Raw genomic sequence first — 101,482 nt, 5'->3', positions numbered from 1 at the left:
AAAAAAACCAAAGTTCTTCTCATGGTCCCCAAGACCCTGGATGATTAAATTCCTTAGCTCGTAATCTCTCAGACCTCATTTCCTGATTTCAGCTATTCTCATTCAGCTCCAGTACACTGACTCTGCTGCTTGGCCCTCGAATGAAAATGCTCTTGCCCCATGGCCTCTATACCAGCTGCTTCCTGGAGAGCTGTGCTAGAAATCCATAGGCTCATGCCCTCACCTCTGGCAAGTATTTACTGGAAGGTTGCCTTACCACTCAGGTTTCCCTCATCATTCAATCTAAAGTTGCAGACTACCCATTACAATTCTCTCCATTCCTCATTTTCCCCCACAGCACTTAAACCACCTGATGCACTGTAGTTTACTTATTTATCTTGTTAAGTGTTTGTCTTTCCCTCCTCCACTAGGGCTGTCATTTTGTTTGGCTTGGTTTTGCTCCCACAGCTGTCTGTTCATTCTCTAGAACAAAACCAATGCACGGCAGATGTTCAATTCATATTTGTCAGATAATTTAGTGAAACAAGAGTAGAATCACTGAGATCATGGGAGAAGTGGTGAGGAGGACAGGAGCGGGAGCTTTTCTTATCATTCTGTACAAGCTGCTGCCTATCCTTCTCCATAAGTTAGCATGAGAGAGCAAGCCACTCTTGACAAAGTTGCAATGATGGAGATAAGCAGAGAGCAGCTTGTGGGCAGCTCTGAGCAGAGAGCTCTCCTAGAGTAATTGTTTCCTCTTCCAACTGAGTGTCATTTCCTAGGCATTGTTTGTTCTCCTTGGATAGTGATCAAGCCCAGAAGTCCCATCCCAGATTTTCTTTAAAAGGATGGAGAGAGAGACATTGGGAATGTGAAAGGGGCATGCCCACTTTGATGAGGAGGAATTTTAGGGAGTATTCTCAAAATAGGGTTGAGGTAAGAGTTCATGACATAAATTCATCTCTAGGATGGGTTCTCATAGGACAGAAACCCAAGATCAAGCTTGGGATTATTTGTATGAGTCTATGAAGCTTCCCAGGTGGCATTAGTGGTAAAGAATCTGCCTGTAAAGCAGGAGATGCAGAAGATACTGGTTCTATCCCTGGGTCCAGAAGATTCCCTAGAGTAGAAAATGGCAATCCACCCCAGTATTCTTGCCTGGAAAATTTCATGGACAGGGAAGCCTGGCAGGCTACAGTCCATGGAGCCTCAGAGTTGAACATGACTGAGTGACTAAGCCCACACATGAGTTTTATGATATAAAACATGAGTTTTATGACATCCTTAGCAATGGCTTTTTTGCCAGAAAAAAAATTATTCAGAGGATATTGGAATTGTTTTCAATTAATACTTGATTTATGAGAATGACAAATTCAAATCCCTTATTATTCTTTGTTTCTCAGTTCAACTTATAAACCTTATTACTCTGTTTATAAATCTGGCAACCTTTAAACAATCACTTTTAAGAGGGCTTTTACAATTTAAGTGAATTATTCTTGATATCTCTAAATTTAATATATTCCATATTCTTTCAAATATCTCAAATGTATAACACAAAGTTTTCAAAAACTGTAAGAGATCTGATAGTTTACTCCAATTAGAAGCTGACAAATTAGCCTGTGAACATTTTTTCAATGCTGACAGCAGACATGAGACTCCTGGGTCAGAGACAAAGAGCTTTAACACCCATGGCAATAACATGACACAGAGTATCATCATTTTGCATCAGTTCACTGTTCAATAGGTCTGGGTTAAAACCCAAATATAACATGACAACTAAATTTAATGTGATATCCTAAATGAGATCAAGAAACAGAAAAAAAGGACATTAAGTTAAAATTAAGGATTTCTGAAGAAAGCATGGACTTTAATAATACGGTATCATGATTGGGTCATTCATTATGACAAGTATATATTACCAACATCAGATAATGATAAGGGAGATTAAGTGTAAGTATATGGGGAACCTCTGTACTATCTTCATAAATTCTTTATAAATTCAAAACTATTTTTAAAGAGTTTCTAAATTTCAGTAAATAAAAAGTATTAAATAATAGAACATATTGTCCTTGAATATTGAAAACACTGTGAAAATTGTAGTCAATGGCTAAAGCTCAGAACACTGGTTTTGCACTTACCAAGGATGTGTGGACTAGCTGCTGAACACTCATTCTTCCTCACCACTGTGATGTAAGAAGATGTGTGATCTAACCGCATTAGTGTCCACCCATAGGTTACAATTCCAGATGACTCTTAGGCAGCACTAATTAGAATTCATTCATCAACCACCCTGAGAATGAGCAGACACTAACCACCAAAAGCAGAGCTGAAACTTCTCCAAGGGTGAAGCATGTCTTTCTCTGGAGGGAACTGGGGCTCCTTGGTTTCTGGGTTCTCAGGGGATTTCTTAGGTGGAGAGTCACTGGTAACACCAGGCTCTGGTTTACCACAGGGACATGGCTCTCCAGAAGCTTGTGTCTTTCAGCAATCTCCTTGGTAAACATGGTTCCTTATTTGCACAGGCAAGACCTCACTCTGGAGGTAGAGAGAGAGAGAGTTAAGAACCACACTCACTGATGCCCCATCCTCAGTGGCTCCCTACCTTCTGTCATCCCACCCTGTTCACAATCATCTAGGGATTGTGGTACTGTCCTTCTATCAACACTCAAGGTCCCAAAGTGAGAGAAGAGAGTATCAACATTTCTCATCTGTAAAATCGAGAACAGGAAAGGGCTGGTCTAAGCCGGTGGTCTGGAACTTTAGCCTATGTGAGAATCTCTGGAGGGCTTGTTACAATACAAGTCAGTGGGTTCCCCTCCAGGGTGTCTACTCAACAGAGGGTTGATAATTGATGCTTCCAAGTCCCTGATGATACTGATGCTCCTGGTTGGAAAGACATTCTTTGAGTACCACTGGCTTAAATGATCTTGAGGACATCTTTCTACTTTCATATTTATTGAATTCATGTATATCAGACTCAAGTGATCATAAAAATCACCTGGGACTTCTGTTAAATATACAGATCAGCAGACTCCTCCACAAAGCTTCTGACTCAGAATCACCAGGAGAGTACCCCAAGTGATTCTTAAGATCAGAGGAGTTAAAAATGTTCACTACATAAAAACCCAGAGTGCAAAAAAAAAAAAAAAAAAAAAACAAAAACCAGAGTGCCAGCAGTGAAGGTAGTGTTAGGTTGGATTAGGGCACGGTGGGAAGCTCATGGGCCATCAAGGACAGCACACAGCCCAGGAAGAAATGGCTAAACCTGAAGGAGGGAATGAGAAGGAATTATTGAGGACACGGTTAAATAAATTATATATAGTTCTAATACTCTACATGTCCATGGATCTAATCTTAGTCACTTATATTTGCCTAATGTCTTACATCTTAAAAGATATTCTTGTAAAATGAATTGATGGTCTTATTACCCCCACCATAACATTCTGGAAACAGAGACTCAGAGAAGCTAAGTGACGCGGCCAACATCACAAAGCTATGAGTGGCAAAATCAAGGCTGAAGTTCTTCTAAAGCCTAGACCAGTGGGTTTCTTCCCAAATAGCATTATTTGAAGTTAAAGAGCTTCTTTTCTTTAAACTATATGATCCATGCATCTCAGGAAACAAAATTTCATCATGAAGATGCTCATTTCTTTGAATGTTTTGAAATCAATGATGGAAGTCCCTTTTAAAATAAAAGTATTCTAAACCTTCATCGCCTAATACATGAGTGGGTTTAGGTAGATAGGGAATAGAATGCTGATCCTAGTCTAGTAGGTAATAAAGCATATGCCACCTCTATCACCCCACCTCGTCCTGGCAGGAGGTAGCAAGAAAAAATGATTACAGAGGAAAGAACAGTGAGTAGGGAGGCAGATTCCCTCGAAGGTATGTTTTGAGGGGAGGGGTAGGGTGAGGAGTGAGTTATAGAGCCTGCTTCCCAATTCTGCCTGCAGGGTCCCCAGTAATGCTAGTCAATTCAAAGTAAACAGAAGCTAACACTAATTCTGGTTGAAAGCAATATGAGGCTTTCATTTGACCTAAATTCTCTAATAGATTAAGGGACAAAGAGAAGCTTCTCCTTATAGAGGAAGACCCTGCCCAATGATAGCAACCAAGATGCTCCATGTAAAAGACCGTGTTCAAAATGCTACCAGCCAAGAAAGAAGTCTTATTTAGAATGAGACCAAGAATCTTCCTGGAGTTATTTCTGCCTTTCTTCTCTGAAAGGCATATTCACGACCATGTTGTTTTTCCCTGGTGTGACCACCCCCCTTCTTTCCCGCAGCTTGTTTGTTGGGCGGGGGGAGATGCTCGATTAAACAAGAGACTCAAGGAGAAGGCCGTTAGAAAATTGGAAAGAGCATCAGCTAGAGACCAGATGCTCCTGCCTTATAAATTAGTAGAAGATTATGCACAGCCAGCTGTACCATATAAATGCCCAGTTTTTATACCACACCATGACCCTCTGTGTTTATCATATGGTTCAGCATCTGGTCAATTCCATCCCCAACTCCCATATATCTATTCAAATCAAGCATTGGCTGGGGATTTATTTATGTATATGCTTCAATCTCAATCAGGATACCCTCTTGAGGTCCAAACTTACAGTGTGGCAGCAGAGAATTAACCCAGCAAGTCCTCAAAGGTGAGTAGTGGCCAAATGAGGAATGTACGCATGTCTGTGGATAATAAAGACTATATATAAATATAAGTGATATAGATACAGATATAAGTTTCAGAGTGTTTACATACCAAGATACAGATTTTCTTTGTTGTTCATTCGCTAAGTCATATCCGACTCTTTGTGACCCCATGGGCGGCCGCATGCCAGGCTCCCCTGTCCTTCACTATCTCCCTGAGTTTGTTCAAATGGATTTTCTAGAATAAAGTAAAAGTAATGTTTTGTTGGAGAAGGAAAGAGCAACCCACCCCAGTATTCTTGCCTGGAGAATCCAGTGGACAGAAGAGCCTGGCAGGCTCTAGTCCATAGGGTCGCAAAGACTTGGACATGAGTGAAGCAATGTAGCACAATATTTTGTATGCCTTCAATAATTAAGAGAAAAAAAAAGAGACTTTCTTGTGTTTTTAAATCTTAAGTTAAACCTAGGGTTACAAAAAATTTTCTAAGTTTCTTTCTTTTGAAAAGACAGTTCTTTTCCAAGAAAAAAATCCATTAATTGATTACTTGGCTTTGCGTGTCTTGTTTCAGATGTCTTGTTCATTTATTGTTAATGAGACCCAAGTTCTGTGGGCCCAGTCTTATGGTACAGACCAAAGAATACTCTGATCTTCCCCTTACACCACACATCAAAACAAGTTCTAGATCGACCAAAAAATTAAATGGAAAAAACTTAAACCAAAAATAAACTTAGAAGAATACACTTTAACAATTTTTTTCTGATCTCTGGAAGGTAAAGACTTTTAGATCATAAAAACAAGGGAATAAATTACAATAGAAACAGATTGATAGATTTTACTCCATCAAACTTTAAATTTTCTCAATCACCACATTTAGCACAAACTGAATTAAAGTCAAACAGCATGGTGTGATTTCTTTTTGTAACAGATAATGAAAAAAGAGTTAATAATCTTAACATATGAAGAAGTCCTGGGATCAACGAGGAAAACACCAAAGCAACAGATACATAGAAAAAAGACATAAATAAACAGTTCTCAACAGAGAAAACACAGGTTTTCAGTAAATTTTTATTGCCCAATTCATTAGCAATGTTAAAAACTTCAGTTGAAACAAAGTACCATTCTGCACCTATCAACTAGAAAAAGATTAAATTACAATAGCAAGGATGGAATGAGATCAATAAATAGGGCAATCAATCTGGAAAGCAAATTGGCTTCAAAGCGTTAGAATCCTTTGATGCATTAATTTTATTTTGGGGCCTCATACTAAGGGTGAAAATTCCAAAATGCAGATACAAATCCAGGCACAGTGATATTCACTGCAGTGTTTAATAGCAAAACAAAGAGCGGAAACCATCTGAATGCTCTTCAACAATAGGGAAATGGCAAAGTACATTAGGAAGTGTCCTTTAGACTATTATGTTCTAATCAAAAGTCACTCTTAGGAGAATTTGTAATGACATAGGAAGGGACATTCATATTTCTCTGCCCTAATTAATGTGGCACCTTTTCCAAGGACACTTGATCTGCATAAAGCCCTCTGCACAGTACTGAAAGGAATCAGGATATGTCATCCACAAATAAGCCAATTTGGCATAAAGTTTATTTTAAGCTAAAGGAAATTAAGACTCAACAGAAAAAGGAAGACTTCTCTGCCTTCCCCTTACTTGCCTGCATGCAGGCATAAATTTCCGTTTGTGAAGGTAGCTTAAGTTCTCTCCACACTCCTATTCCAAAATGAGGAAAGTGACCTTTATTATGAGAGAGAGTCAAAACCAAGATGACTCTGCATAAACAAACTTTACTAAAATAACCTGTGTCTTCCACTAGTTCCCCCAAATATTTCCTAGTTATTTCCCCACAATTTATAGTCCCTTGAAATCCAAACCCTCTTTTGGTTGTCAAAATGTTACATAAGCTCCCAAGTCTAACCCCTCCGTTGAGTTTCACTTCTTTCCTGTGAATTCCTGTGCATGTAAAATATTAATAAGTGTGTATTCCTTCTCTCTTGTTAATCTGTCTTTCTCAGTTACATTCACAGGTTCCCAGACACAGAACCTAAGAGGGCAGAGGAAACGGTTTTCCTCCCCCACTGTTTCTGGCATGTAGAAATTCCTTTATGAATATTAGCTATTACAGTCATTCTCATTTAACCCTTGAAACAACTTTGTAAGTTGGCATTGTTTTACCCACTTCATGAAAGAGTAAAGCAAAGCTCACTGAGGTTAAGTGCAGGGGTATCTAACTGAAATACGGTTTGAACAAAAGATGGGTCAGAATCCACAGACCATGCTTTTCCCAACACATTCTGCTCAAAAACTGGAGAATGGGATCTAATTAAAATTAAAAGCTTCTGCAAAACAAAGGAAACTATAAGCAAGGTGAAAAACAGCCTTCAGAATGGGAGAAAATAATAGCAAATGAAGCAACTGACGAACAACTAATCTCAAAAATATACGAGCAACTCATGCAGCTCAATTCCAGAAAAATAAACGACCCAATCAAAAAATGGGCCAAAGAACTAAATAGACATTTCTCCAAAGAAGACATACAGATGGCTAACAAACACATGAAAAGATGCTCAACATCACTCATTATCAGAGAAATGCAAATCAAGACCACAATGAGGTACCACTTCACACCAGTCAGAATGGCTACCATCCAAAAGTCTACAAGCAATAAATGCTAAAGAGGGTGTGGAGACAAGGGAACCCTCTTACACTGTTGGTGGGAATGCAAACTAGTACAGCCACTATGGAGAACAGTGTGGAGATTCCTTAAAAAACTGGAAATAGAACTGCCTATGATCCAGCAATCCCATTGCTGGGCATACACACTGAGGAAACCAGAATTGAAAGAGACACGTGTACCCCAATGTTCATTGCAGCACTGTTTATAATAGCCAGGATATGGAAGCAACCTAGATGTCCATCAGCAGCTGAATGGATAAGAAAGCAGTGGTACATATACACAATGGAGTATTACTCAGCCATTAAAAAGAATACATTTGAATCAGTTCTAATGAGGTGGATGAAACTGGAGCCTATTACACAGAGTGAAGTAAGCCAGAAAGAAAAACACCAATACAGTATACTAACACATATATATCGCAGAAGGCAGTGGCACCCCACTCCAGTACTCTTGCCTGGAAAATCCCATGGACGGAGGAGCCTGGTGGGCTGCAATCCATGGGGTCACTAAGGGTCGGACATGACTGAGTGACTTCACTTTCACTTTTCACTTTCATTCATTGGAGAAGGAAACGGCAACCCACTCCAGTGTTCTTCTGGAGAATCCCAGGGACGGGGGAGCCTGGTGGGCTGCTGTCTATGGGGTCGCATAGAGTCGGACACGACTGAAGTGACTTAGCAGCAACACATATATATGGGATTTAGAAAGATGGTAACAATAACCCTGTATGCGAGACAGCAAAAGAGACACAGATGTATAGAACAGATTTTGGACCCTGTGGGAGAGGGAGAGGGTGGGATGATTTGGGAGAATGGCACTGAAACATGTATAATATCATGTAAGAAATGAATCGCCAGTCTAGGTTCAATGCAGGATACAGGATGCTTGGGACTGGTGCACTGGGTTGACCCAGAGAGATGGTATGGGGAAGGAGGTGGGAGGGGGGTTCAGGATTGGGAACTCATGTACACCCGTGGCGGATTCATGTTGATATATGGCAAAACCAATACAGTATTGTAAAGTAAAATAAAGTAAAATTAGAAAATAAAAAAACTGGAGAATTCAATAAGACTCATCATAAAATTCAACAGTATTTCATATTAAAAGTTGTTTTCAAAACAAATTTGTTTTCAATTGTTTTCAGGGTTGCATTTTTGTATTATGGGGTAGGTATGGAAAGAAACTGCTAAGAATGACTTTCGTAGGAAGGAGAATAGTTTAAGATCTTAAGAGTATTCAAAATTAAAGCAATATAAAAAAGAGCCATCATACTAATAGTAATACTTGACTTGCAAAAAAAAAAGTTTAAAAAATGTGTGGTAGAATGCTATGCTTTCTGTTTTATGATTTTATCCAACTTCAAAGTCTTCTGATATCTGGAGGCACATATGCCTATAAAATACAGATCTGAAATCCTAAATCTGGACTCTGAAGTATATTATTAAACGGAATGCTATAAACGTTACCAGCTGTTACCTATGCTTGCAGCAAACAGAGGTGTCTGAAAATGGCTTCAAGTAACTTGTAAATATCAGTGAGGCAAGAAAAGAAATTTGCTTCTATTACATCACGATGTTAAATGGATTCTCTTAATTAGATTTTGCTAACTACATTTCTCTTTGGTTTATTTTTGAAAGATAGCATCCCTCTGATCATATTTGAGATGTATGTCAGTATGGAGGTCAGATCGTTGCAGTGAGTAAGAGAAGGGGCTGCTGCAAAGTGTGTCTCTGATACAGAAAGGAGTCACTGAAGACTTCAGAGTAATTTTCAAAAATATATAACTATTAGAGGGAAATAATCATCATGCAAAAACATTAATTCAAAGAGAAGGTTTTTAAAAGAGAAGGAGGTGAGGAAAATGAGTTGCCTCTTTTCTTCCAAGATTTCATTTTAACTTTTAGGGGATACTCTGGGTGGTGCAGAGGTTAAAGCGTCTGCCTGCAATGTGGGAGACCTGGGTTCGATCCCTGGGTCAGGAAGATCCCCTGGAGAAGGAAATGGCAACCCACTCCAGTATTCTTGCCTAGAGAATCCCATGGACGGAGGAGCTTGGTGGGCTACAGTCCATGGGTCACAAAGAGTCGGACACAACTGAGCGACTTCACTTTCACTTTCACTTTCTGGATATACCATCTCGATGGACATGAGTTTGAGCAAGCTCCAGGAATTGGTGATGGACAGGGAAACCTAGCGTGCTGCAGTCCATGGGGTTGCAGAGAGTCAGACACAACTGAGCAACTGAACTGAACTGAACTGGATGCAAACACGTCTGTAAACATGACCAGTGAGAAACTGCACATCTTGAATTGGAAGCACATTATCCAATGGAATACTATAAATGTGACCACAGTTGTTTCCTTACAAACTACAAAATATAGGTGTCCCAACATGGTCCACCAAGTGGCTTTTAAATATTGATAATGCAAGAAATATTAACTTGGTTTTATGTAATTGGGCACTATTGAGATTTTTCAAGGCTTCAGATTTTACTGCTAGTAAAAGCTGTAAGTCAAGGCCTCCTTCATCACCAATTTCTTCCCCTTGGACCTCCTTGCAGGCCCTTGTTTCCAGCATAGTAAATAGTTGAAACCCAGCATAATTAACCAATTTTATAAGATAGTTTTATCATCAACCTAGAATACAGGTGATCCAAATGTCTTCCCCTCTTAAGGGGAACCTATGTTACACCTATTTTAAAATCATCAGACATTTATGGTATCATCCTCTCTGACTTCATTCCCAAGACAAGCGTGGAGAGGGTGGGCAGCCAAGGACAGAGAGGGAAAATTTCACCTCTCTCCTTTAAAGAGTGCTTTAAAACGAAACATCATATATTCGTCACAAGAAAGAAAAACAGAAAGAAAGAGAGAGAGGGAGGAAGAAAGGAAACAGAAGTTCCTGTCAAGAAAACTGTCCTGGTGAGTGTGATGTGAGAGAATAAGAACTGTTTGGGGAGATAAAGAGCAGTAGTTTGGGGTTTATTTTGTTTTGTTGGCTTGTTTTTGGTTACTGGCTTCAAATCCCAATGAAAATTTCAAAACTACATGACACTTAACTTCAAAAACTGAACAAATGACCCTCAGCTTCATTTGAAGGGCAAACACCTTCTGGTACAATGGCTAGTGGCCTTTCTATATCCTTATGTGATTTATGCCCAGGAATCTGTGTTTTAATACTGAGGCACGTCTACGACACACAAGTGTGAACAATGTTTCTGCTGTCCTCTTATTAATGGATTTCAGAGGTATTTCCATTCAGTCTCTTCAAGGTCTAGTGGGGGTGAGGGAATGAGAGGAAATTGCTGATTCCCTGAGAAACAGAGCTGGGATATACCATCCTGAGCTGGAAGAAAGATAAGCTACCCAGGACCCAGCTAACTCATCCAGGCAGCCCAGGATGACAAGCGCCCGCAGCCATCCGCAATCTTCTTTTTTTCTTTTTTCCTCCTTAATCAATTTGTATTGGCGTATTATTGATTTACAATGTCATATTAGTTTCAAGTGTATGGCAAAGTGAATCAGTTGTATAATATACCTATCCACTCTTTTTTATATTCTTTTGCCATATATGCCATTACAGAAACTGTGTAGTGTTCACCGTGCTATATTGTAGGTTTTTATCGGTTATCTAATTTAGATACAGTAGCGTGTATATGTCAATCCCAATTTCCCAATTTATCCCTCTCCCCCCACCGCCCCCCAACCTTTTCCCCCTGGCAAACAAATGTTTGTTTTCTACATCTGTGACCCTATGTCTTAGACAATCGTCTTGGCTGACAACTACAGGATGGCTGAAACTCTGCTTTCTGTGGCTAGAAAATATATTTTATATTGGAATATCCAAAACATAGGCATCTTTTGTGTTATCTAGCTTTTCTTTCACAATTGTCAATTATTTTATGGAATAAAACTCAGGAATAACTCAACAATCCACCAATCAGAATCTTTCTTTAACTATTAATTTTGCATATTTACTCTCAAATTAAAGTTGAAACTTACACTATTCAATGCTTTTGGTTGCAAACAGCAGCAGATTTTCTAATTTGAAGTAAACAGGACTTTGTTAGTTAGTTCCCAGAACTGTTAGGAGAACTGTGCTTAGGAAGAAACTAAGGGTTTCCCAGGTGGTTCAGTGGTAAGAATCCACCTGCCAATGCAGGAGAGGCAAGAGACACAGGTTCGACCCCTGGGTCAGGAAGATCCCCTGCAGGAGAAAATGGAACCCACCCCAGTATTCCTGTCTAAAGAATACCTTGGACAGAGGAGCCTGGCGAGCTACAGTCCGTGGGATCACAAAAGAGTCGGACACCGCTGAGCACAGATACACACAAGGTCAGCAAAGCCCAGCCCACGTCCTTCTGAACTCTGCTCATCCTGGGTCCTTGCTGCCATGCCCCCAGCCTCACGGCCACCGTTTGGCCACTACTCATGCACTAACAGTCAGGGGTCAAGAGTAGAAAATGGATCTGCCTCCCTGTGGCTTTCACTGGAGTAGGGCAAGCCCTGTCTTGCATCCACCTTTGCATTCTCCCCAGACAGAAAGGGCTCTGGGCATCCAGCACCACAAATCTTAAGGCTTAATGATGGGTACTTCACCAGCATAGTCTCATTCAACTATGACAGTAACTATTATCCCCATTTTAAAGGTAAGAAGCTGAGGCTCAGATAAGATCACTTACCCATAAGGATGAGATCCAAGGCACTGAACTGCTGTCCCAAATATCAAAGAAATCTGAAATTATGCATACTCTAACAATAAATGTGTTTGAGTGTATTTTTTTATTGGGCTATAGTTGATTTACAATGTTGTCTTAGATTCAGGTGTACAGGAAAGTGATTCGGTTATACAAATACAGCATGTATTTTCCTTGAAAAGTGGTGATCTAAACGTGACATAGGTGGTAACACCCTTAATCAAACACAGGTTTAATGAAACACCATTTCTTCATCACACTGGTATCACAGTACATGAATCTTTAAGAAGAGATTAGTGCCTATGCTATTTTATAAGCTGCAAACATTATTTATTAAAGCTAATCTATCAATCTATCTGAAAGTATGAAAGGAATAGATACTCCTAGTTTAGAGTAAGGAATTTATGGATTAAAGAGTAGAGAAGGCTCAATTTTTTTTTTTTTTTTTTTTTTTTTTTGTGCTTCTTGGTGGACCCGCAGCACACTACTGACCTCCTGTGGCCATACTTCAAAGCGCCACCTTTAAGTTAAACCCAGCTTCTTTTCAGGTCTCGAACAGCAACTGCAGGAGAGGTCCCTGAGTAACATATGTCCTGTGCTTCTTGTGTCATCGTTGGCAAAGTGGTTGTCATTGTACTGGGGTGTGTTCTAGTTTGCTCATCTTTTTCTAGCTGTTTAAGCTGTAAAGTTATGTTGTTGAATTGAGATCTTTCTTGTTTTTTAATGTCAGCAATTATAGCTATAAGATTTCTCCTTAGCACTCATTGCTTTTGCTGTGTTTCATAAGTTTTGGTATGTTTTATTTTCATTTTTATTCATCTCTAAGTATTTTATAATTTCCTTTGTGATTACTTCTTTAATCCATTGCTTGTTTAAGAGCATGTTTTTTAATTTCCACAATTTTTGGAATTCACCACTTTTACTTCTCCTATTGATTTCTAACTTTATCCTCTTCTGATTTTTTTTTTTTTACTAGAATAAGCACAGATCTGGTTATAAATTACTTCAGCCAGCAAGTAACATACATTCAGTGGTGTACAGGTAAATGTCTCAAAACCAGTTTTCTGGGGACAAAAGTCCCCGGTTTGTACAACTTGCCAGTTTGCATGGCGTAATTATTTCTGTCATGGCTCATTTCAAGTCGACATTACTAGACTAGGAGCTGGAAAGACATGAGGACCATCAACCCTTGCAAGCTGGTCCTCACACTTTGCAGGTCCAAGGCCATGTATGACCCAGTTTTTCAGTTTGGATTCTTTATCCTCTTGAGTAAGTCCAAACTGTTTTGTTTTTAAGAATTTGATACAAGAATTTTGACAAGTTTTTGAGTTATTGTTGATTTTTCCAAATTTTTTTTTTGCAGTGAATTATACTAAGTCTCTGGACAGCGTGAAGATCCATGCATAGACTATGGTATGTAAGATATATAATGATCAATCATTGTTGAGTAAATGCCTGACTTTCTTTACACCTTAAAATTCAGTGTATTATAATCATAATTATACTCTAATAATGTGAATGTGAAAGTCACTCAGTCATGTCCGACTTTCTGTAACCCCATGGATTATACATTCCATGGAATTCTCCAGGCCAGAATACTGGAGTGGGTACCTTTCCCTTCTCCAGGGGATCTTCCCAACCCAGGGATCGAACCCAGGTCTCCTGCATTGCAGGCAGATTCTTTACTAGCTGGGCCACAGTGAAGCCCAAGAATACTGGAGTGGGTAGCCTATCCCTTCTCCAGGGGATCTTCCCGACCCAGGAATCGAACCAGGGTATCCTGCATTGCAGGTGGATTCTTTACCAACTGAGCTATCAGGATAGCTCAGTTAATAAATAATAGACAATTTTTTAAATAAATAAATTAAAAGATGAAATCCCACTTTCAAACTGACTGTGAAATCCAATCTGACAAGGAGAAAGCGTGGATTAACAATCAGATTATCATATCTAAGGACATCCTAGAACAAAGGTAATCATAAAATCCACTTGGCTTCCATTGTTATTTAATGTTGAGACAATGCTGCGTTATTTGCAAATGCTTTTTAACAACTTCCTATTCTGGAGTACTTTATGACCAAGATTTTAGGGCATTTTAATTATTTTTTTTTAATCTGAAGGATAATAGCTTTACAGAAGCTGTGGTACATATATACAATAGAATATTACTCAGCCATAAAAAGGAGTGCATTTGAGTCAGTTCTAATGAACTGGATGAATCTAGAGCCTATTATACAGGGTGAAGCAAGTCAGAAAGAAGATAAATATTGTATACAAACACATATATAGGGACTCTAGAAAGATGGTGCTGATGAATTTATTTGCAGAACACCAATGGAGGGCATTTTAATTTTTTTTTAAATTTCTATTTGAACACATGTGGTATACTTTTAAATTGAGATATCTAAATCAAAACCCATTACCCTCAATTTTACCACCTCAGAAATATCCAACCTTCACTCTAAAGTATGAGCTGGGAACACTCCCTGCCTATTTTTAATTTACTTACTTTTTATTGAAGGATACTTGCTTTACAGAATTTTGCTGTTTTCTGTCAAACCTCAACATGAGTCAGTCATAGGTATACATATATCCCCTCTCTTTTGAACCCACCCATCTCCCTCTCTATCCCACCCCTCTAGGTTGATACAGACCCCTGTTTGAGTTTCCTGAGCCATACAGAAAATTCCCATTGGCTATCTATTTTACATATGGTAGTGTAAGTTTCCATGTTACTCTTTTCATACATCTCATCCTCTCCTCCCCTCTCCCCATGTCCATAAGTCTATTCTCTGTCTGTTTTTCCATTATTGCGCTGTAAATGAATTCTTCAGTACCATTTTTCTAGATTCCGTATATGTGCATTGCTGCTGCTGCTGCTGCTAAGTTGCCTCAGTCGTGTCTGACTCTGTGCAACCCCATAGACGGCAGCCCACCAGGCTCCCCCATCCCTGGGATTCTCCAGGTAAGAACACTGGAGTGGGTTGCCATTTCCTTCTCCAATGCATGAAAGTGAAAAGTGAAAGTGAAGTCGCTCAGTCATGTCCACCTGTAAGTGATCCCATGGACTGAAGCCTACCAGGCTCCTTCGTCCATGGGATTTTTCAGGCAAGAGTACCAGAGTGGGTTGCCATTGCCTTCACTGATCATGGACTGTAGCCTACCAGGCTCCTCTGTCCATGGGGTTTTGTGGGCAATAGTACTGGAGTGGATTGCCATTTCCTTCTCCAGTGGATCTTCCCAACCCAGGGATCGAACCCAGGTCTCCCGCATTGTAGGCAGACGCTTTACTGTCTGGGCCACCAGGGAAGCCGATATATGCGTTAGAATACTATATTTATCTTTCTCTTTCTGATTTACTTCACTCTGTATAATCGGTTGTAGGTTCATCCACCTCATTGGAACAGACTCAAATGCATTCCTTTTTGTGGCTGGGTAATATTCCACTGTGTATATATACCACAACCTCTTTATCAATTCATCTGTTGATGGACATCCAGGTTGCTTCCATGTTCTAGCTATTGTAAATAGTGCTGCAGTGAACCATGGAATACATGTTTCTCTTTCAAATTTGGTTTCCTCAGGGTATATGCCTAGGAGTGGGATCGCTGGGTCATATGGTGGTTTTATTCCTAGTTTTCTAAGGAATCTCCATACTGTCTTCCATAGTGGCTGTGTCAATTTACATCCCCACCAACAGTGCAAGAGCATTCCCTTTTCTCCACACCCTCTCCAGCATTTATTGTTTGTAGACTTTGTGATGAGGGCCATTCTGACCAGTGTGAGGTGATATCCCATTGTAGTTTTGACTTGCATTTCTCTAATAATGAGCGATGTTGAGCATCTTTTCATGTGTTTGTTAGCCATCTGTAAGTCTTCTTTGGAGAAATGTCTGTTTAGGTCTATTTACCACTTTTTGATTTGGGTTGTTTGTTTTTCTGGTCTTGAGTTGTATGAGCTGCTTGTATTATTTTGGAAATGAATCCTTTGTCAGTTATTTCATTTGCTATTATTTTCTCCCATTCTGAGGATTGTCTTTTCACCTTGCTTATAGCTTCCTTTGCTGTGCAAAAGCTTTTAAGTTTAACCAGGTTCCACTTGTTTACTTTTGTTTTTATCTCCATTACTCTAGGAGGTGGGTCATAGAGGATCTTGCTTTATGTCATCAAGTGTTCTGCCTCTGTCCTCCTCTAAGAGTTTTATAGTTTCTGGTCTTACATTTAGGTCTTTAATCCATTTTAAGTTTATCTTTGTGTATGATATTAGGAAGTGTTCTAATTTCATTCTTTTACATGTTGCTGTCCAGTTTTCCCAGCACCATTTATTAAAGAGGCTGTCTTCACCCCAGTGTATATTCTTGCCTCATTCGTCAAAAATAAGGTACCCATAGGTGCATGGGTTTATTTCTGGGCTTTCTATCTTGTTCCATTGGTCTATATTTCTGTTTTTGTGCCAGCATCATACTGTCTTGAAGACTGGAGCTTTGTAGGATAATCTGAAGTCAGGAAGGTTGATTCCTCCAGTTCCATTCTTCTTTCTCAAGACTGCTTTGGCTATTTGGGGTCTTTTGTGTTTCCATATGAATTGTGAAATTTTTTGTTCTAGTTCTGTGAAAAACGCCATTGGTAATTTATAGGGATCACACTGAATCTGTAGATTGAGTTTGGTAGTGTAGCCATTTTCACAATCCTGATTCTTCCTACCCAGGAACAGGGAATATCTCTCCACCTGTTTATGTCATCTTACATTTCTTTCATCAGTGTCTTATAATTTTTGGTATACAGTTCTTTTGTCTCCTTAAGTAAGTTTATTCCTAGATATTTAATTCTTTTGTTGCAGTGGTGAATCAGATTGATTCCTTAATTTCTTTTTTATTTTTTATTGCTAATATATAGAAATGCAAGTGATTTCTATGTATTGATTTTGTATCCTGCAACTTTGCTAAATTCACTGATTAGCTCTAGCAATTTTCTGATACTATCTTTAAGGTTTTCCGTGGACAGTATCAATCATCTGCAAGCAGTGGGAGCTTTACTTCTTTTCTGGTCTGGATTGCTTTTATTTCTTTTTCTTCTCTGGTTGCTGTAGCTAGGACCTCCAGAACTATGTTGAATAATAGTGGTGAAAGTGGACACCCTTGTCTTGTTCCTGATATTAGGAGGAGTGCTTTCAGTTTTCATCATTGAGAATAATGTTTGCTGTAGGCTTATTATATATGGCCTTTCTGTGAAGTCAAGTGGGCCTTAGAAAGCATCACTATGGACAAAGCTAGTGGAGGTGATGGAATTCAAGTTGAGCTATTTCAAATCCTGAAAGATGATGCTGTGAAAGTGCTACACTCAATATGCCAGCAAATTTGGAAAACTCAGCAGTGGCCACAGGACTGGAAAAGGTCAGTTTTCATTCCAATCCCAATGAAAGGCAATGCCAAAGAATGCTCAAACTACTGCACAATTGCACTCATCTCACATGCTAGTAAAGTAATGCTCAAAATTCTCCAAGCCAGGCTTCAGTAATATGTGAATTGTGAACTTCCTGATGTTCAAGCTGGTTTTAGAAAAGGCAGAGGAACCAGAGATCAAATTGCCAACATCTGCTGGGTTATGGAAAAAGCAAGAGAATTCCAGAAAAACATCTATTTCTGTTTTATTGACTATGCCAAAGCCTTTGATGTGTGGATCACAATAAACTGTGGAAAATTCTGAAAGAGATGGGAATACCAGACCACCTGACCTGCCTCTTGAGAAATCTGTATGCAGGTCAGGAAGCAACAGTTAGAACTGGACATGGAACAACAGACTGGTTCCAAATAGGAAAAGGAGGGCGTCAAGGCTGTATATTGTCACCCTGCTCATTTAACTTATATGCAGAGTACATCATGAGAAACGCTGGATTGGAAGAAACACAAGCTTGAATCAAGATTGCCAGGAGAAATATCAATAACCTCAGATATGCAGATGACACCACCCTTATGGCAGAAAGTGAAGAGGAACTAAAAAGCCTCTTGATGAAATGAAACAGGAGAGTAAAAACGTTGGCTTAAAGCTCAACATTTAGAAAACTAAGATCATGACATCTGGTCCCATCACTTCTTGGCAAATAGATGGGGAAACAGTGGAAACAGTGTCAGACTTTATTTTTGGGGGCTCCAAAATCCCTGCAGATGGTGACTGCAGCCATGAAATTAAAAGACACTTACTCCTTGGAAGAAAAGTTATGACCAAACTAGATAGCATATTCAAAAGCAGAGACATTACTTTGCCGACTCAGGTCCGTCTAGTCAAGGCTATGATTTTTCCAGTAGTCATGTATGGATGTGAGAGTTGGACTGTGAAGAAGGCTGAGTGCCGAAGAATTGATGCTTTTGAACTGTGGTGTTGGAGAAGACTCTTGAGAGTCCCTTGGACTGCAAGGAGATCCAACCAGTCCATTCTGAAGGAGATCAGCCCTGGGATTTCTTTGGAAGGAATGATGCTAAAGCTGAAACTCCAATACTTTGGCCACCTCATGGGAAGAGTTGACTCATTGGAAAAGTCTTTGATGCTGGGAGGGATTGGAGGCAGGAGGAGAAGGGGATGACAGAGGATGAGATGGCTGGATGGCATCACTGACTCGATGGACATGAATCTGAGTGAACTCCTCGAGATGGTGATGAACAGGAAGGCCTTGTGTGCTGCAATTCATGGGGTCACCAAGAGTCGGACTCGACTGAGCGACTGAACTGAACTGAACTAATGTTGAGATAGTTTCCTTCTACACTTATTTTTTGAAGAGTTTTAATCATAAATAGGTGCTGAATTTCTCCAAAGGATTTTTCTGTATTTATTGAGATTATCATATGGTTTTTACCTTTTAATTCATTAATATGGTGTATTACATTGATTGATTTGCTCATACTGAAGAATCCTTCAATCCCGGGAATAAACCCAACTTGATTATGGTGTATGAGCTTTTTGATGTATTGCTGAATTCTGTTTGCTAAAATTTCATTGAGGATTTTTTGCATCTATGTTCATCACTGATATTGGCCTGTAGCTTTCTTTTTTGGGGTGTTGTGTTTGTCTGGTTTGGTATCAGGGTGATGGTGGCCTCGTAGAATGAGTTTGAAGCATTCTTTCCTCTGCAATTTTTTGAAAGAGTTTTAGAAGAACAGGCATTAGTTCTTCTCTAAATATTTGATAGAATTCTCCTGTGAAGCCATCTGGTCCTGAGCTTTCGTGTTTTGTGGAGATTTTTGATCACAGCTTCAATTTCAGTGCTTGTAACTGGGTTGTTCATAATTTCTATTTCTTCCTCATTCAGTCTTGGAAGACTGAACTTTTCTGAGAATCTGTCCATTTCTTCCAGGTTATCCATTTTATTGTTATGTAGTTGTTTGTAATAGTCTCTTATAATCCTTTGTATTTCTGCATTGTTTGTTGTAACAGCTCCTTTTTCATTTCTAGTTTTGTTGAGTTGATTTATCTCTCTTTTTTTCTTGATGAATCTGGCTAATGGCTTGTCAATTTTGTTTGTCTTCTCAAAGAACCAGATTGTTTCTTTCATTTCTTTTTCATTTATTTCTGCTTGGTTCTTTATGATTTCTTTCCTTCTACTAATTTTGGGGTTTTTTTCTTCTTCTTTTTCCAGTTGTTTTAGGTGTAAACTTAGGCTGTCTATTCGATGTTTTCTTGTTTCTTGAGATAGTATTGTATTGCTATAAATTTCCCTCTTAGAACTGCTTTTGCTGCATCCCACAGGTTTTGAGTTGTCATGTTTTCATTGTCATTTATTTCTAGAAATTTTTTTAATTTCTCTTTTGATTTCTTCAGTAACCTGTTGGTTATTTAGAAACATGGTGTTTACTCTCCATTTGGTTGTGTTTTTTACAGTTTTTTTTTCCCTTGTAATTGATATCTAGTCTCATAGAGTTGTTGTTGGAGAAGATGCTTGATACGATTTCAATTTTCTTAAATTTACTGAGGTTTGATTTGTGACCCAAGATGTGGTCTATTCTGGAGAATATTTCATGTGCACTTGAGAAGAAGGTGTATTCTTCTGCATTTGGATGGAATGTCCTGAAGATATCAATGAGATCCATCTCATTTAATGTATCATGTAAGACTTGTGTTTCCTTATTAATTTTCTGTTTTGGTGATCTGTCCACTGGTGTGAGTGGGGTGTTCAAGTCTCCTACTATTTTTGTGTTACTGTCAATTTCTCCTTTTATGTCTGTTAGTGTTTGTCTTATGTATTGAGGTGCTCCTATGTTGGGTTCATAGACAGTTACAATTGTTATGTCTTCCTCTTGGACTGATCCCTTGATCATTATGTAGTGTCCTTACTTATCACTTGTAATCTTTATTTTAAGGTCTATTTTGTCTGATATGAGGATCGCTACTCCAGCTTTCTTTTGCTTTCCATTTGCATGGAATATATTTTTCCATCCTGTCACTTTCAGTCTATATATGTTTTTAGGTCTGAAGTGGGTTTGTTGTAGACAGTGTATATATGCGTCTTGTTTTTGTATCCATTCAGCCAGTCTGTGTCTTCGGTTAGGGCATTTAATCTATTTACATTTAAAATAATTATCGATATATGTTTTTATTGCCATTTTCTTAATTGTTCAGGGTTGAATTTTTAGATCCTTTTTCTGCTCCTGTATTTCTTGACTATATAAGCCCCCTTAACATTTGTTGTAAAGTTGGTTTGGTGGTATTGAATTTGCTTAACTTCTGCTTATCTGGAAAGCTTTTCATTTATCCATTAATTTTGAATGAGATCTTTGCCAGGTATAGTAATCTTGGTTGTAGATTTTTCCCTTTCAGTACTTTAAATATATCTTGCCATTCCCTTCTGGCCTGCAGAGTTTCTGGTGAAAGATCAGCTGTTAAGTGTATGGGGTTTCCCTTATATGGTACTTGTTGCTTTTCTCTTGCTGCTTTTAATATTCTTTCTTTGTGTTTAGTCTTTGTTAGTTTGATTAGTATGTGTCTTGGTGTGTTTCTCCTTGGGTTCATCCTGTATGGGACTCTTTGTGCCTTTTGGACTTGATTGACTATTTCCTTTTCCATGTTGGGGAAATTTTCAACTATAATCACTTCAAAATATTTCTCATACCCTTTCTTTTTCTCTTCTTCTTCTGGGACCCCTATAATTCAAACGTTGGTGCATTTGATATTGTCCCAGAGGTCTCTGAGACTGTCCTCAGTTCTTTTCATTTCTTTTACTTTATTCTGCTCTTCAGAAGTTATTTCCTCCATTTTATCTTTCAGCTCACTGATTCATTCTTCTGCTTCATATAATCTGATATTGATTCCTTCTAGAATATTCTTAATTTCAGTAATTGTGTTGTTTGTCTCTGTATGTTTATTCTTTAATTCTTCTAGGTCTTTGTTGATTGATTCTTGCATTTTCTCCATTTTGTTTTCAAGGTTTTTGATCATCTTTACTATCATTATTCTGAGTTCTTTTTCAGGTAGTTTGCCTATTTCCTCTTCATTTATTTGAGTTTCTGTGTTTCTAGTTTGTTCCTTCATTTGTGTAGTATTTCTTTGCCTTTTCATTATTTTTTTAATGTATTGTGTTTGAGGTCTCCTTTTCCCAGGCTTCAAGAAGTGTTGAATTCTTTCCTTGAAGAAGGTTGAATTCTTTCTTCCTTTTGGTTTCTGCTCTCCTAAGGTTGGTCCAGTGGTTTGTGTAAGCTTCATATAGGGTGAAATTTGTGCTGAGTTTTTGTTTTGTTTGTTTGCTTGTTTGCACAGGGTGCTACTGATGGTTGGATGATGCCAGGTCTTGTATTCAAGTGGCTTCCTTTGTGTGAGTTCTCACTATTTGATACTCCCTACGGTTAGTTAGTTCTGTGGTAGTCTATGGTCTTGGAGTCAGAGCTTCCACTTCAAAGGCTCAGGGCTTGATCTCTAGTCAAGAATGAAGATTCCACAAGTGATTTGTTATGGCATTAAGTGAGACTAAAACAAATATCCAAAAATGAGAAACCAAAGATGAACCCCAAACAAATGGCAGTTACAAAATCAGACAAATAATAATTAAAATAATGGCACACACACACACACACACACACACACACACACACATATGTACACCCATGAGCAAAGTCAAAACAGTCCAACAAAAATGAAGTACAGGAGACTGACCTGGAAAACAAAGGAAGTCAAAACTTATATCTACCAGTTAAGCACAAAGCTAACTAGAGCACACACAAAAAAACAAAACTAAAGCAAGGTGCAAAGTGGGGAATAAAGCAATGAAAACAAAACTAACAAATATATTGACAGGAAAGGAAAAAAGAAAGAATAGATATGCAAAGTTAAATATAGGTAGATGAAGAAGATGTATATACATTTAATATTAACTGCAAGAGGAAAAGAACAGTAGGAAAGGCAAACAAAGGAACAAATATAGGAAAAATATAATAGGTTTTAAAAAATTAAAATTATAAAAAAGAGAAAAGAAAAAAAACAGAAGGGAAAAAAAAAAAGGAAAACTCCACAGAACTGCAAAAGCCCAACATAGAGGCAGAGGTTTATAACAATAAAAAATGTGACTGAGAAAAAAGCTTGCTTAATTGAATTTCTTAGTGTCAATAAAATTAACAACTACAATGGGGTGGCAGGAGGAGGAAAGAGAAAAAGAAAATCCAAAAGAATCTACAGAACAAGTCAAAAACTAAGAATAATGAATGTTTTTCTTGAGTCACTGCTCTCAGAGTCCTTTCCCTCACTGGGAGTCACAGTCCACCTCACCTCCCTAGGATGCCCTCCAACAGTGTGCTGATCTCTGGACCTGCTGTGGAGGCAGCTCAGATTCTAATCTGGTCCTACTCTTGTGTGTTCTTGCCTCCAATCTCCACAGCTATCAGAATTAGTGCATTTTCTTTTGTGGGAGCTCTCAGTGGCCTTTTATATATTCCATAGACACAGAGTCTGCCTGGTTGATTGTGTGGATTTAATCTGCAGCTTGTACAGCTGGTGGGAAAGTTTTGGGTCTTCTTCCTTAGCCACACTGCCCCTGGGTTTCAATTGTGGTTTTATTTCCACCTCTGCATGGGGGTCGTCCGCTGGGGTTTGCTCCTGAGGCTACCCTGGAGGACTTGGGTTTGCCCCTGTGAGGGCCAAGTGTGGAGGTGGTGCAGCTGCTTGGATCACAGGGGTTCTGGCAGCACTAGGTACTCAGGGGGTTGTCGGCTAGTGCAGCAGGAAATAAAGTGCTCTAGAAGGGTATGGCAACCAGTATTGACCAATACACTCCAGTATTCTTGCCTGGAGAACCCCTCTCCCTGACAGAGAAGTCTGGCAGGCCACAGTCCACAGGGTCGCAAAGAGTTGAACACGACCAAAGTCGTGCATGCATGGAGGCAAGAATTTTTTTGCCTGTGGCAGCTCTGCCCCACTGAGAGTTGAGCATGAACGTGGCACGGCTGCTTGGCTTGCAGGAACCATGGTGGCGCCAAGTGTGCCGGGACACAGACTGCCCCCTGCAGGAGTTATGGCCCTATCAGTCTTTTCTCAGGCCTCTTGTAGCTGGCGATCAGAAGGCTTCTTTGGCCAGTCTTTCTCTGTAGTTCTGCCCGTTCAGGCACTTAGAGGCTCCCTGGCCTGGGGTCCTTCTCTGTTGTTCAGTGCATCAGGCACATAGAGGGGGGCCCCCCTGGCTGGGGTCCTACTCTTAGTCTGGCACATCAGTCACTTAAAGGAACACCCTGGCTAGGGTCCTACTCTTAGTCTGGCACATCAGTCACTTAAAAGAATCCCCTGGGTGGGGTCCTACTCTGTAGTTCAGGGCATCATGTGTTTGCTGGGCCAGCCTCTCTATTGTTCAGCTGCTGATGCTGGCGTGTGGGGAGAGAGAGACTATGGTGATGGCTCCATCCCCTAGATGTGACTCAGCAGTACTGCCTTGCTTCCATAGCTGCCTGGCTTTCCTCCACCGGCATTTCCCACCTTGATCTCCTCCCTCACATCCCCTCAATCTGTCTCTCTGCAGTCAACAGCAGCCCTCAACCTGGGATTGCTCCCTAAACTCCAGCTCCCAACCATTGTGCCTTCCAGGGGACCAGCATTCCTGTCCGGGGTATGTATGGCTGTGGCAAGGACTGTCTGAGTCTCATTCCATTTAGGCTGTCACAGATCAGCTGTTTCGCTCTCAACCTTAAAGGTTTCAACTCTGATTCAGACAGTTGTCCCGATGTGGGGATCGGACCCCTGCTTCAGTTCCCCCACCCACCGAGGGCAGGTCCAGTCCTACTAACACTCCTGTTTTTCCCCCTACTTCCTCCATCACACCAAGTTTTGCATGGTTCTATATTTTCTTTTCCACTGGTCAGGTACTCCTGTCCACTCTCAGCTGGTGTTCTGCATGCACTTCTGTGTCTGAAGGTGTATTCCTGATGTATCTGTGCAGAGAGATGGACTTCAGGTCCACCTACTCCTCTGCCATCTTGTTCTCGACCTCCCCCGCCCTTTTTTAAATTTCAAATAAACACAGTTCCACCCATCTGAAATATGTTTCTACTTTATCTGTTCAGTAAAGTGTTTTACTATATGGCCAATAACTTAAAGGATGATTTTCAATAAAAAAGATAGATTAAACAATCTAATTCCAGAAAAGAGCACATTTCTTTTTCAGATGCCACAGGAACAAAAAGCACAACTGTTCGTTTTACTTCTATCAAGTAATCAGGAAATGGAATTGGGCATTGAGCTCTATAGCATGTGTTAGAATCCCAAAGAGACACCACAAGGTCCCACTGAACGCAGGCGCTAGAGTAATGGAGAAAACTGATATTGAAACAAACAGGAAGAGATCCTCATAGACCAATTCAAAGCGGTCGATATGTTTTTACAGAGTTATGAAATCATGCAGCATTCAGTTAGATCTCACTTTTATTCATCTCCAGTGAAGCCATATCCTAAACCAGAAAATTCATTTCTAGCAAAAGAAGGATGGAAATGCTACAAACTGTTGATGTTTACATCAAATGGGTGAAACTTGAAAAATCCACTCTGGTAGACTGAAAAAATGAAATAAAAATTATTCTAACTCTACATGGATGTGTGCGCTTGGTTGCTTCAGTCATTTCCAATTCTTTGTGACCCCATGGACTGTAGCCCTCCAGACTCCTCTGCCCAAGGGATTCTCCATGCTCTCTTCCAGGGGATCTTCCCAACCCAGGGATCAAACCTGCATCTCCTGCATTGCAGGCAGATTCTTTATACACTGAACCACTTGGGAAGCTCTACATAATTGACTCTAAAGTACCTAGGAACAGATTGCTATTGTCAAATTTCACATATATATGTAAACTACACTGGTGTTCATTTTCACCATTCTGTTGTGAAATTAAATAATATTGTAGTAACTGTCAATTCTCAATTATTTTGCCCATGTGAATTAGCCATTTTGTGAATTGTCATAGGAATACTTTAATCCTAGAGTCATTTTATTCTCTAATTTTTTATATGTGATGAAACATTTTCCTCACCATTCATTGTTATCCTTAAGAGAATAAATTAATTTAGAAAGTAATTCTAAGCCTGTTTCCCAAACTTCATTCCAAGCAATAGTTACAAGATGTTCTATAAAAAAAGAGGTTGCTTATCAGATAAAGTTGAATATATATTGCTTATGATTCCTCTCTTGGTGATTCATAATGTGCCTTAGATTTTAAAATTTCTGAGAAGTCTGGCAGTAAAGAGCCTTTTCTGACCATGGATAATTTTGTGTATTTTGTGGCTTTTTTCCATGTAACATTTGTTAACAGTCCATGGAATAAGTATTCACAGACGCATTTTGGGAAAAGTTCTATAAATAAAACAAGTGGGAGATAAACTAACTGATAATAAATTCTATAGCTATACTTCAAAACCAAACTTTATAGAGTAACAGAATCACACATAACTCTGGGCCCTGAGGTTTGTTCAACTCATTCCCTACTTTTTCAGACCCTTTCTGAGCACCATGATTCTCTTCTCCAGTTCTCCCTGCAGCCCACCCTGGTTGCCTGTCACCATTGTTTTAAGGACAAAACTCTTCGAAGTTCTTTGGCTTCCATAAAAATCAGTCCTCTGTCTTTAGTTGGAAGTTAGCTGCACTTGAAAAATTACATACACCTAAGCAGAACAGTATAGGAATATGTCTAAGATAAATAGAAGAAAAACCTAAAAAATGATTTTTTTAATGTCATTTTGGGTAGCAGGGAATATAATGGTTTTTGACTAAGCAAAAGCATTAGAACTATAACTATTTTCCTGTAAAACTGCATTCGCTCAAGATACCAAAAGGCCATTGTTGAAACTGGTCAAGAAACAGAAAGGAGAGTAGAAAAGTTTTGACCTGTTGAGTTGCCAAATGCTTCTTGCTGACAGCAGAACAGCAATGGAGATAATCTCACTTCAGAAAACACTGTGCGTGGTTTGATTCTTATCTAGACTTATTGTGGTCCTTTTGCAATATATGCAAATATCGAATCATTACATTACTCTCCTGAAACTGCAATGTTCCATGTCAGTTGTATTTCAATTGAGAAAAAAGGAAGAAAAGTACTAATACAAAGTTGTACTTTTGTATTTTCCCCCACAGCATCCAGGAACTTTTAGACATAGGACTTACCAAGAGAGCAATCCCCAAGTTCATAGTGAAATTATGTTTAATGTTTATCTCATTCACTAGAATGGGCTCTTCCTGAGGGAAAGTGCAATGTCTATTGCTCATCTGTGTGTCCTCAGACCTGGGCAGTGCCAGCACTTAGAATGAAGCAACAAAATCAGTGTGGAAGTTGGGAGAGGAAGCAAGGAGGGAGGGAGGGAAGAAGTGGAGGGAGGAAGAAAGAGAGAAAGGAAGGAGGGATCTTTCTGAGGTTCAGCTATTTTCCCAGACTGACTATGGATGCCTTGTCTTCTAGTGGCCCCATAGGTTTGTTTAGGATGTAATGTGTGGTCATGAAATGGAAGATAATTAGGAGATCATTAACCCACATAGGCATTATATGATGACACTATTTCTGTGTGTACTGTATTCTAATCAGTCTTTATAACTGTACACTCATATTTTCAGAGAAGGAAAAATAGACAGTTCTTATATGCAATGGACTCCTTCTGGATTTTATACCTGAATAGAGTCACATGGTCATATGAGTTATATGGTCATATGGTTATATGAAGAGAGAAATGAGATGAGCAATGTTGAAATTTGGTATCTTTGTGTTGTTCATAGGCAACTAAGAAATTAATATTTGACATGATGATTATTACAGAAACCTCATTATGGTCTTAATAATCATGACATTCTTAAGGTCATACAAGCTCTTTACTGGACCACTCTGGGTGTTTCCTGTCAGTTAGCATTCAGCTAACAAGGTGATTTAAAAATTAATATTTGATTATCAGGGAAGAAGGAAAAATAAAGGGAATCTGGTCACTTTCCCTCTCTTTCATGCAAACCATAACTAGGTTACCCAACAGAGCTACAGCGTATATTTCCTGCGATTTAGCTAAATCTACAAACTGAGATTGAGGAGACGACCTGACAGGATACAAGGCAGCAAGCATTTAAGTATCATTAACTTACAGGCTTGCTGCGCGAGATCACTGACTTATTCTCACAGAACCACAGAGCACAGAAACTATAACTGTTTTCCTGCTCTGATCAATTTGAAGCAAGAAAAATCACAAATTAACATATTTTTATTATTATGCTGGGCAGAGCATTAAAAAATAGTGCTGCTTCAACAAAACGGAAAAGGACTCAGGTATTGTCGTATTTCTTTTCTGAGCTAGATTTGAACGGGGCCATTCCATCTGATTGTAATTCCTGTAGGTAAGCAGATGGTCAGGCAACACACCAAGAATTATAATAATCTATGTGGGATGTTTCTAAGACATGAGTTAATGCTTTCAAACCCATAAAGCTTGGAATTTTATGGAGATGAACCACATTATAGACCCACATGCAAGCATGCGCTCATCAAAACTGCCTCAACTGAATCAACAGCTCAGCTCATTTGCACCTCCTGACCTTCTGGAACTGACCTGTGAGATGCATCCTCAGAGCAATTTCTTCCTTTTAAGGACTGACATTAAGTTGCTAAGATAGCATGCATTCTTACGATGTTTAGATTTGTGTTACATCTGTAAGTTGCCATGATAGTATGTATTTTCATGATGTTCTGATTTCTTAATCTAAAACAAACATGGGAAATAAGGTAAACTGAACTGCCAAAACCAAGAAGTTTTGATTATAATCCATTGCCTCCTTAAGGGGGCTTCCCCGATGGCTCAGCCGGTAAAGTATCCGCCTGCAATTGATGAAACACAGGAGGTGGAGGTTCCATCCCTGGGTTGGGAATATCCCCTGGAGGGGGAAAATGTCAACCCACTCCAGTATCGTTGCCTGAAAAATCCCATGGACAGAAGAGCCTGGCAGGCTATAGTCCAAAGGGTCACAAAGAGTCAGACTGAGCAATTAAGCACGCATGCCTCCCTGAGATGCTAGGGGACACTACCAGAGATGACTAGGAAAGAGATAGCATGGGGAGTAAATGGGAAAATTCACAATACGATTGACCCTTCATTAGCCACAGTTTCCGAATCCACAGAATTCAACCAACTGCTGATGAAAAATATTTGGGAAAAAATTCCAGAAATTCCAAAAAGCAATACTTGAATTTGCCACACTGGCAACACTTTGCATAGCATGTATATTGTATTAGGTATCATAGTAATCTAGAAATGATTTAAAGTATTCAGAAGGTGTGCACAGCTTACATGTAAATACCATGCCATTTTATATAAGGGAATTGAGCATCATGACCTGTTTGTTTACTTTTGGCCATACCTTGAGGCATGCAGGATCTTAGTTCCCTGACCAGAGATCAAACTCGAGCCGCTGCAGCGGAAGCCCAGATTCTTAACCACTGGACTGCCAGGGAAGTGCCTTGAGCATCATGGTTTTGATGTCCAGGAGGGTCCTGACCAATCCCCTCATGGATACTGAGATTGACTGTAGTAAACTGATCCCTATGGATTATACAAAACTAATTGAGAGTCAGTTTTGGAGCAGTGAAAACAAGGCCTAGTCTGGAATCCAAAATGCTCGGTGTGAGTCATGACTCAGACACTTACAAGTCAACAGCATTAAGCAGTTATTTAACCTCTCTCTGCCTCAGTTTCCTTATCGCTCAAACAGGGATAACAATACCTACCGCACAGCACAGTTGTGAAGTAACCTGTGTTAAGTGCCTGGAACTCAGCACACAGCCAATGAATGTCTTCCATGTTTCTTTCTTCTTATATTTTTCTCTTTTTAGTAATGATATTTTTATTTTTAAAGTATTTATGGCTTTCAATGCACTTCTACATAGCTTTTCTTAATCCATCTCACAGCAAAGTATGATATAAGCATTAATTTTGTTTCACATATGAGAAAACAAGCTCATTCTAGAATGCAGGTTATTTTACTTCTAGTCCTGTGCTAATCACTCTAGAATGAATATTGGGATAGCTGAAATCATATGAGACAGGTCAAAACAGTGAGCAGATTCTAACACCAAAATATAAAAATCTAAGGATTTTAGAGATTATTCGACAAATAGACAAAAAAAGTCATCACTACCTAGGTGACATTAATTTCATGTTTTATTAATATGGTTTGGTCTACAGGATGCTAGAAATAAATAATACCTAGTTAAGAATTATAAAGACTTCCTGGTGGCCCAGTGGTTAAAATTTTGCCTGTCCACACAGGGGACAAAGGTTCGATTCCTGGTCCAGGAAGATTCCACATGCCTCGGAGCAACTAAGCCTGTGCATCACAACTATTGAAACTTACACACTCTAGAGCCAGCAAGTCACGACTCCTGAGCCTGTGTCCTGAAACTACTGAAGCCCGAGCACCTAGTGCTGCTACTCTGCAACCAGAGAGGCCACCACAACAAGAAGTCTGTGCACCGCAATGAAGAGTAGCCCCCACTTGCTGCTACTAGAGAAAGCCCACACGCAGCAACAAAGACCCAGTACAGCCAAAAATAAACAAATACATTTTTTTAAATTATAGAACACATAATATAGGATTAAGGAGGGTTTTGGAGAGCTATGAAATGATTCATTTAAAAAATCTATTCTTGTTTGCAGAAACCTATGGATAGTATACACATATAAACTTATAAGACAGTTATTAAGTTCTTGTTTTTCAAAGTTAATGTAAAATAGTTTAGCAACTTAAAAAATAGTAAAGTAATTCATAGTAGGAACACTACCTTGGAAATATTTGGGGGGGCTTGTCTAGTTTTCATTTTATTACTGCAATTAATACACACATGATCACTTATTTTTCAGTCACTAAGTCATGTGCAATTCTTTGTGACCCCATGGACTGTAGCACACCAGGCTTCTCTGTCCTCCACTGTCTCCTGGAGTTTGCTCAAATTCTTGTTCATTAAGTTGGTAATGTTATTCAACCATCTCATCCTCTGTCGTCCCCCTCTCCTCCTGTCCCCAGTCTTTCCCAGCATCAGGGTCTTTTCTAATGAGTTGGCTCTTTGCATCAGGTGGCCAAAGTATTGAGCTTCAGCTTAAGTCCTTCCAATGAATATTCAGGGTTAATTTCCTTTTGGATTGACTGCTTTAATCTCTTTGATGTCAAGGGACTCTTAAGAGCCTTCTTCAAACCACAGTTCGAAGGCATCGATTCTTTAGCACTCAGCCTTCTTCATGGTCCAACTCTTACATCTGTACATGACTACTGGAAAAACCATAGCTTTGACTATATGGACCTTTGTTGGCAAAGTGATGTTTCTGCTTTTTAATACACTGTCTAGGTTTGTCATAGCTTTCCTTCCAAAGAGCAAGAATCTTTTAATTTCATAACTGCAGTTACTGTTCACAGTGATTTACTTACAAGACCCAGCAGTCTCTTCCTTCGATTAGGACAACTCCTCTCAGTTCCAAGGCCCCTCACCAGATTGGCTGAAGCCCCTGTTGCAACTATTACATCGCAGTTTAATCTCACTGCACCAACAGTGCTTCCCTAGTTCCCTGACCAGTATTGATCCTTGAAGCTCTTACCAATTAAACACTGCCCATAAATCTCTATTTCAGAGCTCCTTCCAGGGGACCCAACCAAAGACAGTTGGTTACAGAAATGATCCTAGAAATCAGACCCTAACTTGGGATTTGGGAGATAAGTTGTCTGCTGGCCAGCTGTTAATGAGGACCCCACAAAGGGTGGTACATGGAGCACTGATACTGAAAAGTAGCACATCATGGAAGTCAACTGGGGTGAACTGAACGGGATAACGTGAAGGACAGTACACAGGCTCAGGCGGCTGAGAGGTTCCATGGACAGCATCGCTATTGTGTGCGCATGCTAAGTTACTTCAGTCGTGTCCAACTCTTCGCAGCCCTATGGACTGTAACCCGCCAAGTTCCTCTGTCCATGGGATTCTCCAGGCAAGAATACTGGAGTGGGTTGCCATGCCCTCCTTTAGGGGATCTTTCCAACCCAGGGATCGAACTCCCATCTCCTGAAGCTCCTGCACTGCAGGCAATTTTTTTTTTTTTTAATCACTGAGCCTTCTGGGGAAGCCCATTATCAGGACTATGGAATAGGGAAAACCTGATTAATCCAGGGAAGGGACTGACTTCACTGCAGAAGTGACTGAGTTCAAGTAGGCTTTCAAAGGCTGTTGGATGATCCATGGGGATGTAGGGGCTTTCACTAGAACCTTGTTTACTCAGTGAGCTATCAAACCACCTTCTCAGTGACGAGAAGGAAGATGCACCTCCACTCGTTGGGTTGATGTCTGTAGAAACAGTCAGGTGATTTCCTTTCGGATGAAGATTTTAATCTCCGTTTGAACACTAGAATGTGGGCTCCACCAAAACAGGGACTTTCCTTGTTGTGTCACTGCTGAGTCTCCAGCTCCTAAAACAGTGCTCAGTACTTAGAAGGTGGCACTCAATAAATATGGGTTGAATCGCTGAATAAATGCTTCAAAGGAAATACTCCTAATTGGAGTTCCTATATTCATACCATGACATGAATGATAAATGTGAGCATAGGCTCAAAGGGAGTGGGAGAGAAGCAATGAGCAAAGAGCCCATAGCAACTCACCTACTTTATTCTACTTGTATGGGTCAGTAAGCATGGGAGGCAAACAAGTAATGCCTATGGAATGAAAATCTGATTGGGACTGACTAAAGATGCACTTCTGAATCAAACCGTAACCATGTGCTGTTAAGTATTTTCAGAGTGAGAGCAACTGTCTTGTTTTGACATAAACTGGTTGTGCGTGTATGCTCAGTTGCTTCAATCCTGCCCAACTCTTTGGGACCCCATGAACCATAGGCCACCAGGCTCCTCTGTCCATGGGAGCTTCCCCACTCAGGGATAAAACCTGCATCTCCAGCATTGCAAAGAGATTCTCTACTGCTGAGCCACCGGGGAAGCACCAAACTAGTCACTAAGCCTTGTTTTTAATTTCTGAATTTTTTCAAATGGAACAATATTGGTGCTATCTTTGACTGGAATGTAAACCAGCTATGAAACCCAAATGACTTCCAGTCCTTGCTTTCAGACCTGGGCCCCTGGAGGAGTCCTGACTCTTGACTGAAACATAAATGGCAGATGTGGTCCTTCTCCCAAGCACTGTATTGAGGCTGAGACTACAGCTGAGAGGAGCGCTTGAGATCACTCATCTCTTCTAAATCTTTCTGTGCTGCTCAGAACTGAAAATCAATTTGATGTAGGAGCAGTAAGTGATCCCATATTGAGGAGGCCTGTACAGGTGAGTCCGTGCCCTCTGCTGCTGCTGCTGCTGCGGCTGCTGCTGCTGCTGCTGCTGCGGCTGCTGCTGCTGCTGCTGCTGCTGCTGCTAAGTCGCTTCAGTCGTGTCCGACTGTGCGACCCCATAGACGGCAGCCCACCAGGCTCCCCCGTCCCTGGGATTCTCCAGGCAAGAACACGAGTGGGTTGCCATTTCCTTCTCCAATGCATGAAAGTGAAAAGTGAAAGTGAAGTCGCTCAGTCGTGCTCGACTCTTAGCGACCCCACGGACTGCAGCCCACCAGGCTCCTCCCGTCCATGGGATTTTCCAGGCAAGAGTACTGGAGTGGGGTACCATTGCGCCCTCTGTCAGGGTCATAAACCAAGACATTGCATATTCATACACAAAGACCAGCGGGACACCCAGACTCAAGCGCGTGGGAAACAGCGACATCCAGTGGCTGGCCAGCTGCATACCCGATGGGCGGTGCACACTGAGTGCGCAAGATGCGGTTCACTCTTTACTCCAGAGGCTGACTTCTGCTTTTGTCTTTCCAAGCCTCCCAACCCTCTGAGATTCCAAGAAGGTTATGATTTCAGACCAACCAGGTTCTAACCAATAATATTTATCCTCCCACATATTCTAGTTTTTTTACTTTCAGAATCAGCTCTCATCTCTCCCTAGAGTTGCAATGTCTTAAGCTGCATCATAAAAATGAATAAATGCTCAACCCTGGAGAAAATGTAAAATTCTAAGATTACATTTTTTTCTTTGTTTTGAAAATAAATAAGCTTTGCCATTCATTCAACAAATTTTTTTTTGTGCACCTACTAGGTGCCAAGCCATGAGTACAAGAGGAATCCTTTCCCTCTTGGGGAAGACAGACAGTAATGTACACAAACATATACACACACACGAATGGAGATCCCATGATGTCTGGTCGTGGTAAATGCTAAAAAGAAAAATGAAATAAGATAAGCACATAGATTTTGACAGGAGAATTGCTGCTATTTTTGCATTGTGGTCATACAAGATCTCTCTGAGGACATTTTAGCTGAAACATGAATTAAAGGGTCAGATCATGTATGTATCAAGGGAAGTACAGTCCAAACATAGAAAAAGGCAAATACTAAAAAGGAGCCATTGTGCGAAATCTATACACAGAGAAAAACTAAAATGGTGTCAGTGTTGATAAAAGTAATTATATATGAAAGCAATTTTAATTCTATTTTTAAAGATGAAAAACCTCTGAGCCTAAGCTCAACTTTTGTATTTTATACAGTAGAGTACAACAGTTAATTACAGTCAATCTTTGAATCCTAATTCAAAGCCAATTCAGACCCAAAGTAAAACACTGTCATATAATAACAAATGCCACTATTTAAAATCATTATTTCAAGGTAGAGGCAAAGAGTCAGGAAAGTGGAGAGTCACATGCTTCATTCAGTCTCTTACTGAAAGTGAGTTTAACTCACAATATAACTCAGACCTCCCAGGGCTCCCAGCACCAGCTAAGGGTGTTTTACACACACACGCGCGCACACACACACACAGAGTGGAGCAAGCTTTTTATGTTCATTATAGTATTTGACAAAGTATGATAAAGATACTTTGGGAAAGATACTTTTTTCTTTTTATTTCCTCTTTCTGAGGTATAATTTACACTTATCTGGACTTCCCTGGTGGCTCAGCCGGTAAAGAATCCTCCTGCAATGCAGGAGACCTGGGTTTGATCCCTGGGTTGGGAAGATCCCCTGGAGAAGGGAATGGCTACCCACTCTGGTATTTTGGCCTGGGGAATTCCATGGACTGTATAGTTCATGGGTTGCAAAGAGTCAGATACAACTGAGAGAATTTCACTTCACTTACACTTATCTTAAAGGGTACAGCTTGCTTAATTTTTACACATTTGAGTTTTTTTTACATTTGTAAAACTTTAACCACCACTGAGATCAAGATATAAAACATTCTCAGCTCCTCAGATGTCTTTGTCCCCTTCTAGCTTACCCCCAAAAGGTAACCAGTGTTTTTATTCCTCTCATTATATACTTATTTAGTCAGTTGTTTTAACTTCTTAAATCACATAGCATGTGCTCTTTTTGCATCCAGATTCTTCTGTTCAACAATCACCTGTGAGGTTCATTAATGAGGCTGTGTGTAGCTATAATCCATTTTTTAAATCACCGTTGTCTAATATTCCATTGTATGGATATGGTACAGTTTATATGTTCTATTGCTAACAAACTTTTGGATTATTTCTTGTTTTTGTGGGGTTAGTATGAACAAATCTAACATTATTGTACACGTATTTGGGTGAAAACAAGCATTCAATTTTGTTGAGTTTCTATCTACAATTAAAATCACTGATTCAGAAACTGGGCCAGCTACCTAATTTGCAAGGCTCAATGCAAAATGAAAACGCAAAGCCTCTTATTCAAAAAGTAGAGAAACATGCTACTAAAGATACTACAATGTAAAGTTTTTTCCTTTTTCCCAAGTCTCTCTCAACTTATGGTGTTCTTTTGTTTGCAACTTAGTAAGTAAAAAAATTAAAATGCTTACATTTTGACATATATTTTACTATTTACCTTTATATTGGGCAATGGCTGTTTTAAGTGCAAATATTAAAGCATTTAAGCTGCAGACAGGATCACTGAAATAGCACAATTCATTTTTCATAGCTTGTACATGCATACACATCTCATTCTTAACAGAACAGTGAATGCGCTTCCTGGAACCAAGGTAAATATTTTTGCTTTGCTTCTTGGTACATGCCTAACATCCTTCTACCCTTGGTTTACTGTTGAGAAAGCAGGATCAAAAGGAAAAAGAACTATAGGTTGCCCTATCTTTCCTTTCCTTCCATGTAATCATTGCTAGCATATGTGTTTGTCTAATGCAAGAAAATAACATGAGTAGGTAAGAATATGATAGAATTCTTTGTTTTTGTGTTTCTTAAAATAGCATTGTGTTCTTTCTTTTTAATGCAAGATCTGGTTCTAGCAGACCTGGGGCTTCTCAGGGCTGTCAGCATCCCCCACTTATCTTGTATTTCTTTGAGCTTCATTAAACTCCCAGGCACTGGGGTTCCACAAGAATACTGTGGTCATAGGTGAGTGCTCTCCACGACAGGGGTACTAAGGAACAGCACAGACGCACAAAATATACTTCCCTCCCTGCTCAGGGCTGTACCCAGCACCAGAGGTCCCCAACCTTCTCGGCATCAGGGATTGATTCCTGAAAGACAATCTTTCTACACACTGGGGGTGGAGGATGATTTGAGGATGATCCGCATAAGGAGCTCGCAACCAAGATCCCTCACAAGCTCAGTTCACAGTGGGGTTCGAGCTCCTAGCAGAATCTAATGCCTTTCCCTGATGGTCTGTGCTGTTGAGAAGTCTATTATTTATTTTGATATCTTCTTTTGGCTTCTCTGATAGCTCAGTTGGTAAAGAATCTGTCTGCAGTGCGGGAGACACCAGTTCGATTCCTGGATCGGGAAGATCTGCTGGAGAAGGGATAGGTTACCCACTCCAGTATTCTTGGGCTTCCCTTGTGGTTCAGGTGGTAAAGAATCTGCCTGCAATACGGGAGACCTGGGTTTGATTCCTGGGTTTGGAAGATCCCCTGGAGAAGGGAAAGGCTACACACTCCAGTTTTCTGGCCTAGAGAATTCCATGGACAGTCCATGGGGTCACAAAGAGTCCGACGTGACTGAGAGACTTTCACTTTCACTCTTGTGAAGAACCTGTTAAAACTTTTGCCCACTTTACAGTGGATGATCTGTCTTTTTCACAGCCATATGCAGGTGCTATTCATATTTTCTGCATTCTTTTGATGTATGTATTTACTGTTAGTATCTTCTGCCTGTACTTACCGTTTCATTCTCTTAACAGTGTTTTTTTTTTTTATCATAAGTCACAATATCTTTGTGTAAGTTGTTCAGTTTTGTTCTTCTTCAAGATTATCTTGGCTATTCTAGGCCCTTTGAAATAAAAACTCTGAAATGACCTCTGTGCTAATCTGCTGCTGCTGCTGCTGCTGCTAAGTCACTTCAGTCGTGTCTGACGCTGTGCGACCCCATAGATGGGCAGCCCACTAGGCTCCTCTGTCCCTGGGATTCTCCAGGCAAGAACACTGGAATGGGTTGCCATTGCCTTCTCCAGTGCATGAAAGTGAAAGTGAAGTCACTCAGTAGTGCCCTACTCTAGCATTTTCAAAAGTCTTCAGATTTAAATTCCTTAAATTACCCAGCAGAGGGTACTATACTACAACGAAGAAAAGCCAGTCTAAATCTGGATTTGGAGGAAAGAGGTTTATTAATGTTGTGCTTTTGTCTTTCCATATCAGAAAAGAATTTTTAGTTTCGTTTTGCATAGTCTGGCTAATTGGTATGCCTAGCAGATGCAACTACCAGCTGAATTATTATACCAACAGTTGTTGCATTGAGAACGTTTTTGATGATCATGAATGAAAGGTCATTCAACATTTGCAAGGATTTTCATCTTCCTTATTACCACCATTCTTTATGGTACTGACTGAAGTAACTTTTGTGGCTTTTTATAAACTCTTCCAGAAGTCATTGTTTCTGTTAAGAGTATGGTTTCCATTTTTCAACCTCAAAATAGAAAAGATGACCAAAAAACTTATTATAAATCCTTTAGTTAAAAGTGTTCCTTGAGACAAATATATGGTATCACAATAGGTAGAGTCTAAAATATGATACAAATGAACTTATTTACAAAATGAAAACAGACTCACAGACATAGAAAACAAACTTATGGTTACAAAAGGAGAAAGAGGATGGGGGAGGGATAAATTAGGAGATTGGGATTAGTAGATACAAACTATTATATATAAAATAGATAAACAACAAGCTCCTACTATCTATATAGCATAGGAAACTGTCTTGTAATAAACTATGATGGAAAAGAATATGAAAAAGAATATATATCCCCTTTGTCATTTATCAAATGTCTATAAATGCTGGACTCTATATCTTGTTTTACTAAGCTTCACTTTATTGTTCTTTGAAAATATTGCATTTTTACAGATTGAAGCTGCATGGCAACCTTGTTTTGAGCAAGCCATTTTTTCAGCACCATTTGCTCACTTCTTCTCTCTGTGTCAAATTTTGGTAATTCTAGCAATATCAGACTGGTTCATCATTATTATATTTGTTATGGTGATCTGTGATCAGTGATATTTGATATTATCACTGTAATTGTTTTGGGGAGCCATGAGTTGCACCCATATAAAATTTAATCAATAAATGTCTGTATTCTGACTGCTCCACCAATCACTGTTCTACTGAGGGTAAAATATGACCAAACAGGATTGCATGCAACAGAGAAATCATTCGTGAAATGTCAATCAATGCAGCAAACTTCACTGTAGTCTTATTTTAAGAAATTGTCACAGCCACCTTCAACAACCACCACCCTAATCAGTCATCAGCCATCAAGACTGAGAAAAGACCCTCTACCAGCAAAATGATTATGACTCACTGAAGACTCAGATGATGGTTAGCATTTTTAAGCAATTAAGTATTTTTTTTAAAGGTTTGTACATAGCTTCCCTCATGGCCAGATGGTAAAGAATTTGCCTGTAACATAGGAGATCCAGGTTCAGTCCCTGGGTTGGGACAATCCCCTGGAAAAAGGCATGGTTCCCTAATCCAGTATTCTTACCTGGAAAATTCCATGGACAAAGGAGCCTGGCAGGCTCTAGAGGGCTCAGGTTTCAGTAGCTGTGCCACTTGCCAGTTTAGTTGTTTCCCATCATGTGGGATCTTGCCAGATAAGGGATCAAATTTGTACCTCCTACATTAGCAGATGGATTCTTTACCATTGAGCCACCAGAGAAGCCCTTAAAATGGTTAATTATTTTGCTTTTTTAATGTGGTATTGGTGAAAAAATTGACAAATATCAGTGAGAAGAATAGAGATTTGGAAATAGACCGATATATATATGGTCAATAGACTTTCAGGAAAATGGTTAAAGCAGTTCAGTGTATACCAAAAATCTTTTTAGCAAATTTGTTTTTAGCAAAACAGAACATCTTATGAGGAAAAGAATTAATCTCTACTTTTTCCTCATATTAAGCACAAAAAAAATAACTTACAATGTATTTAATTACAAAATCTTTGTTCAAATACACAAAAATTTCTTAGGTGGAACATCAAAACGCAATGATAAAGAGAAAAAAAATGAAAAACTAGACTAACAAAATTTGAAACTTTTGCTCTTGCAGACATCATTTTAAAAATTAAAAGGTTTCATGAACTGGAAGAAAATATTTGCAACAAATATGCCTGACAAAAGCTTATATCCAGAATACATAAAAAACTCCTGCAATTTCATAATAAGACATAACCCAAATGTCCATCAACAGGAGGATGGATAAGTTAGATAAAGTATTCATACAATGGAATGTCAGGAAAACAATGCTCCATGAATATTTTCACATTTCTGGACAGTTTGTCTTCAAACAAAATTGGCACACCATAGAACATTTCTTCTTCTCCAGACTCACAGCGCTCCTCACATTACAAGGCTGTTAGACCTGGAGCCATATGTTCCCATTCAAAGGATAATAAAACTTATCTCCCCCAGAGCCAAATGATTGCAGGCCAGGGTAGGGACTTTCCCCTTTTCCCTTCCTGAGACAATCTGTTTGCTTTCCCAAGTGTTTGTTCACATTGGGAAGATAAGGGTTTTTTCCCCTTTTTCAGAAAGGTAGGCAGCAGTTAGTGAAAGTGAAGTCATTAAGCCATGTATAATCTATTTGAACTTCCAGACTCATAATCTAGGACTTCCTATCCTCTTTCTCATGCATAGGATATCTACCTGACTCTCATCACACCACCTCAGAAGAGAGTGAAGAATAGAGCATGGAAAACGGATGCAGTTATGCTATCTGTGGTCCTTCCCTGGTGGCTCAGTAGTAAAAAATCTGCCTGCCAATGCAGGAGATGCACAGGGTTTGATCCCTGTGTCGGGAAGATCCCCTGGAGAAGGAAACAGCAAGCCACTCTAGTATTCTTGCCTGAGAAATACCAAGGACAGAGGAGCCTGGCAGGCTACAGTCCATGGGGTCGACAAAGAGTTGGACAGGACTTAGCAACTAAATGACAAACAACAGTAATGGTAATTCTGATCTCTGCCCTAGAAACTTTTTGCTTTTGGCACAGAAATGAACAAATGCAGATATTAAAAGCTTATCATGGAACACTTCCTAGCAATGAAAAAAGGATTAAAATTACTGATACATGTTATAACATGAATGCACCTCAAAGACATTATGTGGAACAAAAGAAGACACATGCAAAAAAAAAAAAAAAGTACATACTATCTGGTTCCATTAATAGGAAGGGCAAGAAGAGTAAAAACTAATCAAATGTTGGGACTTCCCTGGCAGTCCAGTGGTTAAGAATCTGCCTGTCAATGTAAGGGACAAGGGTTCAATCCCTGGTCAGGGAATTAAGATCCCATGTACCTCAAGGCAACTAAGCCCATGCACCACTCTCCAGAGCCTGTACTCCACAATGAAGATCTTGTGTGCCACAACCAAGACCCAATGCATCCAACCAAATAATTTTTTTTAAACCTAATAAAATAGTAATGGAAGTCACAATGGTGACTATGTTAGAGGGATGTGAAAGGAGCATGTGGGAATTTTCTCTGTACTTGGTAACGTAGTTGTGTATCCATGAAAATTTTAAGTGATTTTTTTGTACCTTATTTTACATATATTATGACTTAATAAAAAAAAGTGTTTTTTTTTTTTTAAGTTTCCACCAGTTGTTTTGTGGGAGTTGGAAAGTGATTCTAAAATTTATTTGGAAATCCAAATGGGATAAAGAACAGCCAGGGTACTTGAATAAGAACAAAGTAGAAGGACTTGCTTTACTAGCAAAAAGATAATAAAAGTAGTGTGGAATTAGCACAGTAATAGACAAATACACTAACAGAACAAGAGTATGGTCTATAAACAAACCCATTCGTGGATGAGAGTTTATGAAGGATTCTAAGAAAAGGATGATTTTTTAGTAAATAGTGCTGGGTCAGCTTGACTTTTAAACAATTAAACTTGAATCCTTACTTCACATCATATATAAAAATCAATTCCAGGTGGATCATAATTTGAAATGTGAAAAATTAAACAAAAAAAGATTTCAGGAGATCTTAGAAGAATATTGTCATGACCTTGGATAACAGTTTTTAAAGAGGACAGAACAAAAACAAACCATAAAAGAACAAACTGGTAAATTAGATTTGATTACATTTAAGAATTTCTTTTGTTACTCTCAAGAGTGAAAAGGCAAGCCACAGGAGGGAAAATATTTGCAACATATATAACAGAAAGAGGTGTCATATTTAGAAGATGTAACAAATTCCTTCAAAACAATTAAAAATGAAATTAAAAGAGACACGATTTAACAGAAAAAAAAAATTGAAAAGAACTTAAGCAGATCCATGACACAAGAACTAGTATGTATTATCCAAGTGGCTAATAAACTTGCCAAAAAGTTCTTAACATCATTAATCATCAGAAAAATGGAAATGAAAACCATAATCACATAACTCTACATATGTTATAAAATGGCAAAAATTATGAAGCCTGAAAATATCAAATATTAGAAAGAATGTTGAAAAAGAAATCTCATTATCCTGACAGGGATGTGAATTTTGTACATTCTTCAACTACTTCAGAAATCAATTTTGGTAGTAAGTTACTTAAGTTACAGAAGTTGAAATTAGGTCTGTCTTATCCAGCAATTACCCTTCTGGGTATGTATTTGGCAGAAATATGTGCATCCAAGCAAGAGACACATACAAGAATGTTCAAAACAGTACTATTGCTAATAGTCCTGAACCAGAAACAATCTAAATGCCATCAAAAATAGAATGAATAAATCTATCATGACATTAGTTCAGATCAGTTCAGTCGCTCAGTCGTGTCCGACTCTTTGCGACCCCATGAATCGCAGCACGCCAGGCCTCCCTGTCCATCACCAACTCCCGGAGTTCACTCAAACTCAGGTCCATCGAGTCAGTGATGCCATCCAGCCATCTCATTCTCTGTCATCCCCTTCTCCTCCTGCCCCCAATCCCTCCCAGCATCAGGGTCTTTTCTAATGAGTCAACTTTTCACATGAGGTGGCTAAAGTATTGAAGTTTCAGCTTCAGCATCAGTCCTTCCAAGGAACACCCAGGACTGATCTCCTTTAGGATGGATGGAACTGGTTGGATCTCCTTGCAGTCCAAGGGACTCTCAAGAGTCTTCTCCAACACCACAGTTCCAAAGCATCAATTCTGTGGTGCTCAGCTTTCTTCACAGTCCAAGTCTCACATCCATACATGACTACTGGAAAAACCATAGCCTTGACTAGACGGACCTTTGTTGGCAAAGTAATATCTCTACTTTTCAATATACTATCATGGCATAGGCATCCAATAAAAAACTTCTCAGCACGACAGTACAGCTAAGGCAGTAACACAGATAACTCTCATAGCCTAGTGTTGAACGAGAGAAGACAGAATACACCTTGTGTGATTTGGGGAAGAAGAGAAAGGTTAGGAGAGGGGTTTCTATCAGGTTAGAACTGTTCCATTTCCTGAATTAAGTGATGCTTACCAATGCTTTCACTTTGTAATTCACTGAGCTATAACATAGGACTGGAAAAGATCAGTTTTCATTCCAATCCCAAAGAAGGCCAATGCCAAAGAATGTCCAAACTACTGCACAACTGCACTCATCTCACACACTAGAGAAGTAATGCTCAAAATTTTCCAAGCAAGGCTTCAAGAACATGAACCATGGAATTCTAGATGTTCAAGCTGGTTTTACATAAGGCAGAGGAATAAAAGATCAAATTGCCAACATAGAAAAAGCAAGAGAGTTCCAGAAAAACATCTACTTCTGCTTTATTGACTATGCCAGGGCCTTTGACTGTGTGGATCACAACAAACTGTAGAAAACTCTTAAAGAGATGGGAATACCAGATCACCTTACCTGCCTCCTGAGAAATCTGTATGCAGGTCAAGAAGCAACAATTAGAACTGGACATGGAACAACAGTCTTGTTCCAAATTGGGAAAGGGGTACATCTAGGCTGTATATTGTCACCCTGCTTATTTAACTTCTATGCAGAATACATCATGTAAAATGCTGGGCTGGATGAAGCACAAACCGGAGTCAAGATTTCAAGGAGAAATATCAATAACCTCAGATATGCAGATGACACCACCCTTATGGCAGAAAGTGAAGAAGAACTACAGAGCCTGCTGATGAAGGTGAAAGAGGAGAGTGAAAAGTTGGCCTGAGAAAATGGCAATAGGAACATACATATCAATAACTACTTTAAATGTAAATGGACTAAATGTTCCAACCAAAGGACACAGACTAGCTGAATGGATACAAAAATAAGATGCATATATACACTGTCTACAACAAACCCACTTCAGACCTAAAGACACATATAGACTGAAAGTGAGAGGATGGAAAAATATATTCCATGCAAATGGGAAGCAAAAGAAAGCTGGAGTAGTGATCCTCATATCAGACAAAATAGACCTTAAAATAAAGATTACAAGTGATAAGGAAGGACACTACATAATGATCAAGGGATCAATCCAAGAGGAAGACATAACAATTGTAACTATCTATGTACCCAACATAGGAGCACCTCAATACATAAGACAAACACTAACAGACATAAAAGGAGAAATTGACAGTAACACAATAATAGTAGGAGACTTCAACACCCCACTCACACCAGTGGACAGATCACCAAAGCAGAAAATTAATAAGGAAACACAAGTCTTACATGATACATTAGATGAGATGGATCTCATTGATATTTTCAGGACATTCCATCCAAATGCAGAAGAATACACCTTCTTCTCAAGTGCACATGGAACATTCTCCAGGATAGACCACATCTTGGGTCACAAATCAAACCTCAGTAAATTTAAGAAAATTGAAATCGTATCAAGCATCTTCTCTGACGACAACTCTATGAGACTAGATATCAGTTACAAGAAAAAAACTGTAAAAAACACAACCAAATGGAGATTAAACAACACACTTCTAGATAATCAACAGGTTACTGAAGAAATCAAAAGGGAAATCAAAAAATTTCAAGAAACAAATGACAATGAAAACATGACAACTCAAAACCTATGGGATGCAGCGAAAGCAGTTCTAAGAGGGAAGTTTATAGCAATACAATACTACCTCAAGAAACAAGAAAATATTGAATAGACAACCTAACTTTACACTTGGAAAATGAAGGGAAAAAAATAGAAGAAGGAAAGAAATCATAAAGATATGAGCAGAAATAAATGAAAAAAAATGAAAGAAAAAATAGTAAAGATTAATAAAACTGAAAGCTGGTTCTTTGAGAAGATAAACAAAGTTGACAAACCTTTAGCCAGACTCATCAAGAAAAAAAGAAAGAAGAATCAACTCAACAAAATTAGAAATGAAAAAGAAGAGGTTACAACAGACAATGCAGAAATACAAAGGATTATAAGGGACTATTACAAACAACTATATGGCAATAAAATGGATAACCTGGAAGAAATGGACAGATTCTTAGAAAAGTTCAATCTTCCAAGACTGAATGAGGAAGAAATAGAAATTATGAACAACCCAATTACAAGCACTGAAATTGAAGCTGTGGTCAAAAATCTCCCAAAAAACAAAAGCTCAGGACAAGATGGATTCACAGGAGAATTCTATCAAACATTCAGAGAACTAATGCCTATCCTTCTAAAACTCTTTCAAAAAATTGCAGAGGAAGGAACATTTCCAAACTCATTCTATGAGACCACCATCACCCTGATACCAAAACCAGACAAAGACAACACACAAAAAAAGAAAACTACAGGCCAATATCACCAATGAACATAGATGCAAAAACTCTCATCAAAATTTTAGCAAACAGAATTCAGCGACACATCAGAAAGCTTATACACCATGACTAAGTTGGGTTTATTCCAGAGTTGCAAGAATTCTTCAATATACACAAATCAATCAATGTGGTACACCATATTAACAAATTGAAAGATAAAAACCAAATGATAATCTCAATAAATACAGAAAAATCCTTTGACAAAATTCAGCACCGATTTATGATGAAAACTCTTCAAAAAATGGGCATAGAAGGAAACTACCTCAACATGGTAAAGGCCATATAAGATCAGCCCACAGCAAACATTATTCTCAATGGTGAAAAACTGAAAGCACTCCCCCTAAGTTCAAGAACAAGACAAGGGTGTCCACTTTCACCACTATTATTCAACATAGTTCTGGAAGTCCTAGTTACAGCAACCAGAGAAGAAAGTGAAATAAAAGGAATCCACATCGGAAAAGAAGTAAAGCTCTCACTGCTTGCAGATGATACTGTACATGGAAAATCCTAAAGATAGTATCAGAAAATTACTAGAGCTAATTAGTGAATTTAGCAGAGTTTCAGGATACAAAATCAATACACAGAAATCACTTGCACGTCTATCAACTAGCAATGAAAAATCAGAAAGAGAAATTAAGGAATCAATCCAATTCACCACTACAACAAAAAGAATATCCAGGAATAAACTTACCTAAGGAGACAAAAGAACTGTATACCAAAAATTATAAGACATTGATGAAAGAAATCCAAGATGACATAAACAGATGGGAGAGATATTCCATCTTCCTGAGTAGGAAGAATCAATATTGTGAAAATGACTGTACTCCCAAATGCAATCTACAGATTCAATGTGATCCCTATCAAATTACCAATGGCATTCTTCACAGAACTAGAACAAAAAATTTCACAATTCATATGGAAACACAAAAGACCCCAAATAGCCAAAGCAGTCCTGAGAAAGAAGAATGGAACTGGAGGAATCAACCTTCCTGATTTCAGATTATACTGCAAAGCTCCAGTCATCAAGACAGTATGGTGCCGGCACAAAAACAGAAATATAGACCAATGGAACAAGATAGAAAGCCCAGAAATAAACCCATGCACCTATGGGTACCTTATTTTTGACAAATGAGGCAAGAATATATACTGGGGTAAAGACAGCCTCTTCAATAAATGGTGCTGGGAAAACTGGACAGCAACATATAAAAGAATGAAATTAGAACACTTCCTAACACCATATACAAAGATAAACTCAAAATGGATTACAGGACTAAAGGTAAGACCAGAAACTATAAAAGTCTTAGAGGAGCACACAGGCAGAAAATTCAATGACATAAATCAAAGCAAGATCCCCTATGACCCACCTCCTGGAGTAATGGAATAAAAAACAAAAGTGGAACCTGATTAAACTTAAAAGCTTTTGTACAGCAAAGGAAACTATAAGCAAGGTGAAAAGACAACCCTCAGAATGGGATGAAAGAATAACCAATGAAACAACTGACAAAGGATTCATTTCTAAAATACACAGGCAGCTCATACAACTCAAGACCAGAAAAACATACAACCCAATCAAAAAGTGGGAAATAGACCTAAACAGACATTTCTCCAAAGAAGACATACAGATGGCTAACAAACACATGAAAAGATGCTCAACATCACTCATTATTAGAGAAATGCAAATCAAAACTACAATGGAATATCATCTCACACCAGTCAGAATAGCCACCATCAAAAAATCTATGAACAATAAATTCTGGACAGGATGTGGAGAAAAGGGATTGCTCTTGCACTGTTGTTGGGAATGTAAACTGATACAGCCACTATGGAAGACGCTATGGAGATTCCTTAGAAAACTAGGAATAAAACCACCATATGACCCAGTGATCCCACTCCTAGGCATATACCCTGAGGAAACCAAAATTGAAAGAGATACATGTATCCCATTGTTCATTGCAGCACTATTTACAATAGCTAGAACATGGAAGTAACCTGGATGTCCATTGAAAGATGAATGGATAAAGAAATCGTGGTACATATACACAATGGAATATTACTTAGCCATAAAAAGGAATGCATCTGAGTCAGTTCTAATGAGGTGGATGAACCTAGAGCCTATTATACAGAGTAAAGTAAGTCAGAAAGAGGAAGATAAATATTATATTCTAATGCATATATACAGAATCTAGAAAAATGGTGCTGAAGAGTTTATTTGCAGGACAGCAGTGGAGAAACAGACATAGAGAACAGACTTATGAACATGCAGAGAGAGGAGAGGGTGAGATGCATGAAGAGAGTGACATGGAAACTTACATTACCATGTGTAGAAAAGAAAGCCAATGGGAATTTTCTGTGTGTCTCAGGAAACACAAACAGGGGCTCTGTAACAACCACGAATGGTGGGATGGGGGAGGGAGATGGGAGGGAGGTTCAAAAGGGACAGGATATATGTATACCTATGGGTGATTCATGTTGGTGTTTGACAGAAAACAACAAAATTCTGTAAAGTAATTATCCTTCAATTAAAAAATAAATAAATTCACAATATATATATAAAGGAAAAAAAGTTGGCTTAAAACTCAATATTGAAAAAACCATGATCATGGCATCCAGTCCCACCCCTTCAAGGCAAATAGATGGAGAAACAAAGGAAACACTGACAGGCTTTATTTTGGGGGGCTCCAAAATTACTGCAGATGGTGACTGCAGTCATGAAATTAAAAGACACTTGCTCCTTGGAAGAAAAGTTGTGACCAACCTAGACAGTATATTAAAAGGCAGAGACATTACATTACCGACAGAGGTACATCTAGTCAAGGCCATGGTTTTTCCAGTAGTCATGCATGGATATGAGAGTTGGACTATAAAAAAAGCTGAGCGCTGAAGAATTGATGTTCTTGAACTGTGGTGCTGGAGAAGACTCTTGAGAGTCCCTTAGACTGCCAGGAGATCAAACCAGCCAATCCTAAAGGAAATCAGTCTTGAATATTCATTGGAAGGACTGATGCTGAAGCTGAAACTCCAATACTTTGGCCATCTGATGCAAAGAACTGACTCCTTGGAAAAGGCCCTGATATTGGGAAAGATTGAAGGCAAGAGGAGAAAGGGATGGCAGAGGATAAGATGGTTGGATGACATCACCGACTCAATAGACACGCGTTTGAGTAAGCTCCAGAAGTTGGTGATGGACAAGGAAGCCTGGCGTGCTGCAGTCCATGGGGTCGCAAAGAGTCAGACATGACTGAGCAACTGAATTGAACTGAACTGAGCTGTAACAACATTTGTGCATTTTCTGTATGCATATTAGACTTCACAATTACAAAACATTTTTAAAAGCATGTACCACTTCTCAAAGGGGCTTCCCCAATGGCTCAGTGGTAAAGAACCCACAAGGAACACAGGAGACATAGGAGACATGGATTCAATCCCTGGATCAGGAAGATCCCCTGGAGGTGGAAATGGCAACCCACTTCAGTATTCTTGCCTGGAGAATCCCATGGACAGAGAGGCCTGGAAGGCTATAGTCTATGGGGTTACAAGAGTCAGACATGACTTAGCGACTGAACACACGGGACACAATACCACTTCCCAAAATAAAAACTGAAGCATTGAGGGAAGATTTGATAAGATCCCATAGGATTTGAAATATTAGATATAATTTGGATTTAAGCAAACAGCATACCAAAAATTACTAGTGGCCCCATATAGCCACAGAGTAGTTCATTCAATCAATGAAGAGAGCATGGCAGAGTGGCCTAAAAGGACTGTAGAAATCCTCTAAATACTGGATGCTTATTATTTCCCCAGAACTCTCCTTTTCTGCCACTACCCCCAACCCTTTTCAGAGAACTTTATCTTGCCACCCTTCATGTTCTGATTGCCACCTGTCCCCCTAATATTCAGGTGTACTCCTGGAGCAGTAACCTTATTACATTCTGATCCTGCCCTGTTCATGCTTGGGTGTCCAGGAATGGCATCTCTTCCCACTCACAGGGTAGTTTATGCTAAGGAAATCAACTCATGCTGCATTTTCATAAATTAATAAGAATACATCTTACTATGTGCACTATTTCACAGTTCACCCCTCATATGTATGTGATTCATTTTGTTATGTATTAATATAAGAGGCATAAAGGAAGTCATTAAAATACAGCCTTTGGAATTGCATTAACCAGGATTCAGATCCTTGTTCTGTCCCTTTAAGTAAACCATCTGTACAAGCCTGTTTGCTCCTGTTGTAACTCGGGGTAACATAACTGACTCATAGAATTGTTTTAAGGACTAAAGAAAGCAGCAAATATAGAAATTTTAGTTGGTACCTGGCTGACAATAAGAACACAGTAACTTCAGATGATGATGATGATATCCCTGGAAACTGTTTAGGAGTTAAACTGGAATGGGGAAAATTTATACTACCTGTTTGTGGTATTAATGTCCAGGCTGGGATGGGAAGGATTGGTTTATGACCTTTCTGAACAGAAAGCCCAGAAACTCATACATCAGGTTTCACAGAACTAAGATCCCAGTGTGATAAGTCAGGGCAAGAAGAATTGTAATGTTTGAGGAGAAGAAAAATGTTGATCTGAATGTGTTGAGTCATTTCAAAAATGTGTGGAAGGATATACTAGAATTTATTTCAACCTGAGAGGCTTAGACTGGGAGGGACTCAGACTGTCTCTTACTGAAGTTCACAATAGTGAGAAGGTGGTAGAATTTAAAGGTACTAAGGAAACGCCCTAAGGTGAATTCCAGGTCACAGCTAAAAGCAAAAGTCATGTCTGTCCTCTTCAATGCATGGGCAACAACTGAAGGCCTAGCAATTTCTCAGGTCACACTCATCCTGCAAAAGCCATAGGCAACCTGAGGACAGAAATGTGAGTGTGTTCACAGGTATGAGACTATCAAATTCTGACTTACTGTCTGATCAGTGCACAGGAGAAGCTGAGGAGGAAGGGTGAGAGGGAGGGAGGCAAGGGCACACAGAAGATGGTTGGCTCCCAAACAAGGGGCACCCACTTATGAGTGGAAAGGACTACAGATCTCAGGTACGTTCCCCATTCCTGCTTCCTAGAAGGAGGAAACAATAAACTGTTCCTGCTCAAGTTAAGAAGTGTTAGGGGACTATAGATCACAGGGAACTATACTCAATATTCTGTGATAAACCATAATGGGAAAGAATATGAAAAACAATATATATGTATAACTGAATCACTTTGCTGACAGCAGAAATTAACACAACATTGTAAATCAGCTATGCATCAATTTTTTTAAAAAGGGAGGGGTTGCGAGACAGGGAGGGAAGGTTATATATATTTGCCTCAGCCCTTTTAGGGACATGAACAATTCACACTGGAACCAAAACACACACAAGTCTTAAGGTTTAGATACCAAAAATGATCAACTCAAAATACTTCTGTGGCAAATATACATCATGTTTAACCCACCAGAATTAAAGTAATAATGTTGGTGCAAGACTAATTTTTAATGGAAATATAGTTGATTTACAATATTGTGTTAATTTCAGATAGAGAAAAAAATGGCTCAGTTATATGTACACATATTTTTAGATTATTTTCCATATAGGTTACTACAAGATATTGAATATAGTTCCCTGTGCTCTACAATAAGTCTTTGCTGTTTATCTGTTTTATATACAGTAGTTTGTATTTGTCAATCTCATTCTCATTTATCCATCCCTCATTCCCTTCCCCCTTTGGTAACCATGTTAGTTTTTATGTCTATAAGTCTGTTTCTGTTTTGTATATATATTCATTTGCATTATAGTTTAGACTCTACATATAAGTGATAGCACATATTTGTTTTTGTCTTTACTTACTTAGTAAATATTCTCTAAGCTCATCCATGTTGTTGCAAATGGCAATAGTTCATTCTTTGCTATGGCTGAGTGACACTTTAGAGTGTGTGTGTGTATTTAAAATCCAGAAAGGGACTTAACTGCTTTAGTGAAAGAAGTGAAAGTCATTCACTTGTGTCTGACTCTTTGCGACCTGAGCACTATATACAGTCCATGGAATTCTCCAGGCCAGAATACTGGAGTGGGCAGCCTTTCCCTTCTTCAGGGGATTTTCCCAACCCAGGGATCGAACCCAGGTCTCCAGCACTTAGGGCAGATTCTTTACCAGCTGAGCCACAAGGGAAGCCCTTTAAAATTCTATGGAATCTTGTCTCATCAAATCTTCCTCCAATTCTTCAGTTTTTGTTTTTTGTTTTGTTTTGTTTTTTTACTTTATTTTACTTTACAGTACTGTATTGGTTTTGCCATACATTGACATGAACCCACCACGGGTGTACATGCGATTTGAGAAGTGGTATTTTCTGCACTCCACTCCAGTACTCTTGCCTGGAGAATCCCATGAACGGAGGAGCTTGGTGGGCTGCAGCCCCATGGGGTAGCGAAGAGTTGGGCAGGACTGAGCGACTTCACTTTCACTTTCCACTTTCATGCACTGGTGAAGGAAATGGCCACCCACTCCAGTGTTCTTGCCTGGAGAATCCCAGGGACGGCAGAGCCTGGTGGGCTGCCGTCTATGGGGTGGCACAGAGTCGGACACGACTGAAGCGCCTTAGCAGCAGCAGCAGCAGCGTTGCGTGTTACGTGTTTAGTCCCTAAGTCATGTGGGTCTCTTTTGCAACCGCATGGACTGCAGCCCACCAGGCTCCTCTGTCCATGGGGATCTCTAGGCAAGAATACTGGAGTGAGTTGCCATGCCTCCTCCAGGGGATCTTCCGACCCAGGGATCAAACCCGCGTTTCTAGTTTCCTGCATTGGCAGGTGGGTTCTTTATCACTAGTGCTACCTGGGAAGCCCACTGATAACATTAAGCCCTTTTTAAAATGTTGTCCTTCCTAAACTCTTACCAAATCAATGAGTCCAGTCAGGAAAACAGAAAACACACTGTTTACTTTAACAGAAAGAATTCGATACGAGGAACTTTTTAAACAGTCGGGAGGGAATTTTTCCCTGCAGTAGTGACCTCCTTGAACTTTCCCAGTGGCACAGCGGTAACGAACCTGCCTGCAGGGCGAGAGGTGCGTTCCATCTCTAGGTGGGGAAGATCCCGTGGAGAAGGAAATGGCAACCCCTCCAGTATTCTTGACTGGAAAATTCCACGGACAGAGGAGCCTGGTGGGCTACAGTCCATGGAGTTGCAAAAGAGAAGGACACGACTTAGAGACGAAACAACAGTAAAAGTGACCTCGTTATTTGGGAGGCAGAAAGTCACGGATTCTCGGAGCTGCGAGCCCGACGGGCTTGGAGGAGAAGTCGGACACTCCCCCTGGCGCTGGCACCCAGCCCCGGCTCCGGCGGGACGCGGGTGGGGCTCCGCCGCAGCTCCGCCTCCCCGGGCACCCAGCCGATTGGAGCGCGGCGCTCAGCCTGAGCCCGGGCCCAGGGTGCGGAGGGGAGACGGCGCTCTCAGCGCCCGCGGCCCGAGGGGGCGTCCCACGCTGACGGGTACCTGCAAAGATGTGACCCAGCCCCGGCGCCCATGTGCGCCCCCGGACCCTCAGCGAGGGTGGCGGCCAGAGGAGCCCCGGCACCCGGCCTCCTTGCCCTGCTGTTCCTGCTGCTGATGGCCGCGCCGACGGGACGGGCAGGTAGGAGTATCCGGATTTTGCTTTCAGGCGCGCAGAGCAGGAGGAGCGCAAGTCCGCGCGGGGAGCCGGGGAGCCCGGGGAAGAAACGCCGCTGCCTCGCGCGCGCTGAGAACTTACTCACACTTGTGGCGAGGGTGGCGGGTGACGGTGGAGGCAGGTTGACGGTAGTCGCCCCGAGTGGACCCGCAGGTGATAACGTGCGGTCGGCGAGAGTGCCCTTGCACATTGCACTTCCCGCCCCACCCCCCGCCCCCGTCGCAGGCTGTCGCCACCCCCGCCGCGGCCCCATGGACCAGCCGCCCTTCTACAGGGAGCATCCCAGGGAAGGAGGCGATGCCTGAGCTTTAAAAATCCAAACGGGGAAGAGCTGGGCTCGCAGGGGACGGGAGCTAGAAAGGGGCAACGTTTCTAAAGTAAGATCCCTTTCCTGGGCAAGTCATTTTTTCCCCCTTTGCAGTTTTGACCACGTACCTCTAAGTGCCCTTTGATTTTTCGGAAGTGACACAACTTTGAACTGATCTGTGATACAGGTTTTTTTTGGTTTTGTTTTTAAGCTTTAACTCTACCAGCTGCAAGCCAGTAAATCAGAATGATTCATTAACTGATTTCTGTTTTCCTTCTGCATTTCTGGTATACGAGAAAAAGAATGTTTTTAAAGCAAGGTACCTAGGATCCTCTCTTTTTAAAAACTTTCAAGCAACAGAGCGTGAAATACTGTATTTTGTGCAGATTTGGTCCAGGCCTCTATGTTTTTAACCCAGAACTGAATAATGACTGTGAATGCAGGAAGTTGTCCATGAAACTGTGGTGTCCTTAGTAATCAAAGAACAAGTTGCAAAAGTTCAATATAATTACAAAGGTAGGAAACGCGTGCATATAGATCTTGGAGAGATTTTTGGACAATAGACATTATGCACAAAAAGCTTCTCTTTCTCTTCTAAATCTTGAAGTTACCAGAAGTGGCCATTCTTTTCTCTTGTGATAAATATCCCTAAGTAAGCTGAATGAGAAGAGACTGCTCCTGACTTAGCCAGAAACTGAGCTTCAACTAACTGACAGGAATTTAGTTGTTTCTATTTCTAATCAAAGAAATAAAGCTTGCTCCTTGATTGGATTGGGAGGCTGACAATAGAAAGTAATAATATTCTTGGCTTCGAAGCAAAATTAGGGGAAAAAACAAAGAAACTCTCTCCTGACCCAGGTACTTTCTTGGCTCATCTTAAAACATTTCTGTCTTCTTCTGGGCCTCCAGGCACACTGAGAGCTGATGGGAGAATCAGGTGAGAAGGTACATGTGTTTATGTGGATAGAGAGCTATCCCGTCTTGTTGGTTCCACCACCATATCTGCTGACCCATGTGAACTTTCTAAGAATTATATGACATTGCCACATTCCAGTAGTAAATGCTTTAATATTTCAAAAATTTTGGCACAAAAATTTGAAGTCACACAACTCTGTGATTGGATCAGGCTGTACTACAATACCAAACCCCCAAAGAGAAAGAAAAAAAAATTTCAATGTGGCATCAGCATTTTAGGAAAGTTCTTGGTATTTCATTTCAGGTAAACTTTTAAAGGAATCCGGAACGTCTGTACCATACCCACAAGGCAGGAGGGACACAAACTCGACTCTATCAACTCTCCAGGGACAGAAGTTTCACTAGGAAGTTCATCATTATGGTTTGGCAGTCTGGTTTTGTTGGCCTAATCCCCTGTCTTATTCGTCACTGCAGATAAAGAATCCTGGTCAGCATAATATTAATGAGCATTTAAAGCCAGTAACAGAGAGTGGGAGGAGATGACCTGCCAAAGTCACGTATCTCCTCTCCTCAAATCCTTAAGAAACTTCCACTGCTGATAGAATCATTCTAAATTCTCCTGTGTGGTCTTATGTGACCCCCTCCTGCCTGTCTCTTCAGCCTCACTCACACCACTTAATTCCTACTATTGTGGACTTTTTCCTGTTCCTAGAGCAAACGAAACTTTTGCGTCACAGGGACTTCATACTTGCAATTCCTTGTGCTGGAATGCTCCAGCCGACTCTGTCTCTGGCTAACTCCTGTTCAGACTTGACATCTCACCTCCGGTGTGCCTCCCTCAAGAAGAGCTTCCCAAAATCCCCAAAGAGGGGGAAAAAAATAGAGTTTATTGTGTCTATGAACAAAGGAGCCAGCTCTAGGTTTGGAGCTTTCGAATATGGTCTAAATATTAAAATATCTCTGCTTGTTAGAACTAATATGCTATATTTAACACAGCAAGGATATTTGTTGAAGTGTTTCTTCTTTGATATAAACACAGCAGTATCAGGTATTTTATTTCATGGAGAAGTTATTTTAAGATATTTTTCACACACACAAATGATTCCAGTGAACTAATTAAATTTTTTCATTGCTTTCATCTTTTTAGCTTTTAATTTTGAGCTAATATGAGACTTACAGAAAAGCTCTAGAAATAATTGAGCTCTCATTAACCCCCTCACCCTGTTTTTCTTAATTTTAAGATCTGAACCATACAGGGTTCAGAACCGTGAAATTAACATTGATGTAACACTGTTCAGGCTTCCAAGGTGGCTCAGTGGTAGAGAATCCGCCTGCCAATGCAAGAGACTTGGGTTCGAACCCTGTGTTGGGAAGATCCCCTGTTGAAGGAAATGGCAACCCACTCCAGTATTTGTCTGGGAAATCCCATGAACAGAGGAGCCTTGTGGGCTACAGGCCACAGAATCCCAGAGTCAGAAACAATTTAGCAGCTGAACAACAGTGTAACACTAGTCACTAAACTACAGACTTTGTTTCAGTTTCACCCTTTTTTCCCACTAACTGCTTTTGTGTTCCAGGATCTCCATTATCTTTAGTTGCTGTGTCTCCTTCTTCTCCTCCAGTCTGTGACAGTTCCTCAGCTTCTGTTGGCTTTCATGTCCTGACACTTTAGGAGTCCTGGTCACCTTTCCCTCAGACTTGTCCCTCAGCATGGGTTCATTTGAGATTTCCTCATTAGAGTGAGATTATTCCCTTTGGGCAATAATACCACAGAAATGGCGTTATCTTTACCAGCCCATCCTATCAAAGGGTTTATGATATCAATGCATCTTCTTCCTGATGATGTTAACCTTGATCATTTGGTTTAGGTGGTGTCTATAGGGTTTTTCACTGTAGAGTTCCTATTTTCACTTTTTGATTAATAAATATCTAGTGGAGAAGGAAATGGCAACCCACTCCAGTGTTCTTGCCTGGAGAATCCCAGGGACGGTGGAGCCTGGTGGGCTGCTGTCTATGGGGTCGCACAGAGTCAGACACGACTGAACTGACTTGGCAGCAGCAGCAGCAGTGGGAAGATATTGTGAGATGGAGCAAGTATCCTGTTTCTCCTCAAACTTACGCCCACTAATTTTAATATTCATCAATGGATACTGGATGCAGTAACTGTTATGCTTAGTGGTGATTTTTAAATTTCACTCTTTCCTTCTCAATTTATTGAATTGGAATTCTAATGCAGGGAAGAGCCTTTGCTTCTACTTCATGTATTTATTTAGTTTCTTACATATATTAATATGGATTCATAAATGTTTATTGTTTGAGTTATAATCCAATACTATTATTATTTAGTATTAATTTTATTGCTCAAATTTTCTGGCTTTGGCCATCAAAAGCTCTTTTAGTTTGGTTCCTGCATGCTTTGGCACCATTCTTTCCTGAGCATTTCATTACTTTGTAGCATCACAAAATATTTCAAATTCATCTCGTATTTTCCCTTCCCCAGGTCTGAATGGGCTTCCCAGGTGGTGCTAGTGGTAAAGAACCCGCCTGCCAGTGCAGAAGACATAAGAGACACTGGTTTGGTCCCCGGGTTGGGAAGATTCCCCTGGAGGAGGGCATAGCAATCCACTCCAGTATTCTTGCCTGAAGAAGCCCACGGACAGAGAAGCCTGGTGGGCTACCGTCCATAGGGTCACACAGAGTTCGGACACGACTGAAGTGACTTAGCACGCAGGCATGAAGGGCTGAATCAGCCACTTTCCTAAGGAGCTCTAGTTCCTTCTCCTGGAGAATAAGATCTAGAAACCAAAATCTCGTTGTCAGGTGTGCTCATTGCTACTGGAATGTTGTTTCTAGGCCCTCTTTAAAAAAAAAAAAAAAACTGACTGGCGATGTTAAAATTAAATATTTCTTCTGCTTTATTTTCAGAATTCTTTTTGATACAGAAAACTAGGCTTGAAAAGACCTTAAAATCCCATCCAACTGCTTCTCTTGTGAATCTCTTCTGCAGCATAACTTCCATAACTCTGCTGTTGAAGCACCTCCCATCATAGGAAACTCACTGCCTGACACCCAAGTCACTATGTCCTGTCGTTGCAGACTTCCAGCTACCGGGATGTTCTTCTGTGTAATGAGCTGAGATCGTGATCTCTTTCCTCTTTTCCCATTGTCTCTCTCAGAGTTGGTCCTCACTCTGAGTGGATCAAGTTGTACAGAACAAGCTGCTCAGCTCATTGACTGCAACCATCACATTCCCTCTGTCTTCTTTCATCTCAGCTAACCACCTCCCCAGTTACATCATGCCAGGTCCCTCTCTCTTCTGGTCTTTTCTGTAGGTGTGTGTTCTGGATTGTCCATAAGCTCTCAGGTGGATCGTGATGAGATGGCTCATCTGCCACATTTTAAACACTACCCCTGGCATGTTGGTCCTTAAGTGATTTAGCATCGGGTTCTTGGTGAACACAGGTCTCTAATGCCTAAAAGTTACCCTCCCTTTTTATCTTCATTATCTTCTCCTATGAGACACAGACCTTGACCTCTCATTTAAACTCAGAATTTCATATAAACATAATTTCATCTTGCAGAGGCAGTTTTCTTTCTCTTCACTTCTTAGATTATGGAGAATGGGAAATATGGCATAATGTTTTGGCTAGAGCTGGTGAAATCTGTGATGATGGACTTAATGATGATGGAATGCAATTAATGAGACTTTTCTGGAAAGGAAATTTTTACTGATTACAAATATTATCTATTCAAAATCAGTTCTATTTTTCAATGCAGTGCTCACTGCATTGCACGTGGAGATGCCAAAATGACTTCCGCTCAACTTTTCCAATCACTTTATGCGCGGCTTCATCAAATGCCAGCTCCACCTCCAGGCACAGAGAATGACATACCTCTCTTCCACAGGTTTGTCAGGAAGTTTTCCTTGCACATCTTGTGCCTGAGCATGTATGCCTTTCATCCAGCCTCCTGAAATTTCCGTTTCATACAATTACACTTGTATTTTGGTAGTATGAGATATTTTGGCAAGTGTATCCTCTTAGTTAAAGCTTCTGTTTACATTCCTTCCCTCATTTAAATTTCCTCCTTTTCAATGTTGCAGATTTTTTTTTTTCTCCTACATCAATCCCTTCCTCTGCACTTTCAGGTAACTTGGCGGCCCTTAAAGCATTCATTGTTCTCATAAATAAACATTATGTTCATTTTTGAGGACAGATGTGAGCAACAGATGCCGACTATATTACTTTTCTAGGGCTGCCATAACAAAGTACCTCAGACTGGGTGGCTTAGATCAGTATAAATTTACTATCTCACAGCTCTGGAAGCTAGAACTGAAAACGGTAGGAGAGCATCTGTTCCACGCCTGTCTCCTAGCATCTGGTGGTTGCTGGCAATCCTTGGCATTCCTTAGCTGTTGAGCACCACTCCAGTCCTCTCTGCCTTCCCACAGTGCTCCTTTTGTCTCTTCACATAATCTTCCCTCTGTGCATGTCTCTCTTTGCATCCAAATTTTCCATTTTTATAAGGATACCAGTCATGTTGGATTGGAGCCCACCCTAATGAGGTACTGGAGGTTGGGATTGCAACATACTCCTTTCAACATACATTTATAACACCAACCATACCCTCAAGGGGCTTCCCAGGTGGCTCAGTGGTAAAGAATTCACCTGCAACGCAGGAGACCCGGGTTCAATCTCTGGGCGAGGAAGATCCTCTGGAGGAGGAAATGCCAACCCACTCCAGTATTCATGCCTGGAAAATTCCATGGACAGAGTAGCCTGGCAGGCTACAGTCCATGGGGTTTGCAAAGAGTTGGACATGACTGAGCAACTGAGCAGGCATACACCATACCCTCAAAGACTTGGAGGTTAGTGAGCAGGACCCATGAGCTTGGCTCCTAAAGTGAAGAAAAGCTGCCTATGTAGTTCTCCTCAACATATTTATTAATCTATGTCCACTGCCAAATGGAAACTTTTGCAGAGGTCTCACACCTGAAAGCCTCCCTTGAGAATGTAAAGGGCAGAGATGAGTCTTCTCTTACACTTTCTGTAGCATGAACATAAGAGAGAGCCACTGTTTTATAATACATGCAAACACGGAATCATAATGATGTATGACTGAAACTAATATAATGTTTATGCCAATTATCTTAATTTTTAAAAAAGAGAAACATCAATGGATGTGTATTAAGATGATGGAGTTAAAATTTCTTCAGCAGAGGGGTTCACTCTTTTCCAACCCCTACCTCCTGCCTCCATTTCTCTGTGGGGGCACTTTCCTGAAAAATCTTGCTCCAACATGGACCATTTTCATGCTTAAGGCTAATTACTCATGTGATTCCAAGTCAGCCTCCCTCCTCCATTTTACATTAAAACGTATATGTTTAAAAGGTTCTCTAAATTATCTACTAAATGCTTTATGTTGTTATTTTTTAAGTTGACTAATGGTTGGTTTAGTACAAAATAGAACAGCATATGTACCTTAGGAGTATATAACTTAGGGGAATGAGGTATTTGAGCTGATCAGATGTAACGAAAAAGAATCAGCTTCTTACCCCCACACATTCATTTTGAGTTTTCATAAGTTAAACTATAACTTGATGCAATGTGATTTTTAAATAACCTTCTTTTGAGTATTTTCATTTATTCATTCACCTACTCAGAGTCATTCATTCATACATTTCAGGAACTGTTCTAAGTATTGAATTGAACAAGAAAGCAAGAACGCTTTCTTTGTAGAGCTTTTAATCTCAGATGATTACAGTATAAATGCCAGAACTGAAGAAACCAAGCTTCTTTAGAAGCACAGAATAAGGCAACTGCTCTAATTTAGGAGTCAAGCAGAGCTTTCTATGAAAAGGGAAACTGAAACTTATGAGAATTGCCAATATACTCATTGTATTTTTCATTTAAAATACTATCAAGAAATTAAATCCTGCTCTAAGCATATTCTATCTGTAAATGACCAGGTGGTTAATATTCCTTTTCCACACTTATATTTCTTTCTTATAAAGCTACTAATCAACAAACAAAACCCAACAACAAATAGCAAAATCCTACGAAAAGGAGAGATTTTTTTTTTTTTTGAGGGTGGTATTGCCAAATGTATAGAGTAAGGAGCTTTGCAGCTTACGGACAGCGTGACCTCAAGGTCCTTGACAGCCTCGCCAGGTCATTGTGAACTGCGGCTCTACTCAGTGCTGAGTCCATCTGCAAACAGTTATCAAAAGGCACCCATGTTACAGCTGCAGTTTTCTAAGAAGGCTGGTATCCTAGGTGCTGTTTCCTACTTCCTGAATCAACACAGTCCTCTGTTAGCTTTAATAGCAAGAGCAAGGGAATGTCTGCATTGATCCATTCTCTGCATTGATCCTGGAGAAGGTCCATTGTTGCCAGTACCTTATCCCGACCAGTGTTTTTCTAACATCTTTGTGGCAGGATAACTACCCCTAAGAGCTGATCTTCAGAGAGACCTGTGTTACACATAGATCCCCTGTCCATTGTGTTACATTTAGTTACACAATTTCATCAAGGCGTAATCCAACCTGAAGAGGTCTAAATCGAGTCTAGGTCACTGTCAAAAACATCAAAGCATTGACTTGTCACTACAGAGAAGAGTTAGCCCACTGAAAAAGATGCATCTTTCTGACTGTATTTTTTTTTTTTTTTTGGTTCATTTATTTCTTTTTTTTTTTTTGTAATAACTTTTTTAAATTTTTTTTTGTTTCTTTTTTTTATTTTATTTTTTATTTTTTAAATTTTAAAATCTTTAATTCTTACATGCGTTCCCAAACATGAACCCCCCTCCCACCTCCCTCCCCACAACATCTCTCTGGGTCATCCCCATGCACCAGCCCCAAGCATGCTGCACCCTGCGTCTGACATGGACTGGCGATTGAATTCTTACATGATAGTATACATGTTAGAATTCCCATTCTCCCAAATCATCCCACCCTCTCCCTCTCCCTCTGAGTCCAAAAGTCCATTATACACATCTGTGTCTTTTTTCCTGTCTTGCATACAGGGTCGTCATTGCCATCTTCCTAAATTCCATATATATGTGTTAGTATACTGTATTGGTATTTTTCTTTCTGGCTTACTTCACTCTGTATAATTGGCTCCAGTTTCATCCATCTCATCAGAACTGATTCAAATGAATTCTTTTTAACGGCTGAGTAATACTCCATTGTGTATATGTACCACAGCTTTCTTATCCATTCATCTGCTGATGGACATCTAGGTTGTTTCCATGTCCTGGCTATTATAAACAGTGCTGCGATGAACATTGGGGTACATGTGTCTCTTTCAATTCTGGTTTCCTCGGTGTGTATGCCCAGAAGTGGGATTGCTGGGTCATAAAGATCTGACTGTATTTTTAATGGCTGCTATACACTTCTGTCTTCATCTTATTTGATTAGACAGCTTGAGATCACACTCTCAACCTCATTTGCCTCAAAATCCCAATCAACAATGAGCAGAAGTAAATACTATTGATTACTTCCAAATCTGCACTAAGTAATTATTTTCAAGGCTTATTTTTTTTGTTTGTTTTTCTTACTTTTTTCTATTTTTCTCTGTCTTCTCACATTTTTATCTTGTTCATTTTCTCTCTGAATATGTGAAGTGATAGAGATATCAGTGGAAAAACTGTATTACATATGTGAGGATAAAAAGAAGTACTGGATTTGAAAATGAAGTGAAAGATAAAGTGGATGATATATGTTGATATTTAATAAATATCTGTTGATTGAATTTGGAGCTCCCAATAGTTGTTCTTTCCAATACCTTAGTGGCTCCAAATGGGTTCTCTCTGTTCTTTCTTGTCATGTATTTACTTTTAGTTTTTTGCTTGCGCTGAGTCTCTGTTGTTTCACGCGGGCTTTCTCTAGTTGCAAAGAGTGGGGACTACTCTTTGTTGTGGTGAGTAGGCCTCTCACTGCGGGGGCTTCTCTTACTGGGGAGCAGAGGCTCTAGGCACACAGGCTTCAGGAGTTACAGCACTCAGGCTCAGTAGTTATGTTGGGCAGCTTAGTTGCTCCGCAGCGTGTGGAATCTTCCTGGACCAGGGATTGAACCCATATCCCCTGCACTGGCAGGTGGATTCTTATCCACTGTTCCACTAGGGAAGTCTGTCTCTGTTCTTTCTTCTGTCTTTTCCTTTATGAGGCAAGTTATTGAGTGAGTTGTAGAGACTACAACGCACATGTGAATATTCTTTCCCACAGTTACTGTGTTCATCACTTTGGATAGACACTTTGGCAATCACAAAATGTGGAGAAAATCAAACCCTTGCCCTCAAAAAGCCAATTTCTGAAAGGGAAGGGAAAGCAGTCACACAAGAAATGACATAAGCCAGTGGGACTGATTCTCTAACAATGGGACCAACATATGCAAACTGATAATGCCATCTTCAAAATAGGCGTTTTAGGAAGCTATGCACAAAAATCTGACAGTGTTTTTCCTAAACTTTTTTCAGAGTTCCGGATAGAACCTGCACACGTTGGTCAGAATAACCCATTAAGTGGCAAACCTCATCTTGAAGGTGTGGTTTAATTTTCAAAATCTTTCAGAGCCACTTCCAAGCAACTTGTATAACCAAGCTAAGAAATGCTATGTTGGGCAAAAGCAAGGTGTGCCTATTTTAAAAAAATGAGATGGAATTTTTGCATGTTTATAAGCTACCTCTGAAGACAGTTGTAGGTAAAAAGATCTGTGTTCCAAATGCCAGAGCTGAGCAATGCCAGGAATAATTATAAACTGTCCCAAGGAAACTGCTTGGAAGATGTGCACTCTTTTTGATGGATAAACGCCAATATATTTATTTTAAGAAGTAGTCTCAATCTTAAAGTCCTATTTACTCTCATGTACCGACAGCAATATTCCAGAACATGTTTAAGCACATAGATTTACTTATTGAGGTGTGGCTGTAAAGAAATAACATGTCTTTCATGTATGACTTATGTATCACTCATCCATATAAACATTCACATACTTGGCAGGGAAAGCGTGTATTGATGGATTATGTCCAGATGCAGAAAATACTTGCTCTGTAAGAGCAGGGCCTTCTGTGTGTTTCTGTCTTCCAGTGCACCTTAGTAACTGGTAGGTTCTATTTCTAGTAGGTGTCTGGTAATGAGGTTGAATGAATGACATGACTAAGTATACTTCCACCAGAAAAATTCAGGGAAGGAGAAATACTCAGGTTTTCCTCATTGAATTTCTTATATATCTCCTTAGAAGCAATTTTCAGTTCAGTTCAGTCACTCAGTCGTGTCCGACTCTTTGCGACCCCATGAATCGCAGCACACCAGGCCTCCCTGTCCATCACCAACTCCCGGAGTTCACTCAGACTCACGTCCATAGAGTCAGTGATGCCATCCAGCCTTCTCATCCTCTGTCGTCCCCTTCTCCTCCTGCCTCCAATCCCTCCCAGCATCAAAGACTTTTCCAATGAGTCAACTCTTCGCATGAGTTGGCCAAAGTACTGGAGTTTCAGCTTTAGCATCATTCCTTCCAAAGAAATCCCAGGGTTGATCTCCTTCAGAATGGACTGGTTAGATCTCCTTGCAGTCCAAGGGACTCTCAAGAGCCTTCTCCAACACCACAGTTCAAAAGCATCAATTCTTCGATGCTCAGCCTTCTTCACAGTCCAACTCTCACATCCATACATGACCACAGGAAAAACCATAGCCTTGACTAGACGGACCTTAGTCGGCAAAGTAATGTCTCTGCTTTTGAATATGCTGTCTAGGTTGGTCATAACTTTTCTTCCAAGGAGTAAGCGTCTTTTAATTTCATGGCTGCAATCACCATCTGCAGTGATTTTGGAGCCCCAAAAAATAAAGTCTGACACTGTTTCCACTGTTTCCCCATCTATTTCCCATGAAGTGATGGGACCAGATGCCATGATCTTAGTTTTCTGAATGTTGAGCTTTAAGCCAACTTTTTTACTCTCCTCTTTCACTTTCATCAAGAGGCTTTTGAGTTCCTGTTCACTTTCTGCCATAAGGGTGGTGTCATCTGCATATCTGAGGTTATTGATATTTCTCCTGGCAATCTTGATTCCAGCTTGTGCTTCTTCCAGTCCAGCGTTTCTCATGATGTACTCTGCATATAATTTAAATAAGAAGGGTGACAATATGCAGCCTTGACGTACTCCTTTTCCTATTTGGAACCAGTCTGTTGTTCCATGTCCAGTTCTAACTGTTGCTTCCTGACCTGCATATAGGTTTCTCAAGAGGCAGGTCAGGTGTTCTGGTATTCTCATCTCTCTCAGAATTTTCCTTCAGTAACATGCAAACTTTGTAATGATTGTGCAATCTCTTCTTCCCATAACACTGTTCTTTGGAGCATTCCCTAAAGGCAGCAAGTGAGTATCCTAGCAGAGAGATCTCTGTTGTCCTAAGAATGCTTGGGCTCAAGCACCCTCCGAATGGTTGAATAACCGCAGGCAAGTTGGTCACCTCTCTGGGCCTTTATTCAGCTGTGAAGGGAGAATAGTAACGACGGAGGACAACGTTGTTGTTGTTTAGTCACTAAGTCGTGTCTGGCTCTTTGCGGCCCCATGGACTGTAGCCCACCAGGCTCCTCTGTCCATGGGGATCTCCAGGCAAGAATACTGGAGTGGATTGCCATTTCCTCCTTCCATGGGTCTTCCTGGCTCAGGGATAGAACCTGTGTCTCCTGCATTGGCAGGTGGGTTCTTGACCATGGAGCCACCAGGGAAACCCATGAAGGACAAGGCTGAGCTAACAATTACTGAGTTCTTTCTTTGTACCAGGCACTATTTTAGGAACCTTATTTAATCATCCCAACAAGCCTATGAGGCAGATAATAATATTGTTTCATTTTACAAATGAGGAAATTGAGTGCAGAGGCTAAATAACTTACTTCAGGGCACACAGCTTAGGTAAGCGGAGAGCAGGGAGCAGGTGTCAGTGTGGCTCTGGAACTCTTGTTTTTATGACTTCTCTCCGACCTACTCACATAAACAATTATTAGAGGCCAATGAGATAGAGCAGGTGGCTGTGCCCCGTGTAACAACAAGCAGTCCTATTATAGACAAAGCAGAGGCCGTACTCAAGTACAACAGCAAATGGGCTAAGCGGTAATAGGGAAATAGTAGCAGAATTGGTAGAGAAAGAGAATCAAGTTCAGAGGAACTAATGTTAACTCCAAACCGTACTCTCCTTCATAGAAGACAGTTAAGTATATTTTCTCAGGTAAATAGTTCCTACATCACGCTTGAAATGTTGGTTAGACGATTCACTTTTTTTTTATTTCTTATTTTACTTTACAATACTGTATTGGTTTTGCCATACATTGACATGAATCCGCCATGGGTGTATATGAGTTCCCCATCCTGAACCCCCCTCCCACCTCCCACCCCATATCATCTCTCTGGGTCATCCCAGTGCACCAGCCCGAAGCATCCTGTATCCTATATCGAACCTAGACTGGCGATTCGTTTCTTACATGATATTATACATGTTTCAATGCCATTCTCCCAAATCATCCCACCCTCTCCCTCTCCCGCAGAGTCCAAAAGTCCGTTCTATACATCTGTGTCTCTTTTGCTGTCTTGCATACAGGGTTATCATTACCATCTTTCTAAATTCCATATATATGCGTCAGTATACTGTATTGGTGTTTTTCTTTCTGGCTTACTTCACTCTGTATAATCAGCTCCAGTTTCATCCACTTCATTAGAACGGATCAAATGTATTCTTTTTAATGGCTGAGTAATACTCCATTGTGTATATGTACCCCAGCTTTCTTATCCATTCGTCCTTCCCCAGCCACTGCAATTACATTTCAAGCGCTCTTAAAAAGTGAATCGTCTCAGCACTGTTTATAATACACGATTCACTTTTTAAGAGCACTTGAAATATAATTTTAGTGGCTGGGGAAGGAGGAAAGAAGAGTTAATATTTTTCAGGAGAAATAATTTAAAACTTAAGACCAAAGAAAATATGCCTTTCCTTTTAGCATGAAGTTAGAACAATACTTCATCTGCTGGAAGGCAGAGACACTGCTTAGCTCTCCTTTGGTGGAGGGTGGGATGAGATATTTACAGCGTTGCTTCCTGAAATTGATTAATCGCCCTCTGGTGCCCTTTTGTACATCAACTCTTCTTAACCCCATTTCCCACAACAGAAAACTCAGTCAGGTGATTTTTTTTCCTCTTCTTTTGGTCTTACAAGGTAGTAAAGTATTTTCCTGTTTTGAAAGACATTTATAATATGTGGCAACCACTTACCATGAGCTGCTCTTCCTTCATTAAAAATATGTTGAGTATCCCTTGTGTACAGTGCAGGTTTCCCAGGGTTATTTCAAGCTATCAAGGTTTGGTAGTTCAGACTGTATCACCCTCATTCAGATGCTCATGTGAGGGTCCTGCTCTCTCTTCATGACGTATGTGAGCCAAGAAGTGGTTCGTTCAGTTCAAAACTATTTGCCAGGCACTGGGGATACAAAGGCTCTTGTGAGACATGGTGCCCTGTGTCAAACAGCTCAGAGCCTGGTGATTGCTTCACTGCTTCAGCTGCAGAAAGACAGATGGGGCTGGAGACTTTCTCAGGGCAGAGCTGGGCAGGGCTTCCTCAATGCTGAGGTTCCCAAGTTAATGAGCCTGCAAAACTTAATGGCCCCAAGGGGAAGTCCCCAGAAGTGGCCACATTTGACTGTTCAGCCTCTTACAGTCTGGTAGTTTTCCTCAGAAGTGCATGAGCATATTGTTCATAAAGGGTAAGTCAGAAAGTCTCAGCCCCAGAAGACAGAGGTTTGGGTAACCATGAGACCAGTTACCCTCCATGAGTTCATGCTGAAAACCTCACCATTTTTTACTGGTGTTCATCGAGTACTAATTTATGCATTGATTTTTCCCACAGTGTAATGAAATAGAAATACCTTTTACTGTCAGGCATATGATTAAAACTGCAACATATTTAGACAGTGACCTTAGTATTATCTTTGAGGCCATTAGGAAAATGTCATACTATTTCATTACACTTACAGAAAGGTAGCTATAAGATAACTCTTGGAACCAATGCAGCAGCCACACTTTGTAAAACTCCGCTAATGAACTTGTCAAAGACTTACCCATTTCAAATGCCATCTATCTATTCTCTTTCTACTAAAGGACCCAAGAGGAGACAAAGGACCTTTTCTTTATGGTGCTATAACATAGATGAAGCTGGGCTAGAAGGCTTTCCCAAAGGCCAAGATATAACGAGAGGAAAATAAACACAAAGAGGGAACACAAGTCTAAATGACATGACTTACAAGCTAGAGCTAACTCATCATTACTTGGGAGTTCATTAAGTGGCTCCTCCTTGCTGACCTCTCACAGCTTTGTTAGGGTAGAAGCCATCTTTTCTGTTGTTTTTCACACTCCATTTATAGGCTGTATTCCCTGTGTTGTACAATATATCCTTGTAGCTTATCTTATACATAATAGTTTGTGCTTCTTAATTCTCTTCCCCTGTATTGGCCTTCCTCCCTCCCCACTGATAACTGCTAGTTTGCAGAAGCCACCTTAATTACCCATAATCCAAGGGGACCCCGCCTCAAGTCTCCCTCCCATTGCCCAACATTCACACCCCCATCAGGAAAGCTCAAAGGGAGCCCAAAATTCTGGTCCCTTTCTGAGATCTTCTGAATTTCACTTTCTCTTGAAAGAAATGCCTCCTACCCAGTGACTGTCATCAGAAATGCCCAATCCCTTTTAGGGTATACCATGCATACTCTCCTCAATATCACAACACAATCATGTCATTAAAATAGCACAGGCCAATATTCATTGAATAGAGGCACACAAGGGAAAATAAGGCGGCTTCTAGTTCCAAAAGATATTTAGGGAGAGAGTACCAAAATTATAAAGGGTATGAAACAGCTAAGCAAGTTAGGGGTTTGCAGGTAATTTGGTGTGACCAGTGAACATAGTGCATTTGGCTGAATACCATAAGGAGAGGCCAGACCAGACTGTGGAGACCCTTGTTCCAAACCAAAGTTGTGGTGGTACAGCACTCCTAGAAATAAAATTATGTGTACCAATCCAAAAACTTTGTGATTTGGGATATTAAATAGAAGGACTCTCAGAAGATCAGATCTATACTCACAGGCCATAAATCTATGTGAACAAAAGTGCTTTGGTAACTCACAGATCAGCACATGACTCCTGATATCAATGTGGGTATGACATATTTTCACTTGGATGTTGATTAAATTATCTTATCAGTACTGGCAGGTTAAGAAAATGACTTATCTCAGTTGGAACATTTATTCAGGAGTGTTTTCTTTATGTTTTTCCAACCTGGAAACAAATAGTACCTACGACTTTGTAAAGATGATAACACCACAAGGAAATACTAGTTATCGATTATGCTTTTTTTTAATGTGCTATTTCTTCCCCTCAGAAACAAGTGCGAATTCTATTTTCTATCATTCTTTTGCATCATCAGAAAGGCAAATATTCCTTGATAAATCTTCATCTGTTGATGTAGCTTACAAAACAGGCATTGAAAATAGAGCTCCCAGCTGGTGCCACCCCACTTTCCATATCCATAGCCAGCATTTTGGTGCCAGCTCAGCCATCTTCATTGGGATTGCTGCAGTTGTGGTCTCACCCGTCTCTCCAGGTCTATTCTTGCTCTCATTCAATCTTTTCTCCTCTCAATAGTGAAGTAATCCATTTGAGATACAAATAGGCTCTTGACTTCCACTGCCTAAAAGGCATCAGTGCTCTTCTGCTGTATTTCAATTATATCCCAACTTCGTTTCCAGGGTTTACAAAGACGGGGGTGACAGTGAGAGATCTAGCCCCTTTGAATTTCTTCAATCACAATGTGGCCAGTAGCCTTCACTTTTTCCAGCCACAATGACATTTTGACTGTTCCAAGGCCATGGTCTTTTTGGATTGGCATTTCCCCACCTCTGGAGTCTGCCTGGAACACTGCCCTCCTACCTCACAGCTGACTCTTAAGCCCCTATCTAAGTAGGTTCTGTGACCCACTACTCCAACCTTATTCTCTTCCATAGCTGGGTCACCACGTGCTTGTTTGATTTTTGACTTGTCAATGGTATCTCTCTTCCCACTAGTCTGGGATCTCCACAAGGGCAGGAACATACCTGCTTATTCATCATTATGTATCCACATGGTGGCAGCTGTATTAGTTTCCTGGAGCTGCCATAACAAAGTACCATAAACTGGATGGCTTAAAATAACAGAAATGTGTTCTCTCATAGTTCTGAAAGCTAGAAGTATGAAACCAAGGGGCTGGCAGTGCCATGCCCCCTCTAAAGCTTCTGACGGAAGCTCCTTCTTCACTTTGACTAGCTTCTGGTAGTAGCCAGGCTTCTTGACTTACAGATGTATCACTCCAATCTTCCATCTTCAAGTGGTGTATCCCTATGTCTTCAGATTTTTTTTTTGTTGTTGTTGTTATTTTAGGGCTGTCCCCGAGGCAATGCTTTGATTTATTGACTAGAGGATATCCAAAACAGATATATTTTCTGCCTAGGAAATCTATAAGATAACGTCAATACAAATGAATCTGAAGGACAAAAGCTAAGGATATTCTTCCCCCTGAAATAGTGTACCAAACAGCAACATCCATTTTAAAATATATTTCTATTAAAGATGTTTACTACTCTGAATCCTTATTAGTGTATTTAATGGGTTGGCTAAAAAGTTCATGATAAGATGTTGTGGAAGACACCAAATGAACTTTTTGGCCAACTCAATATAATGTGTTTAACAGAGCATTTATCTTTTTTAAAAAATTCAAAAAATTGTTGCTGTAACCCTCACTTGTAATTAAAAGTCTAAGAAGTTTTCATTCTTCTCATTGGTTTTTAAAATGTTTCATAAAGATGAAATGAAACTACTAAATAGAACATTTTTCAAGATTTCGACCGCAGTAGTCCTTTATGACATCACTGGATATGAAGGGAACCATTATTTTCCTTCCTCCATTTAACTTGTGTTTTTTTTTTTAAGTGATTGATTTCTCTTAGTTTCTCTAAGTTTTAGACTCTTTGTTGTATTAGATACTAGTGCTGGGTAACAAGCTACCTCAAAACTTAGCAGCTTAAAGCAACAAATATCATCTCTCAGTTTCTGTGGGTCAGGAATCCAGTAATGGCTTATCTGGTGGTTCTGGCTGAGGGTCTTTCACGAGAGAATAGTCAAGAGTATATATGAGAGTATAGATGACTGAGGCTGCAGTCATCTGAAAGTTTTACTGGGACTGGAGGATCCACTTCTAAGCTCACTAATGTGCCTTTTGGCAAGAAACTTCATTCAATTCTTCAACATATCTTGGAGGCCTGTTACTTGCCACAAGGTCCTCTGTGGAGAACTGTTCACAAAAAGACAACCGACCTTTCCTAGAGTAAATAATCCAAAAGAGAGAAAGCAAGGTGGCAGCCATAGTATCTTTTATAATCTAATAAGAAATGATGTACTCTCACTTCTGTCATACTCTATTGGTCATGTAGACCAACCCAGCTGCAGTGTGAGAGGGGAATATGCAGGGTGTGAGTGCCAGGAGGAGGGGATTACTGAAGGTCATCTTGGAGACTGGCCACCAAAATTGTGGCAATACATACGATTTATCCATAATGTAAACTTGCAAAGAGGTTCACAGCATTTATAATGAAATATGTTTTATTTTCAAAAAATAGAATGGTATGATGAGAAAATTGTTTAATGCTTTGATATTATTGTCACATTATTAATTCTCTTTATTTAACCTATTATCCCTTTTATTTAAACTATTAAAATATTTATTTTTTGATTATTTCTCTACAGAGGATTTCTAGAAATTAATCCTTTAGGATACAGAGTTTGTAACATTTTGATAATTGATATAGCATTTTAAGCTTCCCTGCTGGCTCAGTCAGTAAAGAAATGCCTGCTATTCAGGAAACCTGAGTTTGATCCTTGGTTCAGGAAGTTCCCCTGGAAAAGGAAATGGCCACACACTCCAGTATTCTTGCCTGGAAAATCCCTTGGACAGAGGAGCCTGGCAGGCTACAGTCCATGAGGTCACAAAGAGTCAGACACATCTGAGCAACTAAACCACCACATAGCATTTCTAGAGGATCGCTTAAACAATTACAAAACACTAATCAAAATTTCTGTTGAATCATTGAGCATTAATGATTGACAACACATTTCAGGGGGTAATTTATTTCAGAAAAGCAAGGTGGTTTAAAACAATCATATTATTATTTCTCACAGTTCTGATGATTAGCTAGGGCTCAGCTGGATGGTTCTTCTGCTGGCCTCTCTCAAGGCATCTCACACAGCTTTAGTCTGAGGCAAATAGGGCTACAGTGTCCACAGTGGCTTCATTCTGGCCCCTTGGCTGGAAAGCTGGGCTCAGCTGGGATGCTAGGACAGCTGGACATCTCCCTTGTCATATGGCCTCTCAACATGGTTTGTCCAGCAGAGTAGCCCACTTTTTACATTGCAGTGCAGGGCTTTCAAACGAGCAAAAGTGAAAGCTCGCAGGCCTTGTTAAGGCTCAGTCTCAGAATCACTTCTGTTGGTTAAGGAGGGTCATGAAGTCAGGTCGGGCTGGAAGGAAGTTCACAGAGCAAGAGTACTGGAAGGTACTGCTTCTTGGGGGCTGTATCTAGAGACCAGCCACCACAGGTTAGGTCTTCCTTTCTCTCCACTAAACCCTCAATTCCCCTCTACTCCTTTTTCAGTTCCCTGTGTCTCTGGTGATCTGCATAAACCTACAAATGTCACCTTCATATCCATAAACATGAAGAATATCCTACAGTGGAACCCCCCAGAAGGCTTGCAAGGCATGGAAGTTAGTTATACTGTGCAGTATTTCATGTAAGTTGATTCTTTTTCTTTGTTTTATTTATAAAAGCAAGACTTAGACCCCTATGCAAAGATTAACAAACCATCTATTACATTAAATGAGTGTTTGAAGAGAAAGAGAGATTTTAGATATTTCCTGTTAAATTATCTCGTTATGTTTTGTTAGATTAAATTAGACAATAATGTCTTCATGTAAACAGAGTGTTGAGTGCTTAGGCAAGAGGAAATATTTAAATGGAGAAAAGAAGTTGATCAAAATGTTATTCTGTGGCTGAGCAAACAAGGAGATCCATCACCTCTGAAACATGTAAACTTATTAGAGTTACAGGGTATTTTTAAGTGAAACTGAGTACAGAATTCTGTACAACTCATGGTTTTTATTAAAGATAGTAATGGATGGACATTTCCACTTTTCACCTCTCCCTCAAAACTCATGACAAACAAGAAAGAATGCAAAATGATGAGCGAATGTGGGGTAGATTGTCACTCCCATACCCATTCACCTAGTATTTAAAGAACTGCTCCTTTCAAAGAGTAATTGTCCCAGAGAATCCAGCAACCTGTCCCTAATTACTGAAAGGGAGAAAGAAAAAAAAATGAACGTAAGTTAAAAGTTCCTGAAAACTTTCTTGTGGAAATAGAAAGAAAATTCAGACAAGTAATTGTCTGTAGTTTTGAGTCCATAAACAACGTGGTCTCTAATGGTAAATGTCAAAGAAGAGATAAACAGTCAAAGAGAAGATTCTAAGACTCCAAGAGGAAGAACTTTTTTTAAAAGCAAGATGGCAGAACTTAGGAAGAAGATAGAAAATAAAAATGTTTTCTGGAGATGAAAAATCTATTATAGCTGATAGCAATAATTGAACAGATAATAATGACTATCTGGAATTGCATATTATAAATGCATGCTCTGCCTAGGAAAATTTAATAAAAATAATAGGAAGACATCCTGGTGAAGTTACTGAACTTTGAAAAAATGACATGATTTATAACCATCATAGTAAAAGCAATGATTTCTATCTGCAACACTCAGCTGATGGCAGTGATACATCTTCTGAGGGAAATATAGTTGTGACCTAAGACTCCCACCAAGTTCAACAAATGTATTTTCAGGCAGATGGAACTTGGGATATCACTCTCCTGAGACTTTCTTGCAGAGAGTTGGGAGGGGAAACACTAATTAAAGAGCACCTCCAACTGAAAGAGATAAAAAAGAACCTAAAGAATCTTAATAATGACAAGATTGTGGCAAAAAAGATGAGGAGCATGCACTGAAACCATCTAAATGTAGAACTGAGTCTAAATAGCAGTGAGAAATGTGGTTACAGACTTTCTTTGAATGTTTGAACTTAATAATATAGCAAATCATAAGGTGGGGAAAGACTGTATGTGTACTAACTTTTATAGCACCAAGGTATTATATGTGATCCAAAATAAAAATGTTATCATTTGAATAACTAAACTCTCAATATCTTTCATATATGATTTTCTTAAACTATCTTATTAAAAGATATTAAGAACTAATATCTTGTGGTGATGAAATGTTTAAACTGCAGTGATTTATTTCAGTTTAATTTCTTTCTCATTAAAGTTCAAATCAAGTTAAAATTACCATTTTTAATAAAATCATAAGTATGGCATAATCGAGTTTTTGTCTATGTATCCAATTATTGAATCATTCTTCTGGGTACATATAAGCCCAGTGAGATGTACAGAGTCACATGTACCAAATGTTTCAGGGTAATGGGCTTCAGGATAATTTATTTATCTCTCCGTTATACTTTTTTGATTGTGTGAGTTTAAAAAATGTACCATATTTACCAAAAAAAACCCAATAATGTCGTTTTTGTCTTTGAAAAAAAAAATATCCTGACCATTAAAGGCAATAGAAGACTTTGGCTGCTATTCACAGTGACCTCGTTTATCTAGACCCTCATGCTCATTGCCAGTGTTTCTCAAGAACCAGTATTTTAGAGAGGCATCGCTCTGTTAAGAGAAATGGCTCGTGAGCATGCCCTTGCCTCCTCTTCCGATAGGTGGAGCAGGGAACTTGCTCTGTTCTTCATGTGTCTGTGTGATTCAGAGAAGGATTTTTTTTTAAAGTCATCACTGCTCTGAGAGCAGATAATTTAGATTATTTGCATTTCAAAAAAGAATATTTGAAAATAAACTTTTCATTTTGGAATTCTTACAGCCCCTGTGCCTGCGGATGGTGCGCAGGAATACAGGGCAGTGTGTGTCACCAACAGACTCCACGCTCGGTTCCGAAGGCAAACAGTCCTGGGTTCACAGCCAGGCTGTGGACCTAGCTGGTTATAGATTATACATTTTTACTTTTGAGTGAAGCTTGTTTCCAAGTAAAAGATGAAATTTTAGCAAAAGTTTAAATTATATCTACGTGAGGAATTTAACACAGAAAATATAGCGTAGCATTAAAAGCACAAGTTTTAGCATCAGAGAAAGCAGTTCAAATCCCAGCTATGCCTGTTCCTAGTCAGACTAACTTGAGCAGCTCCATTAACATCACTGAGCCTCAATTTCCTCATCTGTAAAATGGGATGAATATAATGGTACCCACCTCCAAGGGTTATTATGGCAATTAAATGAGATAAAGCTTTCAAATCCTAAGCACGCATCCATGCTTAACAGCACTTGATAAATGTTTCCTGCTATTACCAGAAAGCAGTCCTAGAGCCCCACCTAGAGCCCCACATGACTTTTGGGCATGGAGAAACATTATTGCTGTAGCATTTATTGTGGGATTCATGTCTATCATCAGCTTGCCAAACTTACAAAGCATTTTATCCAGAACTTGGTCAAGAGTATTTCTCCTTCATCAACATCTACCATGGGATGCTGCACCGGCTTTGGCAGAGTCAGGAAGTTTGAGGAGAAAGGGTCAAATAGGCGATGGCAGTATTTTTCTAGCCACTAGTCAAGACCTGTTGGTGAGCCATGAAATCAATTTCGAGGGACATAACTAGCATGGCAAGGTTTAGGATGGTGTGGAGGGGATTAGAGTAAGAAAATAACTGAGTACCTGGCATGTAGTAAAGTTGTATGATCTTATAAAACGTTTGTTTTAGTATACGAGATATATGTATGAACTGTATCACAGTGTGAGATGTGTTTCTTTCTGTGGCTCACCATCACAGAAGGTGACAAAAGTATGAAAGCCCCTTGGCATGGTGATTACTTGAATTGTAGAAATAGGTCAACAAACTCTATTTCTTTTTTTTTTTTTTCAAGATTTTTTTATGTGAACCGTTTTTTAAGTCTGTATTGAATTTTTTACAATATTGTTTCTGTCTTCTGTTTTGGCTTTTTGGCCAAAGCATGTGGGATCTTAGTTCCCCAACCAGGGATCAAACCCACACCCCTTGCACTGGAAAGCAAAGTCTTAACCACTGGACCGCCAGCGATGTCCCCAGATCTAACTACACTTTTAGTGTTTTCTGGTAACTATGCTGCTGCTGCTGCTGCTGCTGCTGCTGCTGCTGCTAAGTCACTTCAGTCGTGTCTGACTCTGTGCAACCCCATAGACGGCAGCGCACCAGGCTCCCCCATCCCTGGGATTCTCCAGGCAAGAGCACTGGAGTGGGTTGCCATTTCCTTCTCCAATGCACGAAAGTGAAAAGTGAAAGTGAAGTCGCTCAGTCGTGTCCGACTCTTAGCGACCCCGTGGACTGCAGCCCACCAGGCTCCTCTATCCATGGGATTTTCCAGGCAAGAGTGCTGGAGTGGGGTGCCATTGCCTTCTCCTCTGGTAACTGTGGTGCTTAGGAAGCAGGAGATGTTTACTTTCAGGACTCTGTTGCCATATTCTGAAAAGGGAAGATACCCTTAAGCTTTGGCAACACTTGATAAAGTTGGCAATTCCTCCTCCTCAACGCGTAGTCTTCCCTTGACTTTTGTGATGTCTGTTTTTCTTTCTCCTTCTCCCTCTTTAGCTGCTATTTCTGAGGGTACTTTGCATCTCACCTTTAAATGTTGATGCTCCTGAAACTTGATCCTAGGCTTTGCTTTGTATCCATGGATAATTTCATTCATGCCTGTGCCTTCAATGAGCAGCTTTATGTCACTGATTTCATAATTACACACACCTTTCTGCTGAGCTCCAGTTCCTTCCGGGCACCTGCATTCAGATACCTTTTACACATATCTTAAGCTCAACATGCGAAAAACTGAACTCATCTTTCCTTCCTCCCTGTCCCCCACTCCCTATTTCTCAAACCCACTCTTCTTCCGCATTCTTGATCTGGATAAATGTTACCACCATTCTACCCATCTATCCTGGACAGAAAGAGCTGTAATGTGTAATGCTTAACACCTTCTTTTCCATCACCTCTTATGTGCACTCAATCACCAAGTCTTGTCTCCTAATATTTCTTACTTTTGTCCTGTCATTCATTCCACTGTCACCGTACTTATACAAGCCACCTACATCTTCCGCCTGGACCACTGCAGCGTTCTCTTCAACTGTTCCCCAGTCTGACACTCATGACCCATTCCGTTCTCTCTGCTACCACCAGAGTTAATAGCCCAGCACACCTCATAGCCCAACATGCCTGCTTTAATCCTTTCAGTAGGCTCTCATGCAACCCTGTCTCTTACACCTGGCTCATCCCGTGTCTCTTAAACTCTCAATACCTCAGTCTCTCCCACCTGAAAAATGCTAGAAATACCCGCCCTCCCTATTTGCTGTGAGTGTTATATTTTTAATAAAGGAGAGGAAAAATCTATATAAACAACCTCGTCTGCATCATCGGTATCACTATGATCATCAAAAATGCAGATTTGGAAACGAACTCCAACCTAGTGAATTTTCCCTAGAACCCTTGAAGGCAAGTATATTTTTAAATTTTATGAAAATGTCAAGAAGAATTTCTAAGAAAAAAAAGTAATTTTTCTTAAAACACCCCATCCAAAACAAACAAATAAAAAATATCCATCAAACTGACCTTGGTATGCATGTGGGCTGTAAACTTATATAGAAAAATTGATCACACAATCTGTAAAATTTATACTGTAGCCCAAGAATAATAATAAAATACATGCTTTCAAATGTACTATCCACATTATAATTCACAGAAAGGAAAGATGATTACAGAAACTCTGACTCATGCTCCTGACAGCTAATGAAAAAAATTGCTAGCAGCAAAAGTCGATTCTTTTTTATCTCAATGACAGGCACTTTTGTTGTTTTGAAGAGAAGGTCTTAAGTTCCATTCAGTTTTATATAATGACTGTTTTTCTTTCCTATTGTAAAGCATGGAAAGCACCTCATTGTTGATTCACAGTTTTCTTCTCAGCAGATATGGGCAAAAGAAATGGCTGAATAAATCTGAATGCAGAAATATCAGTAGGACCTACTGTGACCTCTCTGCTGAAACTTCTGACTATGAACATCAATATTATGCTAAAGTTAAGGCCATGTGGAGAACAAATTGTTCCAAATGGGCAGAAACTGGACGATTCTATCCTTTCTTAGAAAGTAAGTAACTCAGTTGTGTATTAAATAAGTACCAAGGTCATCTGACCTAATGTAACAATCTCTGCCTCATAGATAGCCTTGTCCAAACCCCAGTGCTCTGCTTGGCTCTCTTCTGCACTCTGTCCGTTAGGTGGAGTGACCAGCCCAGTACTGGGTACTTCACCTTACTGTATCTCAGAGCCTCATCTTTAGAAAAAAAGGTTTGACCAAGTGTCTCTCACATTGCTCCCCGATCCAGAATTGACTCTAGAGGCCAAACTGTCAAATTTTGATTTTGTTTTATCGCTCAGTTGAGACTGTATAATTTCAGGGACAACTGACAGATTTATCTTAATGTTGTGGTTTTGTTAACTATTTGACATATGCCCACAGGTACTGAAGACTGTTTCCAGGAGGGAGGCTTAAGAGGCAGGGATATATGTGTACCTATGGCTGATTCACATTGTTGTACAGCAGAAACTAACACAACATTGTAAAGCAATTATCCTCCAGTTAAAAATAAGTTTAAAAAAAGACTCTTCTGACCCCCAAACTAAGTCTCTGCTTGTTATAAACTCAGTAGTGCGATGACATAATATCTAGGTATAACTCGGAATGAGGGCAACATCTTCCTAGTATTTGCTTTTTAAATTTTTCCATCCCCAATCTAAGACTGATTCAGCCATAGAGGACCCACTCAGAGCTGCCAGGATGACATTTACAAGCGCTCCCTGAGTTCTGGAGCTGGCACCTTTCCCTTGCTGCCCTTCTAAATCAGAAGTCAGCAAACCAGAGCCTCAGACTAAATACAGCACCCCACTCCTTTCTATTTTTCTACAGGACAAGAATGGTGTTTACATTTATATAAATAATAGTTGCAACAGAGATCACGTGGCCTGCAAAGCCTAAAATACAGCCTGTACTTTTGTGATAAAAGTTTGCTAATCTCTGTTCTAGATCATTCTCCCGAGGTAACATCGCCAAAGGTCTTTAGCAGTTCTTCATTTCTCCACTGCTGATCTTTACAAACATGTCAAATCTGATTAATGTTGTTTATCACCAACTTGTCAGGTCATAGTAGTATTGCAAACACTTTTAATTATATTTACTATCCTCTAGTACTGTTTATCCAAGTAACTAGGAACTACATGTGACTAAGTAAATCAGCTGTTTTAACATTGTATCAGAGTCTGTGACTTGATTATTTCAAAATTTGGTATAACTTGGGTCTAGGTGAGCATTCTGAGGCACTTCAAATAACAAGATGGGGTTTAGAGCTTTGATCCCAGTGGAATTATACTGTAGCTTCATTCAAGGTGTTTTCTACATCTGAACATGATAATTCCCTCTCCCCTCCCCTTTAAGCACAAATTGGCCCACCAGAGGTTGCTTTGACTACTGATGAGAAATCCATTTCTATTGTTCTGACGGCTCCAAAGAAGTGGAAGAAAAATCCAGAAGAAAGCTCTATTTCCATGCAACAAATATACTCTAATCTGAAGTATAATGTGTCCATATATAATACTAAATCCAATAGAACGGTAAGCCTGAAATGGAATGGGGGCCTATAATCTGTGTCACTTTCTGAAGCTAATGCTGGAACATGCAGCCCTGATTCTAAAATTGGCAGCGTGTGAATCTGGGAAGGTGTGTTACTCAAAAGTGATGCCTTGCAGGATACAGTTGAAGGTGATGCATAGAAATTTAAAGAGCTACCTTCAGATTTTCCTTACAGAAAGTATCTGCTATGATGTTGTTGCTATCATGCAGAGCAATTGTCCACCTCACTTTGATGGAGAGTTTCTGTGCTTGCTTAACATCTGCCAGTCACTCTCCAAGAAAAAAATATTAGCAAGAACACAGGACAAATTTGAAGAAGAAATCCCTCCTATGTCATTATTTAGAATTGTTCCCACAATTTGTTCAGTTCCTGACCACGCCCTGCCAAGCTGAAGGGAAAAGTTATTTTAAAGCTGTTGCTAAAAAGAAAACTCATAGTGATAGTGAAGGACTTAATGGTACCTCCATCTTCTGTTTCTTTCTGTCGTTATTGTCTGCGGGTTGCTGGAAATCTTTGGCTCTAACTGGGTTTGTAATTCCCTATCCTAGTGGTCCCAGTGTGTGACAAACCACACCCTGGTGTTCAGCTGGCTGGAGCCGGACACTCTGTACTGTGTACTTGTGGAGTCCTTTGTCCCAGGCCCTCCTCGCATCACTCACCCTTCTGAGAGGCAGTGTGTCAGTACTCTAGAAGGTAAGCTTTGAAAATCTCATCTGATCTGAGGAAGGAAATCTGGTAAAACTAGAAGGAAGTATGGCAGTGTAGACAAGGGTTTGACAAATCCATGTCTACCAGAAACAGGCTGAAGTGAAGGCAGAAACAACCATCCCCAGACAGCCTGGGACTCTGCCTCTGAACTTGACTCCCAGTGTTTTTACATCCTGGGGAATTCTCAGTACAGGTCCTGGTGTCCACTGCCAATTTCACTCTGCCTTGCAGAAATAGCATTATAGGAATTTTTACACTCATGGTCTTTCTTCTTTAAATCTATAATCACTCTGATCAGTAGAAGTCCTTTGGGTTTTAAAGAACATCAGATGATGTTATTCCTAGAAACAGACAGTACCCTAAAAACACTTTAAGATAGTGTTTGGCGGCTCCTCCAGAATATAAATTAGAGACTGTATGGGTTGTGTTCAAATATTACTCACTGGCTATGGGAGGGCCTGGGGTCAGCAAATCAGTTACTTCTCTCTCTGTCTTATGGTTGCTTCTCTCTATTTCCATTTATTTGTCTCCTTCTCATGTTATCTGAACTTGGCTGACAAGGAAGGATGATTGAAGATTCTTGTTCCTGTTAGGAGACTAGAGTTAGGAGCTTGGCATTTGTTTAATTGTTCTTCCCTGAGGGAGGGTCCTCCTGATGGCTTAGACAGTAAAGAATCCGCCTGCAATGCAAGAGACCTAGGTTTGATCCCTGAGTCGGGAAGATCCCCTGGAGAAGGGAATGGCAACCCACTCCAGTATTCTTGTCAGGAGAATTCCATAGACAGAGGAGCCTGGTGGACTCCTCTGTGCACCAGAGGAGTCCATGGGGTCACAAAAGAGTCCGACACGACAGAGTGACTGACACTTTCCCTGAGAGTGGTAAGACCTTGAACTCAAAACATAAAAGTTGAAAATAAATCCTAAAGTTTACCTTCATGGAACAGCTCTTCATCATTCTTCTTCTGTTTCTCTCTTCCAAATGTGCTGGCCTTCCACATGAAACAACCATTTTCTCCCAAGCCTTTTTTCATCACAGCTATGGGACAGGAATGGTGACAGAATCCCTGTTTTCTTCTCTCCTCATGCCTTCCACATTTTGAGATGAAACTGTCCCAGGGATTAAAAAGGGAATTTTGTGAATACATATCAAAAGTGAAAAGCCTTATGTTTGAATCTCCACCCTTCTCATACCTTCCCCTTTTAAACAAAGCATTCTCTACCATATGTCCAATAAAATTAAAATGCAAAACAAGCAAAAGGCAAAACAAAGCAGATTGAGGAAATCATTTTTGTATTTGGAAGAGTGTTCTGTTTACTAACAGCTTGATCAGTGGCCAAATGGTAGGAATGAATTCCCAGTGGAAATCATTCAAGCTATCGGCAAAGCTAAAGCAACTAAAATACAGATTAAATTAAATACTTCCGAGTAAGCAGATGGTGGAGAAGGCAATGGCAACCCACTCCAGTACTCTTGCCTGGAAAATCCCATGGATGGAGGAGTCTGATGGGCTGCAGTCCATGGGGTCACTGAGAGTCAGACACGACTGAGCAACTTCACTTTCATTCTTCACTTTCATGCACTGGAGAAGGAAATGGCACCCCATTCCAGTGTTCTTGCCTGGAGGATCCCAGGGACGGGGGAGCCTGGTGGGCTGCCATCTATGGTGTCACACAGAGTCGGACACGACTGAAGCGACTTAGCAGCAGCAGCAGCAGCAAGCAGATGGAGCTGACTTTCTCACTAGTCTTAGAAAAGTAACAAAACAACAAGGTTCTATTTCAGGTTCTGACCTTTTCTGTGATCTCCTAGCTGTTGATCAACCCAGGTATCTTTCTAAGACACCGCTATGAGGGTCTACTTTTTCAAAAACTTGCTATTACCTCTTTGGGGACTATTCTTGGAAATATTTCTGTTCTCCAAAATCCCCCAATTCCTAAAATACAGATACAGGTTATTAGTTGATTGTTGCAAACGTGTGCTGGTGCCATCAGTCATTGTTCAAGCAGGGTGAGTTTGGTCCAGAGACTAGAGATTGTATTAAGAGGACTGGACTGACTGGCGTTGACATATACACACTAGAATAAATAGATAACTAAGAAGGACCTAGTATATAGCATAGGGAACTCTACTCAATACTCTGTAATTGCATGTATTGGAAAAGAACCTAAAAGAGTGGATATATGCTTATGTATAACTGATGCACTTTGCTGTATACCTGAAACTAACACAACATTGTAAATCAGCTAAACTCCAATACAATTTTTTTTTTTTTAAAGAGGACTGGGCTGAGTTGTAGCCTGAAGTAGGAGCAGGTGATAGTCACCTGCCATATCTGCATTATCGGCGTCTTTCTATGTGGAACGTGTAGACAGATGCACTCTTTGGGGTGGAAGAACCTGCAGTTAGACCCATGTACCTGGACCTGTCCTACTGGCATTTGTTGACCAGAAGTCCATGATGCTTCTCTTTCCATATTTTAACTGGACTGTTAATTGGAGAGTAACTTGGCAGCTTGCTCCCAGGACTAGGCATCCAGAGCATCCAATGTCTGCATGGATTAGAATGCTCTCAGGACACTCCTGCTGATTGTATTAGTATGTAACGAGTGGCCTTCCAGGTGGCTCAGTGGTAATGAATCCACCTGCCAGTGCAGGAGCCACAGGAGATGGTGGGTTTGATCCCTGGGTCAGGAACTTCCCCTGGAAGAGGAAATGGCAACCCATTGCAGTGTTCATGCCGAGATAATCCTCTGGACAGAGGAGCCTGGTGGGCTCCTGGGGTCCCTGGGGTTACAAAGAGTCAATAGGGGTCACAAAGACACAGCTAAGCAACTGAGTACACGTGTGCAATGCCCTAGAACTTTCGTCATTTGTGCTAAAGCTGCCCTTTTTCTACAGCTGTATTGGTCACAATTCTCTGGAGAACACAATATACATAATCTTTATATGTATATACGCAAAGAGGGAGAGAAAAAGACTTATTTTAAGGAGTTGAATCACATGATTTTGAAGGCACAGGGTAAATTCAAAATCCATAGGGCAGGCCAGCAGGCTGGAGAACCAAAGAAGAGTTGATGTTACAGTTCTTGTCTGAAAGTGATCAGGTAACAGAATTCTCTCCTCCAGAGGAGTGGGGAGTAATCAAGTCTTTTTTCTATCAAAGCCTTCAACTGATTGGATGAGGCTCACCCACATTATAGAGGGTAATCTGCTTTACTCAAGTCTACTCATATAAATGCTAATCTCATCTAAAAAATGTTTTCACAGAAGCATCTGAAATCATGTTGGACCAAATAACTGGGTACCTTAGCCTACATAGATTGACATGTAAAATTAACCCTTTCAATTTTCAAGTACCCCATAGAAGCTTAGCAAATATAAATTAGTCACAATGAGTCCTGTCCATCAACCATACAAGACTGTATGACTGGATCAGTGGTGATCCAGGATTACTTTTATTAAAACTATTCAGCAGATCTTTTCATTCCGCTATGGACTTTTAGATTCACCATGCACCTACAGGACAGCAGGACCTGGAAGAGAATTACTGCCATTCCCATCACATACTACCTCAGCCACCTCCCACATGCATCCCCACACGCCAGACCTACCAGAAGGCCTGGCCAACTGTGTGGGATGGTTCTATTTGTTACACAGAAGATGACACCAATGTTCTTCTCCTCTCCTGAATGTATGGAAAAGATTGAGTCAAATGAGTGATGTGGAAACGTGGAGCAGCTTAATGGGATCATCACAAGAGGGTTTTGTTTGGTTTGCAGTGCTCTGAGTTGCCTTAATACACACTTAACTTCAAATATAAGGACCAGTATGAGTCTCATAGCCAAATATAAACTGTTGGAATATCTGCTGACTCGGGTTGTTAAGGCATCCTTGCCATAAAGGTTTGAGACAAGTCCAGATGATTCCTTAAGGCCACCTATTGTCAGACAGAGTAAGAATTCTGAGATCCCTTATTTAGCTCAAGCTTCTCAGTTTATAAATGATAAAACTCAATTTTTAAACTGATCTCTGCAAAGTCGCTTGACATTAGCAATGTTTTCCCACCCCACCAAATCACAACTATCTACCCCACCTCACTTTTCTATTTTTACAGATCAAACAACAGCATTGGAGGTTAAAATCATCCTCTGGTATGTTTTGCCCATATCTGTTACTGTGTTTATTTTCTCTGTGATGGGTTACTCCATGTACAGATATATCCATGTCGGCAAAGAGAAACACCCAGCAAATCTGGTGAGTAAAGACATTACTGTGGTAAAGGCATTATAACACACCTCCAAGAAGATAGAAAAGGGCTTTCTAGAACAGATACCATTCCTTTTATGGGCAGAGTGAGTTTCAAGTTAGAGTTGATGAGTTAAAAATACTTTCTGTACTAGGTTAGCTCGTTAACATAACTAAAGAGAAAGATTCCTTTATTTTGACAAAGACTTTATATTTGCTGAACAGATTAGACTAGGTCTTGAGATACACAGATAAATTGTTATGATCCATGCCCCTCCAGAGGCTTAAGTCTAGTTTGGAACTAGAATTTTTAAATGATAACATGTATACGCCCATGGCAGATTCATGTTGATGTGTGGCAGAACCAATACAATATTGTAAAGTAATTAGCCTCCAATTAAAATATATAAATTTAAATTAAAAAAATTAAAATGCCAAATTATAAATAAATAAATGATTTGTGAAGAATAAGATGAAAGTGGGTTCTTGGGACTCTTGAGAGTACAGGAAGGGCAGTGGCACCCTGCCTGGAAGATCAGAAGGAATTTCATGCCAGGGCTTGGTCATGAATGTTGAGAGAGTTAGGGCACCTACCACAATCAGAAAATATAGCAGAGTCAAAAAGGTGGGTGGATATTTGGAAAACCACATAATATTTCTAAACCATAAGATTCCTGATAAGGAGCTATGAAAGAAGAGACTGAGGGAGTAAGGCCAAGTAATGGGAGAATTGGGGTGCTATTTAAGGAATCATCTAGCCCAAGGTGCTATTCTTGGGCTTCATTGTGTTTGCAAAACTCTGTCGGGTTTTGGGTTGGAATCATCAGGGTCAATATTGAGTTTTAGATACATCTGGATAGTGTTAAGGACAACTTTAAGGGGAGGAAGCCTGGAAACAAAAAAGCAGCTAGGAGACCGTGAGAGTTGTCCAGGAGAGAGAAGGTGAGAGTCTAAAAGAGGAGAGTGGGAGGTGGGGCTGGAGACAGACAGAGTGGAGACACGTTCAAGGGGAAAGGGGCCAGGACTTCATCACTCACAGCAAGGAGAAGCAAGACGGTAGAAGAAGGAACAAACCTCATGCTTCTACACCATGTACTAAAGGGTTTCCAAGGGCTGAGCGTATTTTAACAAACAAAAATTATTTCTTTGGGAATTATCAAAATACATGTTCATATGTACATGATACATACGTGCATTTCTGTTCTATTTTAAAACATTTCTATTGTTCTGCCTTCATTTAGGTTTCAGAGTTAGCTTTTTAATGAGACAGGGAGACCTTTCCTAGAAGGAAAAGGCACAGGAGAACTGACCATGTGTGGCTTTTTGAAACCAAAGCTTTCATAACAGAATGATGTTGGAGTTCCTATTTTCCAGTTAAATGAAATCACATCATAGTGTGAACAGTGAGAACTGGAACGTAATTCATGGTCAACAGTCTGAATTGGCACTGTCCATGTATCTCCAGCAAAATGTCAATCTTAAACAAGTTTCCTCCCATGATCTAGAGTTTCTCCATCTGCTATGCACTGGCAGGTGAATTTCTGATTTTAGCCCTACTATAGCATAGTGTAGGGGGGCAGTTAGTTAAACCATCTCTAGTCGTGTGCTTACTTCCCTTTTTACACCTAGTTTTCATACCCTTCCACATTTCCTGTCCAGAGTATATGCAGAAAAGAGCTGGTGGCCCAGAGGACGGTTTATTGACAAATACATTTAAACTGTAATTAGAGCTTCCCTGGTGGTTCAGGTGGTAAAGAACCTGCCTGCAATGCAGGAGACCTGGGTTCGATCTCTGGCCCAGGAAGATCCCCTGGAGAAGGGAATGGCTACCCACTCTATTCTTGCCTGGAGAATCCCAGAGGAGTTTGGCAGGCTACCGTCCATAAGGTCACAAAGAGTGGGATACAACTGAGTGACTTTCACTTTCAAACTGTAATTAACAAAGGAATTTCAAAACCTCTATTTGTTTTCACCTCTCTGGACACAGCAGGAATTCTGATTTTACAGAATTTTAAAATGAGACTCTAGAATTGAAATAACCCGCTTGAGTGCCCTGAGCCAATTAGAGGAAGAGGCAATCACACCCTGACCTTTGGATTAGATCAGGACCGCCCAGGAAACCACTTTTCACTGCTGTGTGCATCTTATGTAACTTGGGTCCCTTGGGTCCAAGTGAGGGAGGTTTCCTGTGTATTCCAAGCATAACTTTCACTTTCATGAGTTGATAAGTATAGGCCTTTAAAACTATGTGGGGACAGTATAAATTCTAACTAACAGCTGCTTTTAATGTCTCTGTAAAGTGAAAAGATGAAAACCGTTCTCTTCTCTCTTTTTAGGTTTTGATTTATGGAAATGAATTTGACAAAAGATTTTTTGTACCTACTGAAAAAATTGTGATTAACTTCATCACCCTCAATATTTTGGAGGATTCTAAAACTTCTCCCAAGGATATAAGTGTAATGGAAAAAAGCAGTGATGCATCAGACCTGAATGAGCCCATCGAGGACCAGGAAGCCCACTGGGAGGATGTGGAGGTGGAACACCTGGGCTATGTGTCACATGTGATGGACATTGTGTATGACTTTGAGAAAAGCTCCAAAGGGACTTCCTTAACCCAGCAAGAGCCACCCGGCAGAACAACGCCCATGGTTAAAACAGTCATTGAATATGAATATGATGTAAGAAGTAGTGACATTTCTGTGGGGCCTAGAGGACAGGAGTTCAATTTGCAGGAGGAGGTGTCCCTACAAGGAAAGATATTTGAACAACAGGCAACTTTAGCAGACTTGGGTCCACAGACGCTGCTGTATTCATATACCCCTCAGCTCAGAGGCTTGGACCACCTGCGGCAGGGGCATGTGGACACAGAGGAGGCCCCAGAGGAGGAGCCATCCACCACACTCGTTGACTGGGACCCTCAGACTGGCAAGCTGTGTATACCGTCATTACCCAGCTTTCAACATGACCCAGAGGGATGTGGGCATCCTGAATCTGAGGGGCTTGGGGAGGAGGGCCTCTTATCTAGACTCTATCAGGATCGGGCTCCAGACAAGGCACCGGAAGAAAATGGAGCCTATCTCATGCAATTCAAGGAAGAATGGGGATTATATGTACAAATGGAAGACTAACCCTCAAATGGCCCTTTGCCAGACTTCTACTGTTACAAAATATGTCAGTGCAGAGAAGTGACCCAATAATAAAATACCTGAGATAGAAGTTTACTCAGATTTCTGTGTCAGTGAGAATCACTTATTTCTTTTATTTTCACAGCACTTGTTTAGTTCTGCCTCAATATGGGTGATTTAGTCATGCATGGGGGTCTCCTGCACCAATGGTGGGCACCCAGAGTGCAGGGGCTGACCCTGTTTGTACCCAGTAAACATTCAAAAATGTTGACCAAACTGGTCAGAATTTATTCAGGTGGGTATACTGTAGTCTTCTTATTTATGGTTTTCTAACACTTGTACAGTTTTTCCTGGGCCTTTACCAACTGTGAAAGTGAGAGTGAAAGTGTTAGTCACTCAGTCATGTCCAGCTCTTTGCAACTCCGTGGGCTGTAGCCTGCCAGGCTCCTCTGTCCATGGAATTCTCCAGGCAAAATATTGGAGTGGATAGCCATTCTCTTCTACAGGGGGTCTTCCGGACCCAGGGATTGAACCCAAGTCTCCTGAATTGCAGGCAGATTCTTTATCATCTGAACCATCAGGGAAGCCCCTACCAAGTGTATAGCACATAAAAAACATTCCATGAAGATCATTCATTATACAAGTGCTACTTTTTTAGAATTTGGTTTGTTGCCCAAATGATGACATACTTAAAACTTGCAAATACCTCTAAATGGGTGGGAAGTGGTCACATTTAAAGACCCTAATCCACTCTTTAATCATAATAATCCATGTTCAGAGTGAAGGAATCAGGCAGAAATCTTGAGGTCACATGATTTGGACTACATTAAGTGGATATATTAATACTTTAGGAGAAGTTCTGGAGTGTAAACATAAAGTGTTGTTATTATTTTATACTCAGAAAATATTCTCTCAATAACTTAGTGGGGGCTTTTTAGTAGGGAATTAACCTAAAAGAAAATGTCACATTTTATAATAGTCTTACATTTATTTCTGGAAATGTGTTTTTCAAAAAGATATTTAGGTAGTCTATAAACCAAAACACATTCAGTAGCTGAGTCAGTTACCATTCAGTTCAGTTCAGTTCAGTTCAGTTCAGTTCAGTCACTCAGTTGTGTCCAACTCTTTGCAACTCCATGGACTGCAGCGCGCTAGCCTTCCCTATCCCTCACCAATTCCTGGATCATGTTCTAACTCATGTCCATCAAGTCGGTGATGCCATCCAACCATCTCATCCTCTGTCATCCCTTATCCTTCTCCTTCAATCTTTCCCATCATCAGGGTCCTTTCCAATGAGTCAGTTCTTTGCATCAGGTGGTCAAAGTATTGGAGTTTCAGCTTCTGCATCAGTCCTTCCAGTTACTATTACAATATTAAATATTATATTTGAATGGACAGTGCCCCAGAGACTTTTTGGAATTTATGTGAATGAATATCCCATAACTACATAATCTTAAAATCAGTAAATAAAGACATACTAAAGAAATGTTGAGTTAATATGTAAGGGAGAGTATATTAAAATTTTGACATAGTTTACTGTGAGAATGAAACTATATCATAAAACAATACCAACTAAATTTCAGTAACCATTCCCACCTCCTTCACTAGAAAATAAAATTCAGTATTAATACTGTGTTAAAATATGACAGAATCTTGTTAAGTTGAGCCATATAAAATTATTCATATTTGACCTGCAGAGACAACAATTTCTTATAATTTACCTTAATGTATGTTTGTTTTAATCATGAACTCATGATCCATTGATGCTCTTTCAGGAAAACAGATAATATCCATATTTTCTTATTTATGTTCTTGGCACAGACAGAAAACCCTGGATTCTGAAGTCATGGTCTTTTGAGATTGTCCACAAATCCAAACAGCTTCTGATCTAGCGATTTAATTTAGAGCATAATTCTATTAACCAGAGTGTCCTGTTCTTCTCAATCTTTGTAAAAATGATGCTGCTAGTTTTGAAGAACAAATGTATTATTACGTAAATATGTAAGGGAGAGTGTATGAAAGATTTGACATAATATACTGTGGGAATGAGTGTATATCATAAAACAATACTATCCTAGTTAAATTCCATTAGCTATTCCCTCAAAACAGACAGCCAGTTTTGAAGAACAAATTTATTACTATTATAAAGGAAGTTCAGGAGTGGGAAAGAATGAGTTGCTATTAAGAGCAAAAAGAAAATAAAGTGATTGATGATTGTTTGTTTTATTAATTTCATTCACAAAATATTGAGCATCTACTGTATCCTACAACATGCTCATTGTAGGGAGAATAACAACAACCTTAGGGTTATTTTAAGGATGAAAAAGCCTTAGAACATTTAAAGCACTTAGAACAGTGCCCACCACATAGTGAGTGCAATATGTTTGTTATCATCAGTGAAAGTGTTAGTCGCTCAGTTGTGTCTGACTCTGCAACCCCCTGGACTGGGGCCCACCAGGCTCCTCTGTCCATGGAATTATCCAGGCAAGAATCCTGGAGTGGGTTGTCATTTCCTTCTCCATGTTATCATTAGAAACTTCCAAAACATGTGCTTAGCATCAAGAAGACAAGCCATTTAGACGTATGACTGCTTTGATTCAAAAGCAGAGCTTGCCTCCCTGTGTTTCTCTTCCCTAAAAGTACAATAGTAATTTGCTTCCTACATTGTGCCTTCAGATTGAAATCCATCTGTGGTTTTGTAAAAGGGAATCTAATTCTGAGTTGCTTTTGCAGCTCTTGTCATTCTGAGCGTATCAGAAGTATGGAGCCTTTGTAAAACTTTGCTTCTTCAGTACTTTGCAATATACACACACACATATACATATTCAAATGTGAGCATATGGTAGGCATGTCTTGTGGGGGAAAGGTGGCGCATTCTTTGATTTAGTGCACCTGTGTGGGTGGCAGCCATCCTGCTTCCTGTTACCTCTGTGACCACAGCCTCAGCAACTCGGAGAGCCATCCTCTGGGGCCTCAGCAGATTCCATCCCTAGGACTGAGGTCCCAAGGGAGCTGGGAAGTTGAGGTTTCAGAATCTTGGACCAGCGCTTTCATCCTTTCCCCAGCTGTTCATCTGTTTTAGGATTTCACATACCTCTTCTACATCAGATGGTCTTTCCTCATGAAAACTCCTGCTAATGGCTCTGTGTCCACACCCCATAAATTCTAAACAACTGGGTGAATAAAAACGTGCTCACTACAAAGTGAGTGAGACCTAGTGCCAATACCGCACATGGGAAGAAGTAGGTGAAGAGGGCATTTCCCCCTCAGCCTACAATGCAGACAAGATCAGATGCTCCCAGGCTGAACTCATCTCAGAGGGAAATCGGTGCAGGGTAAAATTGCTTGTACAGCCCAGAGCACAAGTCTGTGCAGCATGGTAAATCTAATGAGAACATCAAATAGAGGGCTCCATCAGTGTGGATTGGTGCACCTGGCTCATAAATCAAATTCTCTCTGGCCCACACACTACCACCCCCATGTCTTGAGATGAATTTTTGCTAAATTATCTTGAGAAGAACTTTTTTTCTATTTCCTTTGTGATTCCCCACATTGCATCTTCCATAAATATTCTATCTATGGTGTATTTTTAAAAGACTTTGCTCAAAAATTTAGGCCTATAAGTTTTAGATAAATAATGCAATAAATTAGGGGTTTCAGATTAACATATACACACTACTATATATAAAATAGGCAACCAACAAGGGCTGTGTAGCACAGGGAACTCTATTCAATATTCTCTATGGGAAAGGCATTCTGTATTCTATATGGGAAAGGCATCTGAAATGTGTATGTATAACTGAATCACTTTGCTGTACACCGTGTTGTAAATCGACTATACCCTAATAAAAAATAAAAGTTAAATTAAAAGTAAATACATTAAAAATTTTAATTAAAAAAGAAGAGGTTGACTACACACAAATTACCAGCAAGGTACATTACTATTTAGTTTCAAGCAGCCTATTAGCTAGTTGCAGTTTTTCTCCCAAAAAGAATCCTACTGAACTCTCTCATAACTTCTTTTCACTCACTCAAAAATATGTATCTGTCTTAACTATACTTAGATTAACTTTATGAAGCACCAATCTTATTCAAACTAGAACTATTGAAATGACAGACGATGAATTATTTTTTCTGAACTTAACGCTTTAAATTTTTTTCAGTCAAATAGCAACCAAAAGTTGGCGTTATTAACAGCAACATGATGTGAATCCTTTAAAGATAACTGAACCTCTCCAAAACGTTTTTCCTGGAAATCACTGCCTCTGCAAAGTGGCTGGTGACTATTGGATAGTCATTTACCTTTCCTTTGAGGTGCTGGACTCTGTTGTGCTTAATTTTGACCACTTTTCCTCTTAAAGTCTTCAGGATCTTCAGTGATAGGTCCTAGAAGGCAATCTTGGCTTTTTAGGGTTTCATTCATGTTTATCACTGATTTTCCTCCAGATTTGCTTGTCTGTAGCAGCAGCAAGATTTCTTTTCTACTTTGCTAGTTTTAGACATTAACAAATCTTCCAGTTGGTTTTCATTTCTGAAAGCCGGTAAAGATATAGGGTTAAGGTCCTGAGAACATTGCTTCATCCAAAGCTCCCTTCCTGGAGGGGTGAGGGCTGAGGGGTTGCATTGTGTTTATGCCGGTTGAAGGAGGCTTCTTCTGTCCTCAGGCAAGGCTGCCTCTCTTGGGATCTCCTACAACTCTATCTCTGGCACTTTGCTAAATTTGGAAGCAGATGAGGTATCTTCTCCACTTCTCAGCAGATTTCTTTTGGTATCTCAATCTGTCATTCTCTGGATTAAGTGGTATTTGGAGGCTTCCCACCAATTCAGACGATGGACATATGGCTCGTGTTTGTGTTTTCACACCCAGGCCACTGAGACGATGAACGATGCTGGGGATAAATACCATCTGCCATTCGCCCATCCCTGAAACTGACTTCTGTGGGATGTATGAATTAGACACTGCTCTGAGAGGTCTCACAGAGTTAAGATAGTTATGACAGTTTATTCTTCCTTCTCATGAAGTGCATTCTTCCCCAATTTGAAATTGATTTGAAATGCAGACCCTTCAGAACATTTGATGTGAGAGTGGAAAATTTTAATCCTAACTGCCCCCTGCCAAAGGAGGCATGGATGTTGGATCTTCATTCAGTTTGTCAAATTTGTGCTTCTAAAAGAATCTGGCAGCATTTGAGAAACAAAGCAATATTGTCAACTGAAAAAAATTAGAGAACCTAGAGGTTAAGATTTATACTTTATTTGACAGACCTTCTGAGGACTTAAGCCTGGGAGTCTCTCAGGTAACTCTGAAGGGCTGCTCCGAAGAGGTAAGGAAGGAGCCAGGATATGCCGAGTTTTTGCACCAAAAATATCGGTCACAGAATATCGAGCAGTGTTCTCTGTGCTATACAGTAGATCCTTGTTGGTTCTCTGTTTTAAATGTAACAGTGTGTACATATCAATCTCAAACTCCCAATGTATCTCGATCTATTGAACACTGCTCAGTATTCTGTAATAATCTAAATGGGAAAAGCATTTGAAAAAAAATAGATACATGTATCAGTTCAATTCAGTCGCTCAGTCGTGTCCAACTCTTTGCAACCCCAAGAATTACAGCACAGCAGGCCTCCCTGTCCATCACCAACTCCCAGAGTTTACCCAAACTTGTGTCCATCGAGTCGGTGATGCCATCCAGCCATCTCATCCTCTGTCGTCCCCTTCTCCTCCTGCCCCCAATCCCTCCCAGCATCAGGGTCTTTTCCAGTGTAGGTATAACCAAATCAATTTTCTGTACACCTGAAACTAACACAACATTGTTATTAAATATGCTTCAATATAAAATAAAAACTTAAAAAACAGAACATCAAAATACTACTGATAATTAAAGAAAAACAGATATCTCAAATTAATGAATTTAGAAATTTTCCGTGTCTGGGAAGATGCAAGAGGCTGGGTTCCTTGAAATCACTCCTTTGATATGCACCTTAACTATCTAGGGCCAGTATCCTGCTTTTCTCCATCCTGAAACCCCTCTTCGTGCACCATAGGATATGGCAGGCAATGTTTTAATCCACATTGCGTGTATGCACACACACTAAATAGTTTCAGTTCAGTTCAGTTTAGTCGCTCAGTCATGTCCAACTCTTTGCAACCCCATGGACTGCAGCATGCCAGGCCTCCCTGTCCATCACCAACTCCAGGAGTCTACCCAAACTCATATCCATTGAGTCAGTGATGCCATCCAACCATCTCATCCTCTGTCATCCCCTTCTCTGCCTGCCCTCAATCTTTCCCAGCATCAGGTCTTTTCAAATGAGTCAGCTCTTCGCATCAGGTGGCCAAAGTATTGGAGTTTCAGCTTCAACATCAGTCCTTCCAATGAACACCCAGGACTGATCTCCTTTAGGATGGACTGGTTGGATCTCCTTGCAGTCCAAGGGACTCTCAAGAGTCTTCTCCAACACCACAGTTCAAAAGCATCAATTCTTTAGTGCTCAGCTTTCTTTACAGTCCAACTCTCACATCCATACATGACTACTGGAAAAACCATAGCCTTGACTAGATGGACCTTTGTTGGCAAAGTAATGTCTCTGCTTTTTAATATGCTGTCTAGGTTGGTCATAACTTTCCTTCCAAGGAGTAAGCATCTTTTAATTTCATGGCTGCAATCACCATCTGCAGTGATTTTGGAGCCCAAAAAAATAAAGTCTGACACCGTTTCCCCATCTAATTGCCATGAAGTGATGGGACTCGATGCCATGATCTTAGTTTTCTGAATGTTAAGCTTTAAGCCAACTTTTTCACTCTCCTCTTTCACTTTCATCAAGAGGCTTTTTAGTTCCTCTTCACTTTCTGCCATAAGGATGGTGTCATCTGCATATCTGAGGTTATTGATATTCCTCCCAGCAATCTTGATTCCAGCTTGTGCTTCCTTCAGCCCAGGGTTTCTCATGATGTACTCTGCATAGAAGTTAAATAAGCAGGGTGACAATATACAGCCTTGACGTACTCCTTTCCCGATTTGGAACCAGTCTGTTGTTCAATGTCCAGTTCTAACTGTTGCTTCCTGACCTGCATACAGGTTTCTCAGGAGGCAGGTCAGGTGGTCTGGTATTCCCATCTCTTTCAGAATTTTCCACAGCTTCAGTCATGTCCAACTCATTGTAGACAGACTATAACCCTCCAGGCTCCTCTGTCCATTGAATTTTCCAGGCAAGAATACTGGAGTGGGTTGCCATGCCCTCCTCCAGGGGACTTTCCTGACCCAGGGATCAAATCTGTGTCTCTTATATCTTCTGCAGTGGCAGGCAGGTTCTTTCCACTAGCGCCACCTGGGAAGCCACATTACCTTTGGCAATTTATTTAACTTTTGGGGACCAAGTTCCCTCATCTGTGAAGTGGGCATAATAATTGTCCACACCTCCTAGAGTTGTGGGAGGTTTAAAGAATCAATATAATGACAGTTTTTAGAAGAGTGCCTGACACAAACTGAGTGTGTTAATCTATTAGTGGGAGAAAGATGTGGAAATGAAGGAACCATACATCTACATGGCAACCTGAGTGAAACTCACAAGCATGTGGCACAAAAAGAGTGATTTCTAGAAGAATATACAGAGCATAAATCCATTTACATAACACCTCAAAACACACAGAATTAAACACTAGTCACATATACACAGTAAAACTATAAAGAAAGCCAAAGAAATGATTAACATGAAGCAAAGTTTAGAATCATAGATACCCTCAGGGACTGAAAATCCAGGGAGCCCATGGAGCTCATGGGGATTCAGTGGAATTATTAGCAGGCTCCTTAAACAATGTAGAGACAAGGCATTCTTCTTTAAACTGTGCATGCATATTATATATGCCCTACTGCTAAGTCGCTTCAGTCGTGTCCGACTCTGCGTGACCTCATAGACAGCAGCCCACCAGGCTCCCCCGTCCCTGGGATTCTCCAGGCAAGAACACTGGAGGGGGTTGCCATTTCCTTCTCCAATGCATGAAAGTGAAAAGGGAAACTGAAGTCACTTAGTCGTGCCCGACTCTTAGCAACCCCATGGACTGCAGCCTACCAGGCTCCTCCGTCCATGGGATTTTCCATGCAAGAGTTATTATATAAAGAAAAACAGTGGAACCCCAAAGCCCCTGTAGTCATGTATGGATGTGAGAGTTCGACTATAAAGAAAGCTGAGCACTGAAGAATTAATGCTTTTGATCTGTGGTGTTGGAGAAGACTCTTGAGAGTCTCTTGGACTGCAAGGAGATCAGACCAGTCAATCTTAAAGAAATCAGTCCTGAATATTCATTGGAAGACTGATACTGAAGCTGAAACTCCAATACTTTGACCACCTGATGCAAAGAACTGACTCATTGAAAAAGACCCAGATTCTGGGAAAGATTGAAGGTAGGAGGAAAAGGGGACAACAAAGGGTAAGATGGTTGGATGCCATCACCAACTCGATGGACATGAGTTTGAGCAAGCTCTAGGAGTTGATGATGGACAGGGAAGCCTGGCGTGCTGTAGTCCATGGGGTCACAGAGTCAGACACCATTGAGCGACTGAACTGAAAGCCCCTGAATTTTGTTTCATTCTCATAGGTTCCATAACTGTGTCAGCTTTGTATCATTGGTAAAGCCATTTGGAATGATGCGAGCTGTCAGACATTTTCCCTTGCAAGTCAGAAACAAGTATTTTATGGCCATATTCTGTTTACAAAGCTTCTTGGTTTCCCAAGATTTGACTATGTCTTAAAATTCTGAACAGAAAACAACTATTGACAGATTGGTCATTGGATTTCTGTGCCCAGTGAAGGATGTGCCCTGAAAACCTTGGCTTGACTGAGAACTTCCATTATTCAAAGAGTGAATACCGAAGCCCTGACTGGAAGTGAGGAGGACATGGGATTCACATGAACTTCTGAAATGCAAGCACTTCTCTGACTCACAGGTGACAAACAGTTAATGTCTCAGACAGGCTGGCAGTCCCACTGACAAAAATTACATAGTGTAAACACATCCCTTCCTTATGAAGCAGCTAGCAGTTGATCTCTGCTGATGTTAGTATGCAGGGAAGAAGGATTAGGACTTTCAAAGGCTCTGCCTTTATACTGCAGCTCACTGCTCCTTTCTATAATAAGCTTGCCTTGGTTACACATGCTTAGTGACCATTGGCAAATAAAATGTGTTTGCTTTTCCTAACTCCCCATATTTCCTGCCAGCTTGTTACTAGCAGCTTCCAGAATGAAAGATTTGCAAAATTGCAGGTTTAAACCACACTTTCGAATGGAAACACCTTTCATCCAGCCATAATGATGAACTTAAAACATTTAACTTTCCCCCAAACAAGGTATAAACAGAAGTATAATTAAGACGTGTGCTAATATTTCTTCTTAGCAACCCACATCATCTAAACCTCAGTCTCAAGAATCTAGAGCACATGTTCCTCTGTAACTGTTGTTCAGTTGCTAAGACTCTTTGAGACCCCATGGACTGCAGCTCGCCAGGCTTCCCTGATCCTCAACATCTCCTGGAGTTTGCCCAAGTTCATGTCCATTGATTCGGTGATGCCATCCCACCATCTCATCCTCTGTCGACCTCTTCTCCTTCCGCCTGAGCATCACATTTTAACAAAGGATTGAACAACCAGAAAGCATCTCAGAGTGGGTCCAAAAGGGGAAATGGATGTGAGTTTGAGTGAACTCTGGGAGATGGTGATGGACAGGGAGGCCTGGCATCCTGCAATTCATGGGATCGCAAAGAGTCAGATATGACTGAGTGACTGAACTGAACTGAACTGAAGGGGAAATGTGGATGGAATCCAGGATTTAGTAAAGTCCTAACAGCTGCCACATGCAAGGACTTTCCTATGAATGAGGACATTAGCCATGTGTTTCTTGCTTAAAAGAATGAAATTCAGTTCAGTTCAGTTCAGTCAGTTCAGTTGCTCAGTCGTGGCTGACTCTTTGCAACCCCATGAATCGCAGCACACCAGGCTTCCCTGTCCATCACCAACTCCTGGAGTTCACTCAGATTAACATCCATCGAGTCAGTGATGCCATCCAGCCATCTCATCCTCTGTCGTCCCCTTCTCCTCCTGCCCCAATCCCTCCCAGCATCAAAGTCTTTTCCAATGAGTCAACTCTTCGCATGAGGTGGCCAAAGTACTGGAGTTTCAGCTTTAGCATCATTCCTTCCAAAGAAATCCCAGGGCTGATCTCCTTCAGGATGGAGTGGTTGGATCTCCTTGTGGTCCAAGGGACTCTCAAGTCTTCTCCAACACCACAGTTCAAAAGCATCAATTCTTCGATGCTCAGCCTTCTTCACAGATCAACTCTCACATCCATACATGACTACTGGAAAAACCATAGCCTTGACTAGACAGACCTTAGTCGGCAAAGTAATGTCTCTGCTTTTGAATATGCTGTCTAGGTTGGTCATAACTTTTCTTCCAAGGAGTAAGCGTCTTTTAATTTCATGGCTGCAGTCACCATATGCAGTGATTTTGGAGCCCCCAAAAATAAAGTCTGACACTGTTTCTACTGTTTCCCCATCTATTTCCCATGAAGTGATGGGACCGGATGCCATGATCTTAGTTTTCTGAATGTTGAGCTTTAAGCCAACTTTTTCACTCTCCTCTTTCACGTTCATCAAGAGGCTTTTTAGCTCCTCTTCACTTTCTGCCATAAGGGTGGTGTCATCTACATATCTGAGGTTATTGATATTTCTCCCAGCAATCTAGATCCCAGCTTGTGTTTCTTCCAGCCCAGCGTTTCTCATGATGTACTCTGCGTATAAGTTAAATAAGCAGAGTGACAATATACATCCTTGTCGTACCCCTTTTCCTATTTGGAACCAGTCTGTTGTTCCATGTCCAGTTCTAACTGTTGCTTCCTGACCGGCATACAGAATTCTCAAGAGGCAGGTCAGATGGTCTGGTATTCCCACCTCTCTCAGAATTTTCCACAGTTTATTGTGATCCACACAGTCAAAGGCTTTGGCATAGTCAATAAAGCAGAAATGGATGTTTTTCTGGAATTCTCTTGCTTTTACCATGATTCAGTGGATGTTGGCAATTTGATCTCTGGTTCCTCTGCCTTTTCTAAAACCAGCTTGAACATCAGGAAGTTCACGATTCAAATATTGCTGAAGCCTGGCTTGGAGAATTTTGAGCATTACTTTACTAGCATGTGAGATGAGTGCAATTGTGCGGTAGTTTGAGCATTCTTTGGCATTGCCTTTCTTTGGGATTGGAATGAAAACTGACCTTTTCCAGTCCTGTGGCCACTGCTGAGTTTTCCAAATTTGCTGGCATATTGAGTGCAGCACCTTCACAGCATATCCTTCAGGACTTGAAATAGCTCAACTGGAATTCCATCACCTCCACTAGACTTGTTCATAGTGATGCTTTCTAAGGCCCACTTGACTTCACATTCCAGGATGTCTGGCTCTAGATGAGTGATCACACCATCATGATTATCTGGGTTGTGAAGATCTTTTTTGCACAGTTCCTCTGTGTATTCTTGCCACCTCTTCTTAATATCTTCTGCTTCTGTTAGGTCCATACCATTTCTCTCCCATCTTTGCATGAAATGTTCCCTTGGTATCTCTGATTTTCTTGAAGAGATCTCTAGTTTGCCTCTATTTCTTTGCACTGATCACTGAAGAAGGCTTTCTTATCTCTTCTTGCTATTCTCTGGAACTCTGCATTCAGATGCTTATATCTTTCCTTTTCTCCTTTGCTTTTCGCTTCTCTTCTTTTCACAGCTATTTGTAAGGCCTCTCCAGACAGCCATTTTGCTTTTTTGCATTTCTTTTCCATGGGGATGGTCTTGATCCCTGTCTCCTGTACAATGTCACGAACCTCATTCCATAGTTCATCAGGCACTCTATCTATCAGATCTAGGCCCTTAAATCTATTTTTCACTTCAACTGTATAGTCATAAGGGATTTGGTTTAGGTCATACCTGAATGGTCTAGTGGTTTTCCCTACTTTCTTCAATTTCAGTCTGAATTTGGTAATAAGGAGTTCATGATCTGAGCCACAGTCAGCTCCTGGTCTTGTTTTTGTTGATTGTATAGAGCTTCTCCATCTTTGGCTGCACAGAATATAATTAATCTGATTTCTGTGTTGACCATCTAGTGATATCCATGTGTAGAGTCTTCTCTTGTGTTGTTGGAAAAGGGTGTTTACTATGACCAGTGCATTTTCTTGGCAAAACTCTATTAGTCTTTGCCCTGCTTCATTCTGCATTCCAAGGCCAAATTTGCCTGTTACTCCAGGTGTTTCTTCACTTCCTACTTTTGCATTCCAGTCCCCTATAATGAAAAGGACATCTTTTTTGGGTGTTAGTTCTAAAAGGTCTTGTAGGTCTTCATAGAACCGTTCAACCTCAGCTTCTTCAGCGTTACTGGTTGGGGCATAGACTTGGATTACCGTGATATTGAATGTTTTGCCTTGGAAACGAACAGAGATCATTCTGTCGTTTTTGAGATTGCATCCAAGTACTGCATTTCAGACTCGTTTGTTGACCATGATGGCTACTCCATTTCTTCTGAGGGATTCCTGCCCGCAGTAGTGCATATAATGGTCATCTGAGTTAAATTCACCCATTCCAGTCCATTTTAGTTTGCTGAGTCCTAGAATGTCAACATTCACTCTTGCTGTCTCTTGTTTGACCACTTCCAATTTGCCTTGATTCATGGACCTGACATTCCAGGTTCCTATGCAATATTGCTCTTTACAGCATCGGACCTTGCTTCTATCACCAGTCGCATCCACAGCTGGGTATTGTTTTTGCTTTGGCTCCATCCCTTCATTCTTTCTGGAGTTATTTCTCCACTTATCTCCAGTAGCATATTGGGCACCTACTGACCTGGGGAGTTCCTCTTTCAGTATCTTATCATTTTGCCTTTTCATACTGTTCATGGGTTTCTCAAGGCAAGAATTCTGAAGTGGCTTGCCATTCCCTTCTCCAGTGGACCGCATTCTGTCAGACCTCTCCACCATGACCCGCCCAACGTGGGTTGCCCCGCAGGCATGGCTTAGTTTCATTGAGTTAAACAATGCTGTGGTCCTAGTGTGATTAGATTGACTAGTTTTCTGTGAGTATGGTTCCAGTGTGTCTGCCCTCTGATGCCCTCTTGCAACACCTACCATCTTACTTGGGTTTCTCTCACCTTGGGTGTGGGGTATCTCTTCACGGCTGCTCCAGCAAAGCGCAGCCACTGCTCCTTACCTTGAAGGAGGGGTATCTCCTCACCACCGCCCTTCCTGACCTTCAATGTGGGATGGCTCCTTTAGGCCCTCCTGCGCCCACGCAGCCACCGCTCCTTGGACGTGAGTTTGCTCCTCCCGGCCGCCGCCCCTGGCCTCGGGCATAGGGTTGCTCCTCCTGGCAGCCGTCCCTGGCCTTGGACGCTGGGTAGCTCCTCTTGGCTGCCACCCTTCGGGCATGGGGTCCTCCCAGCTTCTGCCCCTGACCTTGGACGTGGGGTAGCTCTTCTCGGCCGCGCTTAGTGCATTGTTCGCAGCTGCCTGCACTTAGTGCGTAGGACACGTATTTGGGAGTTGCTAGAAGGCAGAGTTCAGTTCCAATGAAGAAAGGGCTTCCTGTAATTAAGTGGCAATTCTTAATTCATGAGCATATGAGGTACTGAGATCTCTGTCACGGTTTACATTTTGAAAACACTGCTTATACTACCTTCACGTGAATAAATCTTAGTTGTTTTCATTTCAGTTATCCAGAAAACTCTGCAGCATTTAGCACTGGAGTAGAGGTTTCTTTGCTGGAAGCATCAGAGTAGGCTGGTAAATACAACTTAACCAGTATCTTACTGCACTCAAAGTCTCAGGTATGCCTAGATCTAAAAATTGTATTATTGTGCTTTTCCAACAACTAGAGAAAGCGGGAATTAAATGAACAGAGGTGGGAAGGAAGAGGGTACCTTCACAGTGCAGCAAATACCTGGGCATTGAAGGACACATTATACTTAGTTGGGAAAAGAATGTGAATAACTCCAAAATTATTCTTACAGGTTATTACTTAACCTCTAGAGTGTAAACTCCATGAAGGCAGGGATTTTGATCTTCTTTTACTCTATGTTCCCAGCACCTAAAACAGTGTCTATGATATATTAGTTGCTCAATAAATATTTGCTAATGGAAAATATGAATAAATGGTTTTTAAAATTTATGTGAATTAGTGCCCAGAAATCCACACACACAAATACAGTTTACTGATATTTGACCAAGATATAAAGGCAGTTCTGAAGAAAGGATAATATATTCAAGAAATGGCATTGAACAATTAGACATCCACATGTAAAAAAAGATTCTAGACAAAAACTTTGCAGCTTTCACAAAAAATTAACTCAAAATAGAGCATAGACCTAAATGTAAAATGCAAAACTATAAAACTTCTAGAAGAAAACATAGTAGAATAGGTGACCTTGGGCTTAGCTATAAGCTTTTAATTACAACAGCAAAACCACAATCCAGGAAGGGGTTCTTGGCTGAGAGAAGAAGTACTATGTCTCTGAGATGTACATGCACTTGCACTTTGAAGGGAAGGTCAGAAAGACGGCAGATGAACCAGGAGGAGCCTGGGAGAAGAGGAGGGCAGGGGGCAGCTAAAGACCAGGAGCCTTTTCTTTTAATCTAGTTGATCAACAGAGTTGTGTTAATTTCTGATATATGGCAAAGTGATTAGGTTATCAGTTCAATTCAGTCACTCAGTCATGTCCAACTCTTTGTGACTCACGGACTGCAGCACGCCAGACTTCTGTGTCCATCACCAACTCCCGGAGCTTGCTCAAACTCAAGTCCATTGAGTCAGTGATGCCATCCAACTATCTCATCCTCTGTCATCCGCTTCTCCTCCTGCCTTCAATCTTTCCCAGCATCAGGGTCTTTTCAAATGAGTCAGCTCTTTGCATCAGGTGGCCAAAGTATTGGAGTTTCAGCTTCAGCATCA

General features: G+C 40.3%; 1 protein-coding gene and 1 long non-coding RNA gene across 5 annotated transcripts; one reads left to right on the top strand and one right to left on the bottom strand.

The window, feature by feature from the left end:
• LOC108636733 lies at window positions 3,172–52,461 on the bottom strand. The gene is made up of 3 exons (XR_001918551.1): window positions 52,424–52,461; window positions 4,586–4,658; window positions 3,172–3,244 (listed from the first exon to the last, which is right to left on the bottom strand). It is a non-coding gene; the product is annotated as an uncharacterized LOC108636733 (long non-coding RNA).
• IL20RA (interleukin 20 receptor subunit alpha) lies at window positions 52,048–86,615 on the top strand. Of its 4 annotated transcripts, none has more exons than XM_018053255.1 (8): window positions 52,191–52,302; window positions 53,865–53,981; window positions 71,278–71,413; window positions 76,714–76,895; window positions 78,240–78,415; window positions 78,984–79,128; window positions 83,258–83,397; window positions 85,725–86,615. In XM_018053255.1, the coding sequence occupies exons 3-8, from the start codon at window positions 71,337–71,339 to the stop codon at window positions 86,514–86,516; spliced, it is 1,512 nt and encodes a 503-aa protein (XP_017908744.1). In that variant the 5' UTR covers window positions 52,191–52,302; window positions 53,865–53,981; window positions 71,278–71,336; the 3' UTR covers window positions 86,517–86,615. The 4 variants fall into 4 exon arrangements, with proteins under 4 accessions (XP_017908742.1, XP_017908741.1, XP_017908744.1 ...); XM_018053254.1 differs by having other exon boundaries at window positions 53,865–54,047; XM_018053253.1 differs by lacking the exon at window positions 53,865–53,981 and having other exon boundaries at window positions 52,048–52,302; window positions 76,717–76,895.

Source organism: Capra hircus, chromosome 9 (genome assembly GCF_001704415.2).
Source record: "Capra hircus breed San Clemente chromosome 9, ASM170441v1, whole genome shotgun sequence".
NCBI lineage: Eukaryota > Metazoa > Chordata > Mammalia > Artiodactyla > Bovidae > Capra > Capra hircus.
Note: the sequence above shows the minus strand (reverse complement) of the source record. Positions and strands in the feature narration are given on the sequence as shown.

Excerpts from the sequence above, each read along its gene's own strand:
- IL20RA (XM_018053252.1), top strand. The coding sequence starts at position 52,194 with ATGTGCGCCCCCGGACCCTCAGCGAGGGTGGCGGCCAGAGGAGCCCCG. Across the intron at positions 52,303-71,277 it reads CGCGCCGACGGGACGGGCAG|TTCCCTGTGTCTCTGGTGAT; the intron begins GTAGGAGTATCC and ends CTCCTTTTTCAG. Across the intron at positions 83,398-85,724 it reads AGAAACACCCAGCAAATCTG|GTTTTGATTTATGGAAATGA; the intron begins GTGAGTAAAGAC and ends CTCTCTTTTTAG.